The sequence below is a fragment of the Blennius ocellaris genome, assembly GCF_963422515.1.
Source record: "Blennius ocellaris genome assembly, chromosome: 6".
Taxonomy (NCBI): domain Eukaryota; kingdom Metazoa; phylum Chordata; class Actinopteri; order Blenniiformes; family Blenniidae; genus Blennius; species Blennius ocellaris.
In genome coordinates this window covers 27,950,474-28,072,369 of record NC_137655.1, presented here as the reverse complement: position 1 = coordinate 28,072,369, position 121,896 = coordinate 27,950,474, and the positions used below count along the sequence as shown (strand labels likewise).

The window sequence follows — 121,896 nt, the reverse complement described above, 5'->3', positions numbered from 1 at the left end:
GACGGTCCGTGGCTAACTGCGGCTAGCTATGTGTAGCATTACACGCTCCGTGGCTAATTGTGGTTAGCTATGTGTAGCATTACATGCTCCGTGGCTAACAGTTGCTCGCTGTATGTACACACTCATTCATGCAAAAGTATTGAGTGCATAGAAATGAGCATACTTTTCAGAAGCCTTACATTTTTGTTTCAAATATCCTTTTTTCTTGATCTTATGTAATATTCACTGCATTTTGGGTTTTCAGGTAAGCCATAGTCATCAACATTTCAAGAAATAAAGGCTTGAAATGTTTCACTCTGTCATGAGTCTATATCATATATTGGTTTGACTTTCTGAAATGAGTGACAAAAAATATTGAACATTTTCATGATATAAAATAGACACATTTTTAAGTAATAAATCATGAAATATGTGCAATTTTGATCAGTTTCACAACTGCTGTTTCTCATAACGTGTTTCTCATAAATCAATAGTACATACACTCATGGTGATCATATTTCAGTTTTATGTCTTATGTATTATTTATTAAACAATTGTTGCATTTTTAGACACCAACTAAATTTAATTTGTTCTTTAAAGTCCAAAACACAAGTTGCAGCATCACAGTGAATGGTTTATTTACAGGACTTAAAAAGGCGTGTCATCTGCGTTTTCCCACAAAAACTAAAACAGCCACAGAACAGGATCACATTGCTTGTTTTTTGTTTTGTTTTTGTTTATTCCATATTATAGTACATCAACAACTAATCAAAGACGTTTTCAATGGCAGAGCAGCAAATATGTCACAATAAGAAAAGCAAAGGAGTGGATAATGCAACCTCGAATTTAGCATATAATCATTTTATATGGAGATTTTTCTTCCACAAATGATCTTAAAGCGACTGGTGTGTCTCAATATAATGTAAATAAAATGGAAAAGCAGTGAAACTTCAATATCTTTTCAATTCAAATTATCAGTTAATTTAGAATTCTGGCTTCTAATGCATCAAAATCTATATGTCTAAATGACTTTTTTCTATTTCTTTTAACCAGAGGCCATAATTATTTCAATAAAAACTAAAAAATGCTTGAAACCTGACATCTTATTAGTGTAAAAACAATTACCTTTACGATAATGATTTTTATGATAGAAGTCTGACAGCACAAGCTAACAAATTAATGTCATTTCATCACACACTGTCAGAAATAGTGTTAACAATACATACACAATAGTGATTTTGGTATATGAATTGCACATTTCTATCTCTTGCAGTTACTTTCTTCTTAGAATATGTTCAGTTTCTTTGAGAAAAAAAAAATTGCTGTACATCCTTAACAGAAGCTGGATGTACCGATGCCTACAGGGACCTGCGAATGTCTCCTCATGAGCTCCAAGTTGGATTTCAACACTTTTTTTTTTTTTTTTACCTCAGTAGAGAATCATTGATGATTTGGGGTTTTTTGCCCTTGGTTCAGACTGGCAGGTTCATATTTCTCTAGCCTGATCATATCCACTTCCTGTTTTACTTGCAATCTGAGCCGTCCTGCAGAGCTACTTAATAAGGAGAGACTATTCAAACAACAAAAAAGAAAGAACCTGCAAGTCAACTTCAAGAGAATATAAAACCCAAATTGATTCATTACTCTGTAATAGCAACAAAAAAAAGCTATATGCAGCTGAATGAGATAAATGTCCGAGGTGGGATATTCACAGGTTCTTGTGAGGACACACGTCTCAGTATACATATACCCAAACACATCACACATGATCAGATTCAGTTTACAAACAAATGTCCTTACAAATATTCACACACATCTATGTGCTTCTTGGCTAAACCTATACAGGTCAAACCCAATGGATTTAACATTTATAAAGGTCAAAGAAATGTTTTCATATACAGTACTTCTATGCATTAAACCTGTCTTTGCGAGGCATGATTGATGCAAAATGAAAAATGGATCATTTATTGTGTTTACAACACAATCAGACCCAGCAGTTAAACTCATTGCAAAACAAGAACAAAGTAAATTAAAGTAAATCCTGATTACATTCACTTTTGAATTTATCCTTTCGAATTGAAGCTAAAGAAACACTGAGGTACTTTAAACTGAAAATTCGTCCTCTCTTTATCCGACATTACCATAACAGTAGGATTACACAACGTCCAAAACACTGAACTTTAAACCGTATAAGAAATGCGGCAAGCTTCATTTCCACAAAGACAAAATGAAAAAGTGGCTCAGTTACAGTTTGCTTTGCTTCCCCGCTTGGTCCTGGTGTGAGTTGTACTCCTTCATCTTCACCAGATCATCGTCATCATCATCATCATCGTCCTTTTTACCTGAATTGCCCTCCAGGTCGAGCTTATCCAGCTGCTCAGGGTCCACGTAGGTGTAGAAGTGAGCCATGATGGAGAAGATGACACAGACACCGAGCAGCAGGCCGACGAACAGGATGAACTCTTTCCACTGAGACAACAAACAGTTTTCAAGTTATTTCACCATGACTCAACAGGTTTTCAAACATTCTTACGACATGTTTCCAACGCTGAAATTCGAGGTGAGGCTGCTACAGGTGGCACCACCCCTCAGATTGTACAATCCTGGAGAAAACGTGCAGAGTCAGCATTATTCACTGTTTCTAACCAATGGAATTATCCTGCCACCTTCTTCACGTCATTGTGGTCATGCGACATCATAATCAGGTAGCGAGCCGTCCAGCTGTCATTTAGACGGTCAATTTTTGGAAAAAATAGTGTCTGTCTTTCTCAAAGCCTCTAAAATATGTTATAATATATCACTACTTGTCACCCTCTAAGTTTGCTTAAAATCCTTTTTTTTTGCAAAATATAGTGAATTATCATGTCAAGTACACAACTGGTGACTGACTTCCTGTTTCTATTGACCTTATTCCGCCCCGCCCACTTTTACTTCTGTCCCACACTCCCGTTTGAAACGCACTTCCTGTTTCAGCGAATTCGCATTCATTTCAACGGAAAACTACTGGGAAGACTTGCATCTAAAATATTATATAAGGTAGGTTATTTTGCGCCAAATGTGCTATGATGATGTACACCAATGAGTGAACGATGCATTTCTTCTGTTGATAGTTTGAAAACGACTTTGTTTCTAGAGCCCGTTTCCCTTTTGTGTCTCAGTACGGAGCTCCTCTTCACTGAGGAGAGCAAAGAGCAACAGTCTGGAGGATTCTTCAGTGTGGAAACACAACATTCCATATAGAGCTGACTTTATTACAGACTACAGTCTAAATCAGAGTGTGTCCAGTGCTACATGCTGTCATTATAGTGCCGCAGTGCGGACTTGGCAGTGTCTACAAGACGACAGGCTAACGTTGTTAACTAGTTAGCTTCCAGCCGGTCTAGCGATTCTTAAGCCGTGTAAGAATGTATACGTATGGTTAATAAAGCTATTTGCTATTAGCAGACACAACAAAATCAATATGAAATAGCAGATTAATACAAAAAGGCCAGTCGAGTAGCAGGGTTAGGGTTAGATTTTAATTAATGCTCACTACCATCACCTTAGGCCCATACATTTGATGATGATAATGTAGTCTAGTCTATTCTAAAACTGAGAACAGTAAAGCATGAATGTAAAAACTAAAGTACAGCTACTTTATCTCTTATTATACTTTCTGTTGCACCAATAGTCTGTTATATTGTATTTCCATTTGTAAAAATTAGTTTTTCTGCCTCTGCTAATGACTTGTCTTTCACTGTGTGTCACAGAAACATGGAGAGAACGACATGGGAACAGACCACACATGCACTGAGGAGCTCAGGAGCTCAATTTACAAATAAACAAATACACAAAGCCTACACTGGCCTACTTTTCCTCCATGATGTCTTACCACAGCCATGTAATCTTGCTGACTTGTGACTGAGCTTTAAATTGGAAACAATTAAACAGACTCGTATCGCAAATCAAGTAGCGCGGAGCTAAACCGGAAGTGTGATTACGCGCATGGCGCCGCCCACGCTAACTTCCGGAATAAGGTCAATTACACCCAGTAACGAGCAACTTGTTTGGTCAATTGATACCATGTGGTCTATACCTTTTGAAAGGAAGCCTCTGATTGGTTCATAATTCTCTGAGTCATCATAATGCGTTCAAATGCTGAAGTAGAAAGGAGGAATTTAGAGCAATTTCCTTTCCAAAATGCTGAGGAATTCTATCTGCAGAATATCTATAGACCTATGATTGAGCTAATATTTCATCTCTAAAATGTTGACACAGGTTTGAATAACTGCACATCATTCATGTTTATTTATTGAAGAACAAAATGTTCTTTGCTGTGAAAATGTAGATTTTGATCTAAGTGTTGACAATCATGCTTGTTCTCTCAGCAGCTGAATTCAGTGTGACAGTGACTGATTGTAAAGTGTTGGACTGAGCTATAGGAGGCCTGCAGAGAACTAATGAGAACTAATATTCTATTAAACACTAATAAGAGCAGAATAGAAACTAGTTCACAGTTCAGAGTTGACAGCTGCTCAGTTTAGGCTGCAGATAGAAGCAACATAAAACTACTGGGGAATAAACTAGTACATGGAGTGAAGTTTGGAGTGGCGGGAGTCTGGTAAAGGTACAAGTACAGGTGGAGACCCTCACCAATGAAAAGAAGCTATTACTTTCAAAGAAAAAGGAAACAAAGCAAGAAAGTATATTTGATGCATTATCAAAAATGTCAAGGAGAAAAGGAAATATCTTACTGTTAAGAAGTAAAATCTACACATCACAATGCAGTATTTAGTCCAGAATACATTAGAATGCATCATCCAAGGTCTATCTCTATCATCAAGCCTTTTTTTTTTTTTTACTTTACATGTTGGGCCCGGATCCATGCTCTCTCCCAAGAAGCCCTCCCCCAAGGAAACAGGCTGCAAGAACAATGGGGAGATAATAGAACAGCAGGGAGGAGGACAGCAACCTGAGAGGGCCACAAGCCCCAGGTTGGAAAAGCCCCATCATTGGTCGAACCCGACCTGGACACAGCAGGTGTCCAAAATGCAACTTGGTCAGACCAACTGCCCCCGCTTCTCAACCTGCTCTCCTAGCAGGCAGCACCGGGGCAAGAATCAAACCACGGTTCAGCCCACTAGCAAGCAGGACACACCATTTGGACTATCCTTTTTCTCTTTTTCCTTTTTCACACACACACACACACACACACACACACACACACACACACACACACACACACACACACACACACACACACACACACACACACACACACACACACACACACACACACACACACACACACACACACACACACACACCTGGTGATATGAAGACATGGGAGGGCACCAAGGACTAAGGTGATGAAAGGGCCACATTTAGGGCCGTCTACACTGGGAGTGGCACAGTGTCTAACCACAGGGGGCGCTGCCCCACAGATCCCCCCCTTAGCCGGGCAGACCAGCGAATCCCTCCACATACTGGGGGACCAGCCAGGTGCCGGGGGCCGGGAAACCCACGGGACGGTACCACCAGCGGGGAAGCTGGCCACCACCAGTGTAGCGACCCCTGAGAGGAACCACTGCAGATAAAAGATTAAGATAAGATAAGCCTTTATTGATCTCACAAAGGAGAAATTTACTAAAGACCTAACATGCACCCAACATGGGGCTTGAACCCACGACCCTGAGATTAAGAGTCTCATGCTCTACTGACTGAGCTAGCTACGCTTTAGTTAAGAACCTAATAACCTGCATACATATATACATGTATAAAAATCAGTTAAAAAGATAAGTTTTTAACCTTTTCTTTAAAAACCTCCATGGTCTCTGCAGCCCCGAGGTTCCACGGCAGGCTGTTCCACAATCGGGGCCGGGGAGCTGAACCAGCCTCCCAGTGGGTCTTGGTCCTCATTTGAGGCAGAATTAAAAGGCTGGCGCCAGAGGACCTCAGGGCCCGTGAGGGTCAATATGGTAAAAGCAAGTCAGATTAATAGGAGGGTGCAAAACCGTTAAGACACTTAAAAACTAATAAAAGAACCTTAAAATGGATCCTGAAGAAAACGGGGAGCCGATTAAAACAGGCATGATGTGGGCCCGCCCTCTGGTCCTCGTCAGCACTCGTACAGCAAGTTTTACAATAGTTGTAGTGTTGATAAAGTTGTTTTGAGGAGACCAGACAGCAGGGCGTTACAATAGTCTAACCGACAGGAGATACAAGCACCTCTGTGCTTGCCTGAGAAAGAGGTGGGCGGAGTCGAGCAATGTTCTTCAGGTGATGAAAACAGCCGTAAAAAGTGTGTTGCTCCAACCAGCCAATCAGAAATCAAACCATATACAGTGTCATTGGGGGTTTAGCCAATTACAATCAAGGTAGGCTCCTCCCCTTGACTCCTCCCACAATCAGGCAGCTCTGCTCTGGCACATGGTACCAAGAGAGGAAGTACTTCCTCCTCTTCCCAAGATGGGCGTGTGTGGGCAGAGCCAGTCCAGCTCACACAGACACAGCAGATTCTCAATGCAGCTCCTATGATCCAATATTCAAATGTGGGAGAATCAAGGAGGAGCTGGAAACTTTGAATACAAGGTTTCTGGACCAACCAGACCAGGAGGAGGAGTTGAACAGCTGGAGGATATGACTCCTTTAAGATTTACATTCTGAAATAAATGTGATTTTGGTAAATTTCATAATTTTAAATAGTTTCACTGTATAGTACTGACCTAAAATGTAGCCATGCATGATGCTGGTCATGTGCCAATACAATTGATATGCCGATGGTTTTTAAACTAAATTATGCCAATACCCATATAATCCACCTATGCATCTGAAGAAGTACTTTAATACTGACATTAAATCACAAATATAAAATTTCAGATTAGATTGTGTGTGCCTGCCGCTCCCTGCCGACTGGTATCTCCTCCATTTGGTGTTTTTCACCAAAATCCCACCCAATTTGACTGGCCAATTTTCCACAGCTTGTTTTTGTGCTTTTTTTTTTTACATAATTGGTTTGCCGGAACATTAACAAAAGTCACACTTTTGTCACATTTTGATGTGCTTTTTGTGTATGTACTCCCATCTGGCGGAAGAAAACTAAAAATAAACACCTAGGATAGTAATCTTTACGCCTCACCTCTTAAAGAGGCAGGCACACACAATTACGTTTATAATAATCTAATCAATTAAAAAACAAACCTCCACACGGCAGATATATTTGATGTTTGCCTTCTTCACGCTTGCCAACATAATGGCTCATGACGCGCGACATGATTGGTTGAGCCCTCCAAAAAAATAAACAAAAAGGAATTGGCAGACGACCATTGGCCGATACCGATGTTTCATTTTTGGGGTTTATTGGCAGATATCAATATTGTGTCGATATCATTGTGCATCCCCACGAAAACAGCAAATGTTCTGATTTTGAAAATATTTTTTAAAAAGACGACAATTTATATCCTCAAAAATATTTCAATGATAACGCTATGGAGAGTTTACAACTGTATGTTTTTGACCAAGTTTTCAGTGTGTGGGCCTCACTTTCATCATTGCACTCATCATTGTTTTATAGAAACAAGTATGTAGGTGTAGAAGTGTCGAACTTATTTTAGACGTACAGCTAAATTACGTCTGGCCGAACCAGCAAAGATGATGACTTATAAATACAGAGATTATACTCTTTACTTTAGTGCAGGAATCTCCAACCTCGGTCCTCCAGGGCCCCTGCCCTGCAGGGTTTGGCTCCTCCCAGTTGTAACACACCTGATTGCAATAAGAGGCTTGTTATTGGGTGATGACATCATTAGATTCAGGTATGCTGAAGCAGAGAGGAGCTAAAACATGGAGGACAGTTGGAGACCTCTGTTTTAGTGCAAATAAATGTTATTGAACAACCTTGTTTAAAGGTATACAGGAGGATTTTCAGGAATTTTAGGAAAGAACCGCCGTCTCCACCGTTTGAAAAAAATGCGCATGCGCAACGCTGTACCTGCTCCCGGGACGGAACGCCTACTAAAACGCGTGCGAGAGACATGCACGAGCCCAGTTCTCCTCGTGCACGCTCTGTTTACAAGTCACAAGTCGGCATCGCTCACATAAGCTCACTTTACAAGAAGATTTGCACCAGAGGGGGTGAAACTGTGTAAAAATGTCCGAGAATAATGCGTGGGGTCGGCCACCGGCTTGATGAGAACCGTGTGGAGTGAGCTGAGCGCAGGGACGAGCACGTACGACGGCCTTACGTCATATATCACCAGAATGATTGACAGTTGGGAGGACCAGTTATTTTGATGATCCACCCGGAAGAAGAAAATCCTCTACTATACCTTTAAGAAAATATCCTGATGCAAACCAAAAAAAAAGAAAAGTGAAATTTAAAAGAAAAAAGAATGCATTGAAGGCTTAGTAGGGATGAGCCGGATACTCGTTTCATTCGAGTATATTTAAAGTTACTTGGTGAACTTGTTTCGTAACATACGTGGTGCATTTGACAAGACGGAGCTGAAAACGACTCGTGTTGCGTCGGTCACTGCCTCCACTCCGGTCTGTTTTTTTTTACCGTCTGCTTGCTCTTAGTTTGGCTGGTGGAGTAAAGTCAGTTGGAAAACTTTGCTCATACTAAACGTGGAGCTTTTGAGTAAAAGACAATGAACAAGGGTGATATGTTATTTCCCTGTTTGCCTCCACTGGATGTTTACATGAATCACCAGGTTCACACACATCATTAAAAAATAAACAGCCTTACAGACCACTTACACAGGCCCGCCCCTCCCTACACGCAGAACACGCGCTGTGCGTAGGGCCCCGCGATCCATGGGGGCCCCATTTTGCGCAAGTGAATTGAATTTCCCTCAGGATCAATAAAGTATCATCATTCTCTGCAAATGCGCAAAGGATGCGCTGCATTTTGCCGAGAGGCGCGTAGAACACCGCCACCAAGTCAGCCCGAGGCCGGGGAGAGAGAGAGAGAGAGAGAGAGAGAGAGAGAGAGAGAGAGAGAGAGAGAGAGAGAGAGAGAGAGAGAGAGAGAGAGAGAGAGAGAGAGAGAGCAACAAAAAAAAAAGAGACGCAATGATTGACAGCGCGAAGCGTCACCATCTGACCAATCAGCGGTCAGATGGGCCAGCAGGCAGTGTTTCCAGGTAGAGAGTAGAGAGAGAGAGAGAGAGAGAGAGAGAGAGAGAGAGAGAGAGAGAGAGAGAGCGAGCGATGGCTTCCAAACGTCATTACGATTCAGGAGCTATCAAAAGAAAGAAAAAGTCCAAACAAGAAGAGGCTCGTGCTTCACTTGAACTTTGTGGCATAAACATGCAGACGTTTGCATCTGTAAAGTTCTTGTTCCACTGTTGATAGAGGCTGTTCATTTGATTCTTTAGTAATTGTAATTTATTATTATTATTATTATTATTATTATTATTGTGATTATTATTATGTTATTGGAAGGGGGCCCCCAAAATAAAATCCTGCTTAGGGCCCCCATTTGGCCCGGGGCGGCCCTGCACGTACACATATGTGTAACACATACACACATATAGCTGAACACACAGAGTAGCCTATATTAATATTTTTATTGTATATGGCTGTTCATAAAAATAAATATATTATAAATGTTATTAAATAATTAAGCTTTATATACTGTATATAGTATATAGTTTTTTTATGACTAAAACATTGAATCTCAATTTGGAGGCTGTTATAAATATATAATAAATAAAGCAACTTCTGATCAATCCATATCAATTTCAGACTTAAAATAATGTACCGATTTAAGCCCCACCCAGTTCCAACTGAACCACGCCCACTTCCGGTTTAGGCCCCGCCCACTCCGAGTACAGATACAGACACAGATCATTTAGATGGTTGAACAGATACAGATAGTGGTTGTACTCTCTCCTCCCTCAGGCTTAGTTTATTTGGCCGTACCTGTTCCAGTCCGGCTCCTTCCGCCACGATCAGCACGATCACGTTCCCAAAGGCGACGGTCAGCAGCCAGCCGGCCTGCAGGACGGACTTCATGTTGGCTGGAGCCTGCAGGGCAGAGACCCGGAGTCTGAGAGCAACGGCCAGCAGCCCCTCCATACACAACTCAAAAAATGTCAAAAGGGAGAATACGCACTCCACATGAACAGAGGAGTGAAAAAACACATTGCAAACACAGTACAAAGCGTGAAGATATCAGTGTTGTATCGGTGGAATTGCCTCTGCTTGATGTTGATGATAACGGATAACTGTGGTACTGCTTGTCAGCACAAGCAGGAATGTTCCCAATTAATCACACAAAACATCCTGCACAAATGATTGGGAGAACACAGAGACACACATCTTTGGACTGTGGAGGGAAGGAACCCAAAGTGCACATCCACATGGAGAACGTGCAAACCCCCAACATGTCTGTCTATCTGGTGGAGGACTTCTGATTTACTTTTTTTTTTAAAAGAGAGAGAAATGTTCAATACTATTAAAAAAGGTATTTGGTTATGCATGATGTCATATGTAATCAACTCAGTTTTACACCTAAAAAACTGACTTTACAATACATGACTGGCCAAGAATCACATTTCTATTGACTTTGAAAAAGAAGGAAAACCCCCATTGAATCTGAATGAATAGTTTTTACAAGCCATGATGAAGTAAATTCAGATTTGAATCTGCTGATTTGGCCTGGGAAAAGAAGCCAGTGGCTTTTCGGTGCAGCTTTTCAAAATGATCTCTGCACCAGGAGTGTCAAACATATCATGGGCCACATGCAGCCAGATTTCATCTAGACTTGGTCACACCGCTAAAATAGTGCGAGAATTACCTTTAAAGTTAAACCTTCATTTTTGTATTTTTTTTGAAGCACCGAGCATCAAAATATCTATATTTTCACCAAAACCAAACACTCAACACTCTGAAAATGATTACAATCTAAACTTGAAGTCATTTTTACTGAAACATTCTGGTGCAACATACAGTGGAATGTCCCCAACAAATAACTTGATATGATGCTATGAAGCGTTTCTGCTTTTTCTAATCAATGTGTTTCTAAAAAGTTGCACTGTTTACAGCAGAGCTGCTCAGCCGTGCTCGGTCTCCCCCCAGCACCACAGAGCTTTATTTGCAGAGCTCATTCATGCGTCAAATATATTGTAAAGGCTGAATGAAGAGCCGTCCATTCAGCCGGTAGCGCCAGTCTTGTTGAGGGACAGAATACGTGGGAGCAGAGCAGGTTTTTAACACTTCAGACGGCTGAAGAATTTTAAGATGCACTAAACACTCTGCAACAATACAGCCTTTTCAAGATGAGTTTTATATCCTGGGTGAAAAAGGCTTTAAAATAATAATAATAATAATAATAACAACAATAATAATAATAATACAAATTTAAACGGCACAATAACTGAAATAGGGGGGAAAAAGCTAAAGTGAGAAACAAGCTTTAAAATGGAAAAACAAAAAAAAACCGGCAAAACTGCTGAGAAAATAAATAAAGTGGCTAAAACCTCCTTCCTGTGGTCATAAGACTCTATGGGTCCGTTTCACGAAGCAGGTTTAACAAGCCCTGAGCTTAACACCGAGCTCTGAATTGAGTTACACTGAGACAGAAAACGCGGAGTTTTCGGTTTCACGACGCCGGAGTTTGATCAGTTTGATGAACTCGGAGTAGTTTCACCTGGAGTCAAGCGCGTGCACCACGACTCTAAAAAGACCGCATCAATGGAGCCCCGATTCAACGAGTCACCATGACAACTGAGACGCGGAGGGCGGAATTTTTGACGCCAGTGGAGCAGGAAGTATTGATCCCATCATATGGCGAATATGAACATATTAAAAAAAAAAAATGCAACGTTGCAGCGGCTGCTAAAGAGAGGGAGGCGGCGTGGAAGAAGATTGCTGCTCAAGTGAATGTGTAAGTTCAAACGTCTTTGTCATCGCAATATTATTGCAAGGGAATACTGCTTGATGGTAGCTTATTAATTTATTTCTTTTAGGTGCAATTCCGCGGGGGAGAAGCCTCTTGGCAGCAGCTGAAAGTGAAATATAAAAACATTGTCCAATCGGGTAAGACCGCTGCTAATTTAATTGTTAATCAATACATTTCTTAACGTAATGTCGATCATGTGTGACATTGTACAGTAAATATCAAGTGGCCATTGGACTGTGAGGTGTTTTATTCCAACATAATGCTGTTTTCAAACACAGAAATGTCTCACCCATATCATGTGCTGTCAAATAACTAAGACTAAACTAACGCAGACTTTACTCAGCCAACAGAAAGAAGGCAGATGCCTGTAAAACGGGTGGTGCCCAGTATAATGGATGGTGGCCCAGCACCTCCACCTTTAACAGAGGCGGAGTGTTGGGAGGCCAGTGGCTGAGGGAATCCCTGGAGGAGCTCCTCTTCAGAGCTCACCCCTCAAGATACCAGTTCCTTCATAATATAGAATATGCCGAGGCCTATATATCTCTTTAAGCCTCCTTTTGTTCATCTTTATTTCCCCATCATGTCTTTGTTTTGTCACCCAACAGATTGTGATGGTGCTCTCTGCCTGCTGGACCCCCTCATGCCACAACAGACCTTGTAAGTAGGCAACACTCCAAAGATCTTGCAAAATGGTAGTTTAAATATACTGAAACATATTCATCTAGGATGAAGAGTACGAGGAAACCCTGTCTGCTGCCTTTACAGAGGAGGATCCACAAAGGCCTATAGAGGCATGATAGTTCTCATCCCGTTTACATTTCTGAAACATTGTGGTGGAATAAAGAGTGATATTTTGTCTACACTGAAGTATTGACACATTATTTTAACAGGGCCTGGCTGGGCAGCAGCAGGAGGGTCCCTCAACATCCACTGCAAGGACTGACAGTGAGACAGATGTTCAGTAAACACCAGAGGTTCATTCTGTGGAATTCATGTCCAACTGTAATAATTGAATGTCCTCCTTATGACCTCCCAGTTATCTGTAAAACAGATCTATAGACTCCACCTGCTCCAGAAGATGGAAAACACTGCTAAGGAAATGCAGATCTGTAAATTGAACTACTGGAGCACAAGTTAAGGGTGGGTGTACAGTCCCAGGTGAATTATGCTATCTACTAACTACATTAACTAAACTAGCGCTTGTATTTGTAGGAATTAAAAAAGACCAAATTAATTGTGCATCATGTCTTTATTTGATGGTGGTGGTGATCAGACCCCGAAGTGATGATGGCATATGGTGTCTCTGACAGCTCTGCCATTTGCGAGGAAACGCAGCACAACACACAATATCTGCTATGACGTCAGGGCAAGGCTCAGCTGGTGATGTTGCTAATGTACAGAGCGATTAAACTGTGGATGTACATAATGGTACCGCTCAAAAAGGAAGGTGTCTGCAAATGCCAGTACATCTATGCGCGGTCTGATGATGCGAATATTAAATTCTCGGCGAAGTAATGCTGCACCTTCATCAATGGGATCATTATCAAAAGCACATTCCATATTGAGGGAATAAAGTTGACGTCTAATTTGCCTCTGGAATAAGGCACTGCAGAACTGTTTCACCAAAACTCCCCCGCTGAATGAGGAAATGAAATCCCGTGTCCGTCTGAAAGGGGGCGGAGCCAAAGCAAAACTCCAGGTTCACTGACAAAAACCTGCTCCTGACCAGGTTAGTTCTAGAGCGTCTGTTGCCATGGTAACTGACCGGGAGTTGACGTTACACCGCTTCGTGAAACAGGTTGGAGTTACCCCGCTTCCTCCGGTTTGAGTTACCTCCCGTCGTGAAACGGAAAATCCCGCATTTCCCTCAACTCGGTGTTCAATAACCTGGGGTAATCCTTAAACCTGCTTCGTGAAACGGACCCTATAGCTCCTCCCTGTAAACAGTGTTTGTTGTGTTTGAGCAAATTTCATCCTTTGGCACATATTAGTCACCGTTAAGCCTTTTACACATTAGTATTTAAAATAAAAAAAACATTTCTGTCTTATTTGATATTCAACTTTCTATTTATTTATTTGGTGTGGAGCAATGCCTAAAGGATTTCCCTTTGGAATTAACGTATCTCTTATTTTCTTGTCTAAAATGTCAAAATTATCTTATTAAAAGAAGGATTAAAATGCTAAAAACAGCTGAATGTGTAAGGAAATCTTTACCATCCGAAATTATAATTGAAACTTCATGGATGCAACATAAGAAAATGTGAACGTTTAGAAGCAGTGTGTCAGCCTCATTTTAAAGGTGAACAGAATGCAAGGTGTGCAATAATCCTTATGGGCGCAGCGATAATGAGGTGATGTGTGACAAGCAGCTACGCAGACATCGTGAACATCTTTGTGTTTCCATAGAACAATTTAAAGAGGTGACGTCTGACCTGTGAGTAGGAGAACTCCAGGCCCGTGATGGAGAACATGACCTCTCCCATCGTGATGAGGACGTACTGAGGAATCTGCCAGGCGATGTGTATGTTGTTAGCTTCCACGTCCACCATGTCGTGAACCACGGTCGCGCCCAATTCCTGCACAGCAACACAGAATGTGAGAGCAGCTCAGGGAGGAACCAGACTGGAGCAGGAAGAAGCATCTCTGACCCCCATGACGATGAAAGTGTAGGACGCTCCGAAGTCCAGCTGGCCCAGACTGAGGTTGGAGCACTTGTTGAAGGTGGCGCTGCAGATGGCGGATGGATAGCTACATGGAGAAGAGAAGATGAGTCACACACATCTTTGAATCAGTCCTCCCGTCAGAAACATCTTACCTAACAAACCATAACCCATCTTCATCTTCTTCATTTTCTGCTCTTTGTCCATTTTGATTGGTTGTCATTTTGAAAATGGTTACTAGTTTGTACATATGCCTTTATGTCATTACTGTACAGCGGACTAGTGGACACACCACCAAGTTGGGCTGTAATTATGGTGACTGTCAAAATAAAACTACAGAGTTGGGCTGTTATTATGGTGACTGTCAAAATAAAACTACCAAGTTGGATTGTTATTATGGCGACTGTCAAAACAAAACTACCAAGTTGGACCGTTATTATGGTGACTGTCAAAATAAAACTACCAAGTTGGACTGTTATTACAGTGACTGTCAAGCTAAAACCACCAAGTTGGATTGTTATGCTGACTGTCAAAATAAAACTACCAAGTTGGACTGTTATTATGGTGACTGTCAAAATAAAAGTAACAAGTTGGATTGTTATTACGGTGACTGTCAAAATAAAGTACCAAGTCCAGGAGAACATGGACTGGGAGTGATGACACCAAGGTGTAAACTTTGTTCTGATTGGTTCTACTGATCATGTGTAAAATTTGTCTATTTTTATTTATTTTGATTTGAGCATGAGGGAGAAGCTTCACTCTTTCACTATAATAAAGTTGCCGGCCTGCATGCAGTTCCTGTCCTCACCATTGAAGTATGGGGGCGCTAGACTTAAACGTCACTTTAGATCAGACAGCCGTTCAATTTCTAACAGAGAAACCTGGTAAATGTGTGATTTCCTAATAATCAAAATAATGTGTGGGACTGTGAGGAGCAGCACCAGGAGCTGATCAGGTCTGTGGTGCTTCTGTCTGAAGGTAAAGTCTTTAAACTGTAGTGTTAATATTCAGCACTGTGTTGTATATGATGGTCCTGAGGACTGGAGCTCTGCTAGTCTGGACAGTTTTATCCCCCGCCGTAGCCGATAGGCCCCGAAGGGGGATCTTGAAACAGTCTCCGTACGTACGTCCGTACGTACGTACGTCCGTCCGTTCGAACGTACGTCCGTCCGTTCGAACGTTTCTACCTATATCTCGGCAACCCCTGGGCCCACAGTGACCAAACTTCACATGTGGATACATCTCAGAGGGGGAAGGGATACTATGGTGAGCTTGACCTAATTTGCATATTAAGTAGGTCACAGGGTCACGAAGTGCTTAAAAACACATGTTGGGCTCTGGAGGCCTAGGTTTTTGAGCTAGGGCTCTGAAATTTTATACACACCTACTAGTACTCTGGGGACACCCTCCAGCATACCAAGTGACCTGACCTTGACCTTGACCTTGAAGATTGGTAGGGTCTGAAGTTTGCTCGTCATGGTTGCACAATACATGTATTTTCAAATAAACATTTCTCCTCATTTCTCAGCAGTTCCTGGGCCCACAGTCACCAAACTTCACACATGGACACTCCACCTGGGGAGAAGGGGCACCATGGTGACCATGACCTCATTTGCATATCAGGTCACAGGGTCACTAAGTGCATAAAAACACCTTTTGGGCTCTGGAGACGTATTTTGACATAGCTTATGAAGAAGACCTTTCAGGTTCTACATAATTATCTACTAGGACCCATGGAACACCCTCTAGTGTACCAAGTGTGCTGCCTTAGAGCTGCTTTGTGAGAAAATATAAAGCCCTCTGGCGGGGGATTAGCCCAGCAACGGCCTTCTTGTTATTCTAACTCTGATGGTTGTGTGTGTTTAGTGTGTGTTTGTTGATGGATGTTAAAGTATTTCAGAGGTTATTTTGTGCACCTTAATGTGGATTTGATTCCCGGTGGAGTCGCTCCTTTTTTTGTTTGTTTTTTATTGACATTCATATGATGCCCAGACAACACGTCTAGGAAATGTCCAGGAAATTCATACAAAAAAATGTAATAGATTTTTTTTCAAAGAATTACTTTGAAAAGTCCCAAAAAGTTGTGATTCCAGGCGTATTTTTTGTTCTTTTGTACTCACTTTCCCTGTTCCACGGTCTTGTTCTGAGTCAAAGTGTATCCAGGTATCAAAGAGAACGTCTCACTTCCTATGACGATGTGAAAGGCCTGAGGCTGCGTGTTCAGAAACCTGTTCATGCAAAACAAAAGCAGCAAATATTAGTGTTGGACTTATTTAGCTCTCCAGGTGGCTAAGCGGATGAACGAGCTGTGGACGCCTGCAGGCAAGAAAAACATTTTTACCGGATGAATGGTTTCCCCGCATCACTCTTATGGATGAAGTCCGTTTCCTGGGAGAATAAAAACAAGTCAAACATCTTTTTCACTTCCTTGCGTACATAAATAAGTGAAACCTTTATTTTGTATACACTTTCAAGATCTCCGACATCCATTGAATTGTTTCAGCAACATTTTTATATAAAATTGTGATTACTTTTTTACTTTTTTCACTTTGGAGTCAATCAAACCACAAATAAAATACCATATAATAAAAATACCTTCCTCATTTCTTCACATTTATTCCAAACGAAGAAAAGTTAACTAGGGATGCCCGGATACTGATATCACTATCAGTATCGATACCAATACTGGTATCGGTATGAATACATCCCGAGCGATACCAGTGAAGGTCAAATTGAATGTAAGTTTTCTAGCTATGGTGGACAATATATCCAGATGTCCTGACATTTTCTGGAGCCACTCACCAGTTTGCACTGGACTCTGTCAACTCCTGCGTGTAAAATGAGGCTGTAGGCTTCTTGTTCGTGGAAGAGGAGAAGGCACAGCGAGGGCTTTCCTCTGAAGACCACCTCCACCTGCAGCTGCCTGAAATGGCCGCCCAGACCCAGGCGCTCATACCCGGGGGGGTCCTGACACACCAGAGGAAAACACAGCGTGACTCACTGGTTGATCCAGCCTAAATACTTCATGTACAATTCCTACAATGTGTGCTTTTGTACCACTTTTCATTAACTTACATACAATTGATGGTGGAAGGAATGAATTACAAATGCATCGCTGTACTTAGTTTTTTTTCCACTAGTATAAAACCTCCCGGCACCTTAAAAAGCATATTTCCAATCATTTTATGATCTTGCTTCTTTTATATATCACAAGTGAGTAAATCCACAACTTAATTGACCGTTCAAACTTTTTAAAGTAAAATGAGTTTATGTCTATAGCTCTAATTAAAACAAATTAAAATATTAAATTTCCTGCCTAAAAATGAGCTTTTAGCAGATATGTTATGAAGTAAAAATGCAATTACATGTGGTTCAAAAGTTTCTCACAGTAGTTTAGATTGTACATTTGAATTAGGTTTATTTACTTTGAAAGGCTCATATATGGTAACCATTATTACTGTATTTTCTAGAATATAAGTCAAAAATTACTTCACAAACAGGAAAAAAAAGTGTATATGGATAAGAACATTGATCTATTCAGATGTAACAGAAACGTCAGTAATTCCTGTCCAACGCCGGTGAATTTGTTCCTCCAGCTTTTATGTGTTGTGAGGGTTTTTTTGTGTATGGTATCTTATTTTCATGTCCATTTGTTATATTTACTTTTATAGTTTATATTTATCTATTTCATCTTTTTTTCTGAAAAAACATTTATTTGATATTTTCTATAAAGCGAATGTCTCAGCAGAATGAATGTGTTGTTTCTATACTTCTATAACAATTTTCATAAATATTTAACAAAATATAAGGTAAGTTCTCAGTGTAGAAATGTGTGTATTCATGGCGAAACTAAACGTCTGCATTCAATTTTCTACTTTGTCGTGCAATATGTATTTAAAGTGAGTGAACACTCCCGTGGTATGAGAATGAGTGAAGTTGACTGCTAGATGTTGTAAGTTGCAGCCTTGTCACCTGCAGGTGCTGGATGGGTTCTGGAAACAGGTCGCTGTCGGGGATCTTCACCGTTACGTCATCACCTGCCAGGTTATAAACCTGCAGCAGACACTGTCCAGCAGGAGCAGGAACCACCACCGTTTTCTACAGGAAGGGCAACACACATTAATGCTGGGAATAATCACAGGAAACACTTTCAATTGATACTTTATTCACCTAAAAATGCTCAGAAGACTTAATCAGAGTTTGCCCAATATTATGCAGATGGGGAAACTAAACCAACTCTTCACCCTACTAGGTTTTAATATTTCGATTAGGTATTTAAAATTACATAACGGGTGACCAGTGGCTTCAACAAGTCTCGTTTAAGATTACATAAGACCTCGGTATTAGGGTGGAGCTGAATAAATCATTTTTGACGAGCACGAGCATGATTTTTAAAACTCGTCTTAAAACCCATTTTTATTCTTTGGCTTATACCTCAGCGTGAGACTCTGCTCTGGTTTTAGTGCCTTCGTTTTTTTTTTAATTTATTGTTTTAACTTTTTATGTTTTGTTTATTGTTTTACCATCTGATTGTTTTTATTGCTTTAACTTTTTTTTATTGTTTTTGTGTTTTTATTTTGCCTCTTATATTTTTATTTCAATGTACAGCACTTTGTCTCAGCTACGGCTGCTTAAAGCGCTTTATAAATAAAGTTGAGTTGAGTTGAGTTGAGATGATACGAGTAAAACTGCATTTGACAAGACAGAAACGAAAAACGAGATGAAGAGATTGCATGTTGAATGTCATGTTTCAAAGATTTGATACAAATGTTGAAACAGGTATTTAGAAATTTGAAATTAACTTGCATGAAGAGAGTGAAGGATCAAGATATAAATGTGGGAACCACTTCGGATATATTTGGCAATATTTTGCCTTCTTTGCTCTTTGACATTTGTTGCCCCTCCTGCTTTTATTAGAAAATCACACAGTGGATTAAGATAAAGCCAAAAGAGTTTTCAAGGTTTGCATGAGTTTGTTTAAAATTCGACTGAATGAAGCCCAGAAACCACGTCGTGGGCATGGTGGCGGAACCATCATGCATGGAGCTGCTTTGTGCTTGCTGGCACTGGAGGGACTGGACATGTCAAAGCTCTGCTAAAACATGAGGACGCTTATGACATTTTAGAGAAAAATGCATTTAAACAACATCTGGAAGAGTCGGAACACATCATGGGGTAAAGTATAAGAAGCCACCAAAAGAGACAAATTAAGGCTTTAAGATCTATCTATCTATCCATTCATCTCATCTATCAAATTACTATATATAATTGTTTTATTCTCAAAGCTATGGCTGTTTTCAGTTCTCAAATATAGAAAGTTGTAATTCTATAATGTTCTTGATATATGATTAAAATTATTACAAATTGCGTATCCTTTTAATTATACATATTCAAATATTACATTCAGTCAAAACATAAAATGAGGATATATTAATGATATATATGCAAAGTGCCTTGAGATGACTGTGTTGGATTTTGCACCATAGAAATAAAATGTAATCTATATTATATAAAATCCTAAAGCTCCTGCTGGAAGACGTGGAGTGGAAACACCTACCACAACGTTCAGCTCCACCACTGTGGCCGCTGCAAAGGCCAGCGCTGCAAAAACCATCCCGGCGGCCATTTTCCTCAGAGGCCTGAGGGCAGAGACAAGCAGCTGTAAACACACAGCAATCGCTTTGCATTTATTGTAACTGCTAAATGATTGATTTGTCTTTTGATAACCTGGCTTTATCACTTCATGAATCTGATCTGGATCCTCCCTGATAAGAAACCGCCTCGCCCTCTCTTGACTTCATGCCATCGGTGGTAAAAGAGCCTGCAACAGTCTCTAAAACACTTATAATTAACCTTTAATTATATTACTTTGTTATTTGCATGACCAAAGCTACGTTTAGCTGCATTTTTTAAATTTTACTTCTAAAGGTATTAGAAATGCAATATTTATTGTACAGTAGTACATGTTTTCTCCAATGCACATTACATTTGAAAAATGAGAATCAATTAAAAAAAATTATTTGAATTGTTGGAAAATGTACTTCATATTTAATAAACGTAAGACTGTAAACTCAATAAAGTGTTTAATATATTTGAAAATATAATTTACGTTTGACCCTTAAAAAAATCAACACTGCACACCAGGGAAAGTCAATTTTCCATAAATTTTTCTTAAACAACATTCATTTTAAAAGCGTACTTGAAAATGTACAGCCCTATAGTATATTTAGAATTTTAAAAGTACAGTTATTAAATAGAAAGTTTATGTTTTTTCTGTTCTGTTGCACTTTTTACCTTGTTTGATCTACTGGGTTGCATCAATGTCCTCAAAACGAATGACTAATATAATGTAAACTCAGTGGTGTGCAGTCAGGGGCAGCGAGCCCTGTCAAAAATGATTTTTCTTTGGGTTTTTTTAATAATTAAAAAGTGATTCTGAAATCTGTCTGGAATCAATTAGTGACTTTAGCAACTTTATCCAGAAAATGAATGGTTATACTTTGTGGAGCTCAAATCTCCTATGTCCTCTAAACGCATCACAACTCCTGTCCTCTGCCAGGGCAGGAAGTGAAATCATTGCTAACTTCTGATGTTAGCTGGACGCTGCTGTTGGGTTAAAATGTTGAGTGACAGTATCATCAGCCCATCAGATTTTGATGCGTCATTGACAGAACGCCCCAGAGCCAGCAGAGTTTCTAGTGCCGGTCTTGGTGTGGTCTTTGAAATGAGCTGGACTGATTGGCTCATGGGCAGGTGGTGATGACGCTCTGTTATTATCTCCTAATCTGGAATGATGGCGGCTAATTTAACAGCAAGATCGGGGGCCTTTTTCAAGGTGCCGTTTGCAGAAGAAATGTAAATTGTGAGTAGAGGAAGACCGATACCAGAAATGGACGAGCAAACTCAGACCAACAAAGTCTTTGTGCAGCAGGATGGATTTAATCTACAAGTGATGGTGAGTGTTGGTTGTTTTTTTTTTTACTTTCTGTAGATTAGATTGGCGCTGCTGTTGGCATTTGGTGTAGTTTTTTGATTATAAAGTGGCGTTTCCCATTCCCGCGCACACAGACAGACAAGCGCGCATGCATGTAAGTAGTGCACGAGACTCGCACCCCCCCCCCCCCATGCAAGCCTGTGGGAAACAACCACAAAAAATGTGATGGTGAAACTGCACAGTGTGTCTTGATGCGTTGTGGTTGTTGATCAGATGCCATGTTGGTGTGGATTAAGTACTGATGCATAGTAGTGGCCTTACATTGGATTCGGATTGTGTATTACTGAAGAATATAATGTGTGGCGGGGGGGGGGGGGGGGGGGTTGTAACTGCTGGCCCTGACTGAAACATCACCGCACACTACTGCGTAAACTATACTTGGCAATAAACTCCATTCTGACTCTGACACACATTTTAAATGTGTATTGCGTTTGAAAATATTGTTGTTGTTTCTTTTAAAAAAGCAACATGATGGAGAATGCACAATACATTCAAAATTGGATTGTACATTTGAAAATGTACTACATATTAGGAAAAAAAGAAAAAAACTTTGGAAAAAAACTTATATTGGGAAATGGACTGAAACTTTTAAAATGTACTGTATATTCAATGATACACCATTGAAAATGGACCATATTTTGGAAAGTGTACCAAATGTACCTACAATTAGACCGTACCTATTAGAATCTACCATTTTCCATTGAATACACAATTTATTTAAAAAAATAAACATACATTTGACTGTACCATACGATTTAATATATATTATACAGTGTATTTGAAAATATACAGCTCTATAGTATATTTCCTAATGTAATATATATCTAAACACATGTGGGAAAATGTAATTCCTTTGAAAATTGCACAAAATATTTGAAAGTCTACTTTACAATTGAATTATATAAGAAAACTGGAATGAACACTATTTTAAAATACACACGAAATAAAAAAAAAAGCAACCCAGTATCAAAGCAAACAAAGCCATTTAATTCAATCATTAACTAGTCGTCCTGCTGCAGCATCACACTGCAACACAAACACGCCTCGTTTCAGCAGTTTAAGAGGTTTTCTCACATGCGGGCGGTGCAATAAAGCAGCCGGTCTCCAAAACAACTCACGTGACTTTGATCTTGCAGTGGCCGGCCAGCGGATAGAGGAGGAGGTCAAAGATGGGCACGAAGAGGAGGATCAGCAGAGGGTTCAACATCTACACAGCGAGGACAGGACGGAGCGCCCGTTAAATCACTCCATAAAAGAAAATCATAAAAAGGTCGGAGATAAACGCAAATAAAAGAGGCAGATTGAGATTTAGTGTTGCTTGTAAACAGACGGGAGGAGGGAAGTGATGGAAGCTGTAAAAGAGAGAAGAACAGCATCGCTGATGGCCGTCATACGTCTGCACTCTTTAGACCTGCTGGTGAGGCTCCTGGGGCTGAAAGAATGAAAGGCGTGGCTCCGGATCTCCAGCTGGAGAGAACATGAAGGACCTGCAGCGCCTGCTGAGGGCGGCAGGCGCTCTTTCACCTCAACTAAAACACTTCAGCTTCTTTCCCCCCCAAAGCATTCTTCAAACTCTTCCTACTTTAGGTGTGGCTGTGCAGGTTTGGGTATTTAAGTCCGTTTACACCACAACGATGCTCAGAGACCCTGAATATCCAACTTTGCGAAAACGGCAACCAAGGTGGAACTTACACCCTGTCGCCATGGAAACGGGTGTATACAACTTTTGGGAATGATCTGACTCTGTCTCCATGGAAACAGAGGCAAACACAACTATTTGAAAACTCTGCAGATTCATGTCCGTGGAAAACGGAACTTTTTGAAAACTCTTTGACTCAGTCTCCAGGGTAATGGAAAGTGCAACTTTTCTGAAATGATGTGCACTACAGCCATAGTAAATAGTTCTTTGGGCAATTTCAATGTAAACTGACATCATTTTCAAAACGGGAAACTGTTGATACGAAAACAGAAAATAATATGCTTTTCCAGTTGAAAGGTTGTGGCGTAAACGGGGCCCAAGGCTGCACTGCATCCGGCAAACAGGACTATTGTTGGGTATTGTGACGTGATAATAAACTTTACATAAAGGAAGTGCTTTGGAATTTGTACTTGCAAACTAGTGCAAGACCTGTGCAACATTTATCTTTTCTTTTTCAGTTTTTCTTATTAATCATCCGTCACTCCTACCAGAGCAGCAGGCGACTTTGTTGGGTTTAGGCATTTTCATTGTTTTGTTAACAGTCTGCGGCAGTGTGACTCCATCTGATTTGTTTATGTGTCAACGTGCAGAGAATTAATGCACAATCCATGGAAACTGCATTTATTACAGTTGAGTCCTTAGTTCACAATAATTTTATTGCAAATTTAGATTTTTTTTTCTTCTATGAATCGAATTACGATGTTTACTGGAACAACACACACATCTCGCGAATCTCAGTACTAGTTTGCTTAGAGCGCTGTGTAACAAGGTTTATGTGGTTTATGTGGTGTTTTTATTTGGAGTCATGTAATTATTCAATGGCTCTATAGCACCTCCCTCAGGGATTGTGTGTTTGTTAGTTCAACTGAGGCGCGCACGAGCGTGCTGTGTGTAGACGTCCACTGCAAGCCGTGAACCTGACCACCAAAACAAACTACACAATGCAGCGTCGAGGAGCTTGTTTGAGCCAGCCAGCCACCAGCAGTGAAGTGTAGCTAAGCATGGTTACATCTGCACATACCTGCATCTGGTCGGGCTTGACGGCGAAGGAATTCCCCTGCAATACAAGAAAATGAAGACGTCATAACAGCCAATTAAACTTTAACTTCATAAATCCAAACCTGATGAGTTCACTTCATTGGACTCATAAAATATGCAATTCGCTATAATAAAAAAGACGAATTGTTGCGACACCTCGAAGTAGACAGATCTTTTTGTGCAATCAATATCGAAATGTGCATAGTCAGCATTTTTGATGACCGAGCGCTTACAATAGCCATGTTCATCCTGGTGGATTGAAGCGTCCAGCGGGAACCCTGCAACAAGAAACACTCTTCAAACACTGGGTTACATTTCACGAGAAAGTAAAAATAACCTGTCAACACAGGGCAGTTTGTTAGTTTCTGGTGGGGATGATTCAAATGAAGATTGGAGGAGTGAAATTCAGGAATGCTGAGGTTTTCCGTAATCACATGGTTTGGCCGAGGTGTGGGGAAGATAACGCGTAGTTAGAAATGCAACAGGAAAGTGACTTTGTTCTTCTCTGCATTTTCCCTCCTCAGTAAACTGAAGCTGCAGCTCACTTCAACCTGATTGAGAGCTGTGATGTGGGTCAAGAGGGATTTAAGCCAAATTAAAATTCAAGAGTTGTTTCTAATTAGACAAATTAATTCAGCTGCATCAAACCTGCACGTTATCCTCCAACGACTAACAAGAAATACTTTTTAGCTTTCAAATGTTTAGTGATAAATAATGATTTATAGATACTTGTAATCAGTAATTAAGCTTAAAAATTACAAAAATTCTAACTTTATTTAATTACATAAAATGTACAATCTATTCTTTAGATGACTAAACTGCTGCACACTCACACGTACTATTATAATAACAGTAATTATCATCTGCATACATGGCTATCCTCACAACTTTATCATGTAGCAAAAGGTTCAAAATGTCTCCAGAAAAAGCCTCCAATAAAGCTAAGAATTAATTTCGTAACCTGTACTTTTCCTCTTCACTGAAGTAAAGATGTTGAATCAGTATTTTTTCCCAATCACTAAACTACAGTTTTCATACAGGAGTGACTAGAAATCATCCTAATGATGTTTGCAGAGCACTTTGGACCAGGAGAGTGTTTCTGAACCTTGTAACTAAATAGGAATTAATGCAACATTAAAACAAGGGAGGGAATTGGTTGAACCCAGGATCCATTGGTTCTTCCATACCTGCTGATCAAACAGAGCCCAGAACATTGGCAGAGGGATGAAGAGAATCAGAACCCGCAGAACCATTTTAATCTCCTCGATCAACCGTTTCTGAAACACAAAGAATCCATGGATTATTAAACAGATTTTCTCCTGAGTAAGGAAGAATCAATTTGCACTAGGGAAACACCGATACCAGTATTAGTAACAGTATCAGGTCCAACACGGCACTGAGAACTCGTACACATCTGCAACGTCGCCTGCAGGTATGCAAGAGAGCAGGAGATTATGTTTCTCCAAAATAAGGAGAAGAGGAGCACAAAGATAGTTTGTACAACACCAGCAACTTCATCACCAGCAGTTATCCCAATGTCGCTCATTGAGCCGTGCGACATGTGACATGCCAACAAGTTTCAGGCTCACACACCAGCAATGCTACATGCCAACAAGTTTCAGGCTCACACACCAGCAATGCTATATGCTACATGCTAAAGAGTTTCAGGCTCACACATCAGCAATTCTACCTGCTAAATTGCTATAGACATTCAGGCTCTCACACCAGTGATGCTAAACACTAAAGAGTTTCAGGCTCACACACCAGCGATGCTACCTGCTACATGCTAAAGACTTTCAGGCTCATACACTAGCGATGCTACATGTAACATTGTAAGGTCTTTTAGGCTCACACACCAGAGATGCTATATGCTAAAGAGTTTCAGGTTCATACAACAGCAATGCTACATGCTAAAGAGTTTCACACTCACACACCAGTGATGCTACATGCTTAAAGTGTTTCAGGCCCCACACACCAGAGATGCTATATGCTAAAGAGTTTCAGGTTCATACAACAGCAATGCTACATGCTATGCTACATGCTAAAGAGTTTCATGCTCAAACATCAGTGATGCTACATGCTGACTGCTAACAAGTTCCAGGCTCACACACCAGCAATGCAACATGCTAAAGAGTTTCATGCCTCATACGCCGGAGATGCTACATGCTATATGCTAAAGAGTTTCAGGCTCACACGAGTGATGTTACATGCTACATACTAAATAGTTTCAGGCCTCACACATCGGAGAGGCTACTTGCTAAAGGGTTTCATGCCTCACACACCAGAGATGCTACATGCTACATGCTAAAGGTTTCAGACACACACACCCACAATACGACATGCTACATACTGAAGAGTTTTGAGGCTCTCACAGTAGTGATGCTACATGCTAAAAATGATTTAAGTGTGACTAATACACCACATAACAGCGAGTTGTAGTGTGTAGCGGCACACAGTGAGCTCAGCCCCTCGGCCTCCGGTCTACAGTAGCAGAGGACAGAGCGTAGTGACACGACGCACTGCACCTTTCTACTCGACTGTAAGGCAGTGTCGCATGGTTGTGCTGTAAGGCTGTTGAAGGTGTGTAGTATGGTGGAACTGTAGCGTGATTGTACTGCAAGGCTGTTGGAGGTGTGTAGCGTGGTTGTGCTGTATATCATTTTCGTATGGAATAATAAGCTCAAAGGTTAGTACCCCTACTTGTGCTTTAAAAAAGTGGTGTTGGTGGATCCCCAATTTGCTCTGTAACCTTCTCTTGAAGGAAACATTTCCTGCTGCAACTGGAATTGAAACTACATTCCACTGATCAAGGTCAGGAGTCAACCCGATGCACCAACAGGAAGTGACCCTGTCCTTACCGAGTACCTCTCCTCAGCCCAGTCCAGCCAGTGCCTCCTCGGTGCTTCGTACTTCCCTCTGTTCAGACGGTTTCTGATGGCAAACTGGCAGAACACAGAGAGTTCACACACACTTAGCACTACACAACAATGGTTCTTTACTCAAAGGATTTAATAGAGATTGTGACACGAAACGGCAGAAGTTGACCGACTCACTCCGACACAGTTGCAGACCTCCGCCAGGATGTTTCCCTTTGGAGGAGTCTTCTTGTACAGGCCGCTGCCAGCAATGAACACAACTGTGCAGGATGGATGAAGAGTTAGCCGCGACTCAAGAGGAGCAAGGCAGGCATTTGGGTCAGCTTGGTCTACAGTACAATTGTTAGCTATATACGCTCTTAGCTTCTTTGTTAAATGCTTTGGAGCCATAAATTCGAACATGTTGTAAACACGCCTTGGGCCTCTGACACTGAAGCCCCTGCTTTGTCTCGCCCTCCCTGCGATCCGTCTGGGGCTTCTCTCGGACTAAATCACTGTTGTTTTTATAGCCAGCAGCCAGCAGAGCATGAATCCCGTAAGGATAAGGGCTGACGGGGATTCACAGGCAGAGACAACTGCCTGTCAGGATGTATGGAGCTGGGCCTTGATCAGGACGAAGCCCAGCCGGCGGAAACTTGTCCTCTGCATGTAGAAAGACCTGTCACCTAGATCCTGAAGTGGTGTCACTATAAGACAACACTCAACATATCGTGGATGAAATGAAAAGCCACAAACTGTTTTTCACCATTATCACAATCCAATGATGACTCATCTAAGGCAGCGGTCCCCAAACTTTTTTGCTCCAAGGACCGGTTTAATGTCAGATAATATTTTCACGGACCGGCCTTTAAGGTGTGGCGAATAAATGCAACAAACTAAAATGATCCGACCAACACAAAAATGGTGGTATTTTGTAAATATATAACATACTCCAACTGCAAAAGCGTTTTATTTCTCTCTGTTGTAAAAGACTGTAAGAAGGAAATAAAGGCGTCGATAGATTTAACTTGGTAATATAGTAAGTATAAGTATATATTAATAAGCACGAACCCACTGTGTACTTGTATGTCTTTCTACTTGTACGTTATTCTTATGTCTCCTCACTGGACCTTTTCCTCTTTGCAAAGAAACTTTCCAAAGACGTCAATTTGTTACTCGTTTTGCTGCTTGTGGGTTTAATATCGGCGCTAATGTGTCATGTGACCGAGGCAAGTGTGAAGCATAGACGGATGTAACGGAGAGAAGTCAGTAATTTTTTTAAATAAAAGATTGTTCAGACTCAGTTAATAAATAAAACAGGAATAATGTAAGTTATTTATTCTTTCTGTGCGGCCCGGTACCAAATAGCCCCACGGTCCAGTCCAAGGGTTGGGGCCTGCTGATCTATGACATTTCAAGTAAAAATGCCTCGTTTCAGGAAGATTTACTTTTACATGTCAGTGTTTTGAAAACAATGATTTTTCCACAAAAATGGCAGAAACGCAGAAAACGATAAAGTTAGCATGCAAGGCCACAAGTGGGTGCTGTTGGCTGCTTTTGTAATAAAACCACACAAGCATGCAAGAAGAGAACAAGACGCTGTAAACATTAACATTTGTATACAGACATTCTAGTGAACAGATGACCGAGTTGGATTGTTAATGCGGTGACTGTCAAAACAAAAGTACCAAGTCACAGGAGAATATGGATGGAGTCAGTCTGTGTTAAGACCAATACATTCTGCATTATGCATGTGTGAATTGAATTGAATTGAATTAATACCTGCGCCCATCCTAAATGCGCGTTATGCAGCAGCATAAAGTCACAACAAACATTCACTATAAGATTTAACTGGATGGCGCCGGCCAGAAACTCACCTAGAGCCACAATCATCAGAATAGCAGGAACCCCGAAGGCCAGAGCGTAGCAGTCGTCCCCGAAACATTTCACATCACCTGCAGGAGGGAAGGTGCCGTTACTCCCTGTGCAGACCTGTGAGCCTGCATCACGCCGACGGAGACTGGGGATGCTCACCTCTCAGCACGGGCGTGATGATGGTGGACAAGAGGCTCCCTGCATTGATCGACATGTAGAAGATGGAGAAGAATTTCTGCCTCTCGCTCACCTGGAGGTCATCGCAGAAGCAAAACTCAGTTTTGAAGTTCTTTAAACTTGACCTCGTTAAAAATTTGTTTTTCATTTTTTGGTCCACTTCAACAATGGAGTTGTCAAAGTCAGTCTAAAAAAAATTGGGATAATTATTTTTCATTGCATTGATCATTGCAATTGCTTCAATAAAGTAAAACGCTGTTTCTATATTTCGAAAATCAATTTTTTTTTTAATGTTATTACTACGATTCTTATTACTATATCAGGTTCGCATACCAAAAGGGTCAATATTTATTTATTTATTTATTCTTTATTTTACCAGGTAATAACTGGTTTTATTGTCAATGAAGGCCTGGTAATATAAGTTAAGGTCTCAGACATTGAAAACATTACCCCAATTCAGATTTTTTTTTTTTTTTTAATATTTGTAATTATTTTTATGATCATATGTTTTCTATATTTCAAAAAAGAAAGAAAAGAGGGAAGTAGCCGCATTTCTACATTATGACCCCCAAAAATGTCTCTTAGCTGTTTAACATTCTACACACCTGAACTCAATCCCGCCAAATCTTGTTGGGGAGATTTTTTTCTTTGTAAATTTGGCTAAATGACACATTTCTTCAGGAGAAAAAAAAAAGGAAAAACTCTACGTCCCCAGGACTTACATGCTCCTCGTCAAACTGGTCTCCTCCGAAGGCCGATACGCACGGTTTGATTCCTCCGGTGCCGAGAGCGATCAGAATCAGACCTGACACGGACAGAGCACTGGCACACAGAAATACAGTGAGCGAACGTGGAACTTGATGAGAGGTATGTTATGAACCAAACGTTTGGTCAGGCTCTGTTTCCTATGTAACATCCTGGAAATGTGATGTGAAGCAGCTCCAGATGCTCACATGTGCACGTTGGTGTCCCCCACAGTGGGAATGGCCCCCACTGACTTCACCACGTGGCCAATCACATAAATAATGGACAGGTAGATGATGGTCCTGTTGAAAACATGTGTGTGGTCATGTGACAGTCAGAGCAACACTGTTATTAGTGAGAATCACCGAGTGGTTGGCCTCGCCCACGATCCCCACTAATGGGCACCGCGCGGTTAAAGACTTGAAATAAAGCTGCCTCATGGTCCATTACAAACTGAGATAATGATCCACACACGTATATTAGCTCCCAGAGGAAACCGCTTCGATGCATTGGAATGACAGGGACATGGAATATCTGCAGTTCTCTGCATAGTTTCTATTTCCTGGTGGTTGAAGGACTCACTTGAACTTCCCGAGCCAGGAGTCAGCGATCAGAGCTCCCAGGATGGGGGTGAAGTAGCAGAGGCTGCTGAAGGCGTGGTAGATCGCCGTGGACAGGTCCTTGTCCCAGTGCAGGTAGGTGAAGAAGTACAGAGTCAGCAGTGCTGACACACACACACACACACACACACACACACACACGTCAACTCACATGGATATACAAGCTGTGGCTGTCAGCACTGTGGGGTTGACTCATTCATCGGATAGAGGAGGAAGATGCGCTATGATCTGGTGTTAAAGGAGGAAGATGCTCTATAATCTGGTGTTAGAATGGGCAATTGTTCTATAATCTGGTGTAAGAGGAGGGAGATGCTCTATAATCTGATGTTAGAGGAGGGAGGTGCTCTATAATCTGGTGTTAGAGGGAGGAGATGCTCTATGAGCTGATGTTAGAGGGGGAAGATGCTCTATAATCTGGTGTTAGAGGAGGAAGATTCTCAATAATCTGATGTTAGAGGGGGAAGATGCTCTATAATCTGGTGTTAGAGGAGGAAGATTCTCAATAATCTGATGTTAGAGGGGGAAGGTGCTCTATGATCTGATGTTAGAGGAGGAAGATGCTCTATAATCAGACGTTAGATGGGGAGATGCTCTATAATCTAGTAGTAGAGGAGGGATATGCTCTATAATCTGATGTTAGAGGGGGGTGCTCTATAATCTGGTGTTAGAGGAGGGAGATGCTCTATAATTCGTTGTTCAAGGGGGAAGATGCTCTATGATCTGGTGTTAGAGGGGGCAATTGTTCTATAATCTGGTGTTAGAGGAGGGACATGCTCTATAATCTGGTGTTAGAGGGAGGAGATGCTCTATGATCTGATGTTAGAGGAGGAAGATGCTCTATAATCTGGTGTTAGAGGAGGAAGATGCTCTATAATCTGGTGTTAGAGGGGGCAATTGTTCTATAATCTGGTGTTAGAGGAGGGAGATGCTCTAAAATATGGTGTTAGAGGAGGGAGATGCTCTATGATCTGTTGTTAGAGGAGGAAGATGCTCTATAATCTGATGTTAGAGGGGGAAGATGCTCTATAATCGGACGTTAGATGGGAGATGCTCTATAATCTAGTAGTAGAGGAGGGATATGCTCTATAATCTGATGTTAGAGGGGAGATGCTCTATAATCTGATGTTAGAGGAGGGAGATGCTCTATAATTCGTTGTTCGAGGGGGAAGTTGCTCTATAATCTGGTGTTAGAGGAAGAAGATGCTCTATACTCTGATGTTAGAGGGGGCGGTGCTCTATGATCTGGTGTTAGAGGGGGAAGTTGCTCTATAATCTGGTGTTAGAGGGGGACGATGCTCTATAATCTGGTGTTTGTTAGAGGGGGCCATTGCTCTATAATCTGGTGTTAGAGGGGGACGTTGCTCTATAATCTGGTGTTAGATGGGGCCATTGCTCTATAATATGGTGTTAGAGAAGGGAGATGCTCTATAATCTGATGTTAGAGGGAGAAGATGCTCTATAATCTGATGTTACACGGGGGGATGCTCTATAATCTGATGTTAGAGGAGGGAGCTGCTCTATAATTCGTTGTTAGGGGGGAAGTTGCTCTATAGTCTGGTGTTAGAGGAGGAAGATACTCTATAATCTGATGTTAGAGGGGGAAGTTGCTCTATAATCTGGTGTTAGAGGGGGACGTTGCTCTATAATCTGGTGTTCGAGGGGGCCGTTGCTCTATAATCTGGTGTTAGAGGGGGGAGATGCTCTGTAATCTGATGTTAGAGGAGGCAGATGCACTATAATCTGATGTTAGAGGGAGAAGATGCTCTATAATCTGGGGTTAGAGGGAGAAGATGCTCTATAATCTGATGTTAGAGGGAGAAGATGCTCTATAATCTGATGTTAGAGGGAGAAGATGCTATATAATCTGGTGTTAGAGGGGGAAGATGCTCTATAATCTGATGTTAGAGGGGGAAGATGCTCTATAATCTGATGTTAGAGGGAGAAGATGCTATATAATCTGGTGTTAGAGGGGGAAGATGCTCTATAATCTGATGTTAGAGGGAGAAGATGCTCTATAATCTGATGTTAGAGGGAGAAGATGCTATATAATCTGATGTTAGAGGGGGAAGATGCTCTATAATCTGATGTTAGAGGGGGAAGATTAGAGCCCACTGCGGCCCAGTTTCAGCCCACGGGCTTCATGTTTGACACCCCTGCTTCCAATCCAGAGTCGCACATCACAACTAGATAGATCACAAGTCTGTCACAAGACAGAATATCTGGGCCCAAGTCAGAACTCACTGTGTTCTTCTGTGGGAGGTGAGTGCTGACCACTGAACCACCGCGCCACATGGAAATCTAATCTGCTGTATTTCCTCTTATTGATCACTGGTCAAACATCAAACAACCTCCACAGGATTTTCACATGACAGTGACATTCATAAATCAATAGAAAGTTACTGTTGCAGCAGTTTGCAGGAGTACAGCAGCCATGTGGACGGGAGCTACAAACTGGACTTGTGCACGGAAAATTTGCAGTATGCGAGAGTACCGATTGAAGTAACGTGACATCCAGACATGTGAGTCCGACCGAGGTCACACCAGGGACAAGAGACGCTCCACCTATAACGGGCCCTTTGTTATACGACCCTCTTTTAACCGTAATCATTTAACCAGTGTAACAAACATTTCACTGTTACACTCAAAGTCCTGCAAGCAAAGTCACGTTTGTTCAGATTAATTCTGGCACATCTATAAAAGAAAAACAAAAACACATGTGGTTCACACTTTCCGTTTACATACCTTTCATGCCATAATAGGAGAAGCGTTCACAGAACTCATTCACCACTATGAAGCAGATGCTGACCGGGTAATTCGTCTTGAATAGTTTCTGATAAGGGAAAAAAAAGACGTTAAAATGAGATTCATCATTTTAAACACAGAAATAGTTCAACATTTATGAAGCTATTACTTTGAAGAAGTAAAACTTAAATCCTCAGGGTTTTTTTTTGCAGTAATAGATTTTTTTTTAAGTTGGTGAAGATTCTATTTTAGGTCAGCCACCATATCATGAAATGAAACTCAAAGTGTCAAATAAACCAAAAGCACATTTTATTTCACTGGCCACATTCAGCCCAACTTCCTCTGAATGCGCCGAACCAATAAACCCGTATCATCATAACTTTGAATCTAAAAGTCTTTCTACTTTTTCAGAAATGTGTTGTAAAATCAAAGTTGTGACAATATTACATGTTTCCTGGTGGTGTGGCGACCAGACTGGAGCCTCTTCAGGGTTAGACACCCCTCACCTACATCCATGATGCTCTTGTATAAAATGAAGCTGGACCTGAGTCACACTCGTGGTTCCCATGGCGATCCCTGGACAATACAACCAGATTAGAGCCTGGAGACGTGTGAAAATGGTCTGACTGAGGAGGACTCACAGGACTGAGAAGCACTGCTAGATTGTGCTTTCACGACCTTCGCCGTGACAGTTGGAGTCACATGTGTTCACATGGGGGTCAAAGGAGGTCACGTGATTGACCACGACCTTTGGAAGCCAAGTTTATCCGTTTGGGATTTCTGTGCTCTTCATCTACTTTCTAAGTGGCTGTTTTCCTCATAAGAACTTCACCTTTGGTCAGGTTGTTCCATTTGGAAGCTGTGGTTTGATAGTTCCACCAGCTCTGACCCACAATACTGAGTAACCTGTCGTCAGGAGGGCAGGGGTGACGTGCACTCTGCTTATTCCAGTGAATCACTTTACCTAACTTCGTCGTCATGGGAAAACGGACGCTTCATAAATTTCAAAGTTGCAATAATATTAAGGAATGGTAAGCAGAATGTATTTTCTTATGATTGCATGACAAACAACTGATTTTTCCAGAATTTAAATATTTAACATACTGTATTAAAGGTTCCATATTATACGAAATCAACTTTTCTGTGCTTTAAACATCATAAAAGTGCTATTTGGGGTTCATATACTTCCCCAAAGTGGTTTTTTCATTGATTCCCTCCAGCTTGAGTTCACAGTGATCTTTCTCTGTTCTACCTGGTGGAGGAGCTCAACACCTTGATTCTATTTGATGACCCGGCACCACCTTGCTGACGTCACAGAGCTGGAGAAGCTCCGCCTCCAGGAAGATTGACATGCGGAGAAACCAAAACAAGACACGCCCACGAATGTGCCAAGGAGCCTCTTCTCTGCTCTCTCAGTCTCTGCTGCTTCACATTGAACGCTGCTGTTTTTGTTGCCGTCCATAACTGTTTTCACCATCATGTCCACTGGAGAAAATGTGTTTTCACCATCATGTCCACTGGAGAAAATGTGTTTTCACCATCATGTCCACTGGAGAAAATGTGTTTTCACCATCATGTCCACTGGAGAAAATGTATTTTCACCATCATGTCCACTGGAGAAAATGTGTTTTCACCTTCATGTCCACTGGAGAAAATGTGTTTTCACCATCATGTCCACTGGAGAAAATGTGTTTTCACCATCATGTCCACTTGGAGAAAATGTGTTTTCACCATCATGTCCACTGGAGAAAATGTGTTTTCACCATCATGTCCACTTGGAGAAAATGTGTTTTCACCATCATGTCCACTGGAGAAAATGTGTTTTCACCATCATGTGCACTGGAGAAAATGTGTTTTCACCATCATGTCCACTTGGAGAAAATGTGTTTTCACCATCATGTCCACTGGAGAAAATGTGTTTTCACCATCATGTGCACTGGAGAAAATGTGTTTTCACCATCATGTGCACTGGAGAAAATGTGTTTTCACCATCATGTCCACTGGAGAAAATGTGTTTTCACCATCATGTGCACTGGAGAAAATGTGTTTTCACCATCATGTGCACTGGAGAAAATGTGTTTTCACCATCATGTCCACTGGAGAAAATGTGTTTTCACCATCATGTCCACTGGAGAAAATGTGTTTTCACCTTCATGTCCACTGGAGAAAATGTGTTTTCACCATCATGTCCACTGGAGAAAATGTGTTTTCACCATCATGTCCACTGGAGAAAATGTGTTTTCACCATCATGTCCACTTGGAGAAAATCTGTTTTCACCTTCATGTCCACTGGAGAAAATGTGTTTTCACCATCATGTCCACTGGAGAAAATGTGTTTTCACCATCATGTCCACTGGAGAAAATGTGTTTTCACCATCATGTCCACTGGAGAAAATGTGTTTTCACCATCATGTCCACTGGAGAAAATGTGTTTTCACCATCATGTCCACTTGGAGAAAATGTGTTTTCACCATCATGTCCACTTGGAGAAAATGTGTTTTCACCATCATGTCCACTGGAGAAAATGTGTTTTCACCATCATGTCCACTGGAGAAAATGTGTTTTCACCATCATGTCCACTGGAGAAAATGTGTTTTCACCATTATGTCCACTTGGAGAAAATGTGTTTTCACCATCATGTCCACTTGGAGAAAATGTGTTTTCACCATCATGTCCACTTGGAGAAAATGTGTTTTCACCATCATGTCCACTTGGAGAAAATGTGTTTTCACCATCATGTCCACTTGGAGAAAATGTGTTTTCACCATCATGTCCACTTGGAGAAAATGTGTTTTCACCATCATGTCCACTGGAGAAAATGTGTTTTCACCATCATGTCCACTGGAGAAAATGTGTTTTCACCATCATGTCCACTGGAGAAAATGTGTTTTCACCATCATGTCCACTGGAGAAAATGTGTTTTCACCTTCATGTCCACTGGAGAAAATGTGTTTTCACCATCATGTCCACTGGAGAAAATGTGTTTTCACCATCATGTCCACTGGAGAAAATGTGTTTTCACCATCATGTCCACTGGAGAAAATGTGTTTTCACCATCATGTCCACTGGAGAAAATGTATTTTCACCATCATGTCCACTGGAGAAAATGTGTTTTCACCTTCATGTCCACTGGAGAAAATGTGTTTTCACCATCATGTCCACTGGAGAAAATGTGTTTTCACCATCATGTCCACTTGGAGAAAATGTGTTTTCACCATCATGTCCACTGGAGAAAATGTGTTTTCACCATCATGTCCACTTGGAGAAAATGTGTTTTCACCATCATGTCCACTTGGAGATAAAATGTGTTTTCACCATCATGTCCACTGGAGAAAATGTGTTTTCACCATCATGTCCACTGGAGAAAATGTGTTTTCACCTTCATGTCCACTGGAGAAAATGTGTTTTCACCATCATGTCCACTGGAGAAAATGTGTTTTCACCATCATGTCCACTGGAGAAAATGTGTTTTCACCATCATGTCCACTTGGAGAAAATGTGTTTTCACCTTCATGTCCACTGGAGAAAATCTGTTTTCACCATCATGTCCACTGGAGAAAATGTGTTTTCACCATCATGTCCACTGGAGAAAATGTGTTTTCACCATCATGTCCACTTGGAGAAAATGTGTTTTCACCATCATGTCCACTTGGAGAAAATGTGTTTTCACCATCATGTCCACTGGAGAAAATGTGTTTTCACCATCATGTCCACTGGAGAAAATGTGTTTTCACCATCATGTCCACTGGAGAAAATGTGTTTTCACCATTATGTCCACTTGGAGAAAATGTGTTTTCACCATCATGTCCACTTGGAGAAAATGTGTTTTCACCATCATGTCCACTTGGAGAAAATGTGTTTTCACCATCATGTCCACTTGGAGAAAATGTGTTTTCACCATCATGTCCACTTGGAGAAAATGTGTTTTCACCATCATGTCCACTTGGAGAAAATGTGTTTTCACCATCATGTCCACTGGAGAAAATGTGTTTTCACCATCATGTGCACTGGAGAAAATGTGTTTTCACCATCATGTCCACTGGAGAAAATGTGTTTTCACCATCATGTCCACTGGAGAAAATGTGTTTTCACCTTCATGTCCACTGGAGAAAATGTGTTTTCACCATCATGTCCACTGGAGAAAATGTGTTTTCACCATCATGTCCACTGGAGAAAATGTGTTTTCACCATCATGTCCACTGGAGAAAATGTGTTTTCACCATCATGTCCACTTGGAGAAAATGTGTTTTCACCATCATGTCCACTTGGAGAAAATGTGTTTTCACCATCATGTCCACTTGGAGAAAATGTGTTTTCACCATCATGTCCACTGGAGAAAATGTGTTTTCACCATCATGTCCACTGGAGAAAATGTGTTTTCACCATCATGTCCACTGGAGAAAATGTGTTTTCACCTTCATGTCCACTGGAGAAAATGTGTTTTCACCATCATGTCCACTGGAGAAAATGTGTTTTCACCATCATGTCCACTTGGAGAGAAAATGTGTTTTCACCATCATGTCCACTTGGAGAAAATGTGTTTTCACCATCATGTCCACTTGGAGAGAAAATGTGTTTTCACCTTCATGTCCACTGGAGAAAATGTGTTTTCACCATCATGTCCACTGGAGAAAATGTGTTTTCACCATCATGTCCACTTGGAGAAAATGTGTTTTCACCATCATGTCCACTTGGAGATAAAATGTGTTTTCACCTTCATGTCCACTGGAGAAAATGTGTTTTCACCATCATGTCCACTGGAGAAAATGTGTTTTCACCATCATGTCCACTTGGAGAAAATGTGTTTTCACCATCATGTCCACTGGAGAAAATGTGTTTTCACCATCATGTCCACTGGAGAAAATGTGTTTTCACCATCATGTCCACTTGGAGAAAATGTGTTTTCACCATCATGTCCACTGGAGAAAATGTGTTTTCACCATCATGTCCACTTGGAGAAAATGTGTTTTCACCATCATGTCCACTTGGAGAAAATGTGTTTTCACCATCATGTCCACTTGGAGAAAATGTGTTTTCACCATCATGTCCACTGGAGAAAATGTGTTTTCACCATCATGTGCACTGGAGAAAATGTGTTTTCACCATCATGTCCACTGGAGAAAATGTGTTTTCACCATCATGTCCACTGGAGAAAATGTGTTTTCACCTTCATGTCCACTGGAGAAAATGTGTTTTCACCATCATGTCCACTGGAGAAAATGTGTTTTCACCATCATGTCCACTGGAGAAAATGTGTTTTCACCATCATGTCCACTGGAGAAAATGTGTTTTCACCATCATGTCCACTTGGAGAAAATGTGTTTTCACCATCATGTCCACTTGGAGAAAATGTGTTTTCACCATCATGTCCACTTGGAGAAAATGTGTTTTCACCATCATGTCCACTGGAGAAAATGTGTTTTCACCATCATGTCCACTGGAGAAAATGTGTTTTCACCATCATGTCCACTGGAGAAAATGTGTTTTCACCTTCATGTCCACTGGAGAAAATGTGTTTTCACCATCATGTCCACTGGAGAAAATGTGTTTTCACCATCATGTCCACTTGGAGAGAAAATGTGTTTTCACCATCATGTCCACTTGGAGAAAATGTGTTTTCACCATCATGTCCACTTGGAGAGAAAATGTGTTTTCACCTTCATGTCCACTGGAGAAAATGTGTTTTCACCATCATGTCCACTGGAGAAAATGTGTTTTCACCATCATGTCCACTTGGAGAAAATGTGTTTTCACCATCATGTCCACTTGGAGATAAAATGTGTTTTCACCTTCATGTCCACTGGAGAAAATGTGTTTTCACCATCATGTCCACTGGAGAAAATGTGTTTTCACCATCATGTCCACTTGGAGAAAATGTGTTTTCACCATCATGTCCACTGGAGAAAATGTGTTTTCACCATCATGTCCACTGGAGAAAATGTGTTTTCACCATCATGTCCACTTGGAGAAAATGTGTTTTCACCATCATGTCCACTGGAGAAAATGTGTTTTCACCATCATGTGCACTGGAGAAAATGTGTTTTCACCATCGTGTCCACTTGGAGAAAATGTGTTTTCACCATCATGTCCACTGGAGAAAATGTGTTTTCACCATCATGTCCACTTGGAGAAAATGTGTTTTCACCATCATGTCCACTTGGAGAAAATGTGTTTTCACCATCATGTCCACTTGGAGAAAATGTGTTTTCACCATCATGTCCACTTGGAGAAAATGTGTTTTCACCATCATGTCCACTGGAGAAAATGTGTTTTCACCATCATGTCCACTGGAGAAAATGTGTTTTCACCTTCATGTCCACTGGAGAAAATGTGTTTTCACCATCATGTCCACTGGAGAAAATGTGTTTTCACCATCATGTCCACTGGAGAAAATGTGTTTTCACCATCATGTCCACTTGGAGAAAATGTGTTTTCACCATCATGTCCACTTGGAGAGAAAATGTGTTTTCACCTTCATGTCCACTGGAGAAAATGTGTTTTCACCATCATGTCCACTGGAGAAAATGTGTTTTCACCATCATGTCCACTTGGAGAAAATGTGTTTTCACCATCATGTCCACTGGAGAAAATGTGTTTTCACCATCATGTCCACTTGGAGAAAATGTGTTTTCACCATCATGTCCACTGGAGAAAATGTGTTTTCACCATCATGTGCACTGGAGAAAATGTGTTTTCACCATCATGTCCACTTGGAGAAAATGTGTTTTCACCATCATGTCCACTGGAGAAAATGTGTTTTCACCATCATGTGCACTGGAGAAAATGTGTTTTCACCATCATGTGCACTGGAGAAAATGTGTTTTCACCATCATGTGCACTGGAGAAAATGTGTTTTCACCATCATGTCCACTGGAGAAAATGTGTTTTCACCATCATGTGCACTGGAGAAAATGTGTTTTCACCATCATGTGCACTGGAGAAAATGTGTTTTCACCATCATGTCCACTGGAGAAAATGTGTTTTCACCATCATGTCCACTGGAGAAAATGTGTTTTCACCTTCATGTCCACTGGAGAAAATGTGTTTTCACCATCATGTCCACTGGAGAAAATGTGTTTTCACCATCATGTCCACTGGAGAAAATGTGTTTTCACCATCATGTCCACTTGGAGAAAATCTGTTTTCACCTTCATGTCCACTGGAGAAAATGTGTTTTCACCATCATGTCCACTGGAGAAAATGTGTTTTCACCATCATGTCCACTTGGAGAAAATGTGTTTTCACCATCATGTCCACTTGGAGAAAATGTGTTTTCACCATCATGTCCACTGGAGAAAATGTGTTTTCACCATCATGTCCACTGGAGAAAATGTGTTTTCACCATCATGTCCACTGGAGAAAATGTGTTTTCACCATTATGTCCACTTGGAGAAAATGTGTTTTCACCATCATGTCCACTTGGAGAAAATGTGTTTTCACCATCATGTCCACTTGGAGAAAATGTGTTTTCACCATCATGTCCACTTGGAGAAAATGTGTTTTCACCATCATGTCCACTGGAGAAAATGTGTTTTCACCATCATGTCCACTGGAGAAAATGTGTTTTCACCTTCATGTCCACTGGAGAAAATGTGTTTTCACCATCGTGTCCACTGGAGAAAATGTGTTTTCACCATCGTGTCCACTGGAGAAAATGTGTTTTCACCATCATGTCCACTGGAGAAAATGTGTTTTCACCATCATGTCCACTTGGAGAAAATGTGTTTTCACCATCATGTCCACTTGGAGAGAAAATGTGTTTTCACCTTCATGTCCACTGGAGAAAATGTGTTTTCACCATCATGTCCACTGGAGAAAATGTGTTTTCACCATCATGTCCACTGGAGAAAATGTGTTTTCACCATCATGTCCACTGGAGAAAATGTGTTTTCACCATCATGTCCACTTGGAGAAAATGTGTTTTCACCATCATGTCCACTTGGAGAAAATGTGTTTTCACCATCATGTCCACTTGGAGAAAATGTGTTTTCACCATCATGTCCACTGGAGAAAATGTGTTTTCACCATCATGTCCACTTGGAGAAAATGTGTTTTCACCATCATGTCCACTTGGAGAAAATGTGTTTTCACCATCATGTGCACTGGAGAAAATGTGTTTTCACCATCATGTCCACTTGGAGAAAATGTGTTTTCACCATCATGTCCACTGGAGAAAATGTGTTTTCACCATCATGTCCACTTGGAGAAAATGTGTTTTCACCATCATGTGCACTGGAGAAAATGTGTTTTCACCATCATGTGCACTGGAGAAAATGTGTTTTCACCATCATGTCCACTGGAGAAAATGTGTTTTCACCATCATGTCCACTGGAGAAAATGTGTTTTCACCTTCATGTCCACTGGAGAAAATGTGTTTTCACCATCATGTCCACTGGAGAAAATGTGTTTTCACCATCATGTCCACTGGAGAAAATGTGTTTTCACCATCATGTCCACTTGGAGAAAATCTGTTTTCACCTTCATGTCCACTGGAGAAAATGTGTTTTCACCATCATGTCCACTGGAGAAAATGTGTTTTCACCATCATGTCCACTGGAGAAAATGTGTTTTCACCATCATGTCCACTTGGAGAAAATGTGTTTTCACCATCATGTCCACTTGGAGAAAATGTGTTTTCACCATCATGTCCACTGGAGAAAATGTGTTTTCACCATCATGTCCACTGGAGAAAATGTGTTTTCACCATCATGTCCACTGGAGAAAATGTGTTTTCACCATTATGTCCACTTGGAGAAAATGTGTTTTCACCATCATGTCCACTTGGAGAAAATGTGTTTTCACCATCATGTCCACTTGGAGAAAATGTGTTTTCACCATCATGTCCACTTGGAGAAAATGTGTTTTCACCATCATGTCCACTGGAGAAAATGTGTTTTCACCATCATGTCCACTGGAGAAAATGTGTTTTCACCTTCATGTCCACTGGAGAAAATGTGTTTTCACCATCGTGTCCACTGGAGAAAATGTGTTTTCACCATCGTGTCCACTGGAGAAAATGTGTTTTCACCATCGTGTCCACTGGAGAAAATGTGTTTTCACCATCATGTCCACTTGGAGAAAATGTGTTTTCACCATCATGTCCACTTGGAGAGAAAATGTGTTTTCACCTTCATGTCCACTGGAGAAAATGTGTTTTCACCATCATGTCCACTGGAGAAAATGTGTTTTCACCATCATGTCCACTGGAGAAAATGTGTTTTCACCATCATGTCCACTTGGAGAGAAAATGTGTTTTCACCATCATGTCCACTTGGAGAAAATGTGTTTTCACCATCATGTCCACTTGGAGAGAAAATGTGTTTTCACCTTCATGTCCACTGGAGAAAATGTGTTTTCACCATCATGTCCACTGGAGAAAATGTGTTTTCACCATCATGTCCACTTGGAGAAAATGTGTTTTCACCATCATGTCCACTTGGAGATAAAATGTGTTTTCACCTTCATGTCCACTGGAGAAAATGTGTTTTCACCATCATGTCCACTGGAGAAAATGTGTTTTCACCATCATGTCCACTTGGAGAAAATGTGTTTTCACCATCATGTCCACTGGAGAAAATGTGTTTTCACCATCATGTCCACTGGAGAAAATGTGTTTTCACCATCATGTCCACTTGGAGAAAATGTGTTTTCACCATCATGTCCACTGGAGAAAATGTGTTTTCACCATCATGTCCACTTGGAGAAAATCTGTTTTCACCTTCATGTCCACTGGAGAAAATGTGTTTTCACCATCATGTCCACTGGAGAAAATGTGTTTTCACCATCATGTCCACTGGAGAAAATGTGTTTTCACCATCATGTCCACTTGGAGAAAATGTGTTTTCACCATCATGTCCACTGGAGAAAATGTGTTTTCACCATCATGTCCACTGGAGAAAATGTGTTTTCACCATCATGTCCACTGGAGAAAATGTGTTTTCACCATTATGTCCACTTGGAGAAAATGTGTTTTCACCATCATGTCCACTTGGAGAAAATGTGTTTTCACCATCATGTCCACTTGGAGAAAATGTGTTTTCACCATCATGTCCACTTGGAGAAAATGTGTTTTCACCATCATGTCCACTGGAGAAAATGTGTTTTCACCATCATGTCCACTGGAGAAAATGTGTTTTCACCTTCATGTCCACTGGAGAAAATGTGTTTTCACCATCGTGTCCACTGGAGAAAATGTGTTTTCACCATCGTGTCCACTGGAGAAAATGTGTTTTCACCATCATGTCCACTGGAGAAAATGTGTTTTCACCATCATGTCCACTTGGAGAAAATGTGTTTTCACCATCATGTCCACTTGGAGAGAAAATGTGTTTTCACCTTCATGTCCACTGGAGAAAATGTGTTTTCACCATCATGTCCACTGGAGAAAATGTGTTTTCACCATCATGTCCACTGGAGAAAATGTGTTTTCACCATCATGTCCACTTGGAGAAAATGTGTTTTCACCATCATGTCCACTTGGAGAAAATGTGTTTTCACCATCATGTCCACTTGGAGAAAATGTGTTTTCACCATCATGTCCACTGGAGAAAATGTGTTTTCACCATCATGTCCACTTGGAGAAAATGTGTTTTCACCATCATGTCCACTTGGAGAAAATGTGTTTTCACCTTCATGTCCACTGGAGAAAATGTGTTTTCACCATCATGTCCACTGGAGAAAATGTGTTTTCACCATCATGTCCACTGGAGAAAATGTGTTTTCACCTTCATGTCCACTGGAGAAAATGTGTTTTCACCATCATGTCCACTGGAGAAAATGTGTTTTCACCATCATGTCCACTGGAGAAAATGTGTTTTCACCTTCATGTCCACTGGAGAAAATGTGTTTTCACCATCATGTCCACTGGAGAAAATGTGTTTTCACCATCATGTCCACTGGAGAAAATGTGTTTTCACCATCATGTCCACTTGGAGAGAAAATGTGTTTTCACCATCATGTCCACTGGAGAAAATGTGTTTTCACCATCATGTCCACTGGAGAAAATGTGTTTTCACCATCATGTCCACTGGAGAAAATGTGTTTTCACCATCATGTCCACTGGAGAAAATGTGTTTTCACCATCATGTCCACTGGAGAAAATGTGTTTTCACCATCATGTCCACATGGAGAAAATGTGTTTTCACCATCATGTCCACTGGAGAAAATGTGTTTTCACCTTCATGTCCACTGGAGAAAATGTGTTTTCACCATCATGTCCACTGGAGAAAATGTGTTTTCACCATCATGTCCACTGGAGAAAATGTGTTTTCACCATCATGTCCACTTGGAGAGAAAATGTGTTTTCACCATCATGTCCACTGGAGAAAATGTGTTTTCACCACATGTCCACTGGAGAAAATGTGTTTTCACCATCATGTCCACTGGAGAAAATGTGTTTTCACCACATGTCCACTGGAGAAAATGTGTTTTCACCTTCATGTCCACTGGAGAAAATGTGTTTTCACCTTCATGTCCACTTGGAGAAAATGTGTTTTCACCATCATGTCCACTGGAGAAAATGTGTTTTCACCATCATGTCCACTTGGAGAGAAAATGTGTTTTCACCTTCATGTCCACTGGAGAAAATGTGTTTTCACCATCATGTCCACTTGGAGAAAATGTGTTTTCGGGTACCAGTATGGTTCCACACTATTTGTCTTGCTGAAAGAAGAAGCACAGCGGTGAATGTGGCTGGACTTTTTTTTTTTTCTTTTGTTTGCGAGCGACTCTTCACCAAAGAAGCTTCCAGAACTACGGTACTTTGAAACTGGACTTCCTCAGAAGCTCATCTTGAAACCTGCTGCTATTCCCACAATACAAGACACTAACGCAGCACAGAGATCTGTAAGAACATTACTACAACTACCAGCGTGAGCTGCTGGCTACGTCACTGAGGAGCTGACAACCACCGGTTCATGAGAGGTGACGTCAGCTCAATCCAAGAAAGAGCTTAATTTCACAAGTTTGAGTGTTTATACTGTATCACCCACATTATTCTCCCACATGAGTATAAGATGGACTGTGAAACATGAAATACAGCCAAATATGGGTCCTTTAACATGACCTCACACGATGTGCCGAGTTGGACACAGTAAGAGCCACGATATGGTCTCAATGTCAGCGTAGTGATGTGCTTTCCTTCTCCGGTCAACCTGACACCGTCCATCTGCTCCATCAGTCAAATAAGACGCAGGAGAAAGAACTCACTCCTCCAGCTCCGTTAATACAACTGCAGCTCCCACCCAAAACAACCAGGTACAAACATTAAAGTGGCCAAACGCTACAGCAGATCAACGAGTATTGCAATAACAATAATATGTGCAATAAATACTTCAATAGATAAAATAACAAACAACAGTCCTGCCCAGAAGCACACCAGCTCAGCCACTTGCATATTCTTCGTCCCCGTTTACATGACAACCTTTGAAAGAGAAGATGGAAAACTTATGTTGTGTTCTGGGCGTCCGTTTCCATGACGACGCTGCTGGGAGCCACAGAAAATACTACTTTTTGAAAAGGCTCCAACTCCGTCTCCATGGAAACGGATGGAAAATGCAACTTTCCTTAAACGCTGCTACTGGACATGCTCACCTCGGCCGGAGTGAATACTTCTGCTGCACATGCTCAGTCGACAACAACAGTTCCTCTGTGGTGTCATGACTCTCAGTCCTTATTCTCCTGGGACTTGTTACTTATCATAAAAATCCAACTTCTCTCCATAATACGAATGTCCGTGTTCTCCCATTGTAAATGTGGATTGTTCTCTGCCTGCATGTTTGTGTGGTTTCATTACAAAAAACAAACAAACAGCACCAACTAGTGGCCCTACAGGAAAACTACATAGCTCCCATGTAAATGGACATTGTTTTCAAAATACAACATTTTGAAAGTAAACACAAAACTTTCCTGAAAAGAAAACACTAATTTTCACTTGAAGCGTTGTAGTGTAAACCGGGTGTTGTTGGGTGGGATTCTCACGCAGTGGGTGCCAGCATGCAGAGCAGGAGCGCACAACACGCAAACATACTTTTAATACACTTCAGTGTTTTGCAAAATTTATATTGTTGACATCACGATAAATTGACAGTATATTGTGCAGCCCTGCTTAACATTTCCACCTAATGTACATCAGAGGCATTACTTTAATTTTGTAATTTAGGTCAACCTACTGTTATATGTTTGAAGGAGAGCTTAGTCTCATTTGTAGTTTACTTAAATATTTCATATTGTGAAGACATCTTAACTCTTCCTACATTTGAAGACATTTGAGGAGGAGTTCCTGTGAAACAGCTGATGGTGACGTTTATCCTCACTGACCAATTTAAGAGATAATTGTGTTTTGGATCAAATCCAGCCAGGTCATGATTCAGCTGCTACATCGTCACCATCAACCAGTATCATTATAAAAGTAGATATAATGTGCACATGCGCACGTTGCAAAGCAACCAAAAAGGTTTGAAATGCCTGAAAGATCAATCAATAAAATAAAAAATAAAAAATAAATTTAAACAGTCTTACTTGAATACATTTCACAACCAAAAAAGCAGATCAGTTTTGAATCCCACTCTTGTAATTCATAGGCGAAATTCAATGGCATCATCCTACAAATGCATGATGTCACCTACTTTTAAAAAGGGAACTGGAACTTTGTCACAGTAAAAGACACAATTCACCAACCAAACTCATGTAAATCCGACGTGAAATTTTTGGCAGATGCTTTGTAATCCCCAAACAAGACAACCAGCAGCGTTTACTGTTGCGTCATCTCAATATAAGTTCGGGGATTCCGGGGGGGTACTCGAACCAAAACTCAGTAAATCTGCAGGACACGTCTGCAGTTTGATTTCGAAGCCAAAAGCCACATCTTCCCTCCAGATCCTCCGCAGCAGAAAAACAAACTCTCCGGCTGCAGCATCGCGCGACGCTCCGTGCGCAAACTTTGGCATCCAAAAAGAAATGTAGCAAATCAAACCGTGCGTGAAATCAGTTGGTGTTCCACGTGCGTTGACTCGTATTTACCTTCCCCATCTTGCTCTTTCGCTACTTTTTTCTAATTTGGTGGTGGACAAAGTTGGGTCTTCACTGCTTCAGCGGGAGCTGCTGACTGACGTCCAAGTCCGTCCCACTGCGCTGCGCTGCGCTCTGAGGCGCGTCTTCCAAAGCCTCCGGAATTTATGCTCCAAAAAAAAAAAAAAAAAAACCAGCACAAGTTAATATTCCACCACTTAAGTTGGACTTCTTACCCCTGCAAACATAGAAGGCTTGCACACTTGGCTTTCTCTTGAAATTCCTTCCAGGCGAAACACAATTACGCGCAAATGAGCGTCTTTAAAAGAATGGATCAACAAAGAGGAGAGACTTTTAACTGGACTTTCTGTGGAGCTGGAGGTCTGCTGCTGCTGCTGCTGCTGCTTCTCCTCTGCTGCGTCAGTGTGACGCTCAACCACAGACCTGGCTGTGCGCTGGGGGGTCAAAATGCCCTGGTAGTGCCAGCAAATCAGCATTTCCCCCCACTTTTCTTTCAGTGTGTGTGTGTGTGTGTGTGTGTGTGTGTGTGTGTGTGTGTGTGTGTGTGTTGGGGGGTTTACCCCCAATGTTAACCATTTGCAGGGCAAGTAACGCCAAAGTCGTATTTTCTTTTCTAAATGGGTTAAATTCAGTATTTCCTCCTTGCTCAGAGCCCTTAATAACAACTTTATACTTTATTTATATATCCCTTTTCAGAACAATTGCTACACAAAGTGCTTTGCAGTAAAAACACAGAAAAGGATTAGTACAAAACAAGTCAGGGAGACAAGCAGTCATTGTCAATCATTATTGGCCACGAAACATCAACGTGTATTTAGAAGAAGTGCTTGATCATCTGCATTCCACTGTGCACATAAAAGGCAGTGCAACTGTAGAAGATAAGATCATCATTTATTTGATACTTTTTTTTCAGGTAGTTCTAATTATTCAAAATCAATTAAACATTAATTTACACATTTTATGTGAAAATAAAAACCCTTCAGGTTGTCCATCTCGGCAGGTTCAAAATGTTCTGCAGTCACAAAATGTCTGAGGATTTTAAAACGTAACGATTTTAATAGTTAAAACATTTTTTTTTAGATATATATATTTTTTGTTTTGTTTTGTTTTGGGTTTTTTTGTTCCAGGCATGCCCAACCTTGCAATGGATGTGATAATGCACATAAATAACATATAGATGTTATAAACAGGGGCGGATCCAGAGAATAATTGTGAATATTTGTTTTCTTTTAAACCGACAAAGATAAACAAAGGAGAGAACTGGGAAGGCAGCTGTGGTAAACTTTAAAATAACTGTTATTTTTGTAGCATTGAATATAATCAGGTGGATGATCTGGGTTTGAACTATTCATGTTGCTGCAAAAGTAAAAAGTTTCCAGGAGTTTGAAAGGCAGCAGCCAAATGGACATTTCTTCTCATAATAGCATTAGCAATCAGTGTTTGACTCTTTGGATTACAAAAGTACTCAGTTACTGAACCTCCCTAATGTATTGATGTTAGAAATTCGACAAAAGTTCTTGTTCTATGTGTGCCAAATTGTATTTCGTGTACTCATCTTTGTAATCAGACTATATTGAGTTTGATTGTGAAGATATCCAGTGTAAAGCTAATACGTGTGATTTCATGAACTTTTCAAAAGATTTGATTATAATTGATATGAAACTGTGTACCTTTGTCTAGAAGTATAAATATATTTGAATAATACTTTAATATTAAACAAACTCCATTTGCACATACTTTTTTGAGGTTCTTGTAACAAATATATTGTGGACTTAAATGTATTTCTTCTAAATTATTATTTTTTTAAATTCTGTGTTTGTATACATGTGTATTCATGTAAAGGCGAAATTTACACAAAAGATTGATTGATTTATTAGTAGCCAATAATCACAAATATCTGAATTCACCTGCATTTCTGTTGTTGGCAGAACTTTGCAAATGTCCAAAAGGTTAAAATCGATTTGATGTAATTAAAAAAAAGGACGTTTTTGCACAGAGCAAGAAGAGAACATGAAAACTATTCATTGGCGGTATTAAAAAAAAAAAATCAGATGTTGTTTAATCCTATTCATGCATTTAAAAATGTTGCAGTTTCTAGAATAAATACAACGTTAATCACTGGATTCTGACCAGGGTTCGAATTACAACGTGGCTTTCGGGGGAGCCCTATTTTCCGATCAGACCTCTCAAGTTTGTAGAATAGGTATGCCGCATGTTTTTAGAGCTCCCCCTAAATTTTTCAAATTAGGCTTTCAGGGGAGCTCAGGTCCCCTTCAGGGGAGCCCAGCTCCCCGTAGCTCCCCGTAATTCCAACTCTGATTCTGACACATTTGGGCCTCAATGAACGTAATTGACACACGTGTTGTGCTTTAATAGTCCACAAGAGGACAGTATTAGTCTATTTCAGTAACAACGAGTAAACTTAAAGGAACTAATCATAAATAACAGAAATTAAGAAAATAAAGAGAGACAACAGAGGACATTTTTCCCTTTAAAACATGTTTATATGGCACATTTTCTAGCAAAATCTTTAAATTCCCATCAAAATGTCACATTTGCTTCCGTTTTCTGGTATAATTGCTCTACATCAGGGGTGTCAGACACTTCGATTCAGGGGCCACATACAGCCCAATTTCATCATGAGTAACCGGTAAAATACTACCAGAGTGACCTTTACATTCATACTTTTCTTTGTTGTGGTGCAGAGTGTACAACATTAAAGTGTTTAGATTATCTACAAACCCAAAAAATCACGGCAGAAAAATACTGCAATGTCAACTTGTGATACCTTCTGTGAAATACAGATATACAGTGAAATTATTGTGCTTAACCGCTTAAGATCACCATTATTTCCTTTTAAAATAATGTCTAAAAAGGTTACAGTCAATGAAAAACCTAAAACTGAGCCTATGAACTAAAACAAGGTTGACAAAGATGGTTTACAATTTAAAAAACTAAGGATTGCATCAGAAAAGGTTAAAAAAAAACATATTAATATCACAAAATACCTCATTACATGAACTTGTTTGCTTTTTTTCCCTCCATGTTTTCTTTTGTATTAGAATCATGAAGCGACTCTCCTTCCTGCTGCTTCCAGCTGGTTGCACCGTTAAAAGGCCCTGCAGCCGGTCTGGCTCATGCTCGCTCTGGTTTAAAACACTGCATGTTTAACAAAAAAACAGCTCACAACGACACTTTGGGCTCCGACTGCTGCTCCGGCTCGGACGGTCTGTCCACAAACTGCAGGTTGATGGGCGAGGACGGGCAGAGCAGCGTCCTGGTGATGGGCTTCACTGCGCCTCCTGCAGGGTCCGGCCTCACCTCGAACTGCTTTATCACCTTTAACGCCCAAAACAAAGACCACATTAAGAACATTTCAGTCAAATTTGAGGTTGACAAAAGCAAGAAATACACAAAATCATTAAAGTAGGTGAATTACCAGACATATTTAAATCCGTTTTATACAAAACATCATGAGACCTCAATAAAAAAGTGAAGCAGCAATGTACATGTTACACATCTATTTTTAAAAATCACAATTTACTAAGACTTTAGCCTCTTTATGTAAATATGGAGAGCCCACACAAGCTAAATTCAAATAAAAACATTTCTGAATGTTCTGACTGCCTATAATTTGATCCTGGCTCTTCAGTGGCGGCTCCCTGAGACCTCCAGAAAATTGTGCGCAAATAAACATTTTGCTTTCGCTTTTATTTTATGTGCATAGCACACAGTCTTTTAAAAATGCTATGATCTCCGGAATAATAACAGCTAAAGAAGGTAAAGCGGCTTAATCAGCCCCAATTACTACAAGCATATAAAATAAAACTACAACAAAAAACTGGGGAAAAAAAACTGTTTCACTAAAAACTGTCAAAAGTTTTTAGTGAAACAGTTTGTTTTTTTTACTGATTTTACATCTTTTTTTTTTTTTGTCAATTTATGTGCAGCACTTTAGGAATAAAGTTAGTCGAGCTTAATAGAGTAAAATAGTTGAGGTATATAAAACAGCTAAAGCTGCAAAAAATCCCCCCAAAAAATACAAACTACTGAAATGAATTACAGAAACCGAAAGAAGTTAGGAAATGTCTTATTTCTTTGTAAAGCACTGTAGATTGCCCTGTTTGAATGGTGCCTTGCCTTGCCTTGGCCTAAAGTATCTCTAAATTGTCTATTAAATGTCTTGAATGTATTTTATTTATTTGTCATCATTAACATGTTTTAAGGCTATTTGGTGGAAAAATCTCAAAAGTGGCTGTTTTGGTCATAAAGACTCAGACCCCTGCTGCAGCAGCATTTTGTTCCCTCACAGCACCATCTAGTGGCCCCAGGTGGTAAGTACCAGTATATGCATTTAAATTGTTTGGTCCTTTTAACAATATTAGGAAGTGAGTTGTTACCCTGGAGAGGAGGAGGTACATCTCCAGCTCCGCCACCCGGCGACCGAGACAGGCCCGGACACCAAACCCGAACGGCACCGAGCCGAACGGGTGCAGCTTCAGCTTCTCCCCGTCGCCCCGGAGCCAGCGCTGGGGCAGGAAGGTGTGTGCGTCCGGGAACACGTTCTCGTCGTGGGACACGGCGTAGTGACACAAGTGGAACAGGGTCTGGGAGGAAAGATGACAACTTCAGGGCTTTGGGCCTCCAACCCCGAGGTTGTTGTTGTTTCGGACTCGCAAAATATTCTAATCGTCTCGACTGAGTCCAACTCTGTTTTTAAACCTGGATTAAAGCTGGAATCTTTTTTTTAGATTATTCTTTCAATGACACAAATCCAGTCAAATGGGGGGGGGGGGGGGGGGGGGTATAAAAGCCAGCATAAAAACTTCCCAGATACAGTGGATCAGAACACCAGTGACACCCCAGAAGTGAAGAAAGTTTTGCAGAATCACTGTGTAAACGCGGCCTGACGGACATGAGTGGGAAGACGGAAACAAAGCAGTGATCGTCTGGTGCCAAGAGGAATAAGTGGATGAGAAGAAGTTCTACGGTCGGGGGTAATGTAGAACGATCCTGAACAGACAGGACAGCAGAGTCAATGATAAATGAATGTCTGGAGAGTGAGAAAAGGAGGGGCCACATACAACCCAACTTCATCTTGGGTGGAGCGTACCAGTAATATATTGCCATAATAGCCTTTAAATGTAAACGTTCAAGATCTCTCTTTATCGTGGTGTCTGCACCAGTACATGTGATAAAAACATCAATATTTCGATCAAATCAAAGAATTGGTACCAAAAATGACAACAATCTCACCATAAAGCCAATTTTAATGAGACCTTGTGGTGCAAAAAAATTAAATAAAAATCAAAGTTTAGTTTGAAGTTTGCCTGGTGGTTGGACCAGACCAGTTTAGGCTCACGAGCCTGATGTCTGACCTCCTTTCATAAACCCAAAGCAGCATACATCAAAAAAAGATCCAGGACGAATCAAGCCTGAGGTTAAAAGCACAAACTGGATCCGGCTGACGTCTCCTTCAGATGTTAAGGCTGCTTGTTTATAGTTTGGGATGTTGAGAGAAGAATTTTGTGGGGTTTTTTTTAAATTTTGTGTTCTAACATAAACCAACTATTTCACAAACATGCTTGTGTGTGTGTGTGTTGGATGTGTCTCACTTTCTTTGGAAAGAGATGATCTCCCACCACAATCTCATTTTCCATGGTGACCCGAGCGTTTCCCGGCACCACAGGATACATCCTGGAGAGAACAGAACCCTCCATCAACATCGCGCAGTGGGAGGAGCTTCAACCACTTTGGCTCCGCCCCCAAACTACTCTTAACATGTAAAACAAGAAACGTGGCCAGCAAATCATATTACATAATATATCGCACTATAAAGATAAAAAGCAGATGCATCCCAGCAGCGTTGGTAACCTGGAATATTTAATTTCTATGAAACAAATTTTACTTGATGAAATCTTTTAGGATTAAAAAGAGAAACCCTCTAACCGCAGCGTCTCTCTGATGATGGCCTTCAGGAACGGCATCTGAGAAATGGCGTCGCTGTCTGGCACTTTGTCTCCGGGACAAACGGCCATGATTTCTTGGTGCAGCTGTTGCTGGACCTCCGGCGCCATGGCCAGGTGGTACAGGGCCCAGGAGATGGTGTTGGAGGTCTGCAACAGAGAGCAACGGCCTGCATCTTTAACCCCCTCATCCATTCAGCCAATACAGACGCACTGTCCCCTCGCCGGAAGCCTCAGGAGCCACAATGTTAGAGTTCACCACACTTTATCTGCATGGATGAATAAACTGAGGGTGAAAACTACACAAACAGCGCTGGATGACTCAGGATTACGTGGAACCGTTCGGTTTTGAAACAGCTTTGCTCTTCCAGAGACAAAATAAACAAGTCGGTTCAGGTGAACAGTGAGAAAAGTGTCTTTAAAGTCGCCTTCAAATAGGAGTTTCCTTCTCTGTGACCAGAGCCCGGACAGTTTCGCCACCTGCTCTTCCTGGGTGGTATTTGCATGTTCTCCCTGTGCATGTATGGGTTTCCTGCAGGTTTGTCTCACAGTGTCTGATCAGCGTTATAGAAGATGAATGACTGAACAGACTGTGACTAGTGTTTTATGTGCTTTAAAGAAATGCTTTGTTAAATCGATTGTGACTGTGGCTAAAGATGATTATCATGAAAGTACATTTTAATTTGGTACTTTTCACAGAAAGAAATCACAATGTGCTTCACCAAAACACATAATAATCCCTAATAATGCAGATTTTCTGTAACAATCTCCATTGTTGTTGTTCACGGCGCTGTTTCTCATTCAGTCTGGGCTCTGGACCCATCGACGTCTTCATTTATTTTATCTTTATATTGTCAGGTCAATTTGTTGAGAACTGGTTTACATTTTCAATAACGGCTGGATACCCATGGCACAGTTACAACCAGAGATAGTTAAAAAGAATACTACAATATGCCAACACAGTGATAAACAACAAATGTACAGAAAATGGGGATGTAATATTAGCCAAAGATTGATTATGGGGTGGGGTTGTGAAGCCGTATTGATTTTGAGGTGTATAACATTTTTTTAATGTCTTAAACAAATAGGTGAGTCATTTAAGTAATTTATGTCACAAATCTACCAAGTTGACGTTAAGTCTATTAAGTTGTTACATTAGAAATGTTTCCTTTTATTTAAAAATATATATGAAACGTGAGTTCAACATACACAAAGGTGAGAGAGAGAGAGAGAGAGAGAGAGAGAGAGAGAGAGAGAGAGAGAGAGAGAGAGAGAGAGAGAGAGAGAGAGAGAGAGAGAGAGAGAGAGAGAGATAGTTGTGTTTATTGAATAGCGGTTTTATCAACCAACAATGACTAAATGGGAAGATAAAGACATTTGGTTGCAGATTTATTGTCAAAACAATTTTCAAGAAGGACTTTTCCAAGAGGTCATTGAATGCATCGCAGCACGCCAAGTGTACACCTAGTGCAATTTACCTGCACTCACTACAAACTCCATGGCAGGATTCAGGATTATATTATATTATTATTTTCAAGATAAGCTGACGGTTGTCTCCCTCCTGGACCCCCAGACGCTTCAGGAAAAGCCATCGCTTTTTTATGCAGCAGGAGAAGAGATGTGAACTTAGATTTTTTTTCTTCGTAAAGGTATTTATTCTGGCTACACAAGTATCTATATGTGATGCAAAGGCTTTTAATAAGCCATTTCTGCATGGTAACATGGTTTTTGTCGCCATAAAAAGTTATTGAGGGTTGGATTGACTCGGACCAGCAGTGAAGGCCTGGGTCTGAAATGTACCGCTGCCACTGAGTTCTAGCGAGTAACTGAGAAACAGGAAGGTTCCAGCTTGCTATGCTTGTAAAGTGGGAACTTCTCACTAGGAAAGTGGGAACGCGTGTTTTTGGGAAGTGTGAGGAAACGACGCACAGGCAGGGAACCAAACCAGAGATCCTATCAATGTGAGGCGAGAGTGCAAACCGCTTCACGTCTTCACTATCAGTTTTTGTCGCATGAAAAGAAGAAAGCAACAGAAGAGGGAAGTCTGGGACGTGTGGATGTGATGAGATGCAGAGAGAATCTGAAGCTCTGGTCCTGCGCCGGCGCCTCACCGTGTCCACGCCGGCCAGCAGCAGCTCCGTGATGCTGCCCAGGATCTCCGTCACCGTCAGCTGCTCGCTGAGCAGCAGGTGAGTGAGGTACGCTCCCTCCACCTCGCGCTCCTGCTGCACACTCTGCTGGAGCTCCTCCACCTTCATCTTCACCAGAGCTTCAGCTGGAAGACAAAACATCCAAATGTCCCAGAGGTGGATTTAATCCTTCTGTCCACGTGATGGAGCAGCAGAGCAGCAGAGCAGCAGAGCAGCAGAGCAGCAGAGCAGCAGAGCCGCTGACAGCCGGTCCAGTCTGATGGACTTTGACCGGCAGGAATCTGATAAAGTAACCTGGAACAAGGCCATGCAGTCTGAGCTCCACCAAGTCTGTTGGAACAACAGGCCACAATAACATTGTGCTTATTTTCAAATGCTGCTATAGGACTCCATTTCCAATGAGATTTACAGAACGCCATCGTCGGCTGATGGGAAGGTTTAGAGCAGGGGTGGTCCAGACAAACCACTGAGCAACTTGTAAAAATGTTAAAGTTGGTTGTTTTTTAACTTTTTGAAGCAGAACTGGATAAAACACGACAGACCCGAGCTGAGATCTCAGTGACGCTGCCATGGAGGTTAGCAAATTAACATCAGCCTTAAAGCCACATTGCCAGGGGGAGTTAGTAAAAACACCCAGAATGCAACAGTGAGAGGAGAAGTTTGACACATTTCACTGAATTTTGCACCAGAAGTTTTCATTAAAATTGGCTTTATGTTGAGATTGGAGTCATTTTTGGGAGAGATTGTTTTTTGTGAAAATGTTGCCATTTTAATACCGTATACGGAGCGCCACAACAAATAAAAACATTCAAGTTTAAATTTAAAGGTTATTCTAACTGTGGATGGTCTGATCCAGGTCCAGTGGATCGGTATGGGGTCTGATCCGATCCAGTGGATCGGTATGGGGTCTGATCCAGGTCAAAATGACTGGATCAGGCATCATCACATTTATTAGAACCCGTCCGATCCGATCCATACGCCCAAACTATCTCATATATCCTCAACTTCACTTTGTGCGACATACCGTAACACAGACAAGCTGTCGCCATGGTTACCGTGCACCTGTGTTTTTGTCATGAGAACAGAAGCCGGCAGAGCTGGTCATGTCTGCCGTGTGGAATTATTTTATGCTAACGGAGGAGAAAAGTTGAACAGGTGAGTAATGTTTGCAAAACGAGTGTCTCAAGGGGAGGCAGCAAAACTGGACGGGGTCAGCGCTGAGCTGCAGCGGAGAGGAGATGAGAAGTTAATTTAAAGCAAACTTTTTGACATAATAAAATAAATCCTGATCACTGAGGCTCTCAAGAATGTTCTTGTTCTCGACTCGTTCCAAGTCTTTGGCTCCACGACGGTTGATCTGTGATAATGAGGTTAATGATCTCACCTGACAGAACTGCAGAAACGTGATTTTATGGAACCAGAACTCCTCATGTCGTCATGGTGATAAATTAATATTCCAACAAAATAAACTCTCACAAGAGAAACTCAGCCTCAAAACAACTGGATGGAAAATCTTAACTAAAAGAAGAGCAGTGAGAAAGTTCATCCTGACAAGTTTCTGCTGTAATAAAGTGAAATTGAGAGATCACAGCGCTGTGCTGTCCACTGATGAATTAACATCATATAATCGCACATCATCAGCAATAACAAGTCAGGAATGTTCCGGCTTTGGCTGCATTTAGCTGCTGGATGTGTTTGATTTCTTCTTTTTGTCAGAGAATAATCGCTCCTTCAGTCATCTATAAACTGCGCTGCAGAGTTTCTCAGTGTATGTGATTGTCAGATGCTGTAAGCGGCGGCGCTTTCTTGTGAACGCTCACACGTAGTTCTGGGTTGAACTAGAGAGTTGATAACCTGCTTTGTAGCAACGTGATCAGGATCAAATATTGATAAGTCAACCCAGGGAACAGACAGAGCCTGGGTATGTTTATCACACTTCGTAGAACAGGCTTCAGGTATATAGCCAAGAGTTTATGTGTTTTGATTATGTGTCTTAAGAAGCCACGTGTAACTTGTGTCTTCCGACATTATTCTAGTGGGAATGCTAGGAATTTATGTTAATTCATAAAATTATTTATTGGAGCTTTTTCAAGTGTCATTGAGGTATAATGTGACTTTTCTGTTTATACACAGGAATTATTTAATTAAACGATTTGCACTTTTATTATATTTCAAACATTTGAATGGTGCAGCTGGTCTATTGTGTTTACAAATGCTGTTAAAAGCTATGCGAGCTTTAAGTTTACTCACATATTTTCCTTCTTTTTTGGGGACCAGAATAATTATTTCTACAGTGAGTGAAAGTGATGTTTTTAGATGTCAGTATCAAGTAAATTACATGTACATATTATTAACAACTTTTACAGTGACAAGAAGAATCGGCTCGGTATCGGCTCGGTATCGGTCGATCCTCAAGGCTGCAGTATCGGTATCGGATGCGGTATCGAGCCATCCCTAGTTATAACACCAGTTTTCTGGGCGGCCCACTCACTGACTCGGAGATCATTTTCACAAGCTGTAGCTTTTAGGAAGCCACTGGTTTCTGTGCCCAGGTCAAACCAGCAGATTGAGACAGATTTTCATCATGATGGAATGGGAGTTTAGTTTCTTCCCCACGGTTAAAAGTCCATAGAAGTGTGACTCAAGGCCAGTCATATGTAATGAAGTCAGTCATCTAAGTGTAAAACCGACAAAACGACACTAAAATCATCTCATGAGTTTCTTCTTCGACTATTTTTGTGTTGGAGTACTAAAGTCCCAAACTCTAATGTGTAGTTTGCAAAATATAACTTCATTTTCATCATGCATGATCACAGACGGACTTCCACCCTTTGTACCTGAACAATGTGTTCTTGCCACCTGAAACTAATTTCTCTGTTTATGTGGAGGAATCCTCCTTCCTGACGCCATTCCCGTCACCAGAATTGCATCGTGAAGTCGAGCGTTTTAGTCTCACCGTGAAGAATTCATGAGGAAAGAAAAGACTCCGGTGTGGATGTGAATGTTAGTGGATTGAGGGAGGAAACCGTAGGACGTGGAGACAACCCATGCATGTGGGAAATATCTGTCATTTTTCTGGAAAAGAAATCTTGAAAGATCGGGATGACTAGTATCAGCTATCGGGCCGATGCTGCATGGAGTTGTGGTATTCGGGTAAAGCTCTGCAATAAAACCTGTCTAGTACTACGTGACATCATGTGTCAACAACGTCATCTACGGGTTCTCAAGGCAACACAAGAGATGTTGATTAATTCTTTGATATTAAATGAGAATGACAAAAGTAAGACTAAGTACATTATGTTCTGCCAACATATGAAAGAGGAGTATTGTTAGTGTATGGAGTATGAATTAGGATTTATGCCATGTAATAAGTACTGATAGCGGTGCTCAGTATCGGCAAGTAGCTAAAGGTTCATACTCGTACTGGTCCTTTAAGAAAGTGGCAGTGGTGAATCGCGACGAAAAGACGCCAAGATCATGTTGGCTGAAACTTCTCACCGACTTTGAAGAGGTGATCCCAGACGGCCACAAACTGTTTCCAGAAAGGCAGGTAGGGCCACACAGACTTGGGGAAGAGGACGACGATCATAGACAGACGAAACATTTCCCCCACCGAGGAGATGAACTTGTGCGTCTCCTCGGGCACCGTCACCTCCATGCTGCCCATTCGAGTCTCGAACAAGACCGAGCAGATGCCTGGAATGAAAACCACAAGCACTGGACCACGAGGCACCTCATAATCTCATCTCTTTGGCAGTTTTTACAAGCAATTGACCTAATAACTTTCCAATGCAATCAAATATTTGAGCCAAAATCCAAATAACTTTTGCCCAACAAGGTAATGAGTAGCATTTTGAAAAGGAAGGTTTGCTTAGCAAAAACAGGTTTTCTATCTCAATTATGGCTTAAATGCAAGTATGATTTTTTACATTGTTGCCAAGATTTTACCTTATTGGCTTCATTATATTCACATTTTTAATCAATAATACATCATCACTTACTACAGCTCAAGACTGCTTAACATTTTCACAAAATGTTTCTAAGAAATATTTGACATGAATCGTCACGACTTTTACTTTTGACAGACTTGAAAAATGGCTGTAAATCTCTGGCACTGCAATGAATTTGTTTAAATCTTACGCGCAAGACAAGAACTGTTCTGTGTCAACAGGTATTTATGAATACGAGCAGATGGAAATCACTTGCGGGGTTCCTCAAGGCTCCATCCTTGGACCTCTTTAATTTCACATCTACATGCTTCCTGTAGCTCAGATTATTGAACGTTACAACATCTGCTATGATAATTACACAGAAGACACATTGCTCTGTATACCGTTTGCCCCCTTCCTCATTTTACCACACTTAAATGTTTCAGATCATCAAACAAACTGAAACATTAGTCAAAGATAATACAAGTAAACCATACCAACAGTAAACATGGTGGTGGCAGTGTGACAGTCTGGGCGGTTCTGCTGCTTCAACACCTGGAAGACTTGCTGTGATAAACAGAAGTATGAATCCTGGCGTCTACCAAAATACCCTGAAGGAGAATGTCTGGCCAGCTATTCATGACCTCAAGCTGAAGAGAACTTGGTTCACAGCAGGACAATGATCCAGAACACACCAGCAAGTCCACCAGTGAATGGCTGAAGAAAAACTAAATGTAGACTTTGGAGTGGCCTCGTCAAAGTCCTGACCTCAATCCTACTGAATTGCTGTGGCAGGACCTTAAAAAGGCACTTCAAACACTGTAATCTGGCTGAATTACAACAATTCTGCAAACATGACTGGTCAAAGTTCCTCCACAGCAAGTTATAAAAGACTCACTGCAAGTTATCACAAACACTTGATTGCAATAGTTGCTGCTAAGGGTTTCCCAAGCAGTTATTAGGTTTAGGGAGCAAACACTTTTCCACTCCACCGTATCAGTGTCAATGAGTGACCACAGCCACTTGTACCTGCTGAGCAAGTGCAGAAATGACCTTTCCATTTGATTTTATTTAACCTTTATCTAACCAGGAACCCTGTTGAGATCGAGATCCCTTTTACAAAGCCAAGAGATCCACAAAATTAAGATCAGATTTAACACATTCCGTTAAAATCATAATTACCAGAGACAAATCTAAAAGAGAAAATGCAGATTTTGTAAAACAGATTGCTATAAAGTGCAACAGCTTATAATACATTTCAAGGTGCGTAACAAATTAAATTAAAGAGATATGTGTCAGCACTTTCTACAAGTTAACAGAAAAAAATTAGAAGTGACTGTTTTTGGGTAAATACATTTTACTGATTACCTTTATCTTAGTCTCCAGGTTTATTCTGTATTCTCCTTTTCATGCCTTTTTATTCACTTTGTTTAACTAGAATAGAATAACTTTATTGTCATTGTCACCAGTACAAGGAGATTTCTTAAAAGTGCCACCATATATATAAAATCAATCAAAACTTACAAAATAAAATGTTTCTTCATTGCCTTTTTTTTAATGTATTTCCTTTTGTCTCAATGTTCCATTAATACATTTGCTCTGCCTTCACAATCACACATTTCAAATCGTCTAATGGACAGTGTGAAATTAATTTTCTTTTCATTTGAACTTTTTTCATTCACAAAAAAAATGGCGAGTGAACGAGTGACTGTGTTTACACCATCTGATCTACAGTCGTCTGTGACGCCACTTCACCCAACGCCATGATGTCACCACGAACACATGCCGGCGTGTTGAGAACGGTGGTGAGGAAGAAGCAGCAGAGTAATCCATGCCACAGATTTGTAATTCATGATGCCTCGTCTCCAAGATCACAGTTTGTTTGGAACTTTTGCGGGAAAATCGAGATTTATTTCCCAAATGATTGATAACTTGAATGATAACTGCTGCCCTCAACATTTGTTGGTGCCAACTGGTGACAAAGGTAAATCAGTTTGTTTGGTGTGTTTTTGGAATAAAGTTTGAAGAGCGACTGCGAGGCAACGTCGTATCGCTGACGTCCTCAGAGCTTCAACTTCTGTAGGAATTCACCCACAGTCAAAGAACGGCGTCCATCTTTCTGTCCTTCTCGGGGAAGTTCATGTGAATGTGCCACTTGTTCTCCCGCTCACCTTCGAAGGCAAACTTGTAGAGTTCTCCGGTGAGATCGTGGACCATCACGCCCTGCCCGCCGGTCTCCCGCAGCCAGGCCAGTCTGTGGACGAAGTCCGTCACCACCTGGTTGATGGTGTCGCTGTAGGAAGACACGTGTTTGGGCTTCAACATCCGGGGGTTCAAGATGCTCCGGATACGCAGCCACTTCTCACCCATCCTGGAATCAAACATGAAGACATTTCCCAAATCAATAGGCGCATGTCTGCGTGTGTGTGTGTGTGTGTGTGTCCTGAGTATGCACACAAGTTTGTTGTTTTGTTTATTCCTTTAACAAACAGAGATATTTACTGTCCATATGTAACTATTATTACCAAATACTTTACTGCCCTGTACCTGAAAAATTACTTAAATACAGCTGGAAATGATCTGTACTTCAAAACTAGCTCACTCTATTTCATATTCCTGAACTTAAACTGTGGCATCTGCTTTGATTTTAAGATTTCAAATATAATTTCAAAGATACCAATACTTTAACATACGTTCCAATATTATAAAGAACAACACAATAAACCTTGAACTATTTCATTTCACTTGTAGTAAATGTAACAGTTTGGCTTTTGTACATTTTGTACATTTGTACAAGTGACAGAGCTCAGGTGTGTCAAACACTGTGATGACAGGATGCGAGGTTGAGAGACTCAAACATAAGCTCACAACAAGCAGAACGAGGAGTCCGACCAGAACGGCGGAATACTGACAGAAAACTACAATTACACAAAGTCAAATATGCTTCAAGAGGCTTTTTAAACATGGTCAAACATCATTTGAATTTTGGCGTCTTTATACTTGCCTTCTTTGCTTAAGAACACATTGTAATAGGACGCGTGTTGTATTTACTTTGTAAAACTTTTCACTTTTTAATGACTTCTTTTAACTCTGTAGACAGAAGTTTGTTTCAACTCTTCATATTCCACTTAAGTATTTTGAAAAAGGAGCCATAGAAGAATATTTCAAGACATTTAGAGACATCCTTAAAAAAAACACACACAAAAATCCCAACAAAATGTTATTCTTAAGTAACACAAATCTGATGGAAAGTGTCCAGCAAACTCAAATTGCATCGTATTTTCCAACAAAAGTTCTCAATAAGCTAAAATTCTCACTGGATGTCTTCAAACATCTTTCACAATATCCTGGTCTGACCTGCTATGACAAAAAAACATTTATTTTCCTCCCTAAAGTGGACATACATTGTTATATAGCCCACTAAGATGCAAGTTTTACTTAAAACTACCGTTTGTAAAAAGAATATTGAGCTATTATCTCCTGTCTCTCTCTCTCTGTGTGTGTGTGTGTGTGTGTGTGTGTGTGTGTGTGTGTGTGTGTGTGTGTGTGTGTGTGTGTGTGTGTGTGTGTGTGTGGCTCTCTCTCTACTATACTAATATATTACAGTATATTATTGTCACTTAGTTCATGTAATAATTTTACAACTTTGTATCCACAAATATTAAAATCCTCAAAGTGGTGGACCTGCACTCTAGCTAAACCCAGACTTAAGTTAGACGTTTATTAATTAATTAAATAAATCTTAGTTTTTATTAAATTGCTGATCTTGGAGAGACACAGTTTCATGCTAAATGAACGTTATAAAACTAGTCTTTTAATTTAAATATAGTCTGTGTTGAGTCGACATTAATTACGTGGTTTTCCCTAAATAAAAATCCCTTACAAGCTTCAGTAGGAAAACAATGTGATTAATCGCAATTAAATACTTTTTTCTGCAATTAATTACAGAAAATTGTGAAATTAATCTCCCCCTTGAACTGCAACCTTATCGTGGTGGTGGAGTTTGAGCACCCAAATGACCCTCGGGTCATTCAAGAGGTCATTGTTGGGGGGCTTGCCCCCCCAGTAGGGTCTCCCAAGGCAAACAGGTCCGAGGCGACGGGTCAGACTAAAAGCAGTTCAAAAGACCCCTATGAACACACACAAGAGGAGCACGGAGACGTCGTCCGGTTTGGCGCAGCCGGGGCCACACCCTGGAGCCAGGCCCGGGGTGGAGGCTCGCACGCGAGCGCCTGGTGGCCGGGTTGTTGCCCGCGGGACTCGGCCGGGCTCAGCCCGAAGGGACGACGCGGGCCCCTCTTCCTCATCCTCCTGTGGACCCACCACCCACAGAGGCTGCCGTAGGGGTCGGGTGCAGTGTGGATTGGGTGGCAGTCGACGGCAGGGGCCTCGACGACCCGATCCCCGGACACGGACTCTGGCTTTTGGGACATGGAATGTGACCTCGCTGGGGGGGAAGGAGCCCGAGCTTGTGAGGGAGGCTGAGAGATACCGTCTAGATATAGTCGGGCTCACCTCCACTCACAGCTTGGACTCTGGAACCCAGCACCTCGACAGGGGCTGGATACTCCACTGCTCTGGAGTTGCCCGCGGTGTAAGGCGGCGGGCTGGAGTGAGCTTGCTTATTGCCCCACAGCTCAGCCGCCATGTGTTGGAGTTCTGTGGCCGCAGGGTCTCTGGCGCCTGTCATGGCGGCAATACCCGAACCCGGTGGTGGAAACCGGAAGTAAGGGATGCCGTCAAGCTGAAGAAGGAGTCCTACCAGGCACTGTTAGCTCATAGGACTCCCGAGGCAATCGACAGGTACCGGCAGGCCAAGCGAGCTGCAGCCCGGGCTGTGGTGGAGGCAAAAACTCGGGTCTGGGAGGAGTTCGCAGAGGCCATGGAGGAGGACTTTCGGTCGGCCTCGAGGAAATTCTGGCAAACTGTCCGGCGCCTCAGGCGGGGGAAGCAGTTCTCCACCAACACTGTTTACAGTGGAAGTGGGGAGCTGTTGACCTCAACTGGGGACATTGTTGGGCGGTGGAAGGAATACTTCGAGGACCTCCTCAATCCCACCACCACGTCTTCCATTGAGGAAGCAGAGACTGGGTTCTCAGAGGTGGACTCGTCCATTTCCCAAGCTGAAGTCACCGAGGTTGTTGTGAAGCTCCTCGGTGGCAAGGCACCGGGAGTGGATGAGATTCGCCCAGAGTTCCTTAAGTCTCTGGACGTGCAGGGACTGTCGTGGCTGACTCGTCTCTGCAACATCGTGTGGCGGGCGGGGACAGTACCTCTGGACTGGCAAACTGGGGTGGTGGTCCCTCTCTTCAAGAAGGGGGATCGGAGGGTGTGTTCCAACTACAGAGGGATCACACTCCTCAGCCTCCCCGGGAAAGTCTATTCCAGGGTACTGGAGAGGAGGGTCCGGCCGTTAGTCGAACCTCGGATCCAAGAGGAACAATGCGGTTTTCGTCCTGGTCGTGGAACACTGGACCAGCTCTATACCCTCCACCAGGTGCTTGGGGGTTCGTGGGAGTTCGCCCAACCAGTCCACATGTGTTTTGTGGATCTGGAGAAGGCGTTCGACCGCGTCCCCCGAGATGTCCTGTGGGGGGTGCTCCGGGAGTATGGAGTCCGTGGTCCCTTGTTGAGGGCTGTTCGGTCTTTGTATTCCCGGAGCAGGAGTCTGGTTCGCATTGCCGGCAGTAAGTCGGACCTGTTTCCTGTGCACGTTGGCCTCCGGCAGGGGTGTCCTTTATCACCGGTTCTGTTCATCATATATATGGACAGAATTTCTAGGCACAGCCGGGGGCCGGAGGGGGTCCAGTTTGGGGACCACAGGATCTCATCTCTGCTATTTGCGGATGATGTGGTTCTGTTGGCCCCATCAAGCCTGGATCTCCAGCGTGCACTGACACGGTTCGCAGCAGAGTGTGAAGCAGCTGGGATGAGGATCAGCACCTCTAAACCCGAGGCCATGGTTCTTGACCGGAAAAAGGTGGCTTGCCCCCTCCAGGTCGGTGGAGCACCCTTGTCCCAGGTGGAGGATTTCAAGTATCTTGGGGTTTTGTTCACGAGTGGGAGGAAGATGGAGCGTGAGATCGACAGGCGGATCGGTGCAGCGTCTGCAGTTATGCGGACGTTGTATCGGTCCGTCGTGGTGAAGAAGGAGCTGAGCCAAAAAGCGAAGCTCTCGATTTACCGGTCGATCTTCGTTCCTACCCTCACCTATGGTCATGAACTATGGGTCATGACCGAAAGAACGAGATCCCGGATACAAGCGGCTGAAATGAGCTTCCTCCGTAGGGTGGCTGGGCGTACCCTTAGAGATAGGGTGAGGAGCTCAGTCACCCTTAGAGATAGGGTGAGGAGCTCAGTCACCCTTAGAGATAGGGTGAGGAGCTCAGTCACCCTTAGAGATAGGGGGAGGAGCTCAGTCACCCTTAGAGATAGGGGGAGGAGCTCAGTCACCCTTAGAGATAGGGTGAGGAGCTCAGTCACCCTTAGAGATAGGGTGAGGAGCTCAGTCACCCTTAGAGATAGGGGGAGGAGCTCAGTCACCAGGGAGGAGCTCGGAGTAGAGCCGCTGCTCCTCCACATCGAGAGGAGCCAGCTGAGGTGGCTCGGGCATCTATTTCGGATGCCCCCCGGACGCCTCCCTAGGGAGGTGTTCCGGGCATGTCCCTCCGGTAGGAGGCCTCGGGGCAGACCCAGGACACGCTGGAGGGACTATGTCTCTCGGCTGGCCTGGGAACACCTTGGGGTGCCACCGGAGGAGCTGGAGGAAGTGTCTGGAGCGAGGGAAGTCTGGGCAACTCGGCTCAGACTGCTGCCTCCGCGACCCGGCCCCGGATAAGCGGTAGCCAATGGATGGATGGATGGATGTGAAATTAATTAGTAATTTTTTTTTTAAACGATTGACAGCACAAATTTTTATATGCCTGTAAAAATACAATACTTCTATCCAAATAAGGCTTTAAAACAAAATGTTTTAATAAATATTGATGTTGTAAATGTAATGCAGGCAAATTCAAAATGCGTAAAAGTTTCAAGTCATCAGTTGCATAGACCTTGTGATGAAAACATACAACTTGTGAAGAAAATTATTAGGATTGTTCATCTGCATATTAAATTGCAACCTACATTCAGGCAAAATAAATACTGCCAAACACTAATAACGTGACTAAATGAGACCAAATAACATTATATAATTTTGTCTAAACTAAAATGGAGACATTTCAGCAGTTTTTATTTTGTAAATCACATTTACTCAACATTCTTCTCCTATACAATTAATTATCGTCATCGTTAAATGACCAGCATTTACGTTGTGTCTCATTTTCATCACGTGATAAAGGTTCATTGACGATGACACGATGACTTATGAAGTTTCATTGACATTAATAGCGAGGTATATTTTTTGCCCATATAACAACTTTTAACTTGTTTAAAGAAATGGGGTATTTTTTTGGTTGAATGGCGAATAAATATTTATAATGGTGGAAATAAAGATGTAAATATAATTTTTTTTAAAACAGAGGACCTATAGTTGAACCTTGAGGAACTCCTTGAGCCTGAAAAACATTAGACACCATTTTGTTCATTAAAAATATATAGCTGAACATTTGAAAGGAGAAATATTTTGAGAATAAGTTGGTTCAGAAATCCAGATTACTTTTCTACTGTAAAAAATACCATCAGTTTGAGATGCTGTGAAATTGGTAAACAAAATTTTTTTAAATGGAAATCTTTAAAATTGCATGCAGATGTGTGAGCGGGGGTGCACTCACTCCGTCAGGGGTCCGTGGGCCTGCTTCCTGAGCTCCCTGTAACCCCTCCAGTGGGGCATGTCGGTCCGGACCGGGTGCTTCCCCTCCTGCCTCAGGACCTGCTCGATCAACTCGGCGCTGGCCACGTTCACCACCACCATGGGGCCGTATTTGGATTTCCACAGGGGACCGTAGAGCTTACTGTGTTCGACCTCACAGCAAACGATGCGAGATGGCGAGTTATTATGAAAAGTGATTAACGCATTCAGTCAACTGACAGATGGATCGTCCTTCTTATCCCTGAGACTGCGGTGTCAAACATCAGGCCGTGGGTCAAAACCAGCCCGCAAAGAGGTTCCAATCCGGACAAACCACCGGTTTTTTTTTCTCAATACATTTCTTAAGAGTAGCAACGCAACATGACACTGAGACTTGAACTGAGATATTTGTGATGCTGCCATGAAAACTAGCAAACTAGCATGAGCCTCCAAGTCACTGTCAGGGTTGTAAAAACACCCAGAATGCAACAGCTATAAGGGACGCATTTATATATGATATTTCACCAAAAGATTTCATTAAAACTGCCTTAATGTTGACATTCTGGCCATTTTCTGGAGAAATTGTTTAATTTTGTGAAAAAAAATTCAGCATTTTATCATTTTATCCATCTGTGAGATTATCAAAGGATTATCTTATCTCATCTTACTCTACACCATGACAATGAAAATCTTTAAAAAGTTTACATTTAAAGGTCATTATAGCGCTATTTTCCTGGTCGGACTCACTCAACATGAAATTCAGCTAAATATGGCGCCTGAACTAAAATGTCTATTTGTTATTGACTGATTTGAAGCATGGAGTGTTAATAGTTCTGGATTCACTTTGAGAAAGTCCACTTGTAGAGTTTGCGTGTTCTATTTACCAAAAAAAACACGAATTGAGCTGCACAGATTTAGACATAAAACAAAATCCCCACCCAGACCTGCTCTGTGGTTTTCTGGTACTGATGTATGTGGAGGTACTGTGTGCATATGCACCTTTATATACAACACGTGCATAGATGCAAATGCAGTCCTATGCAAACAACAGCAGGGCAACTCACAGTGCCCCCAGGAGACAACTCATCCACGAATGAGATTTCAGAATTCTTTTGAGAAAATACATTCTGTATAATGTACTATTACATAATATCATTTCTAATTGATATTTTATATATTTTCATATCTCTAGCATACGTCCATACATATTTAGTATATCATATGGCTTTGTTTACCATCTCTTAATGGCAAACATGTGCATGCAAATACGTTTTGAGGACTTATTTTGATGAAATGCTGGAAAGTGTTGCTGGATAGAGTTGGAAGCTGCATATAAATATCCTGAAGCCAAAATAAGCAAAAAAAAATATTTACATACTTTGTAAGACCCGATCAGTATTAGAACACAATTCACTCAACGTATTATATAACTCCCTCATTCTTCCATATCTGAGTTATGGTGTGGAAATATATACAAAACAAACATTGATCCAATTTTTTTTTTTTTTTTTTACTTCAACTTGATTTGAGTCGAATGGTCTTCTGATTAATATTATGCTTCAACAAATCCTCTGTTTGCCACATCAAAGATGCTAAAAATACACAATATTCTAATCTCCGGGGAACAATAAAATAAAGATCTGAAAAGTGAAAATGCAAGATGGCCGCCCAGTGAATGGCTGGGGGGTTCATCTTGGTGGGCCCACTGGAGCGCAGCAGCAGAACACTGCCAGACAAGGCTGCTTTTCAGAAAGTCAAAATACACGCCACACTCCACACTCCACACTCCACACTCCACACTCCACACTCCACACTCCACACTCCACACTCCACACTCCACACTCCACACTCCAAAATACCTGCAGGATGAGGTTGCTGGAATTCAAGTGAGAGGACACGAGTGGTGCTTCAGTCGTTGGGTGTAAAGACCCGGAGAGACAAAATGTCAAGCCATGCAAAGAGGACGCCAACAGTTCATAACTAAGGGCCAATCCCAATTCTATTCGTACCCCTACGCCAGTGGTTCTCAACCTTTTTTCAGTGATGTACCCCCTGTGAACATTTTTTGAATTCAAGTACCCCCTAATCAGAGCATTTTTGGTTGAAAAAAAAGAGATAAAGAAATGGTAAATGGTCTAGATTTATATAGCGCCTTCTAACCACACTGAGTGCAGTCCCAAAGCGCTTTACATATCAGCTCATTCACCCATTCACGCTCACATTCACACACCAATGGGACAGAGCTGCCATACAAGGCGCTAGTCGACCACTGGGAGCAATTTAGGGTTTAGTGCCTTGCCCAAGGACACTTCGACACATAGACCGGTGTAGACTGGGATCGAACCTCCGACCTCTCACTCCGAAGACGACCACTCTACCACCTGAGCCACGGAAGTACAATACAGCACTATGTCATCGGTTCTTGAACTATTTGGAAAAAAGATATAAAAATAACTAAAAACTTGTTGAAAAATAAACAAGTGATTCAATTTTTAAATAAAGATTTCTACACATAGAAGTAATCATCAACTTAAAGTGCCCTCTTTGGGGATTGTAATAGAGATCCATCTGGATTCATGAACTTAATTCTAAACATTTCTTCTCAAAAAAAGAAATCTTTAACATCAATCTTCATGGAACATGTCCACAAACAATCTAGCTGTCAACACTGAATATTGCATTGTTGCATTTCTTTTCACAGTTCTTTTTGACAGACATTTTAGTGAGAAACCTGAGCTTGTGCTTCACTGAGGATCTTTGTCAGTCTTGGTGGCAGGGAGGCAACTGCTGTGATCAAGCTCTTCTCCGCGCAGAGTCGGTTTCTTTGCTTTGATTTGATCACAGTCATTGCAGAGAAGGAGGACTTGCATAAATATGTGGAGGCAAAGGGTAATAGCTGCTCCAAAGCTTTCTGCCCCAGGTCAGGGTGCTCCTGCTTCACAAACACCCAGAACTGTGTGAGTGTGGAGGTGGAAAACTTCATCTGGAAGCCACGGTCAGATGACACTTCCAGGAGTTTTTCCTGATAAGTGACAGGTAGCTTGCTTCTGGTAGCTTCAGACAATAGAAACGGATTTCTCACCCAATCCAGCTGTGCAGATTTCTCCTCCATGTCAGGAAAGTAGGAATGAAAATCTTGAATCAAGTTGGTCAAATGACCCATGATGACGGACTTGACTGGAGCTCTGTCCACATCCTCATTTGTGAGAAAATCACCCACCTGAGGAAAGCAGGTGAAATTTCCCTGAGCACAGGCCGTTTTCCACAGCTTAGCTTTCTTCTGAAGACCACCCACCTTGTCATAAAGGTTTAAAATGTTGGTGTCCTTGCCCTGTAGGGACATATTCAGTTCATTCAGTTTGCCGAAAATAACTGCCAGATATCATAACTTAGCAAGCCAGTCCGTGTCCTGGAACAAGGTGGCGTGGGGGGAATGGTGATCAATCAGAAAGGTGTGTACCTCGGAACGTAATTCCAACAGCCGGTGTAGTATTTTCCCTCGGGAGAGCCGGCGCACGTCTGTGTGCAGCAGCAGTTGCGTGTGTTCAGCTCCCATATTTTCACAGAGGCGACGAAACAGACGTGAATTAAGTGGCCTTGACTTTATAAAGTTGATGACTTTGACGCTGTCGTTTAAAACGTCATGAAGCACAGGGCTAATTTTCCTGGACGCCAATGCCTCCCTGTGTATGACACAGTGAGTCCACTTCACGTCGGGGTTTTCTTTTTTAGCGCGTGCAATCAGTCCTCTCACGCTGCCCGTCATTGACGCTGCTGCATCTGTGCAGATGCTGCTACAGGACTTCCAGCTGATGCTATTCTCAGAGAAGAAGGTGTTGACAATGTCAAAAATGTCCTCTCCTGTTGTTCTCCCCTTTAATGTTTTACAAAAAAGTATGTGCTCATAAATATCGTCAGTATCGATGTATCTGGCAAAACCTACAAGTTGTGCATTTCCACTAATATCTGTGGATTCATCCAGCTGGAGGGAAAATGAGTCGCTAAGTTTTCCAACAACTTGCTCAACAATGTCTTTTCCCATTTTATCTACTCTCCGGCAAACAGAGTCATTTGATAAAGGCACATTCTTTATTTTCTCGGCTGCGTTTTTATCCAGCATTGTCTCGGCCAGCCCTGCAGCGGCTGGAAGTATCAGATCTTCAGCGATAGTGAACGGCTTTTTGGCTTTAGCAACAAGCAAAGACACCGCGTAAGAAGCCTCCAGGGCTTTGGCTGATGTTGTGGAGGCCTTCCGCATCGTGTCTTGAGATGACCTGAATTCATTTAGTCTCCTCTTAAAAAAATCAGGTGGCTTACCGACATGGCAAGCGTGTTTTGTCCGGAGATGCCGCTGTTAGCTAACATTTCTCCACAGAAAAAACACAATGCCTTGGGGGGGGGTTACAACTCGAAGCCGCAAATCCCATTAACACATATTCTTCGGAATACTGTCTGAATTTTGCCGGCTCTGGTTTGGCCTTCTTTGGCACATGTTCCTCCGTGTTTTCAGCTGGATTACTGCTACGCTTTAACCAAGCCTCCATTGTTTTCTACATCGATAGTTGATTGACAGTTGGTGCCGTGTGGCACCGCCAGGTAGGGTCAAACCATCATGGCATGGGGGAAACTCTGGGTTTATGGTAATGAATGGAATAGCCTATTACTTGATATGATGTTCAGTTTATGAACTTACATTCATATTTTGTTGAAGTATTATTCAATAAATATATTAATAAAGGATTTTTGAATTGTTGCTATTTTTAGAATATTTTAGAAAAATCTCACGTACCCCTTGGCATACCTTCAAGTACCCCCAGGGGTACGCGTACCCCCATTTGAGAACCACTGCCCTACGCCTACCCATTAGCCCTCTGCCTACCCCTCAGCCCTCCACCTCCAAAATGAGGGCAAAGGCAGTTTCAGCCCTTAGACTTGGGACACCCCCTCTCCCTCTGCTCAGCCCCACCCCTCTTGCTCCGTCTCATAGTTGTGATGTCATAATACGGCGCCGTTATATCACCAGCGCTGAACCACGGATGTTTGTTGATTTTCCAGCAGGAGCATCGTCATGCCGTCCCAAATTCAACGTGTTGCAGTAGCTTGGCTGCTTTGTTTCGTTTTCCGCCTTTCCACATCAAGGCGAAGAAATAGACGGAGACATGGATTACTTCAGTTTTTGCGCTGTATTTGGACTTCAGAAATATTTCCTCATTCACCATGCGAAAGCGGAGGAGCTTCCTTGTTTGCTCGGGGGTCCCTGTTTTCAAAACACCCATATTAGAAGACTTTGGAACTCTGCAGTGTAATAATAAAATGTTATAAACACGGTCTCTACCAAACAAATACACACGGAAGCTCCATACGGCAGACGGCGGCGCTACTGCCGTTCTTACTAGTATAAAACAAAACAGGTTTATATAACTTTAGAAGCGTATATATGTGAAATGTGAGTCCTTCGGCGCCATGTCCTCCTTCCCCTCTGTTTAAAGTGTGCATCTGTATACGCTTCGTTTCAAGGGGTGAATAGCCCTTCCCCTTACCCCTCTGACTCTGCGCAATAGTGAAATGGGACACCCCTCAGACTCTCGTGACCGAGCATTTCAAAGGGGTAGGGGTAAGATGAAGGGCTAAGGGGGAGCATTGGGACGCAGCCTAACGCATGAATTTGTGAAGAAGCTGTGCATTTTCACTCAGAAAATGGGTCGCTGACTTTCCGAACGTCAGGTCCTCATGGTGTGGAGTTGTGAAGCTCATGGAGTCTTATGAGATCAGGACTGCTGCAGTTTGACTGCGAATCCTAATGTCTGATTCCACATCCCGGTTATACGACTCTGAATTGACCAAGTCAGACTCGAGGACTTACTGGTTACTTCGCCACTTGAAACCAAGTCTGACATCAACTTCAACAAAGATGGGCTGGTTGATTTGATTGCGTTGGCCTGTGTTAACGCTGCTGGGTCATAATTGGCACTGTTGTATTGACTGACTGTGTCTCCTGCTTGACCAGAGAATCAATTTTAGCCTTATCTGTATCAGCCAGCTGGAACTACCTTAAGACTTTTCACAAATCACAGTAAAGTATTATGGAAGCACAGCCTTGTACCTGCACGACAATGACGTCCTTATTCATGTAGTCTGTCAACATGCTAAACACGTCTCATGTCTCGTGGACAAAGATGGCCACTAAAATCAGAGGACAGAGAATGAAGTTGAAGTCTACTTCACAACCTGGACCCGTCAGTGGTCATGCGCTCACTGATTAGCTTCAGAGCAACTTCCTGCATGACACCAGTTGGCAGATCAACATATTTTCATAAAATTGTTGTAGCAACACACCTGGTGCCTACAATCAGTGGCAGGTCGGTCAGAAACACAAGCGAGATGCAACTTCACCCTTCTGGCTACATCATCATTTTGTTGCTCAACTACATCAACATCACATCTTTCATCATCGGGAGCAGGTTTGTTCTTTCACCAACATGATCCCACCTTTCTGGGCATTTCTCATCCACTGGCAAACAAATATTACCACAGAACAGGAGAAGTGGTGGGAACTCTGGCCCCCTCACGAGGACGAGCACTGATGGGAACTCTGGCCCCCCCCATCATGAGCCTTTCTCTTAAAAACCAAAACACTCTGAGCAAAAACCATGTTTGCATCGTAACTCCTATAGAAGTTATAGTTGGTCGAGTCATTTCAAAGTTCAGCTGGCAGCCATCTTGGATTTATGCTAATTTAAAAATGTCATTCATTCCCTCTTGTCAATAATAGACTCCTTAGAGGATGAATCCATGGAATCATACACTTGTCACAATCACGAGGTTCACGAGAGAAGGCACTAAAGGCCCCTGCAAACTCCCCTTTTTGAAACCATAAGAACAAGACGAAGGTTCTGCAGTGACGTCAGCAAGCTGTTCAGCAGGACTGATCATACTCTGCAAGACGCTGGCGAACTCGCAGGCCACGCCCCTTGCAGCATGTGCCCATCTTGACCAGTCAAACATTTGGATGAGACAGCGATAGGGTGCGACAATGGTGGAGAGAGTCGTTTGAGTTGATGAGAGAGGAAGAGGAGGAAGAAAGACAGACGATCAAAGCTGAGGAGGGAGAAGAATTATTAAAATACGCTCCAGTGGAGGAAATGAAGAAGAGGTGACCACAAGACGCTGCTGAACTCGCAGGCCAGGCCCCCCACAACAGGCCACGCTCCCTCACAGCAGCCACACATCTGTGAAGCGGCATTTTCACTTTTCAGCTGCACAGTTTATTTCTCGCCTTCTGTGCTGTCAGAAATACATTTCTCTGAACGGTTTCAGTGATAGAAGAGAGAGTTTTTGTACGAGCGCCATGTTTGTCTGGTTTTAACTGCAGGAGCTGACCACTTTCAGTGATGCCTTCAGGTGCATCACGACATTTTAACAAGCTGCGGCGCTCAGACAGTGGCGAATTTTGGAAGCTAAATATGATTAAAATATGACTGATAGTGATTCTTGAGCTGGAACACGCATGTGCAGCACATGTAAATGCACAGTTCGACGACTGGCACTGCTGAAACAAATGTGTTCGGCCAGAAGGAGCTCACCGACGGAAGTGACGGCATTTTGGGTCGGCAACGTACGTCACTGCCGAACTTTCGTCTTGTTCTCATGGAGTATGAACTGGCCTTAAGGTGTCAACTGGACGACAGGCGGAGGACAGACACTTTGAATGTGATCCCAGCCACCCAGGTCACAGTTCCCTTTCCCAGCAGGGTCGAGACGTAGAGCCATGAATGTTTACAGAACAGCGTCTTCCTCAGAGCCGTGACCGACAGAACCAACCTCTGCAAAACACACCGCAGCCTCTCAGAACCAAACACACAATGACTTGCTCATCTTGAACATTTTCAAAGGGATCTTCTTGTACGTCTTTTTAAATATTGTATTGTTGAGTATGTTGAGAGTGTGAGTATCTGCGAGTACTTTCTTCTGAGAGGTGAAAACCGAATAATAGCGATCTATTCTATTCCAGTTGATCAGAAAATACAATACCAATTTTCCTATTACTAATTTTTGGATGCTGTAAGTGGTAAGAGGGAGTGTTCAGAGACGGCACAGCCATCGTCGGGCGTGTCGGAGACGACAGACAGGAGGACTGTAGGGCGATGGGGTCAGGTTCAGGTGAGGCAGGACATCCAGGCAGCACAAGCTGATCATGCACTGAAAACAATATAATTTTCATGTCGGGCCACTGGTGGGTGCCGTTGATCGTTTTTGTGTTGAAACCACACACATGTGGCCGAGAACAATGAGCTTTAAACATGAAAACTGGGAGAACACGGACATTCCAGTGGAGAGACCACCAAGTTATTACGGTGACTGTCAAAATAAAACTACCAAGTTGGATTGTGATCCCGGTGACTGTCAAAATAAAACTACCAAGTTGGATTGTTATCACGGTGACTGTCAAAATAAAACCATCAGGTTAGATTGTCATTATGGTGACTGTCAAAATAAAAGTACCAAGTTGGATCGTTATCACGGTGACTGTCAAAATAAAACCATCAGGTTAGATTGTCATTATGGTGACTGTCAAAATAAAAGTACCAAGTTGGATTGTTATTACAGTGACTGTCAAAATATAAGTACTAAGTCCCAGGAGAATATCAACTGGAGACATTGTTCCGATTGGCTGTAGTGAGCATGTGCAGAGGCCTACACTACAAAGCGGACAACATACCCAGGATATCTGTCCGTTACCTCGGTTAACTAAGCCAGAGATTCGCAATCCTGAAAAGTGTCAACATCCATCCATCCATCCATCCATTGGCTACCGCTTTATCCGGGGCCGGGTCGCGGAGGCAGCAGTCCAAGCAGAGTTGCCCAGACTTCCCTCGCTCCAGACACTTCCTCCAGCTCCTCCGGTGGCACCCCAAGGCGTTCCCAGGCCAGCCGAGAGACATAGTCTCTCCAGCGTGTCCTGGGTCTGCCCCGAGGCCTCCTACCGGAGGGACATGCCCGGAACACCTCCCTAGGGAGGCGTCCGGGGGGCATCCGAAATAGATGCCCGAGCCACCTCAGCTGGCTCCTCTCGATGTGGAGGAGCAGCGGCTCTACTCCGAGCTCCTCCCTGGTGACTGAGCTCCTCACCCTATCTCTAAGGGTGACTGAGCTCCTCACCCTATCTCTAAGGGTGCGCCCAGCCACCCTACGGAGGAAGCTCATTTCAGCCGCTTGTACCCGGGATCTCGTTCTTTCGGCCATGACCCATAGTTCATGACCATAGGTGAGGGTAGGAACGAAGATCGACCGGTAAATCGAGAGCTTCGCTTTTTGGCTCAGCTCCTTCTTCACCACGACGGACCGGTACAACGTCCGCATAACTGCAGACGCTGCACCGATCCGCCTGTCGATCTCACGCTCCATCTTTCCCCCACTCGTGAACAAGACCCCAAGATACTTAAACTCCTCCACTTGGGACAAGGGCACTCCACCGACCTGGAGGGGGCAAGCCACCTTTTTCCGGTCGAGAACCATGGCCTCGGATTTAGAGGTGCTGATCTTCATCCCAGCTGCTTCACACTCGGCTGCGAACCGTGTCAGTGCACGCTGAAGGTCCAGGCTTGATGGGGCCAACAGAACCACATCATCCGCAAATAGCAGAGATGAGATTCTGTGGTCCCCAAACCGGACCCCCTCTGGCCCCCGGCTGTGCCTAGAAATTCTGTCCATATATATGATGAACAGAACCGGTGATAAAGGACACCCCTGCCGGAGGCCAACGTGCACAGGGAACAGGTCCGACTTACTGCCGGCAATGCGAACCAGACTCCTGCTCCGGGAATACAAGGACCGAACAGCCCTCAACAAGGGACCCCGGACTCCGTACTCCCGGAGCACCCCCCACAGGACATCTCGGGGGACGCGGTTGAACGCCTTCTCCAGATCCACAAAACACATGTGGACTGGTTGGGCGAACTCCCACGAACCCTCAAGCACCTGGTGGAGGGTATAGAGCTGGTCCAGTGTTCCACGACCAGGACGAAAACCGCATTGTTCCTCTTGGATCCGAGGTTCGACTAACGGCCGGACCCTCCTCTCCAGTACCCTGGAATAGACTTTCCCGGGGAGGCTGAGGAGTGTGATCCCTCTGTAGTTGGAACACACCCTCCGATCCCCCTTCTTAAAGAGAGGGACCACCACCCCGGTCTGCCAGTCCAGAGGTACTGTCCCCGCCCGCCACGCGATGTTGCAGAGACGAGTCAACCACGACAGTCCCTGCACATCCAGAGACTTAAGGAACTCTGGGCGAATCTCATCCACTCCCGGTGCCTTGCCACCGAGGAGCTTCACAACAACCTCGGTGACTTCAGCTTGGGAAATGGACGAGTCCACCTCTGAGAACCCAGTCTCTGCTTCCTCAATGGAAGACGTGGTGGTGGGATTGAGGAGGTCCTCGAAGTATTCCTTCCACCGCCCGACAATATCCCCAGTTGAGGTCAACAGCTCCCCACTTCCACTGTATGAGTGTTGGTGGAGAACTGCTTCCCCCGCCTGAGGCGCCGGACGGTTTGCCAGAATTTCCTCGAGGCCGACCGAAAGTCCTCCTCCATGGCCTCTCCGAACTCCTCCCAGACCCGAGTTTTTGCCTCCACCACAGCCCGGGCTGCAGCTCGCTTGGCCTGCCGGTACCTGTCGATTGCCTCGGGAGTCCTATGAGCTAACAGTGCCCGGTAGGACTCCTTCTTCAGCTTGACGGCATCCCTTACTTCCGGTGTCCACCACCGGGTTCGGGGATTGCCGCCACGACAGGCGCCAGAGACCCTGCGGCCACAGCTCCGAGCAGCAGCTTCGACAATGGAAGTGGAGAACATGGTCCACTCGGACTCAATGTCTCCAACCTCCCTCGGGATCTGTGAGAAGCTCTCCCGGAGGTGGGAGTTGAAGGCTGCGCGGACGGAGGGCTCGGCCAGATGTTCCCAGCAGACCCTCACAACACGTTTGGGCCTGCCGAGTCTATCCGGCCTCCTCCCAGTCCAGCGCATCCAACTCACCACCAGGTGGTGATCAGTTGACAGCTCTGCCCCTCTCTTTACCCGAGTGTCCAAGACACGTGGCCGGAGATCAGATGACACGACCACAAAGTCTATCATTGACCTCCGGCCTAGGGTGTCCTGGTGCCATGTGCACTTATGGACACCCCTGTGCTCGAACATGGTGTTCGTTATCGTCAATCTGTGACTAGCACAGAAGTCCAATAACAGAACACCACTCGGGTTCAGATCGGGGAGGCCGTTCCTCCCAATCACCCCCTTCCAAGTCTCGCTGTCATTGCCCACGTGGGCGTTGAAGTCCCCCAGGAGAACAATGGAGTCCCCAGTTGGGGCACTATCCAGCACCCCTCCCAGGGACTCCAAGAAGGTTGGGTACTCTGAACTGCTGTTCGGTGCATAGGCCGAGACAACAGTCAGAGACCTGTCCCCTACTTGTAGGCGTAGGGACGCAACCCTCTCGTTCACCGGGGTGAACTCCAACACATGGCGGCTGAGCTGTGGGGCAATAAGCAAGCCCACTCCAGCCCGCCGCCTTGCACCGTGGGCAACTCCAGAGAAGTGGAGTATCCAGCCCCTGTCGAGGAGCTGGGTTCCAGAGTCCAAGCTGTGAGTGGAGGTGAGCCCGACTATATCTAGACGGTATCTCTCAACCTCCCTCACAAGCTCGGGCTCCTTCCCCCCCAGCGAGGTCACATTCCATGTCCCAAAAGCCAGAGTCCGTGTCCGGGGATCGGGTCGTCGAGGCCCCTGCCGTCGACTGCCACCCAATCCACACTGCACCCGATTACATGAAGCCGGTAATCAACTCGGTAATCCATCCAAGGGTTTTCCAGACTTGATCAGTGTGTGTTCACATGAAAGGAGTCAATCACAAACCCTGCAGAGCAGCTTACATAATGGAGGAGCAATTATTCTCTGAAAATATGAGGAATCTCATCATCATCCAGGGTCATAGTTGACCATTGTTGCAGCCAAAGCCAAGCCAAATGAATACTGCAGAAAATTGCAGGCTCAGTTAATGCATAACTTTGAGATTATACAATATTAATTCATGGACCAACAGGTAGCACAATGATCACTTTACCAAATCACTAAATGATCACAACTCGTGCTCATTATTACAGATCAGCCCTCGTGGAGCGAAACACGTCAAGAACAAAAGCATACTTCAAGCCGCTCAGCGACAAGGATTTTGTTTTATTCTGTCAAAAGGATTGCATCCATCCATAAAAACTCTTTCTCTCAGAACTTGGTGTCTTATCAAGAACAAAACCCGCTCCGGAGCAGGTTCGTGGTCCGTTACTGTGGTGATTTACCAGCTAAGCAGTACAGAAAACCCAGATTTAACCCGGACGTTACCTCAATGAGAGAAAACCCTGCGTCGTAGTGCAGGCCTCAGAAGAACTCCTCGGCTGGGGTGTACAGCTGCACCAGCAGCATTTCACAAAAGCTGCGTTTCCACCGTTTCATAGAAACACAGTCGGAGCATTTTTGAACAGTTCCAACTGAGCTGTTCTCAATAAGTGGCGTTTTCAGTGGCTCCAAACAACGTTGTCGTGTAAACAGACACCCGGAAACGCCACAGAAGGTTTGCGTTTTGACTTGAAAACGTCGTGTAAACGGGCTGTGAGGAGGAAAGGTCAGGGGGTCAGAGGAGGACAGAGCCACAACGGGACACTGTGGAAGAACACACAATATTTGACACACACATTAAATGTAGCAACATCTTTTACTATTTATGTTCTGTTCACCTTCAACTTGGCTTCTACTTTACTTTTGCTATTGAACTGTATTTTTCCTAGAATTATAATTCCTTTAGTAAAGTTTCATCTAATGTAATCTAATCAGCAATGATTGAGAAATGTACCAGTTCAAAGTAAATAAAAAAAGAAACAAGTGTTAACCTGGCTGGACTTTGTATAAAGCCATGAGAATGGAGATCAGACAGGTTGCATGCAACTTCAACACATTTAAATTGGTGATTGAAGATATTGTGTTCGATCCTGGTGCATTAAGCTTCTTTGAGTTCAGGAGCCACTGATAGGCAAAGTGAAATGATCCATACATGAATGAACACTGAAGCTTTAGCCTTTTTTTTTTTTTAACAAACATTTAACACCAACATCTTCAGACAAAATCTAAAAGTTTGAAAACTCACAAGGAAATAGAAGTGAGGATGAAAGTTATTTCGTTTTGAAATGATCCTCCTGGTGTAAAATGCAGATGAAAGTCCAAAATGTAAATCTCGACTTTGTTGCAACAAATTCTCCTTGGGCCGGATTGCTCACCTTGACATACATTTGGGCCCACGTGCGAAATGTTTGACAGGTTAGTCATACAGGTTAAGTTAAAGAACACGATGTAGAGCTTATGGCGGATCATCAAGTGCAAACATTTGTCATCAAAACTAAAACTGGTGAACAGATAAGAACTTGGTTCCTCGCCAAGACGCACAAATTATTGACGTTCAGGTCATTATAAAACTAAATAAATGACCTGCTTTGCTGAAGCGTGATGTAGAGGAACGTGCAGGCTCAACAGGCCAGTCATGGGCGAGGAGACTGCAGGTCAAACCCACAACTCCATCATCAACTAGTTCACCCGGCAGCGTCACGCTTACCTGCATCAGCTGCGTCGTTTGGAAATAACCCTTCACAAAAAGCCAGTACAGAGTCGTCATGAAACTCGGCCCGTTTAAATCCTCCATGGTTTTCTGCTTGCTGACGCCCAGGACGGTGCCGCTGGAGGAGGAGGCGGCGGCGGCCGTGCGTCGGTGCGCGTCCCCGGCGCACAGACCCGCAGCGTCCCGCAGGATCCCCGCGCGCTGGTGACGCAGCACGAGACATTTCCTCAGCATGTTGCACCAGGTGAAGACTGGACAGAGAACCCGGCGTGACTGACACAGTGTGTGTGTGCGTGTGTGTGTGTGTGTGTGATAGAGAGAGAGAGAGAGAGAGAGAGAGAGAGAGAGAGAGAGCGTGTGTGTGTGCGCGTCTCGGGCGCGCAGCGGCAGAAACGGCGCGGCGCAGCGCAGCAGACCTTCATATCTGAAGCGGCTGCGGACTTTGACTCCACCATAAACCTCCACCTCCTGCAACAGCCGCGTAAAGTTACCACAGACAGGTGGGAACGTTGGATTTGCCCCTACAAAGAGGAGAAATGTTTCCATGGGCAAACGTTTCTCTCTCACAGCCAGGGGCGTGTCGAGATTTCTTTTTTTTTAGGGATGTGCAGGTCGGGGCACGGCCTGGTGAGAGGTGGCACATTTAAAGTCAGTTTGTTAAACTCCGCAGTCTTGAATTAAACCACCAGGGACTAAACTTTAACTTATGGAAGAAGAGCGTCAAGGACTGAATTTGACCGAAAATCTGTGGTATTTTGAACAAAAATAGATTTTTAAATAATTCAGTCTCACTTAACACCATTTAACTGATTTAGCTCTATGAAATTATACTGACATTGCACATGAAGTATTTAAATTTTTTTTTATTAATTTGCTTTCCTTCTCTTTCAATTTGACATACTAGTATTACCTGTGCTGCAGCGAGCCACTAGGAGTCCATAATATTTATGTTGAATGTATTTAAAAATAAAAAAATAAACTTAAATTAAAATTAAGAAAAAAAAAAAGGTTTTTAACAGAACTTCTCTATGGGGTTAATAAAGTATTTCTATTATATCATGGATATACCTATGGAGTATAAATGAGGCTTTATGGCATTTAATAATGCTCAGATGGCTACTTGGCAGTGAGGTGAGGCTCCTGGCTGGTGAGGCACCGACTCCTCTGGACTCAGATTTAATGGTAAGAAGTGAAAAGAGCTTCTTATTTCACTCTTCATCCAACATCATCAACTGGTAATGCTTCATATCATCAACATTCCTCTTTCAGTCACACTGACAACAACACAAACATAAACACAGGAACATGTTTGTCCTACAAAGAAAGTTTATTTTATAGAGATGGATAGAGCACCTTCTTGTGTCCAAGCTATTCATATTTACTGTAAACTAATTAAAGTATAGAGATGTGTGCAGCGCTCATTTAATTTTGACCTTCAGTAAAAATTCCTGTTATTTTTCAAACTTTACATTCTGGTGCTTTCATCAATTTTAATAAAGGTTGTCTATCAAAATGTTAAGAAAGAAAATATTGTTTTAGGCCAAAAGTTTAGTTATCACATACTTGAATTTTTTTCGACGTGATCCTATCTTATTTTAAAAAAACAACAAAAAACAAAACTTGGTCTCAATGAAGATTATGACCAAAGTTCAGTTCAGGTGCGCCCCCTTGAGGTAAGGCAGAGTACCTGCCTGCCTCGCCTAATGACTTTTCTCTGCACTTTGTTACGATCAGCAGGGAGGATTCTCTCACACATACATTAAATACATATTACTCTACAATATACAGATTGTAGAGTCATGCTGTATAACAAATATTAGTATAAAGTTCATATTGTTGATATGCTGAGGAACAGATGAGTCACTGGTCATGTGACCCAGTTTGTATTAGATCCACTGCCTCACCCCAGATTTCTGCCACTCATACTCACATTATACTCAATACTCACATTCTCGCATTTTTACTTCATAAAATTATTTTACCCCATTTATAATTTTGTATTTTTCCTGTTCTCGTTTTCTATTTGTTTTTCAAAATATAATAAAAAGAAAGATATAAGAAAAAAAAAAGGATGTCAGTACTTTGGACTTTCACAACAGTAAATGTGTTTTATGTTGGATTATAAAAATTAAGTGCTTTCAGCTGGCGCCACCACTCGGAGAACTTCCTGCCGGTTTTGAGTGTCGACACATCAAGTCCACGCCTTGAGTTCCACCTGTTCTTGTCATAAGGTGTGTTTGTTTCTAACAGGTTGTTACTGTCCCTGTCATAAGAGTAAGAAGGAAAGAACACGATGTTCAACATCCAACATGAATGTGTTTTTCACACTTTAGATTGTAAAATGAAGCCCAATTTCTTTGCAGTAAAATTAATTTAATGTGAGCCAAAATTCTTGAAATGGCTCAAAAGGATTGAGGAAATATATTTAAAATTGATGGGAGCAGTGAAAGTGAAAAACATTGATTTATCATATTTTCCTGAAGTTATGTGAGGTGTGTATGTGTGTGTGTCCTGATGTTTCCAGATGTACTGTAAACACCTGGTGGGGCAAGATTTTATTTCAGGTCTCGTGACGTCACTGAATTACAAAGTAAAGTGGGTGCACAACCTTTCAGCCACAACATTACAACAACCATATAAGTGCTGATCCCATACAAATGTTGAGTCTTGGAGATAGAACAAACAAATAAATAAGTCAATGACAGGATTCAAACCAGGTCTGGCTGATTCACAGACGCCACCTCAACCATTGGTCAAGTTACTAATTCATGAGATTCTTAAATACGTTTTGGTCACCGCATCACAGTTTGCCACGAGTTCCCTCAAAGTTTCTCTGCTTTATAGCTTTAGCTGCTAACAAGCTGGTATTTGTGACGACTCGCTCTGGTTCTGTGGAGCAGTGCCTCAAATCAGCTCTGAGCTTCTAAATGACTTTAGTGGGCGGGGCTTCAGGCCCCACTCGCATCATAGTCAGTCTGAATGAACCGAGCCACAGCCTGAGCATGAAGACTTTACTGCATGCACTACACACTGCATGGTGAGAGAGGGGCGAGCTACACTAATGCAATACACACTGCATGGTGAGAGAGGGGCGAGCTACACTAATGTAATACACACTGCGTGGTGAGAGAGGGGCGAGCTACACTAATGCAATACACACTGCATGGTGAGAGAGGGGCGAGCTACACTAATGCAATACACACTGCATGGTGAGAGAGGGGCGAGCTACACTAATGCAATACACACTGCATGGTGAGAGAGGGGCGAGCTACACTAATGCAATACACACTGCATGGAGAGAGAGGGGCGAGCTACACTAATGTAATACACACTGCATGGTGAGAGAGGGGCGAGCTACACTAATGTAATACACACTGCATGGTGAGAGAGGGGCGAGCTACACTAATGTAATACACACTGCATGGTGAGAGAGGGGTGAGCTACACTAATGCAATACACACTGCGTGGTGAGAGAGGGGCGAGCTACACTAATGCAATACACACTGCGTGGTGAGAGAGGGGCGAGCTACACTAATGCAATACACACTGCATGGTGAGAGAGGGGCGAGCTACACTAATGTAATACACACTGCGTGGTGAGAGAGGGGCGAGCTACACTAATGCAATACACACTGCATGGTGAGAGAGGGGCGAGCTACACTAATGTAATACGCACTGCATGGTGAGAGAGGGGCGAGCTACACTAATGTAATACACACTGCATGGTGAGAGAGGGGCGAGCTACACTAATGTAATACCCACTGCATGGTGAGAGAGGGGCGAGCTACACTAATACAATACACACTGCATGGTGAGAGAGGGGCGAGCTACACTAATGTAATACACACTGCATGGTGAGAGAGGGGCGAGCTACACTAATGTAATACACACTGCATGGTGAGAGAGAGACGAGCTACACTAATGTAATACACACTGCATGGTGAGAGAGAGATGAGCTACACTAATGTAACACCCACTGCATGGTGAGAGAGGGGCGAGCTACACTAATGCAATACACACTGCATGGTGAGAGAGGGGCGAGCTACACTAATGCAATACACACTGCGTGGTGAGAGAGGGGCGAGCTACACTAATGCAATACACACTGCATGGTGAGAGAGGGGCGAGCTACACTAATGTAATACGCACTGCATGGTGAGAGAGGGGCGAGCTACACTAATGTAATACGCACTGCATGGTGAGAGAGGGGCGAGCTACACTAATGTAATACACACTGCATGGTGAGAGAGGGGTGAGCTACACTAATGTAATACACACTGCATGGTGAGAGAGGGGCGAGCTACACTAATGCAATACACACTGCATGGTGAGAGAGGGGCGAGCTACACTAATGTAATACACACTGCATGGTGAGAGAGGGGCGAGCTACACTAATGTAATACACACTGCATGGTGAGAGAGGGGCGAGCTACACTAATGTAATACACACTGCATGGTGAGAGAGAGACGAGCTACACTAATGTAATACACACTGCATGGTGAGAGAGGGGTGAGCTACACTAATGTAATACACACTGCATGGTGAGAGAGGGGTGAGCTACACTTTTTGATGACACCAGGTGGCAGCCCCACCTGCTCCTAATGACCAGTCGCCCACGTGTGTGTGTGTGTGTGTGTGTGTGTGTGTGTAGGCTGTGGATGGATGGGCAAACGAGTGCACAACAAAAACGCGAAGCAAATAAAAAGGGATTCATGAAGCACAGAAAACTTTAAAAATCTTTATTCCTCTACAAAGGAATGCCCCTCGGATTTTATAGACGCGTCTCCGGGGCTTGGACTGCTTCACCTCTCCTGTAGGGGGCAGTAAAGGGACACGAAAGAGAAGCTGGACATAAACGCAGCTTCCTGAACAGTCGGCAGCAGTCAAGAGTCACGTGACAATCTGCAGGAAGGAGCGAGTCAGAACTGGCGGAGGAAAATCACAAAACAAAGAAGAGGAAAAAGGCACATGAAGTTGTTTTTAAGACTCATGGAGGTGCAGCGTCAACGCATCGGGCTTGTTTCAGTCATGCACGTTCCCTAAATATATATATTTATATAAAATATACAAGCGATCCACTGTTGGTCGAGTACATTTAGAAATATAAATAAGAAGATTCAAGTATTGCAGGTTTAAAGCTACAAAGCCCCCGAGTGCACTGTTGAAGTGAATCATAAGAAAGGTTTCATTTTATGGTTGATTTTAATGTGACCCGTTGCAGCTCCACTGCTACAAATAATCACATCTCATAGGATCAAATTAGCCCAAATTAGTCCAACTCAACTTTTGAAAAACAGATGACAGAGATAGAGCTGGAAAGGAGAAATACTGGGTATTTGAAAGCTAATTTTGATGTCTACTTTTGTTATTGATTTCTCAAAATAATGTTTTTCCAGTTTGTTCTGTTGCACCCACAGTTGCTAAATACAAAGAAAATGATACTCAAGTATCTTAAAAATAACTGTGTAATGAAATGCGAAAGGCTCAAAAAGTAACGACGACGATTGCACCGTCATCTAACAAGACGTGAAGCAGAAGACTGGACACATCAGTGGCTCGGCGTAAAAACATTTCATCCACTCCAACAAACTAGAGCCCAGACCGAAGCGAACCGAGGCGCGACTGACGTGGTGAAAAACAACAACAAAAGGTTAAGAGAACAGATCCATCGAGAAAACCTGATCCAGCTCACGTTGATCCCGTCTCCGTGAACCAAACTTCCAAAAGCAAAAAGTGTCCAGAGAAGCAGAGGGTGGGGGTGGGGGGGTGGGGGGGGGGATGCGTGTTGAAGCAGCAGTCAAAAAGGTCCGTTTGTGTCCGCAGGCTTTGAGATCAGTCGTCGCTTTCGCTGCCCGATTCACTCAGCTGAAGATCGTTCTCTGCAAGAGACAACAAAACCCCAATTAGTGAAAAGAATGAGTGATTTATTGTGAATAACTTTCAGAGCGTTTCACTGTTCGTTTCCACGACAACTGTGTTCAGAACTGCTAACACAAACCTTTTTGGAAATATTCCAGCCCTGAGGAAACGGGCAGAGAACACACCTGTTTGTGACACAAACAACAGCACCCACTAGTGGCCCAACACAACAACAACACTTTTCAACAATGCTGTCATTTCCACTTAAACAGACATTGATTCAAAAACTGGCTGGTAAAAGCAAAGCTTTCTAAAAAACAATTTTTCCACTTGAAATGTCAGTTGAGTTCATAAATCAGCGGCGACTGTGTCTCAGGACAAAGATCAAGTTGAAATAAATCGACTCGCAAGACAAACCTGTCAAAAACTCCAGAATCGCGCTGCTGAATAAAAAAGCCGGAGGCAGGTTGTCATGGGTTGTGGGAGCAGATGACCGCTCTTTGGCTATAATTACAAATCTTCACGCTAAAATAAGGAAAAGAAAACCAATTCAGAGAAAACTCTGACCAGTTAGCAGTGAATTTTCATTTTTAAACATGTTCATGTTTGCTCATTTCTTTCTTCGGAGTCATCACTTTGAAGAAATACATGTGCAGGAGAGCCGTTCACCACAGCCGCAGTGAGCATGCGCACTAGCAGCGCGTCACAAAAATTCAATTTCCTGTTTCCACGGAGACGGGAGTGTTTTCAAAAAGGTGTTTTCAGTGTCCCTAATCACCGTTTTCACAGAAACAACCTTTCCGTTGGCGTGCCTCTGCCTGATCCCGACTTACTGAGCGTGCTCATGATGCCTGCGCCGCCCTGCTCCAGCGGCTGGCTGCTGCTGCTGTTGTCGATGATGGGCATGCTCTGGTGGGTGGGGGCCGCCGCCGCCGCCGCCGCCACCGCCCGCTCGTCTTCCGAGTCGCTGCTGCTGGAGCTGCCGTCGCTGCTGGAGTCCGACGAGCTGTTGGAGTCCGACGAGCCGTCGCTGCTGCCCATCTGATCCATGACCCGCGCCTCCGCCATCAGCTCTGCTCGGCACGCGGGGGAGACGACTGTTAGCGGCGTCTGAGAGGACAGCTCAGCCACACCTGGAAATACCGCCTCACCTCTCTCGATGTCGTCCATCGGAGACACCGGGGGAGTTTTCTCTTTGGGGGGAGAACTTGTGGCGCTCGAGACTTTATTGCTGCTGCCGCCGCCGCCGCCATTGTTGTTGCTGCTCTTCATCTGCTGGCTCAGGCGGCTCGTCTGCTGCTCCAGGAGAGATTGAATCTTACTGCTGCCTTCAGCCCTGGAAAGACACACGAATGAAAGACTTTGTCAAACACTCCACTGCTGCACGTGGAGATTGAAACCATTGAAACCGGCTTTGGTTGGTTGTTTTTCGCCCACCTGGTCTTCTTCACAGCAATGTTGCTGCTGAGCTTTTCCAGCCGGTACTCTCCTGTGTCGTGGTTCACGATGAGAATGCATTCCTTCATGTAAGGCCGCTTGGACCCTTTGAAGACCGTCACCGGAGCACTCGAGCCCTAAAAAGAAAACCACCAGCAGAGAAATGGAAAAGCTGTGAAGTCACTCAAGCATCAGCCTCGTGGCCACGCCGTCAGGGTGAGTTGGTAGAAACACCCAGAAGGCAACAGTTAAGGAAAGTTTGTCTTTTTTAAATATTTCACTGTATTTTGCAGCAGAAGGTTTCATTAAAATTGGCTTTATGCTGAGATTGTAGTGATTTTCTGTGGTAATTATTTGGTTATGTGACACTATAGGTATTTTCATCATGTAAACTCTGAACCACAACAAAGACAAACTTTAAAGTTTCATTCTAAGGGTTATTATGACAGTTTTATTCATCCAGTTCACTTGAGAAGTGTTTGTGCTGTATGTAGAACCTGAACTAAACAAATGTTTGACCGTCCTGTTCTCATCTAAACAAACACTTTCCATCATTACAAGGCGTTTCCTTGAAGTATTTGTCCAGACCCCAGGCTGCTGGTCTCCGTCGCTCTCAGACTCCGGGTCTCTGCCCTGCAGGCTCCAGCCAACATGAAGTCCGCCCTTCTGGCTGCTGACCTGACTTCAGGAACGAGATTGTTGCAGAAGGACATACGTCTATATCTTGTTTTGTTCTCCAGTTGCACCTTTTGTATCTTTAGGTCCAGCTAGTTTCAATGTTTCAGGGCTCTCTGCAGGCCGAGACATCCGGAAAAAACAAAAACAAACAAGTTTAAAAAAAAACCCCATCGAGTCAACGATAGTCTATATTAGGCTTTAAGTTGATATTGTACTGACTTTTGGGGAGTAATTGTTTGGTTTCAGTAAAAATATTGACTTTGTCATCATGTATACTCTGCCCAACAACTATGACGTTTAAATTGCACCATTTTACCAGTTCAACTTACTCAAGATGATATTGTTCTTTATGTGGCCCCTGAACTCAAATGTGTCCGACACTCCTGGTTTATGGTATCGTCTCAACAAAAGCTACTGACGGAGGTACTTGTGAAACATTATGTTTCAATAAACCAAGTTAACAAATCAACCAGTGAGCAAAGTGGCGCATGTAAACAACAACGGAGGGTTACGGCCGATGAAATAATTAAAGATTGCAGGCAAGTCAAGAGTGACGATCGTCGCTGGCCAATCAGCAGATGGCGGCGCTGTCGCTCCTCCTCACAGACCTGTTCCTCAGTGTAGATACCTCTACGGAGGGGTCGCGGAAAACCGTAACCGGCGGTCGGGGGTTCTTTCTGTACCATCCACAACGTTAAAGTCGGACCTCGTAAAAACCTGTACCGCTCCGCGACCGAGCAGTGGAACTGCGCCTTGTGAGAGCACCCAGCCGAGAAGCTGCCGTTTCTGCTCAGCAGGAGTTTTCATTGATACAGACACAATCATGAACTACTAGAAAAAAGCTAAAGCTGCCACTTTAAAAAAGGAAAGAGCCAAACGACTATACTTCATGCCTTTATGGAGACTAATGATGACTTGCCTCTAATTTCTCACTGACCAATGGAGTGCCGGTGGCGGACGGCCACCGCGCTGAGCGACGCGCCGGTGTTATATAGTTCACAACAGAACATTTCCATCTCCTGAGTCACGGTATCCCGTGTTCTCCCGTGATCCTCCATCTCCCCGTCTGAACAATCACAATTTAGCTCAGAGACCCTGGAGCGAAACATAACCTACTTTAGGAAAGGAGAGCGCCGTCACCAGAAGTGCAGATATTTCGTTACATCACGTTATGGATGTGAGCTCAGAGTGGAGTATAGAGACAATCGCCTGCACGCCGGCGGTCTGGCCGCGGACGCGCAAGGTATGGAGGGGCTTTTGGAGCCCGTCTCACCTGCGCCATGTGCTCCCGTGTCACCTTAAAAGGTCAATACTTTCTGAATTATGTCGGCTTCAAAGCGAGCCAACAACAACAAATGCACGTGGCGCATCACTGACTTTTCTACTTTACTTCTGCATTCCAGCGCAAGTCCATGACAGGTTAGCGTGTGGCGTCTCGCTGCACACACACGCTCCAGCTCGCTAATGACTGCATCAGTCACACTCCAACTATGTCTTGATCTTTAGCATGTAGCACACAGCATGGTCGGAATAATGCGACGTGCCTGAACGCATCACTCGGCTCCTGTGGTTGAAACCTGACCAACATGGCGGATCAGACAAACTTTCTCTTTTATTACTGAAACGGTTTCTGAAAACATTGGAGGAGAAAAAAACTGCAGTTAAGAAATTCATAGACGACCTACGGCTGCTGCAAGGGGGCGTGGCCTGCCGTGAGTGGGCGTGGTCGTGGATGAGGGGGTGTGGCCTGTTGTGAGGGGGCGTGGGTTCACGCAGCTTGTTCTTGGAAGTCAGAGTTTGGTTTGAGAGTCCAGAAGGACTGCTGCTCCAACTGGTACCTAGTAAACGGATTTCGCTTATTTAGCGCTTTTCCAACGCTTGTATGAAATGTCCTGACAAAGACACGTTTTTCTGCTGCTGGCTGGAGTCAGCAACATTTTCTTCTTGTACCTATGAGAGTATGCAGCGGCCTTGAGCCTGTGCCTTCATTTGCTTTGGTATACCGTTTAGCATGATCCATGAACCTGAGACAACCTCCTCATGATCTCTATCGAAGACACAAAGAGTTCCACTTGGATGCAGCCTGTGGCGGCCGGGCTGCTCTCAACAATAGGCACATTGACGTCACACCTGTCTCGCGCTCCACTTTATAGATTTTACACAACTTTTCCTTAGTCATTTCTGAATAAAATGTGATCTATTCTGGTCCTGGACATATAGACCTCCAGGTTGCCAAAGAAGCCTTCTTAATAGCCGAAAGCCTGAGAGGTTCCGGGAGGCTTTGCCCCCCCCTGGGCCCCCCAACCAGGGTGCTGCTCCTGAACCCCCGGCCTAACTTAAGGAGGTCATAGCCTATGCTGTCAGACCATCCTGGTGAGAACCCTGCTGCACATTAGCTTCAATCTGGAAGTGACATCCTATTAAAAAAACCAGAAAACTTGGGAAGCGTTCATTTTTTTTTAAACAACAAACTTTAAACATTTTGAAGTGAGGCGAACAGCGAGCGGAGTTTAAAGGTTTTCTTTGTCTCTCTAAAATGCTCTTGAAACTAAATTACATTGTTGACAAATCAAAAATCCACCTTAGTTATTTTCTAAGTGCACAATACTTGTCCAGCATTTTATTCCACTGTTTTAACTTTTTTTTTTTTTTTTTAGATCAGTGGCAACTATCATATTCAATATGAGCTATCCGTTTGGCATCTGATGGGAAAACCCAACAAATGAATCAACCAATTTCAAATGAGTAACAGTGACAGAGGGGAAGGGGAAAAAGCACTCTTGGAATAGACCTCTGCACATCCAGAGTGAGAAATGTTTCTGCTGCACTGGCTTAGAAGACGTGATAAGACAGAGACAGAACACAACAAACTGGCAGACATCAGCTTATCTACTTGAACAACTCAAAAACTTCCAGTTCCAGAAAACAAGTCCAGCTGCTGCAGGAACGTACAGAGAAGAGAGGACATTATGTCCTGACATATGAGAAAAGGAAAGAGAAGCTTAACATGTCTCACTTTTAATGTCTGATATAAGCTTTTTTTTTTTAACATTTGACACATCCTCCCAACTGGCCGGGCCTTTCTGTGTGGAGTTTGCATGTTCTCCCCGTGTGTTTGGGTTTCATTCCACGATCTAAAAAACATACATGCAAGGTGAATTGGTGGCCCTACATTTCCTCCAGGTTTGGATGCAAGTGTGTGTCTGTCCTGGACTGGCCTGGTGACCTGCCCAGAATGGACCACAGTTGGCTGGGATTAGCTCCAATAACTTTCAACAAGATAAAGTGGTATAGAAGAGAGATAGATGGATGGATGTCATCCCAGTCTCTTAGGAACTGTTGATGTATTTTGCAAAGCCCAATGAGAAGCCTTGGAGCCTTGGAGTATCAGACACTAACCTCTAAATTGGGTAAAGTAATTGTGACTTGCTCCCCTTGGCCCACTTCCAGCTCTCCTTTGCAAGCTGTGTCAATGGATGCTGGTTTGAAGTCATCTGTGGATTAAAAAAAAGGTTTTACTGATTTATACTCATATATACTCATATATATACACTCATATATATATATATATATAGTTTTAAGCCTCAACTTAAATTTAAAGCAGTACTTTTCAAACATGTGGTTGCTGCATTGCCATATCGTATCGACACCACCAGGTGGCAGCAGTGTGCCGCCTGATAGCCTGCGAGCGTTGGATCGCACTATGGTAAAACATTCATCTGAAATACATCAGAATTACGACACTTTAACATAATGAACCGTCTAAAATACATCGAAGCTTACAATGAGCTGACACCGACGGACTGACACCGTGTTTAAAGCGACGATTGAACACAGAAAATAGCTTCGAGCTCACAAGCTAACTAAGTGCTAGTGCTAACGACCGCGTCAGACGACACTTACATCGGACTGTGTGGTAGGCACTTTCGGGGTGATTCTCAAACGTATCTCCCAGTTTCAGGACATGTTCCTGCTTGTCAAAGTTGGGGTAAGCTGCGCCATTCATTCTGGGACTTTCATGAGCCGTGAACTTTTGATTCCGCTCTTCTTTTTTATCCGATAACCAAATACGGCAGAGGTCCGATCAGCAAACGGGCACCTGGAAGTCCCGCCTCCCCTGCGTTGTTCTCGGTCATGATTGGTCCTCACGGGCTATTCTATTTTCTGATTGATCCACGGACCTGTCAATCAAGACTTTGCGAAGCCAGAGCAAATTCGGGGAATGTGTCACGTGGTCCGGTGCCAATAATCAATACTATTTATGTATTTGAGATTTGATTGCCATTCCACACGCCAGAAAATGTAAATATACATGTAATAGTTGATTCAAATGATTCTAAAACGAGATCCAATTCCCGGAGTTACATAGAAAATAGTTGTTTCCTGTAAAACTTTCTCAAAAGAACCAATCAAATATAGACTGAATTCATTTTCAGAGAGACAATGTGTGAATTAAAACATGTATGAAAAGTTTGAGGAAACGTTTGACTTTATGTATGTATGAATGGATGTTTATGTATGAGGGTACTATAGATAGTACCTCCTAATACACATTCATCCATCTTTACTGTATGAGAGTAAATACGTTTTACTTGTTCCTACCCCATTTCAGACGTGTGTGTGTGTGTGTGTGTGTGTGTGTGTGTATACACGTATTTCTAGATGGTGTGTATATACTGGATATGATTTTAATGAAATATCGATTTTTCGATATAACTATAGATGAAAGTGGAGTGAAATGAAGGAGAACCACTGTGAGATGAGAGTACTAACCACTGTTATACTTTTATTCCCCCAACTGTAGATTGTATGTTGATCAAAATGTAAAAAAACTCTAAAAGGTTAAATATGACTGAACACATTCAAATCATGGAGAAGACAAGAAATATGATAGCATAAATGTGCAATGATTACATGAATATATAAATTTAGTTGAAATAGCAAAGGAAAAACTGTCTTCTTCTATAGTATCTGTGTGATTGGTTCTATTCATTAGGTTTCCCTCTAACATTTGGGTTTGGTTTTATCTTTTTTTCCTTTGAAATTTAGCACTTTTCATTAAAAAAGAAAATAAGTTAGGAATCAATATTAGTGCCTGGAGCAAATATCAGACTCTCAACCCACCACCTATAACATTGACACTTTTCCTCTTAAGCTAAATTAGCAGCATCACTGGGCTAAGCTGTAAACCTAATTACTGAATTAGCCTGAATGGCTGAAACACAGTGTGGAGGTCCTGAATGTGCAGCATTAGGAGACTAATGAAGTGCTGCAGTAACATTTACCCAGCGTCGTTTCAAGCTCCGCAGGCTGCCAGCTCCTGCAACCTGGTGGCAGTGAAAATGATCTCTTCTACTTTCTTTAAACTGTCAATCATTCAATCATTCGTGAGCCTTTAAATGTGTGTGTGTGTGTGTGTGAGAGTTTGGGGGGGGGGGGGGGGGGGGGGGGGGGGTGTTGCCTTGAAGGCCTTGTTGGAGCCTAATTTGTCACAACCTGAAATGTAATAACTGGTGGATAATGTATTTGTATGTTGTTTGTTTTAGTGGACGTTTATGTGGCATATTATGTGTCTTCAATGAATGAATTTGACAAGTAAGTCATCCGCTATGCTAATATACAAACTGCACAAAACCCGAATAAAAAGCTTTGATTTCCAAAACATGCTACTCCTTTTTGAATGTTATTACATTACTATTACAATTACTACATTTTGATTGGATTTGATTCTTTTAAAGTGACATAAACTGTTACATTACATGACAATCGAGTGGTAGTGTTTGTGAATCCAGTTTGTGTGTGTGTGTGTGTGTGTGTGTGTGTGTGTGTGTGTGTGTGTGTGTGTGTGTGTGTGTGTGTGTGTGTGTGTGTGTGTGTGTGTGTGTGTGTATCCCATGTGAAATGACAGCAGCAGGGTCTGTCTCCATGGTTAGGAGTACACAGTGGCTGTGCTCTGGTGATATTGGTTACTGAGGGGGTTGCCCCGGACCGTGGGAGGTGAGGTTTAATGTTTCCAAGCAACTGTCTGCGAGCCACAATAGGCAGCTCACCGGATGTGAGCCGGTGTAGAAGTAGACGACAGCACCTCTCACATCGGGCTTCAAGGAGGCTTCAGTCAGCTGCATCAATACGTACAATTAAGAATTAATTGATAATCCTGCAAGCTATAGATCCACTGTGCCTAACCACTCATCAAGAAGTTTACATGTGCATGAGCATTCAGTGATACACTTTGTCGTTTATAATCATATTATTATATAAATGGTGTTTTCTTCTGTATTGACTTTTCATGCAATGTTTTCTCACTGTTCCCCTGGTGATTAAACTGGATCTGGGTGCGTTTCGTGGTTAATATTTCTTTGTTTTTGTCATGTTTTGCTTTTGCACTTTTTATATTTCATGTCTGGGCTGCATGGTGGTGCAGTGGTTCGTGCTCTCACCTCACAGTGAGAAAGCCTGGGTTGAAGACCTTTCTGAGTGGCGTTTGCATTTTCTCCGTATGTGTGCGTGGGTTTACTCTGGGGGCCCCAGCTTCCTCTCACAGTCCAAAACAAGCATGTGAGGTCAATTGAAGACACTAATCTGCCTCAGGTGTGAATGTGATTGCCTGTCTCTCTATGTTTTGCCTTTATGAACTGCAAACATGTCCAGGTGGATGCTGCCCTCATCCACAGCCCCCCCCCCCCCCCCCCCGACACTGCACACGACTAAACTGCATTTATATGGTTTTACATCGTTTTGTGCTGATTTTTCAAGCACTTCATTGTCATTCTAGTTTAATTTGACTTTAAATGATAATTTCTCTGGATATTTGCATGTGTTTCTGTGTGCGTGTTTGTATCTGTGTTTGCATGTGTACATACAAATAAATGTACAACTGGAAGAGGAGGAAGGAGGAGGAGCAGGAGAAGGAGGGGTAGTGGGAGGAGGAGGAAGAGGCGGAGGAGTAAGAGGAGGAGGAGGAGGAGAAGGAGCAGGAGTAGGAGGAAGAGGAAGAGGAGGAGGGGCAGTTGACAGAGAATCAGACTTGACTCACTGTGGCTTGATCTTGGGGGTGGGGGGGGGGGCTCAGAGGGGCGACATATGGACTGAGTGTTGCAGCTTTTTTTTTCTCTTCTAAGCCAATCAGGAGCTGAGTGGGAGTCTGTCCTGTGGCTGTGCTGCCTTCACAAACAGTCGGGAATATCCATATTGCAGGATGAAATCACACTTAGGACAATAGATATAAAACCTCAATACCCAAACCGCTGATCAGCACCTGTTGACAGCCTGCAGCGCCGCCATCTTGAGGAGGTCCTCCCGCTTGTACTAAACAATTCGAGGAATATTTGGGAGGGGAAAAGACTTATTAAATAGGAAGACTAATAAAGCTGGGAAAAATATAGTAATCTCATTTAAATTTAAATTCATCCAGTGAGTGTCAAAGGAAGCCTCAAAGGCACCTGTAAACAAAGGAGGTCTATGTCACACGACCCCTCACCACAAAATTAAATCAATTTCGGACTTCAAGGAAAAATTTGCCAATCATATTTTTTTTTTCCTTACCAACCGACCCCACAGAGAATTCCTTGAGAAAGTCAGAAAAGCTACATTTCAATGATGTCTGGTCTGAGTTAAATGATAAATTACCAATATTCCAAAATTATTTTGTTACATCGAGATACTTGCAACACATCCTGTGTCAAGAAAATATATAAACAATGACATGTATTACTAAGAACTACATATATTCAATGCAAATACATGTGAAATAGTAGGACAATCAGCTCAGGCCGACATATTTCCTGTTTCCTTGCTTTCTTACTTCATGATGATTAGTCTAGTGGCCTTTGAAGTGCAGATTTTCTTACCATGAACCTTTCTCAGATTGCCTCGTTGCAGTTCTGAACTGTGAAGTTTAGCAACATGGCATTGCCTTAAAAGATTAAATGCATGGACAATCAAAGAGAGAAGTTGAAAATGAACCCCATGCTGAGTGTTTATTACATGTTCTCCCAAGTCTAAAATCTGCTCTCATTTCAGCTCCGACCACATGATCTACTGGAGACACTTTGAGTTGTTTGGCTGCTGACTGGATGTTCTCATTCGCCTCGTGATGTTCAGCTGTGGTTATCATTGCACAGTCCCTGGTGATGGAATGACTTTGTCTCTGAGTCCAAGAAGATGGTCGTTGGTGCTGGAAAAAAAGATATGATCAGCAAATTTTTCCTTGAAGTCCGAATTTAACTAAAATTTTTGGAGGGGGTTGCCATAGAGCCCCTTTGTTTACGGGTGCCTTTGAGGCTTCCTTTGACACAGTTTACTTTTCCAATTCTTCCAATTTTTTAAAGATTTTTCCCCTCCCAATAAATCCTTCATGCGGTTTTCACGGGATAGAGATTTTCCTCAGCTTTAAAATGAGGTATTATTTGTGTTGCCATGTGGACTAGCAAGCGAGCTCCGAATGGTTTAGTGGATTTTCTAGCCTGGGATCTAGAGCGCCGCCATCTTGGAGAGGTCTCCCGCTTGTGCTAAACGTTTAGCACAAGCGGGAGACCTCTCCAAGATGGCGGCGCTGTAGGCACGTCACAGGTGGCAGAGGGAGGCATTGAGTGTTTTATATCTATGCTAATGTCCATGTGGGCTCCAAAATGTGCACACTTCTTGAATGCCGAAATAAAGCTTTGTATTAATGTAAATTTAAGGACTTGGCAACAAAGTTTGAAGAGAGATCTTAATGTACGTGTTTAGTTTTATTGAATCAGTCAAAGACCAGTTATTCATGTAATTTAATTTCCTTGTTTGCAGAACATCACAAGAAAATTGTTTCTACTTTTTGTTTTGTTTTTTGGGAAGTTGTAAAGAAGCATGTAAACTTTTAGGAATATTCTTATGTATTAGTTTGACTTTTTAGGTAAAATGAATTATACTGCGTGTGTGTGTGTTGTGTGCGTGTGTGCGGACTTTTGGTGTGTTTTCGTGTTTGTTGTCGTTAAAATAAAGATAAAAATATATGTATTGTTTATCAATTGTCGGGTGTTGAATTTACGAGCCGCTCCTGAACGCAGCACGGTTTCCAAGGAGAACGCTGTGAATGAAAGAGGTCGTGATTCCGAGATCCTCCGGTAAAATGTCTCCAAACGGAGCGACATAGATGGAATGAATGACCGCGATTTACCGGCTTTCACGTTGCAGCCGTGCCCGAGCATCCAGCGTGCACAGTGCCTGGTTCCCGGTTCCCCGCGCCCGGTCCGCGCCTCCATCCGAGCTGCAGCCTGAACCTGCTCCTTTCGTCTGGATCCTGCAGTGGGATGCAAAGTAACTTCCAGTAAGTCCATTGCACGAGGATAGATGTGTTGTTTGTGCGTTGTAAATTACACATTTATCTCGACATCCTCAAGCGAAATACACAAATTGCAAGAGAGTGACTGATAAGTTGTGTTTCCATGAAAATTCAGTGACAGCATGCAAGTAAAAGTGCAACTCCTTCAGAAAAACGTGCAGTTGACTAATTATCATCGTATTATTTGATATGGTGGCCACATGATTGGACTTATGGGTTTGTAGTAATTTCAAATCACATCATTATCAACAATATTATTTCTTGCATGTTTGCTTTTTCGTGTATTTTATCCTAAACTCAATCTATACTTTATGCAAAAAGCAGAGTTTACAATCTCATAATGGGGAAATCTCCAAAGCCATTATGTCAGCTCAAGGTGCTCTTTACAGGCCTCATTGCTGAGAAGCTCCAGCTCTGGAGCCACATGTGGCTCTTCAGCCCCTCTGGAGTGGCTCCCTGAAACTCTCTACAATTCTATGTCAAAAAAATAAACAAGGCCTACATAGATTTAACCAAATCCCTTAACAATGCACTTCATGCAGTAAAAATTACAAAATTGAGTAGCTTTTGATAAAAGTACTTGTATAATTTAGGCCATATTTCCACAGATGTACTTCAGCACACATTTTCTGGATTTCATAATTCATGTACATTGATTTTAGGATCATTTTGTGGTTTTCCGATGATACTTATAATGGACATTACTATTTTAGTGGCCCAATGAAAGATCCAGGCTTGAATCGTTGGGATGTTTGATATTAATAAAAGACACAAACATCAAATGTATAACTTCATATTGGTCATTGTGGTGAGGAGGTGGAGGATTATAATGAGTGATTGTGTTCTCTCTCTACTGGTTGCATGGTATTGCAATGTATTGGTATTTACGGCTACAGTTATTGACCTTGCAAAGGAATATATTGCAGGCAGCTTCAAGTCCCGTAAAGTGCACATAAAAATGCAAATATGAGCGTTTTCATACTCGGTGCACTTAAAAGCCCCACTACAGCTAATAAAGTGAGCCAGGATGTAAAAAATACTGCAGCATGGAAAAATGCTAATGTCTTTCAGTGTCAGAAACAAGAATTAGCCTTTGTCATTTTAATGTCTCAATGTGATTTTCGATTGATTGTCCAGAGTTCAGGTTGCTCCACAAACGTCTGACGGACTCAGACACTAAATAACTTAACTTCATTGCCTCCATCACAGCAGAGGATGATGAACTCCCGTCACCTTTGGGAATTGCCTGCGTAGCCTTGACATTGTTTCCCGTCATGTGGAACCGTTCTGTAGACTCGCGGAGGCTTTTATCCTCTGGAAAATAGAAAACAAACTCAGCAGAGTGGATTTATGTTGATGATATCGGGACCCGAGAGAGCATAAAGCCATGCGGCGGTGCAGCAACGACAGTATTTGTCTTCATTTTCCTTTCCCCTCTTTGTGAAGCCATTTAGTAAATGAAATAGGAAAGAACCAGCGCAGGCATTGTTTCTTTTCCCTGGAGAGTCTGTGGGATCCTCCAGGGACTCCTTCAGGGCTGCAGTCCTCGGGACGGCCGGCTGGACGGCAGGCAGGTGCATCCAAGTCAGGACTGGAAATGCCTGGAGGGCTGATGGGAGCGCCGCCTGGCCCCCAGCCCGCCATCAGGTCATGCTAATGAATACGGTAAAGATTGTGTTATTTTCACCACGGTGGCACTTTTCTTGTTTTCGAGGAACGGTGGGACCTCAGGCTCGCTGCACATGAATATTTCATGCAAACCGACGCGGTGCACATCTTTTCTGCAAGCTGACGTGACATGAGAACTTGTATTGTGCTGAACTGAGTTCTTTTGAAGACACTTCCTGCTCCATGCAGATGACTGGACCTGCCTGGGGTTTACTGATCAGCTTGCACCGCATGTCCTCAAGTGTGAGAGACAGTCTCTTCCTCCTTCTTCTCCGTCATTTTTTAGAGATTGAATAAGTTGTTGGGAAAGATACTGATAATTCATACTTTATTACAGTCACTAGTGGTAATAAATCAAAAGCACCGAGTTACCTTCTACCTTCTTCAAATATGTCTTAACAAAATCCAAAACACTTTGAAATGACGTAATTTCTCTTCCTCCAGTATGAAGGTGTTTGGTGAAATAGTCATGTTAAAGAGAACAGCGTTCGCTAATGCTCAAACTAAAAGCACAGAGCATGACACAAAAGACAGCAGTTTGATATCTTGTGTCATTGAGAGTTCTATAATCACCAAGTCTTTGCTCAAATCTATGAGCTCACATAAAATCCACACGGACGTACAGGAGCTGCATGAATGCAGAGGACATTTATGTTGTGGATGTTTCTTGAATTGCGACGATCACAACTGATTAGAAATAAAACACAGACTGAGAGGACCTTTGCTATCGTGCCACTGTTATTCCAAAGTGTGCTGCCGCGCCTGAAGTTGACCAAGTCTGTTCTACAGTCTTTAATGTACGACGGTGAAGTGATTGTTTCTGCTTGGTTTGTGGTGAAACTGAAGGTTCAGCAGGTGGAGACTGAAGTGACTCCCAACAACTCGACACAGACCAGACCATTACATTTCCCTCCACCGAGTGCAGCTCAGTGGTTTCCTATATGATCTACACCAGTGGTTTTCAACCTTTTTTGAGCCAAGACACACTTTTTTGTTTGGAAAAATCTGGAGGCACACCACCACCACCACCACCACCACCACCCGAAAATGTTAAAATTTGAAACTCTGCAGCCTACTAACAATATAAAGTCATTCTCATCAAAGTTTTACCAACAGGAATCAAATAAATACAGAAAAAAGTATTTCCCAATTTCTTTTTTTAATTTTTACTCACTCAGTGTGAAACCTGGACCTGGTGGATGAACAGAACTGAGATCCTGGCAGGAATAGAAGACAGACAAACACCAACATGTCTAGTTCGGAGTTCAAATCCTCCCTTTTCACAAACTTCTCCATCACTGTCACTGACACAGTACTTTGATACAAGATGGTAGCAGGAGGTGGAGATGAACCACACTGACGTCTGTCACTTTACATTTCACCGGCAAAGTTCTGTGCTGCCCTCTAGTGGTGAAGAGTATTTATACATGATTACTCTTCAACACACTGCTCTCACAGCGGACAATGGCTGTGAGATCAAATGATTTTTAGAAAAAAATGTGAAATTGGATAATTTCCCACGGCACACCTGATTATATCTCGCGGGACAACAGTGTGCCGCAGCACAGTGGTTGAAAAACACTGATCTACACACACACACACACACACACACACACACACACACACACACACACACACACACACACACACACACACACACACACACACACACACACACACACACACCTACGGGGCAGTCTATTACACTGGATTTAATGAGACAGGTGCGTCTGTCAGGTTCAGCCTGCAGAAATGTGGGCAGGTATTCGAGGAGCTCTCTGATGTTAATATTCTCACTTGTGACAGGCAGTGTAATGTCCTGGTTTTGTTTTGGAGATAGATCAGCTTGGCTGAACAGGGTATAATTACCTTCCATGAACTTCCTGGCTGAGATCAGGTGTTTTCTTCGTCCACTGACCTCAAATTAAAAGTCATTACAGCGGCTGTGGAAGGATTAACGTTCCTTGTTCTTATAGGTTTCTTCTTTTAAGGCACAATTTCAAAATGACTTGAAAATGAAAAGCAGTTTGATTGCTGTTGAAGAGATTAGTACTGTGTACATTTCTTTCAGTCTTTGTACAGTTGACTTTCAATTAAATTAACCCCGAACAGCCTCAAAAGCAAAAAAAAAAGTCTTCACAATAAACCTTGTTGTTTAAATGTGGCTTTCATCGCATGCCGACTCGTAAGTTTTGGCTAAATACCAGACTTCCTAAAGCTTTCTTATTAAAATAGAATATTTTCGACTACTGAATAAAAGACATTGGTCTTCTAATGCAAGTTAGATGCTTTTATATAATCTGCAACTGTAATAAAATGTGGCTTTAAGGTAACTCTATCGTTTGAATTTATTTTCTTTATACTTCTGTTGGGATTTATGGTTGGTTTTGAGCATTAAATTAGTGTAAGGAATAAATCACTGGAAGTAACTTTATGAAAAATGTAAATTATGAATGGAAGTAAACTGTCATTTACTCATTAACAACACCTATAGTAATTGATTCATTACTTAAAGTTAATCAATTATTAAACACAATTTATTAATTGAAAATTTGAATAAATTAATTATTTATTCATTTATAAAATGGGGCACTACCACAGAATCTGGAAATAGCTCATTACCAAAATGTCAGTCTCGAATGAAAAGGATGTATTTAAGTTAATTAATATTTCTGTGTAAAATATAACAATCTTAAATAAAAGGGTGAGATCCAAGCACAGACTGTTACAAACCAGTGAAATGTCAACACTAAATACACCATAATCACTAGGAATCGATCAATTCGGCTCACAGGCGTTTATTACAAAAGTGTATTAATTCAGAAATAGTTCATAAATCATATCATAAATCAACACAATCAAGTAACAAACGTCATCTAACATGGAGCTCTAATCTACTAAACAGCAAACACTATGTACAAAGAAAGTGTGTGTGTGTGTGTGTGTGTGTGTGTGTGTGTGTGTGTGTGTGTGTGTGTGTGTGTGTGTGTGTGTGTGTGTGTGTGTGTGTGTGTTGCAATGTTGTAAACTCGTCCACCAGGTGATGGATGAATTAGTATACCCATCCAAGATGGCCGCTCTGTTGGGGGCGTGGCTGGTTGCGGAGCAGGACACCTGAACACAGGACGTGTTCACAGAGCTGAGACTTATTCTGAGGTCATGTGATGATACCGCCATTGTGTTCACCGGTTTCAGACGAACGAGTTCTAACTGGACGTCAGAACATGTCAGAGCTCCAGTGGCCGTATGGATATTAGCTTCACTGCCCAGACTGTTGTTCAGTGAGGTGAAACCAGTGCTCAGTCCTGTGTCACCGGGTCTGGATCCGGAACTCCAGAACTGTGGGGCCTTGTGGTCCGGCTGAAGCATTGCTGTGCGTTGTTCGAGGCGGCTGGAGAGACGCTGGCTCGCCTCCCAGGAAACCCCCCCAAAAATAAAAAAAGTAGTCCAGACTGTGTTCTGCTGGTCCAGCTGAACCTGGTTTGGTTCTGAAGGTCCACTTGGTGCTCTTCTTCCCTCCATGCAGCAGAGACGGTCTCTCAGCTCCCGGTAGAACAGTCCCGGAGCCATAGTTTGGACAACGTTTGAATTTCGGACACCTGCCGTGTTCTGGTCGGTTTGATCAATGAGTGGCTGGAGACAAGAAACTCTGCCTTCACTGCTGGGGTTACTGCCCCCCCCCCCCCCCCCCCCCCCAGCCCCCCTGCTGTGTTGATGGCTTGTTGTGTCTCTTCTTAGTGTCTGCCCCCTGCTGGGAGGAGACGGTCTGCATGAAGGTGTTCAACGGGATCCTGGACCCAACACTTCACATTAATCCTGTTTAGAAAAGCAAAAAAATGACACAAATTGATGATTGTTACAATGTAAGTAAGTAAAGTGTTTTTATAAAGCCCTTCACAGATAGAAATCGTAGTGCTGCACATAAAATGACTCGGCTAGCAGGGCGCCGGCTCCCAATTGGAAGGTTGCAGGCTTGATTCCCGTCTCTGCCCGTCTGCATACAAGTGCCCTTGAGCAAGACACTGAACCCCAACCGGGCCACAATGGATGGATCAGTTGCCTTGCATGGCGGGAATGGACTAAGAGTAGCGATGTGAAGCACTTTGGGAATGCCCAGTAGTGGAAAAGCACTGCAGAAGTGAAATCATGTCAACATGCACAACGTTAACTAATAATACCTAATTACAAGTAAATAATGGAGGGATGATTTTTGACCTGGTGGCCGCAGGGCGGAGGGTAAGAGTGCAAAACGTGAGGAGAAACCACCAGAAGCAAGCTGGGAACAGTCTGATCCTGATCCTGATCCAGCTGCTGTGAACCGTGGCCGAGAGAAAGAGTACTGGTACTTGATAGAACAAAGATTGTGACCGTAGGTCTTTGTATTTTAAATGTAACTTTTTGATCTGAAATCATGATTCAAATAGAAAAAAATTAATCCCCTGATTATTCTCATTATCCTCAAAAGCTCTCTCGCCCCTCGAAAGCTCTCTCACCCTTCTGAAGCTCTCTCACCCTTCTAACGCTCTCTCACCCTTCTAAAGCTCTCTCACCCCTCTACAGTTCTCTCACCCTTCTAAAGCTCTCTCGTCCCTCTAAAGCTCTCTCACCCCTCTACAGTTCTCTCACCCCTCTCAAGCTCTCTTGCCCCTCTAAAGCTCTCTCGCCCCCTCTAAAGCTCTCTCGCCCCTCTAAAGCTCTCTCGCCCCCTCTAAAGCTCTCTCACTCCTCTAACGCTCTCTCACCCTTCTAAAGCTCTCTCACCCCTCTACAGTTCTCTCACCCTTCTAAAGCTCTCTCACCCCTCTACAGTTCTCTCACCCCTCTCAAGCTCTCTCGCCCCTCTAACGCTCTCTCACCCTTCTAAAGCTCTCTCACCCCTCTACAGTTCTCTCACCCCTCTGAAGCTCTCTCGCCCCTCTAAAGCTCTCTCGCCCCCTCTAAAGCTCTCTCACCCCTCTAACGCTCTCTCACCCTTCTAAAGCTCTCTCACCCCTCTACAGTTCTCTCACCCCTCTCAAGCTCTCTCGCCCCTCTAACGCTCTCTCACCCTTCTAAATCTCTCTCACCCCTCTACAGTTCTCTCACCCCTCTGAAGCTCTCTCGCCCCTCTAAAGCTCTCTCACCCTTCTAACGCTCTCTCACCCTTCTAAAGCTCTCTCACCCCTCTACAGTTCTCTCACCCCTCTGAAGCTCTCTCGCCCCTCTAAAGCTCTCTCGCCCCTCTAAAGCTCTCTTGCCCCTCTAAAGCTCTCTCACCTCCTCTAAAGCTCTCTCACCCCTCTCAAGCTCTCTCACCCCTCTAAAGCTCTCTTGCCTCCTCTAAAGCTCTCTCGCCCCCTCTAAAGCTCTCTCGCCCCTCTAAAGCTCTCTTGCCCCTCTAAAGCTCTCTCACCTCCTCTAAAGCTCTCTCGCCCCTTTCAAGCTCTCTTGCCTCTCTAACGCTCTCTCGCCCCTCTGAAGCTCTCTCGTCCCCATGAAGCTCTCTCGCCCCTCTAAAGCTCTCTCGCCCCTCTGAAGCTCTCTCGTCCCCATGAAACTCTCGTGCCCCTTTCAAGCTCTCTTGCCCCTCTAAAGCTCTCTCACCCCTCTAAAGCTCTCTTGCCCCTCTAAAGCTCTCTCACCTCCTCTAAAGCTCTCTCGCCCCTTTCAAGCTCTCTTGCCTCTCTAACGCTCTCTCGCCCCTCTGAAGCTCTCTCGTCCCCATGAAGCTCTCTCGCCCCTCTAAAGCTCTCTCGCCCCTCTGAAGCTCTCTCGTCCCCATGAAACTCTCGTGCCCCTTTCAAGCTCTCTTGCCCCTCTAAAGCTCTCTCACCCCTCTAAAGCTCTCTTGCCGCTCTAAAGCTCTCTCACCTCCTCTAAAGCTCTCTCGCCCCTTTCAAGCTCTCTTGCCTCTCTAACGCTCTCTCGCCCCTCTAAAGCTCTCTCGCCCCTCTAAAGCTCTCTTGCCCCTTTCAAGCTCTCTTGCCTCTCTAAAGCTCTCTTGCCCCTTTCAAGCTCTCTCGCCCCTCTATAGCTCTCTTGTCCCCTGCAGCTCTCTCGCCCCCCTGCAGCTCTCTCGCCCCCCTGCAGCTCTCTCGCCCCCTCTCAGACGGCCCCGCCACACTTTGATAATCACTCCTTCAGATCATAGTCTGTCCTTGACTGACACTGATAGAGAAATTGAATATAAAACTCACAGATCCTAATAATCCGTCTTCGAGTCTGCTGTTGGAACAAAACTGGAAAATGACCCCAGCAGATAAATGGCCTTTTTCTGTTGTGTGTTATTTATTATCAGCAGGTATTTCTGCCTTATAGATACAAGCAAGTACTACCCGTATATCATAATCTGACAATAATTGGTCCAAAATAGTTTGAAGAAGCTTTTATACCTTCAATAAAACATTGTTACATTTTATTATTATAGATTTAATGGTTCAGAGGTCTTCAGTTCAACATCAGGAGTGAATGTCATTCTTTTTTCCCCTGTAATAGCTTGACCAGAGTTGACCCCCCCCATTATCTGTACAGGATAAGCCTGTACAGATAATGGTAGTACGAGTCCACTCGTATCACCCCAGTTACACTGAACCATTTGTGTCAATTACAATAAACATCTCAGAAATGTTGTGTTGGTGCTTTATCACACATATGGAATTATTTTGTTTCCCCCTAAAAAACCCGAAATCAGGGGTTATGCAGCCTCATTTTCTTGGCTTCCTGTAAATACCCAGGAATTCTTCATTTTGTGTGACTCTTTTCTCAGTTTGAGTTGACAAAGATTAAGAATTTCAACTTAAATATGCATCATTAGATTGATTGACCTGATTAATTTTGAGGTTCGGTAAGTCAGTCTTGAATAAATCGTAAAGACAATGACAGGTCTTTAAAGGAGATAAACAGTGTAATTCAGTGACAGCGCTCTCTTGCTGATAATGAATCTGGTTTGCCTGTGATGAGGAAAGAAATGAGCATTTTGTCCCTGTGGGATTAAAGTATTTCTATTCTATTCTATTCTATTCTATTCTATTCTATTCTATTCTATTCTATTCTATTCTATTCTATGTCGTGTTGAGAGAGCTGAGCTTCATAAAATATCTGCAGTGTTGCTCAATTCTGTTTTTTATATTACTAAAACAACAACTAGAAATCAGGAAGCCATACCATAATAAATGAAATTGAGATTTACTGTAATTCAGGCTTACTGACAATAGATTCATGATCTATGGATTATTTTAGTTGAGGGACATCATAAAGCCTGACAGCTTTCAACAACGTCTTTGACTGTTTATATGACCTTTCAATTAAAAAGTGAAAATAATGTCCATTTAGGCAGAAGCCACACAAATGTTGAAAATGATGTAGGTTGCAAGTACGGCCACAAAGGACTGCTGTTTGGTTTTGTCACGAAACCACACACATTCTCACGCAGAAAAATGCGCAATACACATCCACAATGACGAGGACACGGACTTTTGTATTGACATACGACGAAGTTGGATTGTTGTCACGGTGACTGTCAACTACAGAACTACAGATTCCCAGGAGAAAATGGCTGGGAGTCATAGCATGCACAAAATCAGCATTTCCATGGAGACGGAGTCAAAGCGCTTTCAAAAAGTTCCACCTTGTGGGCTGTTTTCAAAAAGTTGTGTTTTCAGTGAGTTCGAGCTCCTTCCTCATGTAAACGGACCTCAGAGCACATCAAAGGTTTTGCGTTTTCAATCGTCGCAGTGTAAACAGGGCCTCGGTGGACATAATGTTGTGGTTGATGAAATCGAGCAAAACAATAGAAACTAATATATGTAAATAAAGCTGTTTGACATTGATAGGGAATATCTGACAAATGTTTCATGGCTACAACCCAAATCAGCTCTGCTCATTTTCCAAATGCTCTTTACAAATGTGCCAACGCAGGATTTCCAACTGTTGCAACAAACAAACAATCCAGAAAAGAAAACTGGCTTTAATTGTAGTGCATAACTTGTCTGGTTTTGCCGTTAAGGTCGCAGACTTCTGGTCGAGATGGATCTGTAAAATCACCCTTCGTCCTTTTTCGATGATTGCATTCAGAAAGCACTCACCCTTGATGGCAGGAACGCTCAGGGCGTGGGAGCTGAGTGATTTACAACTGCGTGAAACACTGAGGAAGAAATGTGAGGAATCTGTTAGAAGGCCCCTCATCAAGGTTCACTGCACTTCTGGTGGAATTCAAGGTAAATACTGACGATATCAGAAGTCTAACGTCACGTTTCCGAGGACGGCCTTCGCTGTGGTGTCCTGCCTGCAGGAGGAACTAGAAGTGGCCCGGCTGCAGGCACAGCCACCCTCCCACCTCCACCAGTCAACTAACTGGAGTCCATTTCCCGATTGTGGACAACCGCTCATTACCAGTGGGGTAATTAAGAGTCCTGCAGCTGCGGAAACAATGAAGTGCTTCTGGGAGATCGCTGAGGAATGCTGCCTCTGAAGGTGGAAGAATTAGGGTACATCCACACGATGAAAAAACTCCTGTTTTTTCTTTTTTCTCCCCAGCCTTCTCCAAAAACATTCCGTCCACACGTCACTATGAACACAGAGCTCAACACGAGGCTTCAGGGCATGTAGTACACATACCAGCCCTTTAGGGGCGCTGTGACTCACCAAACACACAGAAGAAGACAGAACATATAGAAATTTAGAAGTAGAATACTGCTCATAAGCTTCTTTATAATTCTAGTTCTATAGGTCCCCGGGGGGTTGGCCGACACGAGCCGGGGTTTTAGAATTTCCCCACTCTGGGACCCGTGTTAAAAAAAACACTGTTTTCACCCTTCTAAAACCGCCTCATGTGGACGACAGGCCAGAAACATCTGGTTTAGGTGAACCAGGTTCCTGATGTGGACGACAGGCCAGAAACATCTGGTTTAGGTGAACCAGGTTCCTGATGTGGATGACGGGCCAGAAACATCTGGTTGAGGTGAACCAGGTTCCTGGTGTGGACGACAGGCCAGAAACATCTGGTTTAGGTGAACCAGGTTCCTGATGTGGACGACAGGCCAGAAACATCTGGTTTAGGTGAACCAGGTTCCTGATGTGGATGACGGGCCAGAAACATCTGGTTGAGGTGAACCAGGTTCCTGGTGTGGACGACGGGCCAGAAACATCTGGTTTAGGTGAACCAGGTTCCTGGTGTGGATGACGGGCCAGAAACATCTGGTTTAGGTGAACCAGGTTCCTGGTGTGGACGACAGGCCAGAAACATCTGGTTTAGGTGAACCAGGTTCCTGGTGTGGACGACAGGCCAGAAACATCTGGTTTAGGTGAACCAGGTTTCTGGTGTGGATGACGGGCCAGAAACATCTGGTTTAGGTGAACCAGGTTCCTGGTGTGGACGACAGGCCAGAAACATCTGGTTGAGGTGAACCAGGTTCCTGGTGTGGATGACGGGCCAGAAACATCTGGTTTAGGTGAACCAGGTTCCTGGTGTGGATGACGGGCCAGAAACATCTGGTTTAGGTGAACCAGGTTCCTGGTGTGGACGACGGGCCAGAAACATCTGGTTTAGGTGAACCAGGTTCCTGGTGTGGATGACGGGCCAGAAACATCTGGTTTAGGTGAACCAGGTTCCTGGTGTGGATGACGGGCCAGAAACATCTGGTTTAGGTGAACCAGGTTCCTGGTGTGGATGACAGGCCAGAAACATCTGGTTGAGGTGAACCAGTTTCCTGGTGTGGACGACAGGCCAGAAACATCTGGTTGAGGTGAACCAGGTTCCTGGTGTGGATGACGGGCCAGAAACATCTGGTTTAGGTGAACCAGGTTCCTGGTGTGGATGACGGGCCAGAAACATCTGGTTTAGGTGAACCAGGTTCCTGGTGTGGACAACGGGCCAGAAACATCTGGTTTAGGTGAACCAGGTTCCTGGTGTGGACGACAGGCCAGAAACATCTGGTTGAGGTGAACCAGTTTCCTGGTGTGGTTTGACCCTCAATCCTGTCTTTTTGTGTGGAATGGTTCAAATGTGACAGTGTCTTGGAGACACAGCTGCACCTGTCAGGGAAATCCTTCCCAGTTGAGCAGTTTTGAGTGATGCAGTTCATTTTGGGTGATATTTATTTCTCCTTCACTCAGGGACAGAGGCTGGCTGGACTGAGAAAAGACCGACTGAAAGGTCACTTGATAAAAAGCTAATCGGTGTGTGTTTGGTGGCAGCGTCAGGCTGACGAGGCCGGCTGGCAGAGAGCTCCTCAAGTCAGTCCTGGAAGGACACACCAACATGTGGGTATTTCTATCAAACCAACACGAACCTGGTTCCTCTGACCTCGAGGAATTTAGTCTGGGTCCTTGAGGTGCACATTCCTGCATGTTTTTAACATCTTTCTCTCACCAAACTCACCAAATTGTGTTTAATTCATCATCAAACCTTCAGAGATTGATCATCGCTCATTGAATAGATTCTGTTGAAACAAGAAGACGTTGAAAAGCAGGACACTGATTTGTAGGGCTGGGCGACGTGGACTGAAATCAATATCAGGATTTATTGAGCAGTTCACCTTGATAATGCTAAATGGACGACAACTACTCCACTGCGCCCCCTGCACAAAAAAAAGTTTGCCCACTATTTATTGCCAATTTAAAGGACCGTAAAACTACACTGTCTGAAAATAAATGAAGAAAATACAAATTAAGTACTTCTAGTTAAGATGTATTGAAGTACAGATGACTTGAAATGAGAAGGACAGAGCAGATTATACCAAGACTTCGTCTGTATTGCACCTGTAAACAGGGGATTTCTCCACAGTGAGATGAAAAAAGACCTATCTAACCTCATTCTCCTGAAAGAACTTAGATATTTTATGTGTAAAATGACTTTTCACGTCCAGCCCGACGGACGGCCCGTCATGACAAGTCGTTCCGCCCAGGATGGATTCCCGCAGCTCGCGTCACTCTGTCCACTGATTGTAAATACGGACGATTTACTTCCATGGCTTCTAAAGCTGTTCACTTCTCCGCTACAACTTGTGAACCTCCTCCATCGCCTCCTCTATCCATTTTGGTTACAGACTGGATGGGTGGAGTCACGTCTCTCACGCAGTACAGCGTCTTAAAGCGACAGGCTACCTACACACACTCAAAACCAACCTTTCTTTTTCTTCTTTTTTTTTTAAACACCAAATATACAGACATGGGCAAAATGACCTCAGTAATTTTCCAAAATTTCTGTATTGCTAAATTTTCGGTTTATTGCCCAGGCATGCTAATTTGACACTTTGACCTTAATCTGAACCATCACAACTTCATTTCTTCCCCTAAACTTCCGGTACGGATAATGAATTGAGTCCGAGCATGATACGAGTAAAACTCATCAGTATCCGTGCTCGTGCTGAAGGAAAATCTTCATTTGGTAACTGACTGCCTTCACGCTCTCTGATTGGTCAGTCACACATCTCTGCAGCCAGCTCTCACAGAGTTTTGAGTTAGTCACTCATATATGTAAGTGTGTGCATGATAATGTGCAGAGAACAATATAAACATGAACACAGGGAGAACACGAACAGACCACCAAGTTGGATTGTTATTACGGTGACTGTCAAAATAAAACTAGCAAGTCCAGGAGAATATGGACTGGGAGTCATGACACTGGAAGAAATGTTGTTCTAATTGTCCGCCTACTGAGCATGTGCAGAACAACTATTTACTGGCAGTATTTCCATCATCTACCTGGAATCTCTACTCTTTTCTGTATTTGACTATCTGACTCATAATTCAGATTGGCGCCCCCTGGTGGTCTGAAGGTCAAATGCTCATTTGGAAGCATAGAAGTATAAAGTCGTGGTCGTTTGAAACACACATCTGTTTGTTGATGCCTGTTGTTGGGTACAAGGTTGTAGATCATTGGTGAGGAGCCCTGGTCCTGCAGGGCCGCAGTCCTGCATGGTTTCAATGTGTCCTCACATCAACACAGCTGACAGCAATGAGTGGCTCGTTATCAAGCTTCTGCAGAGCCTCATCATGAGAACTCAGGTGTGTTTCAGCAGGAAAACATTGAAAACATGCAGGGCTGCGGACCAGGGTTCCCTACCCCTGTTGTAGAGGATGAACCTTGGCCAATAATTGCTGATGTAAAATGCATTTTATTGTTCAGTTCAAATACATTCAGCAAAGCAGAAAAACTGAATTTTGAACAAATGATTATTTTTTGTGTATTCTAGAACTCTTATAGTGTGTGCTTCTGGTAAATACTTGCTTCTAGTATAAAACCTTGACGTGATTTAAACCTGGCAATGCAGTCCACCACGGTAAAGGACCACAATGCAGGGGACATTACAAAGCAAAGCAAAGGTAGTTAGGTTTCCTGTCAGCTCAGTCAGTTTTAGTTTTTTAAAAGCATAACCTCACTGGCAGCCTGTGGCGGGGTAAAAGCTCCCTCGCCACTCACCTCCTCCACCCGTCATCTAACGGTGAGCGAGGCAGCCCACAGGCCTCCAGCTGTGCTCATCCTCCACAACACACCCGCTTCCCCTGGCTGCTGACAGTCGTTTTGTAACCTTGCCTTTACTTTCTGTTCTTTCTCTTTGCCGACTGCTTCACTGCTCCTGTCTGCTCAGAGTTCATTTGATTTCCAGTCTTCTGTGTGTTATTCATGGAGAGAAAATGGAAATATGCCGTAGTTCTCTGTTGACCTTGGCATGAGTTTGTGCTTTTTACAGAAATACACCCTCACATTCACTCATTGTCACACATTGTATTTTCTCCTGTGCAGAATTCCAGCATCCACTGCATTATGCTGAATATTCGAAACATCAGCATCCTTTATTATATTTGACACTGTCTTTAAGAATATGCTGAAGTGGGTGGATGGATGGACGGATGAATACATTTGTGGATCCTTTCAGCGTTTGATTGGTAAATTGAAATAATCTTTGAAATGTTGCTGTGTAAACACAAAACTTTTCTAAAATGAAAAGACAAGAACAATGTGTGATAAGTGTTGGTGTGAAAGTCCTGGAAACCTGATCCAGCATTAGACTAGTGAGCTGCATCGGTTCAGCATTAGACAAGTGAGCTGCATCGGTTCAGCATTAGACTAGTGAGCTGCATCGGTTCAGCATTAGACTAGTGAGCTGCATCGGTTCAGCATTAGACAAGTGAGCTGCATCGGTTCAGCATTAGACTAGTGAGCTGCATCGGTTCAGCATTAGACTAGTGAGCTGCATCGGTTCAGCATTAGACGAGTGAGCTGCATCACTTCAGCATTAGACAAGTGAGCTGCATTGCTTCAGCATTAGACTAGTGAGCTGACTTCAGCATTAGACGAGTGAGCTGCATTGCTTCAGCATTAGACTAGTGAGCTGACTTCAGCATTAGACTAGTGAGCTGACTTCAGCATTAGACTAGTGAGCTGCGTCACTTCAGCATTAGACGAGTGAGCTGCATTGCTTCAGCATTAGACTAGTGAGCTGACTTCAGCATTAGACTAGTGAGCTGCATCAGTTCAGCATTAGACTAGTGAGCTGGCTTCAGCATTAGACAAGTGAGCTGCATCACTTCAGCATTGGACGAGTGAGCTGCATTGCTTCAGCATTAGACTAGTGAGCTGACTTCAGCATTAGACTAGTGAGCTGCATCAGTTCAGCATTAGACTAGTGAGCTGGCTTCAGCATTAGACAAGTGAGCTGCATCACCTCAGTATTAGACGAGTGAGCTGCATTGCTTCAGCATTAGACTAGTGAGCTGGCTTCAGCATTAGACAAGTGAGCTGCATCACTTCAGCATTAGACGAGTGAGCTGCGTTGCTTCAGCATTAGACTAGTGAGCTGACTTCAGCATTAGACTAGTGAGCTGCATCAGTTCAGCATTAGACTAGTGAGCTGGCTTCAGCATTAGACAAGTGAGCTGCATCACTTCAGCATTAGACGAGTGAGCTGCATTGCTTCAGCATTAGACTAGTGAACTGGCTTCAGCATTAGACTAGTGAGCTGACTTCAGCATTAGACTAGTGAACTGGCTTCAGCATTAGACTAGTGAGCTGACTTCAGCATTAGACTAGTGAGCTGACTTCAGCATTAGACTAGTGAGCTCCATCGCTCCATCCTCCTCTGATCATGTCGTATTGAAGATGGGTGGAATGAAAAGCTTGACTAAATCCCTGCCAGCACCAAGGCCTCCAGATATGACCCATTAAAGTCTATTCCACCAAACAATAAGTCAGAAATATAAATCATTCAGCCTCAGTGTGTTTTTTGTCTGGGGAGCATCTTTCTTGGTGAGCTCTTCTCTTCCACACAGAGAAACATCGGTGACGTCTTCCCAGCAAAATCTCTTCCTGTCAGAGGAGGCTGCTCCCGGTGTGGGTTTTCTGTGCGAGTGTTTTCTGTACGAGTGTTTTCTGTGCGAGTGTTTTCTGTACGAGTGTTTTCTGTGTGAGTGTTTTCTGTGTGAGTGTTTTCTGTGCGAGTGTTTTCTGTGTGAGTGTTTTCTGTGCGAGTGTTTTCTGTGCGAGTGTTTTCTGTACGAGTGTTTTCTGTACGAGTGTTTTCTGTGCGAGTGTTTTCTGTGCGAGTGTTTTCTGTGCGAGTGTTTTCTGTGCGAGTGTTTTCTGTGCGAGTGTTTTCTGTGCGAGTGTTTTCTGTGCGAGTGTTTTCTGTACGAGTGTTTTCTGTGCGAGTGTTTTCTGTGCGAGTGTTTTCTGTGCGAGTGTTTTCTGTGCGAGTGTTTTCTGTGCGAGTGTTTTCTGTACGAGTGTTTTCTGTGCGAGTGTTTTCTGTGCGAGTGTTTTCTGTGCGAGTGTTTTCTGTGCGAGTGTTTTCTGTACGAGTGTTTTCTGTACGAGTGTTTTCTGTGCGAGTGTTTTCTGTGCGAGTGTTTTCTGTGCGAGTGTTTTCTGTGCGAGTGTTTTCTGTGCGAGTGTTTTCTGTACGAGTGTTTTCTGTGCGAGTGTTTTCTGTGCGAGTGTTTTCTGTGCGAGTGTTTTCTGTGCGAGTGTTTTCTGTGCGAGTGTTTTCTGTACGAGTGTTTTCTGTGTGAGTGTTTTCTGTGTGAGTGTTTTCTGTGCGAGTGTTTTCTGTGGGAGTGTTTTCTGTGCGAGTGTTTTCTGTGCGAGTGTTTTCTGTACGAGTGTTTTCTGTGGGAGTGTTTTCTGTGCGAGTGTTTTCTGTGCGAGTGTTTTCTGTACGAGTGTTTTCTGTACGAGTGTTTTCTGTGCGAGTGTTTTCTGTGCGAGTGTTTTCTGTGCGAGTGTTTTCTGTACGAGTGTTTTCTGTGCGAGTGTTTTCTGTGCGAGTGTTTTCTGTGCGAGTGTTTTCTGTGCGAGTGTTTTCTGTACGAGTGTTTTCTGTGCGAGTGTTTTCTGTGCGAGTGTTTTCTGTGCGAGTGTTTTCTGTGCGAGTGTTTTCTGTGCGAGTGTTTTCTGTACGAGTGTTTTCTGTGCGAGTGTTTTCTGTGCGAGTGTTTTCTGTGCGAGTGTTTTCTGTGCGAGTGTTTTCTGTGCGAGTGTTTTCTGTACGAGTGTTTTCTGTACGAGTGTTTTCTGTGCGAGTGTTTTCTGTGCGAGTGTTTTCTGTGCGAGTGTTTTCTGTACGAGTGTTTTCTGTGCGAGTGTTTTCTGTGCGAGTGTTTTCTGTGCGAGTGTTTTCTGTACGAGTGTTTTCTGTGCGAGTGTTTTCTGTGCGAGTGTTTTCTGTGCGAGTGTTTTCTGTGCGAGTGTTTTCTGTGCGAGTGTTTTCTGTACGAGTGTTTTCTGTGCGAGTGTTTTCTGTGCGAGTGTTTTCTGTACGAGTGTTTTCTGTGCGAGTGTTTTCTGTGCGAGTGTTTTCTGTGCGAGTGTTTTCTGTGCGAGTGTTTTCTGTGCGAGTGTTTTCTGTACGAGTGTTTTCTGTGCGAGTGTTTTCTGTGCGAGTGTTTTCTGTGCGAGTGTTTTCTGTGCGAGTGTTTTCTGTGCGAGTGTTTTCTGTACGAGTGTTTTCTGTACGAGTGTTTTCTGTGCGAGTGTTTTCTGTGCGAGTGTTTTCTGTACGAGTGTTTTCTGTACGAGTGTTTTCTGTGCGAGTGTTTTCTGTCCGAGTGTTTTCTGTCCGAGTGTTTTCTGTGCGAGTGTTTTCTGTGCGAGTGTTTTCTGTACGAGTGTTTTCTGTGCGAGTGTTTTCTGTGCGAGTGTTTTCTGTGCGAGTGTTTTCTGTGGGAGTGTTTTCTGTGCGAGTGTTTTCTGTGTGAGTGTTTTCTGTGTGAGTGTTTTCTGTGCGAGTGTTTTCTGTGCGAGTGTTTTCTGTGCGAGTGTTTTCTGTGCGAGTGTTTTCTGTGCGAGTGTTTTCTGTGCGAGTGTTTTCTGTGCGAGTGTTTTCTGTGTGAGTGTTTTCTGTGCGAGTGTTTTCTGTGTGAGTGTTTTCTGTGCGAGTGTTTTCTGTGCGAGTGTTTTCTGTACGAGTGTTTTCTGTGCGAGTGTTTTCTGTGCGAGTGTTTTCTGTGCGAGTGTTTTCTGTGCGAGTGTTTTCTGTGCGAGTGTTTTCTGTGCGAGTGTTTTCTGTGTGAGTGTTTTCTGTGTGAGTGTTTTCTGTGTGAGTGTTTTCTGTGCGAGTGTTTTCTGTACGAGTGTTTTCTGTGCGAGTGTTTTCTGTGCGAGTGTTTTCTGTGTGAGTGTTTTCTGTGTGAGTGTTTTCTGTGCGAGTGTTTTCTGTGCGAGTGTTTTCTGTGTGAGTGTTTTCTGTGTGAGTGTTTTCTGTGCGAGTGTTTTCTGTGTGAGTGTTTTCTGTGCGAGTGTTTTCTGTGCGAGTGTTTTCTGTACGAGTGTTTTCTGTGCGAGTGTTTTCTGTGCGAGTGTTTTCTGTGCGAGTGTTTTCTGTGCGAGTGTTTTCTGTGCGAGTGTTTTCTGTGCGAGTGTTTTCTGTGCGAGTGTTTTCTGTGTGAGTGTGACGTGAAGCCAGATGCTGAATGTTAATGAGCCTGAAAGCCTCTGCTGTGCTGCTCCCTGACAGCTTGACCACAGCTTTCCTCTCGGTGTGTATTTATTTCCACAACCTTCCACTGGACTGTTAACATTCAGGTCGGAGAGCTTTTTCTTTTTTTTTTAAAGTAGGGAAGATTATCCAGGAAGCTGCTGAATCGGCATGGCTGCGTTCAGCCGAGGTTGGTTAGCTGATCAGCAGGGTCTCAAAGGAAAGTACCTGGAGACCCCGCCTTGGCTCGCAGCCCGTCTGATTTGCCTTCAGCAATTTAGTTGGTAAAATATGGATTGAATCACTGCCCTGCATTCCAACTCCCTGCTTTTAGGTCTGTGTGTGTACTCATCCTCGACAGTGCTGAAATAGAAAGCACCCTTTTAAAAACAATCTCAGCAAGAAGTGAAGGGTTTAAAAATTCATAAAAGGAATTTCCATACTCTCCACTGTGAAGACCTGTGAAGTTGTAACAGTAAGTCCTGCATGTTTTTGCTCCTGTAAACTACTGTAATCAGTGATTTCCTGCAGCACAAAACAAAATAATTACACACCACAGCCAGTCTTACCAGGTAAAGTAGAGCAACTGCGCCTCAGGTGGTTGCGGTGGTTCGTGTCCCACAAGGCTTGTTGTTGATTTCCCATCTTCAACCTGTGCATGTGTCAGAGAGTCCCGGGGCCAGAGCTTTAGAAAGCGCTGGAGTTACTTGAGCAGTTACTAGACATAAAAATGGTTTTGTTTCTTTGTCTCTCAGCCAAACATGTCTCAATAATCTGCACATAGCTGGATTATTGTTGTACTATTGTGACACATTAGCTGAGCTGTCAGCACTGTGTGTGTTAGATCAGTTAGGGGGGGAAGATGCTCTATAATCTGATGTTAGAGGAGGACGATGATTTATGGTTTCCATTTCCACTATTGAGGGCACCTGAATACAAGCCACACCCACCAGATTTAAAAAGAAAATAAAAAAAGGTCGGAGCAATGTGATGCAACTGAATGTATCAGCGGAATGAAGCTCATTAACCCGTAAAAATCCACAAATTATCCTCATCACTGATTAAGCGGCAGGGTTCAAAGCATGTGAAAAATAGTAGTGGCTTATAGTCTGGAAATTACGGTACTAATTTCATAAAAGTAATGAGATACTGGGACGTGAAAAGCTCCTCATCATATAAAATAAGTGCCTCCAACACTTGAAGGCGATCCCTTCTTATCTTCTTTGAAATAGGGTGACATTAAGATTCATAAAGCCTTGCCCTGCTGAACACTCTACATTATAATAGGTCTCAGACAGCCCATTCCATTGATGTGTAAATGCCCGTGTGTGTGTGTGTGTGTCCAAGCTTCCTACTATTACTGAGAAGATTGCAGCGGTTTAACTTTGATGGCTGGAAGGATTTTTTTGTTGTTGTTTTTTTTTTTATTGCTGCCTCCCACGCAGCACAATCTTTATTGTCTCTTGAGGAAAAAAAGAGGAAAAGGAAATGACATTGTCTTTGTTCTAAAGGCTCATCTTCCCCTGATTGAAGGTGAACCTGTCAGTATAGTTGTCTTTCCACTTGCTCAGCCTCCTCTCAGCCCTCTGCACCATCTGCAGAGATGTTGATGCTGAGTCAACAACTGTGTTTACTGTATCTGCTCAGGTGATTGAATTAGGCTGAATATTCAATGTGGCTGGCTGCGCAGTGGTGTAGCGGTTAAGACTCACTTCGTAGCAGGGATATCAGGTCTGTGTTGAGCTTGGGGGGCCGGACACCAGTAGAGTTCAAGCTCCTTTAACCGTCCTTCGTCGTATCTTAGTAGAGACCTGCTCAGTGTCTGAAATACTGCATGTCTCCACTGAACCACCTGCACTGTTCATGTTGACAACACACTAGAATGCAACCGTGTGCAGTACTCTCAGAAAAGCTCACACAGAGAACATGGACTGGGAGTAAAGGCACTCTGGAAGCAAACAGTAGTCCAGCGACTGAGCATGTGCAGAACAACTATTTACTACAACGCTCATGCGTTTCCACCATTTATACGTCTGAGCGTTTTCAAAAAGTTGCATTTTCCTCTGTTTCCTTTTTTTTTTTTTTTTTAATTAAAAAAAGACATTTTTAAATACATTACAGTCATTCCAATGTGCTTTTATAGAGAAAACAGAAAAGCCCAACATATCCACATGAGCAAGCAGGTGTGTTTGCAACTGTGGAAAGGAAAAACCCCCCAACAGGAAGAAACCTTTGCAGAAACCAGAGTCAGAGGTGGCGGCATTCTGCGGACCGGTTGGGGTGAAAGGATAGAGGAGAGGAGAGGAGAGGAGAGGAGAGGAGAGGAGAGGAGAGGAGAGGAGAGGAGAGGAGAGGAGAGGAGAGGAGAGGAGAGGAGAGGAGAGGAGAGGAGAGGAGAGGAGAGGAGAGACAGAGATAGACTGGGTGGGGAGATACATACAATACACTTGTTAGTGCTACATATATTTCTTTTCTTTCTTTTTTTTTTTTAATACAGTAATCACAGTGATCCAAATATTTTTCAACTGCCATGAGATTAAACCAGCCTGAGCAACAACAGAGCAAAAAGCAAAACAATCACAACAATGATAACAAAAGCAAAAACAATAGGACACAAAAAAAACCATGATTTTGATAATTGAAATAGCAGAAAATATGAAAAATCTCATCAATGAGGAGTGGAAGTGTGTGTGTGTGTGTGTGTGTGTGTGTGTGTGTGTGTGTGTGGTTTGTCCACTGGATGTGAATGGAAGTGTTGTGGGGGGGCCTCTGTTTCCACAGTGATAGAGTCAAAGCATTTTTCCAAAAGTTCCACCGAAGTTGCGTTTTCAGTGGCTTCAAAGTGTCGTCGTGTACATGGATCCAAAATTTAACGAAAGTTTTGCATTTTCACTTGAAAATGTGAAGTTGAATAAAACGGTTTCCAAAATGGACGGATGGACCAAGTGTGGCATCCGTTTCTCAGACAAGTTAAATCCTACTTTAGGATATTGTTTCTTTTTAAGCAACAGATTTGTAGAAAAAGATGGTTTTTACCTGACCTGATAAACGACACAAACGCAGCCGAAACGTCAGATAAATGACATCTTTCCCTGCCAAATTGTTGCTTAAAAGAAACGATTCAACGAAGCTGAATGCCAATTTGATGTAGTTTTCCTTGTCAGGTGGCAGTAAGTTGGCTCAGGAGCAATGATCCAGTAGTTTGGTTGAATAGTAACTGTTGAGACAACAGCTTAAGCTGGATGACGTTGAACGTAACAAATAAAAGCCACAGATGAGTAAATCAAAGTGACTATCACACGAGCACACAAAGAAAAGATGTTGACGTCTGTGTTCAGTCATGTTGCTGTACCTGTTTGGAAACGATTGGCCGCCTGCTCTCTCCGCTGTACGGCTTAATCAGATGGAGCAGAACATTAGCACAAAGGCACATCTTTTTATATTTCCCCTGTGGCGACGCTTCAGTCAATGAGCCATATCTCGGGTATTCTCTGTAGCGGGGCCTGATGAGGCCGGCGTGCGGCCACAAAGGATCCGGCTTGGAAGGGGACGTTATAGTGTGCTGAAGAGGAGGAGGGATTGACGGCAAAATCGGATTTCATGGCTTCCCATCAGGAGGGCTGGGTTCATTTAGTGGACTGCGAGGCTGCAGGCATGCCGATTACGATAGGAGGCTCTCCACTGCACACGGGGAGTTAATTGGTCCAGTGCAGGGCTCAGGAGCGAGGGACGTGTGCTCCACGCTGTCCGCTCACATCCTCATTCGCTCACACGTTGGTGCATATAGGTCACAGAGTTGCTTTATGTAACATCCAGCGTGTAACCGTCAGTGGCTACATGCTGTTAATGGAGTTCTGCTGCGGCCTATCACACCCACAACAGAGCCCATGGAAAATTAAATAATGAATGAGGCTAATGGGTCATGATGGCCACATGTGACCCTGTTTCCAATTTATACCTTATTTTCCACGCAGGTCTGTGTGAGTGCAATCAATAAGAGCAGTGCGAGCTCGGCGGGACAGCGCTGCCATAAGAAGATTAACACTGGAAATGCTGTGAGCTTTGAAATCATCTTTAATAGAAAGCAATGGTCGCTTTAAGCCTGGAAAACTCCGAATGAGCCGCCATTTTTTTAGCGGAACCATTCTATGAATCAGGGAGCTGCAGGTGGAGGTGGAGCAGTGGTTAACACTTCACACGAGTTTGATTCCAGCTTCGGGCCTTTCCTGTGTGAATTATCCATTTTCTTCCTCGACTCATTCCCACAATGAAAGACAAGAGTTTTGAGTTAGTCACTCATATATGTAAGTGTGTGCATGATAATGTGCAGAGAACAATATAAACATGAACACAGGGAGAACACGAACAGACCACCAAGTTGGATTGGTATTATGGTGACTGTCAAAATAAAACCACCAAGTCCCAGGAGATTATGGACTGAGAGTCATTACACTCTGAAAGCCATCATTGCCTCCGTTCATTGATTTTCAGAAATAAATGTGTTTTCTTTGTACTGCAATACCACTGTGTAACCAGCGTGCCCAGCGTTGTAGAATTGGAGGACCACAAACTCTTTGGGGGTCTGTTTTCCACTGAAAACAAAACTTTTTGAAAATGGCTCCCAAGGTGGAACATTTTGAAAACGCTGTAACTCTGTCTCCACATAAACTAGGCATTTTGCTTTATTAATAATATCACAGTTTGCTGATGTTGTTGGATGTGATACATGTTTCAGTTGACGATGATTTAAGAAATAGGAGCAGCTAAAATCAAGAGTTTATTTAAAACGTTTATTCACACATAATTCAGTCAAAGCTACAGAGTAAAGTGCCAGTAAGAAATTGATGACTGCTATGAGTTTATCTAAACTAATGTCAAGTCGGATGATTGTATGGAGTAGCTCCAGTCCCAGATGATAGTGTGAGACTTTCAATAAGGTATGTGGACTATATTTCCCCTGCTGCTTCTCGTCAGTTCAGCACTGTAGCTCCAGATGTGTTCACATAACTATTCTACTATAGCAAAGCTGCAGAAACCATCTGCAGTCTACAGGAGTACCTCTTTGATTCTGTACGATGGCACAGCAGTGCTTGGTTCAGCTTCATATCAGCGTTCAGTTTCAAGCTGAGTAATCACGATAAGGATATGAGGAAAAAAATGGTAGTGCTTGCAGACGTGTTTACATTGTACACCATATAAACGACAGTACTGACCCAATGATGCTCGGTGCTCTGCACAGTTAAAGGGTAAAAGG

The 121,896-nt window shown here is 43.0% G+C and overlaps 3 protein-coding genes across 3 annotated transcripts; all 3 read right to left on the bottom strand.

Annotated features, from left to right (window-relative positions):
* Positions 1 to 758: 758 nt before the first annotated feature.
* Positions 759 to 47,073, bottom strand: slc15a2 (solute carrier family 15 member 2). The gene is made up of 22 exons (XM_080498507.1): positions 46,945 to 47,073; positions 33,268 to 33,355; positions 30,488 to 30,629; positions 30,115 to 30,207; positions 29,884 to 29,983; positions 29,144 to 29,234; positions 28,987 to 29,064; positions 27,308 to 27,390; positions 27,113 to 27,196; positions 25,442 to 25,531; positions 24,488 to 24,532; positions 24,238 to 24,273; positions 22,636 to 22,724; positions 20,081 to 20,162; positions 18,496 to 18,621; positions 17,326 to 17,490; positions 16,865 to 16,911; positions 16,644 to 16,751; positions 14,512 to 14,611; positions 14,296 to 14,439; positions 9,883 to 9,987; positions 759 to 2,448 (listed from the first exon to the last, which is right to left on the bottom strand). The coding sequence occupies exons 1-22, from the start codon at positions 46,951 to 46,953 to the stop codon at positions 2,224 to 2,226; spliced, it is 2,130 nt and encodes a 709-aa protein (XP_080354633.1). The 5' UTR covers positions 46,954 to 47,073; the 3' UTR covers positions 759 to 2,223.
* Positions 47,074 to 51,691: 4,618 nt separating this feature from the next.
* On the bottom strand, positions 51,692 to 80,906 carry cyp27a3 (cytochrome P450 family 27 subfamily A member 3; the record flags this gene model as incomplete). The annotated part of the gene is given in 11 exon segments (XM_080498662.1): positions 51,692 to 51,715; positions 51,717 to 51,865; positions 51,868 to 51,902; positions 52,911 to 52,972; positions 52,974 to 52,992; positions 53,245 to 53,411; positions 55,373 to 55,536; positions 58,910 to 59,107; positions 61,512 to 61,711; positions 67,113 to 67,303; positions 80,783 to 80,906. Coding segments are annotated over 11 exon segments (1,296 nt in total). The 5' UTR covers positions 80,870 to 80,906.
* A 4,650-nt stretch (positions 80,907 to 85,556) lies between these two features.
* eaf2 (ELL associated factor 2) lies at positions 85,557 to 92,836 on the bottom strand. The gene is made up of 6 exons (XM_080497694.1): positions 92,664 to 92,836; positions 92,160 to 92,254; positions 88,083 to 88,219; positions 87,797 to 87,981; positions 87,479 to 87,718; positions 85,557 to 86,665 (listed from the first exon to the last, which is right to left on the bottom strand). Exons 1-6 carry the CDS (start codon positions 92,764 to 92,766, stop codon positions 86,619 to 86,621), a joined length of 807 nt encoding a protein of 268 aa, XP_080353820.1. The 5' UTR covers positions 92,767 to 92,836; the 3' UTR covers positions 85,557 to 86,618.
* Between the last annotated feature and the right edge of the window lie 29,060 nt (positions 92,837 to 121,896).

Bases quoted from the DNA above. Each gene is read 5' to 3' on its own strand.
- eaf2 (XM_080497694.1), bottom strand. From the start codon at position 92,766: ATGAATGGCGCAGCTTACCCCAACTTTGACAAGCAGGAACATGTCCTG. The intron at 92,255-92,663 runs GTAAGTGTCGTC...TTTAATCCACAG, and splicing joins TGCCTACCACACAGTCCGAT to ATGACTTCAAACCAGCATCC. The intron at 88,220-92,159 runs GTTAGTGTCTGA...TTTTCTTTTTAG, and splicing joins TTACTTTACCCAATTTAGAG to GGCTCGAGTGCTCCGGTGAC.
- slc15a2 (XM_080498507.1), bottom strand. The intron at 29,065-29,143 runs GTGAGCATCCCC...TCCCTCCTGCAG, and splicing joins CATCACGCCCGTGCTGAGAG to GTGATGTGAAATGTTTCGGG. The intron at 25,532-27,112 runs GTAAGGACAGGG...TTTGTGTTTCAG, and splicing joins GGGCTGAGGAGAGGTACTCG to AAACGGTTGATCGAGGAGAT.